We start from the raw sequence: 144179 nt of genomic DNA, 5'->3' as shown, positions 1-144179 counted from the left end.
CAGTGATGGCAACACTGCTGTTTCCTGGCAAGGAATTCCGTATCACCCACCAGGAGATGATCAAGGGAATTCGCAAAGGCAACTCTGGCACTAACTACAGGTTTGGAACCATTTGCTATTCACACTTCCATTGTTCAGAAAAGACAGCAATCCCTCTTATACACTGCAGACTGAATAGGCTCTTGCTGATCGCATCATGTGTGTGTATGAGTAGGTATGACGAGACGCTAGTGGTGCCTATCATTGAAAACACCCCAGAGGAAAAGGACTTGAAAGAGTGCATGGCCAAGGCCATGGAACAGTATCCAGACTCCTGCGCTGTCCTGGTCCGCCGGCATGGGGTCTACGTCTGGGGCGAGTCCTGGGAAAAGGCCAAGACTATGTGAGGATCTCTTAATTTTTTCAGGATTAAAAATGCTTGTGTGACCAGCTGCACATAGTAATGCATCAAATGTTTCTTATTTCTTAGTCTTCATTTTCACACCTTTCCTTAAGATTTACAGCCTGACCAATGATCCATAAACAGAGTGGTTTTTTTATTGAGAAAATGTGAGTTACTTTAATAGGTCACAGGTAGAGGCCAATGGCAAGAGAATTGTGTCCTCATTAGGGCATTTTTTTCCTATATAAATTCTGTGTAAATTTGGAGCTTCCATACCACAGGAGTTGAATACTTGTGCTTATGCTTATTTTTCTTAAAAATATTGTATAACATAAAACCATAAAATCACCTCGAAATAACTTATTTTGAGTTTAATTAATTTTAAATAACCTCACACAACGAAATTTCAAAGTATCATTTCTAATTCAATAGCTAAAAAGCAACCCCCACTGCCTTAAGTAGTTAGAACTTCAGTGAAAATGCACTTTAGCATTTCTTCTTCCCCTTTTTTGAATTTGTTCATGAGAAACCTGATTGAAAAGCTGGTGGCCATGTTGTGTAAACTTTTTTGTTTTCTCCAGGTGTGAATGCTATGATTACTTATTTGACATCGCAGTGAAGATGAAGCAGTGTGGCCTGGACCCCGCCTCACTTCCTACTGAAGAAAAAGGGATATTCTGACCTCCACCGATCTTCTTTGGAAGAGAAAAAGGAGGCATAAAAAGGATTCTGAATGCCATAAACCAGTTTTGTGTGTGTGTGTGTGTGTGTGTGTGTGTGTGTATGTGTGTGTGTGTGTATGTGTGTGTGTTGTCACATAATCTTTAAAAGCGCTACTCTGGTGTCTCACTCACTGGGTATGTTGGATAGTCAAAATGTTACATTCAGCGCACTGTTTTTTCAGACTATGCACTTTTAAATCTGAATTGATCATTTCTGTTTTTATCTTCATTAGTCAGTACCCATAATATCATCCTTATATCTTCTCATTTTCCTTTATTTCAGTTTTATAGCACACAGAAAGAAATTAAAAAGCTTTAAAGTAAACTGTCTCAGTCATCCTATCTAATATGTGATAGGCATCACATTTTGAGTTCTTTATGAAAAAATAATAAATAAGCAGATGTCACCATCATGAGATGTAATGCAAACACACATCATTGCATGGGCTAGTAAGAAATATTTATACACACTGACCTTTAGCATCAGTCAAAGACGTAAGTCAGCATATGTCAAATTGGTACGATTTATTGGCTAATTGCAGGGCTAGAACTTAAGGATTTTTGGCACTAGCCAGTCTGTGATCAGTGCTTTGTAAGTATGAAGAAAGCTCTGGCTTTGGCCATTTGATTCTTGTTGACCCTTTCAGCATCAGGGTACTGTTTCTGGAAAGGAAAGAAATGAAATCTGTGCACAAGAAAATTCTAAAATATATACTGCGTTTTCAACCAAAGTTGTCGTATGTGATAAAAGACAAGAACTTAAATATGATCCTAACCTAATCAAGGTGAAGGGTGTTAGCTTTGTAACGTCTCGAGAACTCTGCTGTGGTCGTCAACCCAATGTGTCCCATCAGCCTTAGAGGCTGAACCCTCACAAGGCATAGGCAGTCTCCAAGTTTGCCCAGTTCAGGGGACTTTAGTGGTAGAGGCTGTAATGGCCACTTAACAGGCTTTCAAGGCTGTGGTGGACATTTTGGGATTTTATGCAATATAGTCCTTCCACAAAGGACGTTTTTTTCTTGCAGCCTAGTCAGGACACCACCCAGCTGCCCCATCATCATCACTGCTCCATCACTGATAGGGATGCAACGGTACACAGTATTTTGTCGAACCATTCGGTACGCCCCCTACGGTTCAATACGCACACGTGAACCACAGTAATACGATATGCCTGTCATTTTCCTATAATTTCCAAAACCTGCTTATTGCGCTGCAGACTACACGCACGTTGTACATTCAGAATAAATAAATACATTTAAAAATAGGCAATTCATAAAATTACCTGTACACTAGCCTGTACATTACTTAGGCTTTTCAGCAAACTAATTTTATACATGCTATAATACTTAACCTATATTGGCTTACTTCACACCTGTACTCTGCACAGGGCAGACTGCTGAAGATTCAGACTTTACCTCAAGCAGCAAAATATTCTGACATTGTCCTCACAGAAATAGAAAGGAAATAACCATGTAAATATCTGGTTAATTTATATACTTTGACGTTAACACTTAAAACCCGAAAGCTGCAAATTGCAGTCATATGACTATGAACTTACCTCTTTCCCCCCAAATAACTTCATCATTTTCCCACTAAGAAACTTCTTGTTTATTTTTGCTGTGTACAGGAGACTTGTCACTCTCACTGTATCAAATACATCAGTTAAAATTGGCTGCAAAAGGGGTGCGAAAATTGATACTTACATTAGGAAAATTAAATACAGCAGAATAGATGCCTATATTTTTGCATCAGCAGCATTTCTCTCATTTAGCTCAAAAAGACTCAGTTAATTACTAGAAATAATACACATAACTGGTCAGTTTGTCTAGCAACTTTCATGAGCCAACTGATGTCTCAGTACATACAGTATGCAAATACTTACAAGGCTATTTCCTGAATCTAAAAGAGCAAAATATATAACCATCATAGGAATAAAGTTTGAATCTTAAGCAGGCTGTCTAGTGGTAAACCAAAATAAAGCTAAAGTATCATAGTATGTATCCAGCGTGCTCAAAAGCCTTACCTTTGTACAGACCAAGTTTAATGCAGAGTTAATTTCATATATTGTCCATTTTTGCGGCAGTATTAAACTGTAATGTAACAGTATTTTTTTTAATGAGCCATTCTTTGTGTGGTTACAGATTGTAAAGTTATGTATCTGCAGCAAATAACTGCCCATTATAAAAGCATACATTGTTTTTACACACTTTCTTTATCTCTTCCTACAAGCATTACACCAATGGGACTTCATGGTGGATGACCTTTGGGCAAGACACATTGCTAGCTTTTCCTTTCTGTGTGTTCATTAACATGCTGACGGTGTAAAATGACTGAATTCTATTCAGCACTGAGAGTGAAGGTTAATGTACTTACATTTCAGATTAATTTATTACTTGCCCATGTATATAGTCAGTTTTGGTCAGCAGAATAAAATGCAGTTCAAATGTACGACCAGCAGGGAATGCGGCAGTCATACAGACATGAGCCCAATGACAGGTGATCAATTTGACAAGCACTGACCTTGTGAGTGCAGGAGGTTTTCTGAATTCTTAAGTTTTGTTTTAAACCTGTTGATAGATGTGAGCTTATAACTGTTTATTAACCATGTGGAAAAGCAAAAATGTGAAAGTGGGTTCTTCGATTTGTGCTTTGGCAGTGGTGAAATGTCAAGATTACCACTCCCCCTGGACTAGACTAGTTATATAGAGGCATGCTTTCTTAAGTTGTTTGGATTGATTTTCTTAAGGTTGAGAAGTTGATTAATCAGAACTACATAACCATAATGACAATGTCACTTTAATTAGCAGAAAACAAGTCATCTGACATCATTTTATTAAATCTGTAGCATGCCAACCTTATCTTATCGGAGATGTGAAGCAACATGTTTAACCTCAATAAAGCAGAAAGACTTTATCAAGATAGGATTGATGTTGGATGAAATGGCAGTTTCTCATACTACACACAATCTAGTCAGCATAAAGCAGAAATTGCAAAAAGCTATATCTAGTAGTGATAGAATTAAGTTTCAAGTCTTTCAGTCACCAAGTATTTGGTAGCTATTTATTTAAACTTAACATTAGTAAGAACAGAACCTAAAAGCTACTCACATTTAATGTAAGAATATAGTTTCTGATGCTCTACCCTGTTAGCTTGCTTATCAAGACATATGGTACTATTAGTGCTGCAGAGTCAATATACAAAGTCTGAGCCTGTATTCATCAAGCATCGAAATTACTCCTAAGAGTTATGCTAAAAGCGCTTTTGCCTACCTCAGAGTAAGAGGTTATTTATGACACTTAATACTTATACTGTCAGCTGGGGGTTAGAGCATTTCCTACATGTAGATCTCAGTTCATTTTTATGACTTGTGAAGTGCTGCAAACAAACAGTAGTAATGACATTTTCCACAGTTAGTAGATGTCAAATAACTACAGTTGTTGAAACCAGTAGTGTTGTCATAGTGCTGAAATTTCATCAAACAGTTGGAGGAGGAGCCTTCACCTCCCCTCATAATGGCTGTAATGATAATGTGGTCTTAGTTGCATTGTAACAATAATTGTTAAATTGACAATTATTGATTTTTTAAGAAATTGTTTACAATTATTGATAATTGTTAAATCTGACATCGTACAGATTTTTAGTGCGCTTAGTACCTATTTCTTGCTCTGAGATGCTTGGTCTTGAATACGGGCCTTGATCTTTTTTCTAAGTGTGCATTGTCAGGACAGTAATTTTGAAAAATTATAGGTGAGTGGACTGCAAGTGTCAGCACATACACATTACTGTGCAACTTGTAATACACGTTACTGTGGTCTAGGCTAATGTAAAGTTTTGTTAGGATTGCAGGTATACCATCCACCCACGTGCAGGTTGGTGTGGCATACCCCATTCCTATACAGCATATGAGACTTGACCCGTTTTGCCATTTCCAACAAAGATGACCGGGTTACAGACATAAATTTCTGTTTCATCTAACCTCATTTCAACAGACAGAATTTGATTGAAATCTCAAATGTCCACACAATAGATGCCCAAACGCTGGACCTTTTTCACACTCTTCTTTATTATTTTATTTCCTGTGAATATACATGTAAGATAAATTGAAACAAATTAGTTGTGGTGTTGCACAACACCTCTGCACAATGCCAGTATTTAAAGAAAAAATGCAATAAATTATTTTGATCAGTGAAAAAATGCAACTGGCCGGTGGACCAAAAAGTACATTTCGAACCCTGGTAATATCAAACGCATAGCTGGGAGGGGGGCAATGCAAAGTCAGCATTAGTGAGAGCCCAGACAGGTCACATTTTGATTCAATGTTTCTCTCCTTCTCTCTGGTTTTGAATATGTTTTTCCTTTTTTGTTTCTGTTCCATGTTTACATTTGTGGGGACCTACTGTATTACACGTATGTCTATATCTCTAGCTCCCACTCCCACCTCAACTTGCATACTTTGAAGGAGACTGAAAAGCCTATTCAGGTGTTAACATTGCAGATACAAAGATGATGATACCACCCAGGAGAAGATCTAATGTGCTGGCACGGCTGAGTGGGAAGTACAGACAACTTTCCGACTGCAGGTCACCTGGGGACCTGAAGTGAAGTCAATGTCACGTGGGTGATGTGTTGGCAATCTCTTCCCACCTGCATGTCTGGGACTGCCCAGTTCATATGAGGAGTATCTGTACCTCTACTAGGAGTCTGGAATCATCAACTTTGTAATACTATGAAGATTAGCACTTCCATAAAAATACCAGAATGCCATAGCTCTCTCTGGTGAAGCTGCTTCCAATAAGGCCTACAGAAATGCAAATACATCATGTTGTGGATGATGACAATTATGACAATTTTATCATGGTTGATTTGTTGCTTATTATTGAAAAAAGAAACTTTTTAAACCATATTATATTTTGTTTTCTTATCAGCATTACCTCTTGGATAATTTTGTTTCATGAACTGCACTCCGCAAAATATATCATATCATGAGTTGAATGTTTCATCTCATGCCTTCCTGTTTATTTTGAAATCTATTGAATATTCAGTGGAAATGGGGATCATTAACAGAAATCAGAACTTGGCACTCACTTCACTGCTGTTTTAGACTGATATATATGTCAGCTACAGGCCCTTGTATTATATTTAGTTTTGTTTGAAAATACGCACCAAGGTATTAGCAAAGACATTGGTTATTGTATTAAAGTAGTCACAATCTTGTTCAGACAGGCTTTATGCCTGTTCATTTAACCTGAACAATTTGCTTCACCTAATGACACTTCTAGTGAGCAAGACTCCTGTGCTGCACTTTCACTAGATGAAGAAAAGGCTTTCAACCTAGAATGGAGTTACCTGTGAGCATTTTTAAGATGTTTTGGTTTCATTGCGGATTCATGTCACTATTTTCCACTCTATGTGGATAACATTTTGCTCTACCTTGTGGATATTGCCAAATCAGTGCCTTGTGCATTGTCACTTTTTCACCAATTTGGCTCTTTTTCAGGATAAAAAATGAATTGGTCCAAATGTGTTTGATGCCTCTAAACACACCTGCTAAGTCTTATACTCCACCCTCTTTTATTCTGATCCAAATACAGTCTTCAGGCATCAAGATTTATCCTAATCCATAAATTTTCTTTGTGAACAGAGTTATCTGTCTCTTGATAAAATTAAGAAGGGTCTAGTTAGATGGTCTCCTTGGCATCTCAGTAATTTTAATGAATGTTTTGTTCAAATTAATATTTTATTTTTTATGATACCTCTTTCACCACCTTTCTTGTTTTTTAAAGGTTCGTCAACTGTTGCAGAAATGTTTTCTTAATGATAACTGCATTTGACTCTGTATGCCCATGCTGTGGAGGAAAAAACTATACTGTGGAATAAATTGCCTTGTGCACTAGTCATCAACTAAGATGTGGTATCAGATGTTGTCTGTGAAAGCACGGTACTTAAATGTTATGTCCATTCAAAAAAAAAGAAAAGAATAAACCCTGAAAAGTTTTAAAAAAGTGTACTCTTAATTAATAGGAGATGGTTTTGGATAGTTTTCCTAGAAATTTTATTTGGAAGATCAAACCATCCAGAACACCTTACACCTTTACAGTGCCTCAAACTATCAGGTGGTCTTTTCTTTCCTAATTTTAAATTTTATTGTCAGTGCTTTCAGTTCAGGTCATGAAGAACTTGGTTTGAATCTTCCTCCAGGACTTTCTGGCAGGTTAGAAGAGCCTATGGCATCCCCTTACAGAACCCAGGACTTGCCTTTTCTAGTAATTAAATTGCATGTTTGATGTGGTTGATCTTCAGTTATTTCAACATTTGAAAGAATCATACTCTCCCAGATTTATCATTTCTCTCTGTCTCAGACTGTGCTCCTCTTTATGAGTGAACATCTCCTGGAATGGCTCCTTACAGAGTAGCCCTTTGATCAGGCTCCTCTCCCCTAGTAATTCAGTGTGAAGCCTTTTCTCAGTGCCTTATGACAAATCTGACCTACCTAAAAACCTATTGCTTTGTGCAACATTGCTGTAGGATAGGAGCTTCATGCACTTTGCATTCTTCTAAACTGGAATAATTTTCATATTATACTGAATATTTTCTCTTCTTCCAAAACTTTAGACCATCAATTAATGCACTATATACTTGCACAACTCCTCATGTGCTTTTCAAATAAAACTTGTATATGACAAATATTGCAATGTTATATTACCTATATAATATTATATTACCTATATAACCTATGGTCAATAGATAGATTTTGTCATACATTCTGGGAATGCATACATATAAAACGTTTCTGGAAATTTGTCGTTGTGCTGCTTGTGTGATTCAAGGTATTGATAGTCCAACATGTCAAGTGAAGTATCAAAAAACAAGTGCTAAAAGTGTTTTATTTTGATTTTATTTTAAAGTGCATGGAAAGTTAAATTTGAAAAACATGGTAATAGTAATGTATTTTGTTCTTGTTCGTGGCATGGAATGGACTTTTGGTTTGGAAAGGTTTAACCAATGAATAAAGCATATATTTACATTGTCACGTTAATGGAATAATGTTATCTCTTAGATCTCTTAACATGCTAGCATCCTTTCCTTTGAGAAATTAGGACTAATGTTTAGCTTTTAATAAAACCCAACATATCAGTGTAGATGGGCCAATGACGGGGACACTGTACCGTAGGAGAAGGCATCTTTCAGTTGAAACATTAAACCAGGGTCCTGAATCTCCGTGGGCGTTGAAGAACCCATGGTACTTATTGCAAAGAGTAGGGGCTTCCCTGGTGTCCTGGATAAATTCCCAATTGGGCTCTTTAAATCTGGCCATCTAATAATCCCCTCAATTAACTGAACAAATAATTCCGTCCCCAAGGTCGAATTGCAAAAGAGGATGGATCTCAATTGACCAGGCCTGGTAAATTTAAGGTTAGCCTAAATGTTAACTTCGGAAATACAAATACAAACTTACCTACCCACAACAAGCATTTATTTGGTCTTTGGAATCGTTATTATCGATCAATCGTTGACTTTGTTTTTGAGTGTTTAAAAATGGAAAATTGATATTGAAAATGTTGAAATGTTGTGTCAAACGTTGTAGTTTGTAATGTTTCGTAACCTTGAAAGACTCCAGGCAGGACTGTAACAAAGCAATGTTTAGTCTGTATTTGAGGGACACGGAAGTGGTGCCGAGTGAAATTCGCACGCCAACCTGTTCTCCCAAGACGTGTGGACACAAACCACTAAAGTCCTCACTATATGTGATTAGCATATGCCAACAGCACGATGATGATCAGGTGAAACGGGTATGGTTTTTACGTTATTTATTGCATGTTTAAAATGATTAAACATTATGATCTAATGATGGTTATTATCGGTCATTAACTAACACGGATATTGTAACCAAGCACAGTTTGAATAATTCCTCATCAATTCAAATTACAGTATAAAATTAAACCAGTAGCCTAACTGAAATGGACTGACATTTAAGACTACAAATATTGTCACGTTCATTCAAAATAATATCTTGGTGATTATGTATTGTGATTTATGAAAGCCACACATATTCTCCATGGTAAATGGACAAACCATGGTCAAGAACATTATTGTACATTTCCTAACTTACTTCCGCAAAGCCGATTAATGATTACCGCGGCCAACCTCCAGTAAAGCAGAGAAGAATAAATGCGCCTGTGGTGGTTCCCTCGATTTAGCATAGCGAGCGAGTCAGTGGTTCATACGAACGAACAGTCACGAGACAACAGTCAACTGCGTGTCCTTTCTCATCAAACCAAACCCTCTGGTAAGTGAGCAGTTAACTTTGAACTTTTCGATGTCTACATATTCCTCCAGTAGAACATTACTGTAAATCTAAAATGGTCGTTGTTTTGTCGCTTGAACTTTAAATACGTTCCTCGGTGTGTGAAATATTTGCTTACCGAAATCTGTGTGGGCTCTCCCATAGATTTTGAGAGGATAGCATAGTAGACTACTTCATCATGAGCGTTCTAGGATTTCTATCGCCTTTAAACAATTAATGTTGACATCTTCTTCAATGCCGATAAACTTCTCAAGACTAACTTTCAGGGTTACTGCACGTGGTTACAACGTTGTTTTATTCCGCAGATTTTGCCGTCTCCGTTTTTTGTTTTTACAGCTAGCGAGAAGTTATTACTTCAATATAGCTAATTATCGCTTGACATTTAAGCGACGAAAACGATAGGTCAGAGATGTTTTACTTCGGAGAGGACAACAATAAGTGTAACGGAAATCACATACAGCCGACCAGAAACAACCAGGACCAATTTATGTAGCCTAATTACAATGATATTAAAATATCAATCAATAATGTGTCTCAATACTTTTTAACAACTATGTGGAAATGTCTATTTTTATTACATTACAATAGAGTAGGTTGCATTTTTTGATACAGGGGTTTGGTGCAGGTCGCTATAGGAAGGTATGCATAAGAAAATGGGGAACTGTATAAGTGTTTGTGAGAATATGCATATTCCCAATTTGTATATTAAGCAACGACGGCTTCGTTCATATCAGTAGCCTACATCAGTACAAGCATCCTGACGCACAAAAATATGCCGCACAGACAGAAATATTACCCATTGCGAATAAAAAAGATTTAATGTAGGCCTACTGTCAAAAACTTGAACGACAGATAAAAGAAAATCTGCGTGCATGCTACACTAGGTACAGCGTGTTATTGTGTAGCATGTTATTTTATGAGTAGTGGAAACATGTTAAGAATATTTTAGGAGTTGATTCTCTGTAGTTTCCCAACCAGAGATTTACCTGTCACCTGATTGGGTCTGTTAGTTACCTACGTTATCGTTTCAGGGTTTTATAATTGCCAGTTAAGACTACTACACATTTAAAGTTCACACGACCCTGGAAATGCTCTCTGTTACTGGACTACAAACCAGGGAGATTATGCGAGTGACCGCAAAGCAGAGAGCTCCCCTCAGAGCTGCTGGAGGTCATTCCTTCAGAACAGAATACAATGGAGCAACAGGACCAGGAAATGGACTGCCAACCCTTCCAACCAGAAGCGGTACATTTACATCGCAAATCAAAATTTGTATAAAAATAGGTAACCGAGCTAATTTAGCTGCGCCACTAACTAGCTATATGAGTTATATGAGTTGACAGGTTACCTAGCTACTTTGGTAGCCTAATGTTGACATATCCAGGCATCACAGGTTGTTCACAAGACAGGTACAAGTGGGACGACATTTAAAGACGGCATTTTTTAAATCTCATTTTAATTATCCAGATAGTAGCGATGTAATTAGTGATTCATCGACTGTCAGTAACGAGCACGCATGTCAACAGAAATATCTAATCATTAACATGCATTTTTACCCCCAAACAGTTCACAACAAAGGAGCGTTACACGTGATACTGGTTTATTTTCTAGGAGAGGTGGACTTTTTCCCGTTCCAAGCTTTTCAGTTGAAGGGATGGCTAGTTTGTGCAGTAGTACTGCAGTTAATGATATTGTAATATTTTACAATACATTTAAACCAAATTTAAATTTGTGAAATTTAAAGTATTTCACAAAATGGATGCAGTCTAACGTACGTAAAGTTCTGTAATGACACAATAGAGGCAAGGGTGTAACTTTGGATTGAACATTGGGGGGGTTGAGGTCTCCATGAATATGATTATTTGGGGGGGTTGTATTGGCCAGGTTTTGATTATTGGGGGGGTTACCACCCCCCACCCCCCCACCCCCGTAATTTACGCCCATGAATACAGGTATACTGTGCACATCATGTCCCCGTACTGTCGCTATACTTGCTGTATGCACTTTTGTAAGTCGCTTTGGATAAAAGCATCTGCTAAATAAATAAATGTAAATGTATACCTCCGTTAAACAATTGTTTCTAATTGTTGACTAATTTGGCCTAATTATTTCTACTGAATTACAGAAAAGTACCAGCACATGTAATGTCACTTGCCGGTTTTGTACCCTGGAATATTTGTTTGGAGTTATCTTGTCTTTGTTATGATTTAGCAATGTGTTATGAAGGTACACTTGTACTATGACTATGACTTACAGAAATGTCACAGAGGGGAATGACAATATTATTTGACAGTGAAGTTTTTAAGTCATGATGCTGTCATAGTCTATAAATGATGAAACTTTGTGTATCAGTCCAGGGATGCATTACATCTTTTTAAGTGCTTTTCCTCCTTTATGGAACCCTATTTCAGAACCACCAAGTATTATACAAGGCTCATCTCACAACAATCATATCTGCACTTTGGCAGGAGTGCTGTGGTGAGATAAATGCAATCCTCCAATACACTTGCACACTTCCAATGGATATTTTTCTCACTGCAAGTCATACAGCCCACTACATTTTAAATGTTATGATGATGATTATCACAAATGGCTGTCTTCATTGTTGGATGACTGGCTATGTTGTTTGAAATATGAATGTTAAACATTATAAAGATGGTTGACATTGACTCATGGCACAGAGGCATCCTACCATTCAAGACAGAACCTTTTAACCTTAATTATGTCTTATCTGCAGCAACACCCTGCAGAACCTTTTTTCCACATAAACAAAACAGTGTAAACATTGTGGTGGATCTGTTATTGTATGGCTAGTCATGCCGTGGGAGTCATTTAGTCCCATTATTACTCTGCATGGTAGAATTATGTCCAGAAATGCAAAGCCATGTTAAATAACCATGTGTACCCTGTGGTGCTAATAGATCCAACAAAATGGTCCAAAATCTGTAATGAATTCATCAGATATTATGTCTCATCATTTTCTAGGATACATGTGGCCAGCCCCCCCGGTCTTCCAAAAATTGTGCTGTAATTTTGTGCCCTGTTAACAGGGTCCCTAGAGTGTTCTCAGCTTTTTTGTCTGAGTACCTGATGTACTTTTAGCATATTGTACTTGCTTTAGTTTGGAGCGTTGATCTTTGAAGTATAAACATCAGTAGTGTAGCACCAAATCCTGACCTTCTGTGCAGTGGCCTTGAGTGCCCCAGTCACTCCACTGAATGGCCAGTGTTGTCTCGTGTCCAGCCTGAGTGAACCTGTGACCATCCATTCTAGCTGGTCCACATTCCCCCTCTGTCAGCCACTACATTCTCTCTGAACAGGGTGTCAGATGTCCCGCTCAAAGAGGTATTGTGCAAGACAGTGTGTCTCCACCGCTGAGGTGGTTCCCCTCCCTCTGCTCTAATGGGACCTGATTCTAAGAGCACTGGAATGGTCCCCTTATCAGTAATGCTCATCATTAGGCAGAACAGCTCGACTCATGGAGTAAATTACGGTGTAAGGCGGTAGATCTCTGCCGTGGTTTCTGTAAACACGAATGCACCAGAGCAAGAAGGAATGTATACAGAGGTACTAAATCAGGTGTGTGTGTGTAATTTTAGTTTCCCATTGAAATTAACTGGGGTGGTGAGTGAATTTGTTATGTGTCCGGCTTTATATAATCTATGAACAGCACTCTATGTACTGTAAGTGATGCAGCGAGGACTTGCAATATGGCTGTGTTTTGATTTGTTTTGATTTTATTTGTTCTTATGATGTTTTTAATGTACTGAGCCTGGATTTGTGTATTTACATTAGGAAAATCTAACTGGATGTGCAGTGTGGCTTTAGACTGCCAGTGAGTGATATCCCATGATGTTGGCCTGGATGGTGATGTGTCCATTAATCTACCCAGACGAGCAATATATTTTGATATTTTGATGATTGAACTTCAAAATCGGAAAAATAACTTTTCCACTTCAAAATTGAGATTATTGTTATATTATGTTATTTTTCTGATACTGATGTCATATCCTGTTCTACAAATACAAGGACAAATGTGGAATGTCAGTGAAGAGGTATTTCATTTCACAAACAAACAAATGTATACTCATTTTGAAAACATGGCAACAATTTCCTCACATGGCAACTCAGAAGTTTAAGAAAATGACTGATACTGCTTGTGTAAACTCACTTTCCAAATACATATGTGTTTCCAGGTTCTGTCTTGGGACAGTCAGCAGAGTCAAATTTACCTGGACGAAACCTGTATTAGACCTGCAGCGAAAGAACTGTGAGTGAAATACATAGAGAGTTTGTGTGTATACTGAACCGCTTGCAATTTGTCATTTTGATTCCATTTAAAACGCTTTAATGGTGATCAGGATTGTTTCATCTTAAATATTGAGAGAAAATGTCAATTCCAATATATTTAAGTGAAAGATATATGATATTTTATTAGTATATTTACTATATTTATTTATTATTATAAGTACTTCACCCAGAATTTAAATCCATGAGATTAGTTAGCAGTGACCTGAATTCCCAGGTTGTGCAATGCAGAGTAATGTCATAATCCTGCCCACTTATCCATTGTGATATTTATGGGAAAAAGAGTGAGATGGAGAAGGACAGCATCAGCAAAAGGAAGGAGACACTGAATGGCACTGTGGCTTCCAGTGTGGCCTCCCCTTCCCAGCACACAGAGGAGGAAGTGAGGGCCACTGTGCTCCAGAAGGATGTGAGTTTCTGAAACTGTGCCGGTGTGTGTTTGAGTACATGTGGGCAAGTGTGTATGTAAATGTGTGTGTGCATGTGTGTCTGCACTTGTGAAGATATGAATGTGAATGTGTATGTGAATGAGAGAATAACTCAATGGATGTTCAAACCTCCGTTCTCACAGTCAGAGTAGTCTAGGCCTCTGTCTACTGCAAGGAAGAGCTGGAGTTCTTTCTCAAACATTTTCTTAAAGTATCTCTATTCTGTACCTGTCACATTGAATTAATACAGCTTCTTATGCTGTGTCTCAGAATTCAAAATTTCCCCTCTTCAAATCTCTGTTGGCTGTTTTTTAAAAACCTGTAGGGCTAAACTGTTTTTATGGTAAGAAATAGATATGGGTTGGGCTTCTTTTAGTGTACTAAAAATAAATGATATAAACTGACAATTGAAAAAGATAGCAGAAACTGTATCTAAGTGATACTGGATAACATTATATAGTGTGCACAGTCTTTGAGTTTATAAGTTACATCAGAAGTATAGGCAGGAAAATACTGAGTTGTTTATCGGAATGTAGACTGAAGGTTTATGACTGCAAGTCTGCCTGTTGTAAATAGGTTAATTTGTAGGACGCTGCAGCTAATGTGTAACAAGATAACCAACTTTGTTCAAATTGCATTCTGAATACCGCTGTCAGGGAGGTATTACTGCTGACACCTGCTCTTACTTAATAGTTATTTTGCAGAGAGCTGTATGACAACAGTGCCTTTCAAGGTTTCCATGGGTTTTCATAAATTACTCACAGTCTCAGTGAATGTTTGTGATTTATGTTTAGGTTGCAAGAATGGAAGGGTACCAGGAACTTTAATAACCTTTAACAACTGCTCTGTGTGTGATAGGTGGGACTGATCAGTGGGATCTGTCTGATTGTGGGGACAATGATTGGATCTGGGATCTTCATTTCTCCGAAGGCAGTGTTGGCCGGCACAGGGGCTGTGGGGCCTTGTCTTTGTGTGTGGGCAGCCTGTGGGGTCTTGGCCACACTAGGTAAGTGCAAGTGATTGGGGAGCACTGACACAACCCACACAGACAACTTGCTACATCTGGCACACCATAATATTGAGGTCTCAGCAATGGTTAAAATACCAGAAATTGAACCTATCACCCTCTGCACACAATAAACAAGGAGTTCATGGTTTTCAAGACCATTGGCAAGATCAACCAGAGGTGTCCAGACTGCTTTCAGAGTGATTAGTTTGTTGTGTTTTTGTTCTTTTTCTTTAAAATTCTGCAATTATGAGTTGGTTGGTATATTTATGTGTTTGTGTTTAGGGGCACTGTGCTATGCAGAGCTCGGCACAATGATTACCAAGTCTGGAGGGGAATACCCATATCTGATGGAGGCCTATGGGTCAGTCATGGCCTATCTGTATTCTTGGACTACCATCATGGTCCTCAAGCCTTCCTCATTTGCCATCATCGCCCTCAGTTTCGCTGAGTATGCTGCTACACCATTCTACCCAGGGTGCACCCCTCCAATGGTTGTTATGAAGTGTCTGGCTGCAGCATCCATTTGTAAGTGAGAACTTGAAGGATAAATAAGATGTGCTACAATTAGGGCTTGTAACTGTGTTTTTTATTTATTTATTTATTTCATGGAGGGTGTCAATTTCTGCTCCTATTAATAATTACTCATTTTAGTTATTAATTTAAAAATATATATTTATTTCAAAGGGTTAATTTTCTGAACAAGAAATATATGAATGTAATTGTCCAAATTTGGCAAATTATGCAAAGAAAATTAACACCAAAGCTAACCAAACTGGCTAACAAATGTTTATTTTTCAATGTAGTCTAATAAGGTAAACTCACAATTGCAAGTTGATCACAGCTGGCTTGTGTACACATCAGAAATGTACTGAAGAAAAAATGAACGTAGACAGTAGTGGTGTCAACTAGTCCGAACATATGAGTATCAGTAAGATTTAAGACAATTTTCCTTTTACAACTATCATATGACTACTTTCAGAGATATCCCCAAGTTTGGATGCAGTAATATTGGTAAAAAAGGTTAGCTAGCTCGCATTGAACTGTGCAAAAATTTTTCTAAAAACATCAGTGAAGATCGTGTGCACATTGTAGGCTATCAAATTCTCACATCATAGGTTTGATAAGCCACCTAAAAACTAAACATCCAGCATCACAAATGTCAAATGCAAGATCCTAGCTAACGAGCATCACGACTTCACAATGACACCTTGGCAGTGTGACAGTCATCACGATGAGGCCATATCAAATTTAATTGCTAAAATAGTAGCAAATGACAAGCTCTCTGCAAATATGTTAGAGGGTTTTCTGGGTTCATGCTCATGCAATTTCTTGAGCTTGAATACACTGTCCCACTGCACCAGTCATGGCTTCACTTACAAAAAATGACAGCATTTCGTGGAAGAAATGTGCAATGCAATGTACTTTCCAAACTCTGCAACTGGAAGAGTGACATTTCTGCAAAGCTTCTGCAGAACCATCAATAATGAACACAGTCGTGCACATTTTGGAAATTCAGAACAGTGCAAGTATGAAATGCTGTGTAAAATGTTGTTGATGTAATCTTTATAGTTAACAAAACAAAGAAGACATCATATTTTTGTGTTTTCTGTTATAACTAAGAAATGCCAACCCTAATTATAGTCATTATGTAAATAATGCCAGCCTCCAAAAGTAGAGAAGTATTTACAGCAGTATGACCTCTAAGTGTTGACTGTTTGGAGGAGATATTACTAGAACAGAGCATGCTCATCTACAAATATATATATATATATATATATATATATATATATATATATATATATATATATATATATATATGTATATATACATGTCTGGATCCCTAAACTGAGGATTTTACTAAACAAATTCCCTATAATAAAAATCTGTTTCAGCCTCTGATTTGTGGACATCCTTATGATCTTGTGTCCCATCTCTCTTAGTGCTGATTGTGCTGGTGAATTGTGTGAGCGTGAAGCTGGCAAGCTATGTGCAGAACTTGTTCACTGCAGCGAAGCTCTTCATCATCATCGTCATTGTGGTGGCTGGAATAATTATGGTGGCACAAGGTACACTCATCTGAAGTACAAGAAAACTGACTGCCCCTGACAGAAGGTGGTGTCAGATGCATAGTGGCCATTATCGCCACTTCAAAATGTATTTGGGTCATTCCATGCCAACTCACCCAGAATGCAGAACTTTTCCCAGTTCATGTCACGGATTTTCTTGAAATAATTCATGTAAAAACTTCTATTAAATTCATGGGACCTTGCAAAATCCTATAGGTCTACTCCAAATACTTTTTTAGTTATGAATTTTTGAAGTTTGGCCCTTGGAGCTAAATTTCATAATTTTTCTGATTCTTTGTATGTGTATTATAAGCCTCACCTCACTTTTTAAGATATTTTGACTCTATATTTTCCCAAGAAGGATTATTTCAATTTCCTTGAAACTGTTTTATGGGAAAGTGTTAATATTCATTGCAGATATATAAAAAAGATTTTAAGATATTATATTACTCCATGATTTCATCATTTAATAACTTTTTGAAAATAGCTAATTTTTCATACTTTTCACTGACTGTAATATTGTATTCAGTGGTTTTATTTCATAGGTAGATATTTGTACTTTGTTGACTTAAAGGTTGTCTATCTCTGTGTGATACCTATTGAGCCTGTTTTTCATTGGGTTCAGGAAATTTGCAAGTTTTCACATGAATTCTTTCAAGAAAATCCATGACATGAACTTGGAGGTCCTAGGGGAGTTGGCATGGAATGACCCATTTCTTAATTTAGCGTTTACTTGTTTTGAAACTTATCATAGATGGTCTAAATACCATCAAAGCAAAAGTTGTTCATAAGCTTCACGTAGAAGAGAAGAAATCCTAAATGATCACTGCTGTCACATAGTTTGATTAACAGGCATGTCAACTTGCTGGGTAATCCAATCAAAGGCAGGTTATTCTGTTTTTGTGGTGTAGGTCCTTTTTCTTTGTCAAAGAAGAGAATGTAAATAGTCATATAGATTTCAGTTTAGTAAAAATCAATGTAACACAATGTGACACATACATGAGTGAAGTGTAACAACAGCTTGTTAACAAGCTCCATTCAGAAAATCTGTTCATTTCTATGCATTTTACATCTGAACTGTAGCACATCTGCACAAATGATCTGACCCTTACATAGGCAACATAACTGAGCACAGAGAATGAAATGTAAATCTGTCTACATGGTAAAATGGTGTGTTGAAAATATTGCACAGTTTTATGACTTATGGAAAAAGGACACACAATACCATTAATAGAGAATGAATTAGTCATTGACTGGTATGGACTGTTCATCTTAATTATCTGAATAATCCATACCAGTCTATGGAAAACAGAAGAAAAAAGTTCATGCCTCTTAGTTTTACCCAAAAAGTCATCTAAGGTAATGCTAACTTTTTTAGCAAAAAGATCTGCAAAGTCACTAGGATACTTCACTAGTATAGAGCCTGCCTGTTTTAGAATTATTACGTTTGCCTGCAGGAAACACACAAAACCTTACAAATACATTTGAGGGAGCATCCACTTCTTTCGGAGCGATTGGACTGGCATTTTATAATGGTCTTTGGGCATATGATGGGTGGTAAGTAAACGTTTCATTCTTTAAGGTTATACTGTCACAGCTTTGGTGTCATATCTGTAGTTTTATTTATGTTTCAAGGTTTGGGGTTTTTATACTGGTAGTAAAGAAATAATTGACAGAGGGTCAGTCGTCCTCTACACTGCCCCTGCTGTCATACAATTTCCCAGCTTGGTGTGACACCTTTCTTGTCTCTTCGCAATTTCTACCTGTCCAATCAGTAGATTTACAGTCCAAATCACAGACCTGACTTACAATCTCATTAGTTGTGCAGTAATAATGTGGCCACACAATGGTGGTCCCAGAAAACAGAGGAATGGCATAAAACATCCATCAGTTAATTCAGGTTGCTTATAGAGGCAGGGAATCATGGGCTCATGCAGGCTATGAGTTTCAAGCTGTAGTCTCCAGAAAGATCAACTATTGAATCATACAAATGGAAGTGAGCAGTAAGAATAGTGCCCATGGGCATGAAAACCATCTGAGACTATCCCACTCCATTCAGATCCGCAGCTTACCAAAAACACAAGACGTTCCAATTGGAAATGAACCGTTGGTTGGGACAATTTTGGCACCAGAAATTTTTGGTTGCTACAAGATCTCTCCTTCTCAGCACTCAGTTTAACTATAAGACCGAGTATAAAGAGGAGTTTTCAATCTGAATTTAAACCATTTATTTGTGTCTGATTCCTAGAAAACTATGGTAGGCATTTCCATAAGAGAGGAACTCTGTGTGGAAAAAGCACTACCACCAGATTTAGATTTTACTATTTTTGGAACAACCAGAAAGTCAGTTCCTTGTGACTGAAATAATTTAGAGGGTTGTAAGGGATTAGGAGATCTTGTAATTAGGCAGGCGCAAGCCCATTTAAAGCCTCCCAAAGAGGATTTTTTTCCTCAGGGTAATATTATTTCTTTTGCAGAAGAAAATCAGATCTCTTATGAATGAATTGTGAATCCTACAAAGATCTTCTGTATCCAAGTTCTTCTAAAATTCATATCAGAGCACTATATGAAGAAACAAATGAGAAAACAATAAATGAGAAGCCTGTGAAACTGAGGATATGAGGGGAACAAATTGAGATGGCTGTGAAATAAGTGAGACTGGTTTAAGGAAAACAAATTGAAATGTCTGAGGTGAGAATTATATCAGCATTTTAATGACATATATTTTTTTAAAAAAAGATATTCCAAAAGACAGCCAGATAGTGTTACACAGAAAAATAGAAATGATGAGATTGCTATACAAAAAAAATAATTTTGTTATAATCAGTTAAGAACTTTAGTAGGTGCCTAGCACACAACCAACAAGAGTGAAAGTTTCTGAGTGGTTCTTTTTGGAATAAGCTGTTAGAAAAAAATGTTTTTATATTCCCTAATACTTTGTGTTCTATGTCGAATAATGTTCTCTTTATAATTGGCTTTTAGGAATCAGCTAAACTTTATAACAGAGGAGCTTAAAGACCCATACAGGTAAGTGTTGGTTGAAGGTGGAATTAAGTTAGTAATACCTTAGCAATACTTCAGAAATATTTGTGATGTTATCGCTCATTTCTGTTTTTAAAGTAATCATTGGTATGTAGAGTATTAATTGTCCTCCATAATATGTGCTATAACTATGCTTGTTGGAATAATGGCTGTTGTCTCTCTCTTAATGTCAGAAACCTGCCCCTAGCCATCATTATTGGGATCCCCCTGGTGTCTGTCTGCTACGTCTTTGTAAACATAGCTTATTTCTCCGTGATGACCCCCACTGAGGTGTTGCAGTCCCCAGCTGTGGCTGTGGTAAAGCATTTACTGTGCCGATAAAGCAGTCGAAATTCATTCCCTGTCTATGCATTTATAATGCAAAAGTATTTTTAATAACTTTCATAACTATCCATCTTGTGAACATGTATTTATTGATTTGAAACATTGTTCAAAATATAAATATCTGTACTTATAAGTGGTATGCATTTGTTAAATGAGGTGGTTTGAGGGCCTTTTATGTTTCTCAGACTTTTGGTGACAGAGTCCTTTACCCCATGTCCTGGCTGGTCCCTTTGTTTGTGGTTTTCTCCACCTTTGGTGCTGCCAATGGGAGCTGTTTCACTGCTGGCAGGTGAGCTCCAAAATTTATATTCTCCAGATCCAGGATTTACTATGAAATTAAATGACATATTCTATGTTAGATTACATCCATCACAAGGATAACCTGCCCTTCTCACACTGTGCTGTATAAGCTGTTTTCTGGTTCTTCAGGCTGACCTATGTGGCAGGTAGGGAAGGTCACATGGTGAAGATCCTGTCCTACATTAGTTTGAAGCGATGCACTCCATCACCTGCTCTCATTTTTAATGTGAGTCCTCCATCCTCCAAGCGTCATTATGCTGTTCTGTTTAGGTCAGTCTCCACTAATGTGACTATGGACATAGAAAGGTTCAACATGCAACATGAGATGGTATACCACTGAAGCTTGTTTAAAGCTTGTGCCACTCTGTTCTTGTCTTTCTAGGGGATATTGGCCATCTTTTATATCCTTCCTGCAGACATCAATTCCCTCATTAACTACTTCAGTTTCGCACAGTGGGCCTTCTATGGACTCACAGCTTTAGCACTTATTGTGATGAGATTCACCAGGAAAGAGCTGAACAGACCTGTCAAGGTAAGGTTAATCCTACAGCAGCTGCTAAATTGACAGTTGAAATTTCTGTTAAAAGTACTTGATGAAGTACATGCTGTTGTCCTGTCACACGAAGGTGCCCATAGTTATCGCAGGTCTCGTAGTCTTGGTTTCCTGCTACCTGGTCCTGGCTCCCATCATTGACAAGCCTGAGCTGGAATATCTCTACTGTACGATCTTCATCTTGAGTGGAATGGTGTTCTACTTTCCGTTCGTTCACTGCAAACTCAGCTGGACTCGTAAGATCATGCGTAAGTGTCCAACACAATAGCCTACTTGTATAGCATTGCCTCATAATCGGTTTGCAATACCAGTATGTATTGCATTACCAAACCTTTGAGGACTTCATGTGCAGTCACCTAACCACAGACAGTAAACAACACTGTCCCGATTTATGACACTGTCCCCTTTCTCATCTACAATCATTCATTCAATTCACATGAAAAGAGAAAGGAACAATTGAGATCCTTATTAAGCATAAAAATGGCAACAACATGGAAAGTGGTATTAAATTACATGTCAGCTTTTAGTGTAATCATCACAGCACATAGCCCTCTTGCATGACCACCCTATGATGCTACATGAACCATTCCCTGACTTGACTGTTAACCCTTACAGGGCCCATAACAATGCACCTCCAGCTGCTAATGGAAGTAGTTCCACCAGAGAAGGTTCAATAAGGAATAAGAAGGACCAGAGAATAAAGAGGAAGAGACTTTTATGGACACTGACATGGAGCTGAAAATAAAGGCAAGCAGGATGGTGTTGTGGCAGGATAATTTAAGGGAAATTTCAATTATAAATGAACTGTCTGAATACAAAGACAATGAGAGGAATGTACTGATTTGCTGATGGCTAATCTGCTATTACTAAACGTGCTTTTGTTCCCTATCCATCTTCTTGATTGTGCCAGGCAAACCATCTTGCACATGGGGTAGCTCATCCTCGCTCTGGTGGTTGCAGCAACCCAAGTAAAAATATTGGCATCAAGAGAAATGTATGACCATAATTATATGTATCTTACTCACACAGTCCTATACAGCTGATATGCTTCCAATGTTTAAGATGAATTCTAAACGGAGTTCCCTTTAAGCTTCAAGCTGTTTTTTGTGTTGTATATGTACATGAAAACCTGACCATTCTTGAGAACATTCACAGTTAAATGGCATGCTAATATATGTACTATTTGTGTTTATGTAGTTTTTAGTACAATGATAGCCTTGCATCATTTTAAATCTTTTCAATCTTTCCAGCCATGTGTAAATGTGTATTGCACAAGGAAACAATCAGTTGTGAAACATTCACGTTCCAGATGTGTTTTTGTCAGTGGACATAAAAGTGTTTGGATGTAATATTGTTATGATGATGCATATGTTATAATGCAGTGTTTTCCAACCTTGGCCGTGGAAGTACATTGTGTATGGTGGTGTTCATGTGAAAGTGGGCTCTTAACTTGGTTTGAATGAGCTCTCAGTTGAATTCTGACATATGAACTCTGGCACATTATAAGCACAAGTCTAATATTTTTGGGTCATGCATCAAGCTTTCATGGTCAGGCTTTATAATCTCATTCTTTGGCAGTTTTTTCTTTTTCTAATTTATGTTTTTATCCTATGTGCATCAGTGTGTATCATTTATGTTAGAGATTTTGAGAGAATTTAAACTTATTTAAAGATTTAAAGAGATAAGTCAATATGTAAGTTGTGCAGTCCTCTGCCTCCTAACTCCCATTTCCACAACACTAAATGGGATCTTATGAACACAATGGGTGGCATAGTTGACATGTGAAATATTTAATTTATGGGTTTCCTACACTGCCATATATTGATATAAAGAATGAAATGCAACGTAAATGTTCTGTGTGTTGTCAGCTGTTGTCCTTGAGCTTTGTACCTGCAAGCAGTTGTGGCAACGATACCATCAGTCATCAGGTTTTTGAGGTATTCCTTATCAGAGTAGATGACATCCTACAGGGATGAAATTGTTTTCAAATAAAAACTGTTGCCAAGAAACAAAGTTTAAATTATTTATATTAACGCAGTAAGTGTTGACATTCTTCATACAGAAGGAGCAACAATGTCTCATGAGGTCATATGGGCAACTCCATATTAATGCCCATGGTTTTGGAATGGGATGTAAAATATATGGGTATATAGCTCATATAGGCGTGATGGTCAGGTGTCTACATACTTTTGGCCATATAGTGTTAGCGAAATGTTTGTACTCTCTCGAAAAATGCTGCCTTGATGTAGCCACCTGTCAGCAGCTTGTAATGGGTTAGGTAAAATTGTGAAGACTCCTAAATACCTGCCAAGGTCAAAAGCATCTTGATTAAAAAGCTTCTACTCTTAGGAGTACGAGTCGGACGAAGTTGAAGTCACTGTCTGAATTTTTGGTCACTCAGAACCTATTTCCTGCTTTGAGATGGTTGATAAATAGGGCCCTGGTCCTTCCTCAATATTATTGAACCAATGTATTGTAATTATTTTTGTTATTATTTATTTCTGTCTTAACACAGATGGCATTCCCAAGATGGCATAGGTGGTAGTGGATCCACAAGGTAACGCTGTACAGAGAGGCCAGCTCCTAGGAACTTACTCAGCCCATGTAGCTATATCTCAGGCTCTAAAGGCAAAAAGGGGATTTCAGTTCAGTTTAGGGCAGCAGTATCAAAGAATGTGAGGAATGAGAGATAGCTGAGCATTGAAGACACAACAGAGAATGTATAGTTGTGCTTGAGTGTGAGAAGGTCAGGGTTAAATAGGAAAAAATAACGAGCGTCTCCGCCTGAACGAACAGTGCAAATGGTCACGATGGGAGTCAGCAGATTCCTTTAAATTTTGGGGGGTTGATTGAGCTATGGGTACTATTAAGAAAAGTATTTTTACCAGTCTTACTCAGGCAGAGACACCTAACTAAATTTTTATGAAGCTTTTAAGCAGTGCCTGAAGTAGACCACGAAATTAGCAAAAACTGAAGCATGCCCACCTACCTATTCAACTCTATCCACATCATTGCAAGACTAACTTTTTCTTTATTGTTAGTTCTATATCTCCTTATATGTATATTTTTGGAGATAAAGATTGGACAGGAACTGTTACACCATTTTGTTGCATAAATTACTGACAAATTATGCACATGATTGTTTATATGGATAAATGGTAAATCTGGCCCAATGTCTGTACTCCAAGTAGTAGCCATAAACCCCTTATCAAACATCTCCTTTAACTCAACATTGTCCTGTACCAGCATAGTAGTATAAAACAAACAGTCATTTGAGCTGTTCTCATACTGTTCTGAAAGGCAGCCTTTTTTCTCAAAAATAACTCCAACCCCAACTCCAAATCATTACTTACTGTAATGGTAATGATGGCTACCATTGTATTCCTTTAAATGCAGGCTCTAGTTTCCCTGGGGCTGCATCTGCTGTGTATACCCCACCCAAGGTTTCACGTGTGTTTTTGCACACATATGTCCAGGACAATTACACAAGAAAGCTGAAGCTGTAGTGTGTGGCCTACTATGTACTATGGTCAGGTGCCTTTGCTATTTATGGACAGCTGCAGGTATTTTAATCTATCATTTCTGTGCTGACAAGAGCCACATGCCAGTCACCTGTCTATCTACCCATTTTTCCAGCTACTAGTTATGCAGCTAGGTCAGTTAGCTAGCTAATTTCTTGTACAGGCTAACTAGATAACTCAGTACCAGCCAGCAAGCAAGCATGTGGCCCCAGCACTGGCTACACATTCCCAATCATGCTGATTTAAATCTAGCAGGTAACATGCTGCTGATGGTAAATTGTCCATCAACACTCTCAGTTGTGGTATGTCTTTGGCTTTTGTCAGCAAGATCAGTTGTAACTATAAACACTGAACTCCTCATTAACTTATTATAGACATTGCTTGAGAAGTAATTTTTTTGACTGGGAAAATCATTCAGAGTACCATACTTTTCTGATGGGAACTCTGCCTTTTGCTTAGAAACCTTGAGATTTACTGTTATCTGAAAACCAACAATTTTCCATTCCCAAGGTAATGACAAGTGGGATTTCGAGTCTGGGGCACCCAGCATATGCCCCTGGATCAGGTGATGCTATTATTAATGTTAGAAAGAATAAAATGTACCTATAGGTGAAAAGCCAACGTTCTCAGTATTTGCTGTGTATTTTCTATATATATGCAAGATCTCTGCCTATTCCTTTAGCAGTAAATGACTGTTCTTCCACATGTGCATTGCTATGAGTTTATGAGAGAATTGTCACAACTCATCCTCATCATCATACTTGCAAGGTGGCAAGTCTCCTTATTGTTGCTCATGCCTTTGCCATCTAAAACTGAGCTGTCAATACGTTCTACCATTTGTGTAATGGCCAAGCCTTTCCCACAGCACAGGTAATCAGTAGATCAAAGGAGCTGTTGTAGTAAAAACAGCAGTTAATTATTTCCCAGCTCTCAACTCAATGCCAGGAGTATGATTCTGCAGCTGTTCTTTCCCTCATCGTTAGTTTATCTGCATGAGTGTAGACCATGCAAGACACATTGTGCTACTCTGTGCTCCTGCTTCTGTTAGGGCAAGGGCTTTTGGGGCAGCCGACTGACCCCAATGTTATTGCTGGGGATCAGGAGCTATTCTGGGGGTCTGATCAGTATGACTTTGCCATTGTGCTGCCTGCTGCTGGACTGGAGTGCTTCTGGCACTTTGCACACCATGGTGAGCAGTTCTACTTAACCTATATGGTAAGTGATCATTTATCTTTGATGCTGAGGTGCTAGGAATCCAAACATTTAAGATATAGATAGATTCCAAATGAAAATCTAAACTGCAAACAAAGCATGTTTCTCAGGTCTGAAAGACTGTGAGAAGTTGCTTATGGAAATACATGAACATGAAATTTGTCTGCACATTCATCAGCCAACAATGATCGGGTGCCCTCAGCAATGGAACAAATTGGTTCTCTTCTGCCAGGGATGGAGGTAGGTAGGTCAGTCAGGGTTTGACTCATCATCATCTCATCACACACCAATCAACTGTTGTCAATCAGATGTCCACAGTCTCCCTGTATAAAAACTGTGCATGAACTGTCCTCCTTCAGTTCATGTCTGTGCAAGCCTGGCATGGGGACTGCATTGTGAAAAGAAAGTGGAAGCTGATATCCTGGATTGTTAGCAGAAGTTGTAGCCATGATTGGATATTCCAAATAGGGAGGAAAGGGGGTAAAATCACAGAGCATTGCAAATTTATGGAAATCCACACATGTGCGTTTATGATTATAATAATGTAAGATAGGAGGGTATGTTACATAGCAGTCTGCACCCGGGAAACTGATGGAAATAACCAGCCTAGAAGAACTAACCGCTCCAGAACTTTAAAATAACTAAAACAGTTGAAAGACTAAATTTACTCAACTAAAAACAATGAAAGGACTAAAATGATGAAGGTAGGCAATCATAGATATTATCATATATCCAAGGAAGATCATTTTTTGTGCACTTGGATGTAGATGAGGTTACATTACTATGCACACACGCACACAGGTTCACACATAATATAGACATAGGTTTCCTATATTTACCACTTATCCACCTCCCCTGTACCATAGGCTCTTTGGGGTGATAAAGCCAGCAGGATGACTGTCAAAATGTAACTTGGAGCTTGTAACATATATCAGTTGTCAAGGACTTGGTTACAGAACTACAAAAAAAGTTTGTAGTCGATAAAGCCCCTCACGTGTGTCTCAACAGGTACAGTGGGTAACAGGCGTGGCTAATGCCAGGCACCTATCAGTCAATGTCAACTCCCCAGCGGGGCTCCTGGTGGCCTCAACAGATGATGCTACTGGTCAAATCAACTTCCAGACTGAGGAGACAGGTAGAGTTCTAGACTATCAAGGCCCAATCTTACTATAGATTTGAGGTGGGTCAGTGTGTCAAAGGAAATGTATGGTCAAAAGTAATGAGGCTGGTTCTCAGAGATTAAGATGTTCTTTTATTCTATCTTGATATGGTTACCTTGGGCAAAAGCCAAAGAATTCAAAATGAAATTAAACGAAAATTATGAATTGTATTGGGTGCAGTTTTCCTTTCTCGTATATATCGATAATAATACGATACATTCAAAAACTGGATTCCCCAAGTATTCCCCTCACTTCCCTCCAGCACCCTGCAATTCATCAGAAACCTGCAAGCTGCTCAGATGACATCAGTGGAGTAGCACTTATCACCCAATAAGGGTTCACTCCATTGTAGTGCACCGTCTGACCTGTAGTGTAAGGAAATAGCTGTTAGATGTGTTAGTGTCAGAGGACTGTAATCATCTCACATGAGTGCAGATGTTGTCATGATGAGATGGGCATTTGGCAATTCCAAAACAGGGTTCCATAATGAAAAATCACAAACATTGTTGTCTAAATTCTGTATTGAAAATGTTAACATAAAATGTATTACCCTCTTCCATGGTTGTTCCAAGTTAATGTTCCTGTTTTCACACTTCCTTATTCCCTAACACCAGGTTTTTATCAGATGTGCCTCAGCAACTTCCACAACCGTTTTGGCAGCATGCAGGTCTTCATCAACTTTGGTGTGTACTACAAGGGTGCAGAGGATACACAGAAACAGAAGGTGGAGGAGGAGAAGAAAAAAGAAGAGGCCAGGAAACATCTAAATGACACCCTGTTCACCATTGAGGTAGGCATTGGTTTCAGTAATTAGCAACAAACACCAGATCTACCTTGTTTACATTTATAAATTGGATCATGAATGGTCTGGTATCACAAAATGACTGGGTGTGAAAGCCAAAGTAGGGCCCTAGCCATGACATACAACCACTGCTAATATTTCTGTATACATGGTATTCAGAGTATCCCAACTCAACAATGTAGAGCAGTGTTTCTCAATCCCCACTCCGCAAACCGTTGCCCATCCATGGGACATCCTCAGCAACCCATTGCCCTGCTAGGCTTGCTGAGAAAAAATACCCATGCATATTTCAATGGCACATATATGAGATGATTACCACATCAAAGCTTTATGTTCAGAACATTTAATGTCTGTTATCATTTACAGTGACAGTACACTAACCACTAAAGGTCACCATTGCTTTCTAGGACAGTGCTAACAAGCTACAGGGAAATACATTCCACATTTGGCGGAATTATAACTTTGGACGCATGAGGAAAGCTGCAGACTATTACCTGCTTCTCTCCAACTCCAAATATGTGACCTGGTGGTCTGCTGCTCAAAGCATGGCCATAATCACAGCAGGATACCTGCAGCTCTTCTTCCTCAAGAGGCTCTTCCGTACCAGCACAACCACAGAGACCAACAAGCCCCGCTGCTGAGTCCCAACCCTATGCCATTTGGGACAGTCTCATATGTACCTGTTCTTGTCCCAGTTGAACACTGCTCAGTCCTCTCATGATCAGCTGGCTTTCATATTTATAATTAACTTGTCCATGGATCTTAATGTGATTTCCTCAGACATAATTGTGAATGGAAATTAAACCTTCAGCTGCTGGTATGTCATTTATTGTCTTTTTTTGTTATGCTTTGAGTGCCTTTTGTACTGGCACAAGCAAGTGGTACTCTAAAGCAACAAGTGAGTTGCTGAATTCATGCTGTGAAAAAATGCTCCGCTTATGGCAAATTGATCATTTACTTCTTCAAAGGTCACAGCACTGCAGCTGTGAGGTAGAAGAGGGGATGTCTGGCACAAATGAGGGTGTGGTCCTGTGAAAAGGGGCATTTTCATGTCAGCGTTGCACACTGGGCATGGTGCCCTCAACAACCACCTCTCAGTGCAAGCACACGACATTTCAATGCAAAAATGATGCTGCAAAGTGCTTTTGTGAAATTAACGCTCACATTGTAATGCTTTGTGGGGAATGCAGTGTCAATGGTCATGATTTTGCATTCCATTTCCTAATGAAGAGGTTGTCTATCACCTGTTGTTATCAATAAGGTTAGAGAGGTAATATATGCTCACACCAGGGGCCTGATTTGTAAAGAATTGTTTAGATGAATACTTGGCTGCATTTGATCACAATCATTTAGGAAAATGCATTTAGGCATTTCTTATAAAAAAAAGATCATCTTATCACAAATGGATGTAATTATGTGCAGACATGAGCAACCTTTACAACCTTGTGAACACCTTCAATTCTTCTAATACCATGACAGCTTAAGCCATTTTGTCTTCTTCTGTCATCACAGTGGCAGTTAAAATGAAATGACACTACTGATGGTGCATTTAAAGGGGTTTTATCCCATCTCATTTTCCAAGTGATTCTGGGTAAGGATAAAGCATATCAAATATAATAAAGATAACATTCAAGGTCAACATCATAAAGCACATATGAACTGACTCAAATCTCCAAACACAGTGCACATGGTTGAGTCTTAGTTGTATAATAATGTTACCATAGTCTCAAATAGGCAGCAGCAGCTGTATTACCTGTTTCGTTCAACAGTCCTGGATGTAGTGCACTTAAATGAGAAAAAGCTGCCCCCCAAAAAAGGAAAAGTCAATGAAAAACAGCATGATGTGTAAGTTTAAGAAAGATGACTATATAACAGTGGTAAATAGGTCCCATAAAAGCAGACTCCAACTGATTTTTAAGAGTGCTGATTTTTAAGAGTGCTTTAGAGTGGGAGTGCATCAGGTCCCATAATGGTTGGATCTGATTCATTTAGAAGACTGCTACAGTACTACAATTACTAATGTGTCTGAGGTGGCAAGAGTGGCAGAGTGGCTGCAGTGTTGAGAGGAACTTGTCTGAGGTGACATAGGTAGAAGAAAGGCTGAACTGAAAGTGTCATGGAGATTAGTAGGCAAAAGACTGGATTACAGGTAAAGCCATGGCCAGGATGAGATAGGCTGTCAGACCAAAGCATTTACTCCACCAAAACAAAGAAACGCAGGAAAACAAAACACAAAAATATCCACCTAGAAACACAAACTATGGTTATCCTCATTTGGGCTAAGTAAGTACACAAACTAAAGCTCTGTTTTGAGGTGAGTAGACCAATACTTGCTCTCCCTACACCCAAAACAGAAAACATGAAAGAAGTGTCTAGTAATACTGAGGTATAACATTTTCTGCAATTCTAAGATTAAAGAAATTGTTAGCAGAAAATGGGCTCATATTTGGAAACTGACTTCATCTGTAGAATATTACTCTTGCTGCAGATTCTTACAGAATTTCCTGAAAATGTATGTTCCTGCTTCACCAGTAGGTGTCACCAGGCCACCTATTAGTGTAATAAATTAGCTACCTTGGATAAAAACAAACACAACAAAAAATGATAGTCTATGGCTGTGGAAATGGGTACCCTGACCTGAGTCTGAGTAATATTTTGGGTTGGGGGTAAGTCAACTGTTAAAAATCAATCTTGCCAAATCTGAGTTATTCTATATATCTGCCACAGGTTCCCCCTCCACCCTTGATAACACAATGGTTTCAGTATCCCAGACTGCCAAGGATGTAGGTTGACTGTCCTTTACTCAAAACATGACATCAGTTATCTTGAGTTGTTGACTCTTTCTGTACAATATCTGCAACTTCCACCCATTTCTCACTTCTTATGCTACTCAGCTCATTGTCCTGGCCCTTTTGCTATCCAGACTGGGCAACTACAACTCTACTTGCCAATCCCCCCAAATGTATCATCATTTCCCTCCTCTGGTTACCAGTTGTGACCGAAATAAAATACAAATCGCTTCAGTCTATTGTCAAACCATGATCTCCTGCCAGACCACTCTACTCTACAATCTCTTGTCACCTTGCCATTACTTCCTGAAATTCTCTGCCCTCTAGGGCACATCTCTGATTTACTTTTGCCCCCCACCCCACACCCACCCCCAATGGTGGCGCAAGCTCCCTACAACAGCCAGGACAGCCAGCATTGTCCATCTTCTGCCAGAGACTGATGACTCATCTGTTCAAACTGCATCTTAATTCTAATCCACAATCTGATCATTCATACTACATCCTAAAATACACTTTCTAGTTAAAAGCACCATAGCCTATCCTCAAACTGCCTCTTGCACCTACTATGGCACTTTGCAGAATGCTGGATAATGACTTTTATTATTTATTGGTCTGCTCTTAGCCTAACCTTTTTTGTGCACTTTTGTAACTGCTCTGGGTGAGAGCATTTGCTAAATGACTAAATCTGAATGCAGTATTTTTCATCAAGTCAAGGGAATTGACACATCTTTTCTGCACTGTGCCTAGAAACGCACCAAAATGGAATAATAAATATATCCAAAAATGAATAACTATTATGAATAGTTTATATTATAATCTTGTATTTACAGTGAATGAGTTGGACACTACAAATTTGAATTTATTCGTTCACTAGAAAAACCAATGCAGTTTCTCCTCCATAGTCAATACATGTTGGCCCCGGCGCAGTCGTCGCCATGTTGGTTTCTGCAAAAGATTTCCCCGCCCACCCGTTAAAGCTCGGGAGTCTGCGTTTGGAGGCAGTTATTTAGCCACTGAAGTCTTGCACAAAGAGCTAAAGTTGAAAATGGGGGGTGGAAAGTGACCGCAATCCACTTGAATCAGATAAATTCTCTCCATTTAATGCAACTGTAAACACATTTTGGTGAGTTTTGTTACAAACAGGAAGTAAAGCCATCCGATAGCAACATGCTTTAGAAGCTAGCTTCGGCGTGACTCACTGTATTTTAAGCGTATTATCTAGCTTCTTATCTAGTCTACTTTGCTTGCTAGCCATATAGCCACTGAAATGGACTGAACTCTGAGTTTAGTAGCTAGCCAATATGAATTACTCTTATTTGCTAGCTAGTTGACATGTTTCCAACCATTTTGCAAAATTGATAAAGCACTGAAAATTGAGTGCTGGGTTGTTAGCCAGCAAACAGTTAGCTAGCTAAATAGCAAATAAGGTTGACAGGCATTGCCATCGTTTGCTATCTTTTTTTTTCTTTTTCAGGAAAATAATTAATCGTGAATTACTCAGATAGCTTTATAAGATCAAGGAAACATATATTGTATCCTAGAAAAAAAATCATATATAAAGGCCCTGGTGAATGAAAACTGCCACTGTCCTCAGTGTTAACAGTACGCCAATTCATGCGCATATTATTATTGTAGCCATAACGTAGTCAACCAAAATAAATTAAATTACTTATTTAAAAAACAAATGACCAAAAAAACAAAAAAAAATAAATAAATAAAAAACGGCATCAAACATGAATATGGCAGGAAAAAATTATACAAACGCATATAAGAAATATTGGTCAGGTCTGCCTTGAAATAGTGCTTATTGAGTCTGTTTGAAGTAACGTTAATGTGGCCCAAACGGTTCAGTGCTACCTAGCTTCGTTTGGATACTTTTGAAAGCGTTATGGACTTGTACAGAACATCGTAAGCGTACGTAACATTCCGGTTTTGTACGTTGATAACATTTTGGTGCTTATTAACGTAATATACTCGGTTATATATGTAATATATAGCGCACACTGGCCAGTGTTGCACGTTTTCCTTGTTTCCCTCCGGTTTGATTTAACTGTGACAATCGGCAGGAGTAGCTGAAGGAGCGGTACGCGGCGGCAGCAGCAGCGGGCGAGTTGTACTTTTGTTTTATGAGAAATTAACGGAAAGTTGTTGCTGAACCGTCGGACTTGTATAGATTATTCCATCGCCACGGCAACTACAAAGGTATCACCAGCGACAATGCCGTTGATAGCTAAGGCAGCAATTTAGCTATCTGTTTCTTCTGTTGTGAGTTATTGTGTGTCAGTCCACTGTGTAGAGCATGGTAGCTAGCTAACTGGTAACAACTCAGTTAGTTGTCGCTAGCTAATATTAGCCAGGTCACTCTCTAAGGTTGTTTGAATTACACAGACTTGACAAACGTTAGCCTGATGTGTAGCTATGCAGTTGGTCATAGGATGAAGTAATAACCTTTTGAGATTCTAGATTTTCAGAGAGTGTTTTGCTTGGTAGCAACCGAGCTACCTAACATCCATCTAGCTAGCTAGGTAGCTATCAGAATGTGTCACGTATTTAAATGAACGTGCTCTCCTGTGTTTGAAGTTGAGTATCCCATATAGATAGCTATCTAGCTCGGCAACAATATTGTATTAACATTTACTGTTTGTAGGTGATACATTATAGCGATGTCCTCTGCCACAAGTTCGTCCCACAAGTGAGCCAGCTACATAATGCTGGCTTTTGTTGTTAAATTGTAGTTAAAGCATGCATTCAACGCTTTAGTTAACTTGACAGCCTCAGTATGAATGCACATCGAATTATGTTATGTTATCCGTAGGAACGTCAGCATGGGAGTTGCACTGCCTTGAAATGAACTGGACCATGTTAAATCTTTCCCATTTACAAGTTGAACACCATACATTGTCCCACAGAAAATCATGAGAAAGATTGTCCCACTTGTAGTGCTCACCAAATTTATTCCTTGGTTAAATATGAACAAAAATATGATCCATCGGGAAAATATCGTCGGGGGTAGTTTTATTGAAAATTGACTAATTTTAACAGTAATTAAGCCATTAGTTTTCCATCATACCGCGGTCAAGAGTCTCAAACGTGAAATATTGCCCTTGCCGCAAAATCTTGCAAAATATCCCCAAAATGTCTGTTCCTGCTCCACCACAGGGTGTCACTAGGTTGTCAGTGTAGTCGTTTTCGATCATTCATAGTCAGTAGGAATTAGTCACTTCACTTACTGAGGTGATGGAGAGGCTCAGGCAGCTGCCAGAAAATAACTTCCTGTTGTTCACTCCCTGATGCTGGCTGATGTGCCCACCAGCCTTTTTGCCTTTAATAATGATGGCAAAAGGAAATGAGCTGAACATATTGCACTAGCTAGCTTAACAGATCATCTTAGGTTGTTAAATATCGCTTCAGTTACACATTGACTGTAAAACATGACAATAAAATCTGATGGTTTTAAAAACGCAGATTGTCAGGTATGACAGTCTGTTTTATTAACAGCATTTATAGTCTTTTCCCTTAATGAAGAGAAAAAAGAGCCTTTGCAATGTAATTTAATGACTTAGTTCAATGTTAGTTACATTTCATTTATTAGTAAGACAGTATTACTTATGGGTTAAGCCAACCTCTGGTCTGTGAATAATTTTGAATGAAGATTTTTATTCAAAGTGATTTTTAGTCTAGAGGTGAGCTTAATGTGGGTCTGGAAAACTGGGCCAGTATGCTTTCATGTTAGTGACTCAAGCAGTTATTAGAAAGTGACAATACATGTAATTTATGTCACAAATGTTATGAATCAATTATTGGCTGTGCATATAGTTATAGTTGCTGGCATTAAAGTCTGACTTAAAAGTCTTAATGAATTTCGGATGTTAAAGTTATGCTACTAACAGTGTTACAAGTTGCAATGTAAGAAGGCCTACAGCAAGGTCAAGACTATTTAATATAACCAGATACAACTAGATTTTTGGAATTTGTGAACCTGATTGGCTTGAGCCAATTTCCCAAAAGTGACCAGTAGGTAAGCAGATTGAAATAAACCTTGGTTTTCACTGTATTCCACGCCCGTTCTCTGCAAATCACTTTCAGAAAAAACAGGTGTCAAGCAAGACAATATGTACGCCTGAGATTTATTTTTGCATCTTGTTTTTATTCAGTTTAAGTCTGGCCAACTAGCTAGCTTGCTGGTTAATCAACTACTGTCATCCTCAGATGTTTTATCAGTCGAAGTAGCCACCCATTAGCCTGTGTCTACCATGTATATTGTTAATTGTAGAGGATTGCATGCTGATGATTTGAGGTATGATGAAGTGACTGCTTGGTTTTACTTTCCCACCCAGCTTGAAAGGGTGATTGGGCCACCGTTCTGTCATCCTCAGGGATTTCAAATGCAAGTCCCCAGACGTGATATACATTCCAATGAACTGTGCACTGTACAATCATGCCAATGATTGGAAGCAGCAAGTGACTGACAGGTTTCCGAATGTTAGTATTATTATGCAGGGCAGCTGGCTGGTTGGCTGGCTAGTTGCCTAGCTAGCTGGTTAATCAACTGCAGATTTTCTATTGGAGTGGACACAATGTGGGTTGTTCACATTACATGCTGATGATTTGACACATTATCATCAAGTAAGGGGTCTTGTCTCTACTTGCTTGGGCAGTTGGACTAAGGTGAATTAGCTGGTCAACCTACTAAGTTTATCTAGTTAGTTAGCCTATCCAACAAGACCAAAAGTGTATTTAGATCAATAAGACGCCCCCTGACACCAATGCACATGTCGTGGTGTTTTGCATCTGAATGCAATGCAGGTGTGTTTTTTTACGCAGACTACATCTCTGCTTTGCACAAAAAATTGTGGGCTAGGACCTTGTGCATTTAGGATGTAGGCCTACAATACAGGCAAGGTTCTAACATGGGCTTCTCTGCTTTGTATGACATAATGATGGTCTTTGTGAAACCTGGTCTGGGGTGACTCTTTATTGTGACCTTAAACTACCTATAGCAAGTGAAATGAGATAAATGTTTGTAATGTGTAGTTTGCAAGTGATTCATTCTTTTTGAACAGATCTTTATTGTGAATTGAATTGAATGTCATGATGAATCACACCTCAGTTAAGGTAATCATCCTTGCTAAGCAGCCTAGTCAGAGGTAAAAACACTTAAACAATTAATGCACACATCCTAGTGTCTGATTTTTTTTTTTTTTTTAGCCCAAAGAAGTTGTGCATCCTGCGGACCTGGGTGTAGCACACCCTAAATAATAGGCCATAACACCAAACCATGGCAAAGTTGTCTGTGGTATTATGTGCTCAAATTATCTTCAGTTCTTTCCCAAAAATGACAGATTGTGTGGTGTTTGTAAAGCGTTTACCTTGTTTGGATAACACATTCAGACTTTTAAATGTACATATATAGTCTTTATGAATAGTGATAAGTTCAGTGTCTAATCTGATAAATAGAATGATAGGTTACAACTTATTCGCCCAGCTACATGAAGAATGACTTGACTTGAGTGTGTCAAACGTTCCAAAGAATGGCTCGAGTATGCTAATTACCCAACAAAAGACTAGATTCAAGGGTACTAAACTAGGCCTACATGAAGAATAATATGACTCACATGAGCTATAGCAACATCTTTTGAATCTGTGTATTGTCTTTGTTGTGTGTAAGTGGTTCATATGAACAAATAAAAAAGATGTGAATGAACAATACCACACTGCTGTCCCTACATACATCCCCTGCATACAGCTTGTCATAACTCTCAGAAATTGAGAAATTCTCACTCAGAAAATTTCTGCATTTGTACAAAACAGTCCATACAACATATTAAAAATGAAATTTCAAGATGGTACTTTCGTAATACTATTTTTTTCATAATTATATAAGCTGAGTACATTTACTTTGTGCCAAATATTATAATTCAGAGCAATATTATCATTTCTTTGAGGTTTAAAATGTCACCAAGACTGTATTTGTGGCATGTATAGAACAAGTTAGTATCTCGCATACCGCGTACCCAGCATATGGCCAAAATGCAAAAAATGTCACCTTTTGCTCATTTCTCAATAATACTTTTAGACATGAAATTCAAGTGTATAAAATACTTCTTCCAAAAGATCTTTCTGTGTACTGATGTCCAGGGAAATACAAAATATCATTTTGTCCAATTTTCACACAGAATGACTATCTGATTATATCTGTGTATTAACATTGCAGCATCAATAAGAGGCACTGAAAACTGCAATGTGATTCTTTTTAGTTGGTGCAACTCCAGTTGGTACCAGTGCAATTAAAGCACTGGTTCTCAGTATCCAGTCCTCGTGAGAATGAATGTTTTGGCCAGGATAGGGTTTATAGAAAGCAGGTGCTTTGAAATTATGAAGGCCAGTGTATGCGTAGGCTGTCATGTCACAAATAAACACCTTTTGCAGTTGTACGGATCGAGGTAAATCACTTTTATATAGTCTGCATTACACATTATCAACAAACACTTAAAAAAAATGAAATGTGCTATTCGGCCCAGCCTAGCTTAATCGATACAAATGAGGCTGAAATACAGAAATTGGGGGGCAGGGGCATCCATTGTTAATACAGACTGGCCAGTCCTAGCTAAATAAGACACGGCTTTGGGCATATACACAACAGTGCATATTGAGCCACTGCACAGATTTATAAATCTGAATCTATAAATCATCATATAGGCTACAATGAGGCATTCCTTGTGAACCCTGTGCAAGCACACTTGATCAATGAAAAGCAAACAAGAAAAATGAAATGCGAAAGAATGAGTAACAGATTTGAGAACTGGAGACTGAGTCTTGTGGAGTCTATCTGTTTGGGCAATTGTATGTGGCTGCCGTCCTCTCGCCCTCTGCATTAAGCGAGTGTGGTTTTGTCAGGTTCTGATGCTGTGTTATCGTGTGGTATTGAGATATGTGATTGTGTTGTGGTAAGCAGCTAAGTCCCTTTCTCTTCAGCTATGTCAGCATCGTCAGAGGAGGTGCTGCTGGTGGTGAAGAAGGTGCGGCAGAAGAAGCAGGATGGCACACTGTACCTTATGGCAGAGAGGATCGCCTGGGGTCCTGACGGAAAGGACCGGTTTACTGTCAGCCACTTGTATGCCGACATCCGATGTGAGTGCAGCCTTTTCGTTTACAGTATCATTACAGGAGGAGACGCATATACAGGTGCAGAACATATGCTTGCTCTGTTATTCAGACATACTCTCATGTTTGCACCTCCAGCATTTGTTTATTTTTCATTCTTTATTCAGTTCAGTTGGGTTTATTGCTATCTGAAAATTTGGGAATAAAATATATTAAAAACACACTCCTTGAGTTACTGAGATATTCATGAGGACTAATTACAAAGGATACCAAACTAATGAAGCATAATGAGTGGAATAATTATGAAACTGGAGTGAAACAGATTTGTGTATGCCTTAAAGGTTCTTTGAAGAAATGTATATTGCAGGATGTAATCTTTGCGGTTAGGCATACAAAACAAATTATCTGGTAATTTGATTTTGGTCTTGGTTATGGACACTTAATGTTCAAGCTGATGCCAGCAGCAGTGGCAGTATTTGTGGGTGCTGCATGATGATGTAAGCAGAGATCCTGGGTATGGTCAACAAGGGGCAGTATTATTCTAGGTGATGGATTGAGTTATAGGTCTTATAACATGCCTACTGCACCCCACGTGCACCTGAACAGGTCAGAAGATCAGCCCAGATGGGAAGGCCAAGATCCAGCTTCAGCTGGTCCTCCACACAGGCGAGAGCACCACATTCCACTTTGCCAGTGAAAGCAATGCCCTGCGGGACCGCGATGCTACCAAGGAATTGCTACAGCAGTTGCTGCCCAAGTTCAAAAAGAAAGCCAACAAGGAGCTGGAAGAAAAGAACCGGTGAGGTCCTTCTATTGAAATCAGTTGAATAAAGTAACAAGAACAATGGTATACGTAGCATACGGCAGCCAACACTATAAGAAAGGTAGGTAGCTATATGGATAGAATTATTCATAGCCAGAATGATTCTGATAGGTCGAGCTCGATCTGATACTGCACTGGTCCTCTCTCTTCATAGATCTAACTATTGTGCTGTGGGATCCTGGTCATATTCAACAAACACACTGCCTATTTCTAACTGGGCCCTAGGTCTCAGCCTGCATTCAAAGCAAATGCCTGACAGATGGAACCACTTAGGACCAGCCAGTCTTCTGTGCTGTTGTCTGGAGTTAGATGATGATGGCTTTCCCTGACTACCCAGCAGTTGCCCCACCATATCTTTATAATTTTTCTAGAAGATAGTGCTGTCAACTTTTTTATTAAGCACTTTTATAAATTTTGCATCCAAAAAGTTTCTCTTCAGATGAAAAAGCCCATGTTTCACTTAGTGTCCCTTAGACATTAGCAACAGCAAATAAGAACATCCTTTTCTTTTCAGTGAGGAGACTTTATGAAGTCAAGATGATTGTCAACTGCAGGCCGTCTGGTCTGAAAATAATTTTACTAAAAAGTAGGGATGTACCTGTAAATAATTTCCTGGTTGGAACGCACTGCAACACCTTTCTTTTTGAACGATACTGTTGACAGGCGATACTGTTGACAGGTGACTGATAGCCCTTAAATTGACTGATTTGTTACCTCCCTTCTGTAGAGTTGTATTATGCAAACTTTAATCCAAATCAAATCTCACACAGAGGTAAGCAAAGGAAATGGATCAAGAAAAAAGAAAATGGTAAAGAAGTAAATTGAATACACCTTTCTAAGAAAATTAAGTATTATAATTTAGGGGTCTGTGTTCCCCTGCAATTTTTTAGACCCTAGTCTGAAATGTCACTCACTGATGAGAGCCACTAATTTAAATATAAATTTATAATATATAAGTATAGACATGCATAAATAGACAATGAAATTGACAGATAACTTGGGAGTGTACCTGCAAGAGCAAGGGTTAAATTTTGAATAGTTTACTCAATTTTGCCAGCTCTGTCAAAACAACAATATGGAACCAACACATATTATTTTAATATTCTTGTTTTAGCCATCAAGTTATGTAATTGTTTGTGGCTTTAGTGCAGGCCACTATTGCTGTCTCGCCCTATATCTTGCTTGGACTCTTCAAGCTACTTCTTAACTGGAAGTAGCCTGTATGTACTCGGATGACTTGACCATGACTTTTGTCATGGTTTGAGTGAGAGTTTCAGATGTTAAAACTTGTGTGTTCTCTACTCCCAGAATGCTTCAGGAAGACCCGGTATTGTTCCAGCTGTACAAGGACCTCGTGGTTAGTCAGGTGATCAGCGCTGAAGAGTTCTGGGCCAATCGGCTGAGCATGAATACTCTGGACCACCCCCTTTCTGGCAGCAAGCAGGAAGTGGGCATATCTGCAGCATTCCTGGTAAGCCCCAGTAATGGCTGGACACATTTTTTTTTGCAGAGGATCTCATTAGGTCACAAAAACTGGGCAGAGTTCACAAAATCTGGCACTGTCAGTCAGTGAAGTGCTAATTAGGATCCAGGGTTTTTGTTTTTTACCAGTTTTCACGCTATTCTTTTTTCACTGATTTTCTGACCCAAATTTAGGGTCCATCATGCTTTATTTTCTCAGATTTTTACCTGTATGTTCTCATGCACCAGCGGGTAAAACTCACCATTTGTCTGATTAATGCAGCCATTTAGTGCCATCTACTGGAGAAATTTAAACTTACCATGCTACTGGGAAAAAAACTGATTCCATGATACTGACTTTAGGCTTTTCATGCAACCATAGTTTCATGTCAAAATAAACTCAAAATTTTATACTTTTTTTTATTTTTTTTTTTTGGAAAAATAAAAACTAAAACCTGGACCCTAACTATACAATACAGTATGCCTTTCTTACCCACAGTTTGCCATTGAACATTTTTCTTTTACAAGTTTTCCTCTCTCTTTGTTTAGGTGTAGCTTTCATACACAATGACATTGGCACTAATAAATAAGTCTTTTTCACCTCTTTACGGTTCTGTACATTTTTGCTGTAAACTGTGATTTCAAAGAGGTTTGTAGTGCATTTTTTTCTCTTCATGAAGACATTTGTGAAATTCCTTAAGCCTTGAAGTTCATTCTTGTGCTTAGGAAACAGTCCTCATGAGGTGTCAAAATGCTGAATGTTCATTACTTCACACACACAGTCACACACATTAAAAAAACTGAGTAAAGAGACATAGCGACTGCAGCTACAGAAAGTAAAGCATCATAAGTGGCTGGTAAGCAGAACTGCGTATTGTCTGGTCCCCTAAGTGGTATGTCATTTTTCTGTGGGCTACAGGCAGACATCAGGCCTCAGACAGACGGCTGCAATGGGTTGAGATACAACCTCACCGCAGACATCATTGAATCCATCTTCAGAACATACCCTGCAGGTAAGATAAAGCACCCTTGGTGGAAACCTTATTACTGTCAGCTGGAGACTCTCAGGAAAAGTTTTTAAAAATTTTATGTGAAAAATAATGTTACGTGCTGATCCACAGCTTTGAACTATAGATAATATTCTCAATATATATATTGGTTTTTTGCCAAGGGCAGTTTTAATACACTTTGGTGTAACTATTAATTTCTACTGAATTCAGTTTGATGTTCTCATGCAGTGTATTTTCAAATTCAAATATGTAATATCATCATCCCAGTTTGAGTTGATACATTTCATCATTCAAAGTATGAAATCTGTTTAATTTGATGTCCTTGTGTGAAAACAGTTTTGACTATGTCCTTTTTCCAAGGAGTACTTCTAACCTGTGACTTAATCACACTGAATTAAATCAAGAACATCACTGTGTTTTAGTGTTGGTGAAAGAGCACTGGAAAATCTGCTGAATTCTTGCCCTCCTGTGCAGTTTATGTCTTTTGGTGCATGCTAAGCTGTCTGTGGACCCTTGCTGTGTCACTGGCATTCTAATTCTGTGCTTTCTTCCTAGTCAAACAAAAATACGCTGAGAATGTGCCCCACAACCTGACAGAGAAAGAGTTCTGGACCCGCTTCTTTCAGTCCCACTACTTCCACCGAGACCGGATCAGCACCGGTCTGCAGGATCTCTTCTCTGAGTGTGCCAAGCAGGATGAGAAAGGTAAAGGTGGTTTAAAAGGAAAGTTACACCCCAAAAGCAGCTAAGAAAATGGGCTTACCCAGTGAATGCTCAAAATTTTCCACTTCATTCAATTAAAACAGTAGATTGTCACTAAAAAGCCCTCTGATCACCTTCAGATTGGCACAGACAATTAATGATGTGCAGAACATGCACGCAGGCACTGATCCACAGGTCCTAATCTTTGTGCTCTTCTCGACATATTAACTCCAAACAATTCATAGTATGTGCAGATTGTCCAAAAGCTTATCTTTTTTATTTTCTGACATAACCAATGCAGACCAGAGTCAGTCTTGACTGTAGTTTAGGTAATAATACATATAATGCAGTCACATTTTCAAGAAGAGCTTTAAGGTTAAATTAGGTTGTCTGTGTGCTGCAGGCTTGAAGACTATGGTTGTTCAGGGCGTGAAGAACCCACTAGTGAACCTGCTGTCTCTTGAGGACAAGTCGCTTGATGAGGTGAGAGTGTGACCTTCTTATGATATGTATTATTCAGCTTTGTTCTTTTATCCATTTATAGAGTAAATGAGTGTATGTGATCATCGCCATTGTAAGGCTGTTATGATGTACTGATTTACACAGAGTGTGGTCGTCTTCCATTGCAGGGTTATGGGGCTGCTGTGGCACCTTCAACCTCAAACACCAACAAGGTAAAGGAAAACAGCAACTCTGCGATCATCAAGCGATTCAACCATCATAGTGCCATGGTGCTGGCAGCTGGATTGCGCAAACAGTGAGTATGCAGGGTGAATAAATGCAACCATAGGGAGAAGTAAGAGACCTGGCGATAGAAGGATTTAGGCGAGAGCACGTTTTATGGTGTGCACATAGAAAGAACACAGTGGGGTGGGAGAGGGGTGACAGTCAGAGAGAAGACTGGTAGAGACCAGACCACTTGGTCTAACATCTGTCATTTTTCTGTGGTCTATAGTTTAGATTACCAGCCATAAGTTTGTCACCCCTTTTTTGGGTTCCCATTCTGAAGAGAAAGAGGGGCAGTGCTCTACAAACTGCAGAATGGGTTGTTTCAGAGAAAGACTCGTGACGAAGTGAAAGAGAGGACCAAACTAACCGGACTGCTTTGCCTTCAAATGCAACACGTTTATCTTGTTCTGCGCTTATTTTCAGGGATGCTGACCAGGCCAGTGAAACCAGCAGTGTGGATGGGAATTCAAGGGACTCTGACTACTTCAAGCCACCCATAAAGAAGGTATGAGTCATGTCCTTGTCCTTAAATCTACAGTTCTCTTTTTACATTTCTCTCCTCTTCTTGTATCCCTTGTATACTAGGGATTTTCACATTTTTACTGCAGTGCTTTGATAATGTTCACATTGAGTTCTAATTCTTGTGTAATTGTAATGGAGGCAACCTCAGCCAACCCAGCTGCACCCCAGCTAACCTAACATTGTATTGCTGCTACATTGTCATAACCTTTTGAGGACTTTACATTAGCTTGGGTTCTAGGGTGGTTTCCCATGGTCATGCTGTTTTCTAGGTGAAGTTGCAAGAGGCCATTGAATACGAGGACCTAGAGAGGGAAAACAGGCAGAAAACTGTCACTTTGAACCTGAAAAAATCTGACAGGTAGGGCCTCATACTTTGTCCATTTTCTTTTTACACCTGCGAGTGTTGAAATGTATCACATAGTACAACTCGATAGTAATACGGCATTAGTATTGGAGTCAATGGAGTAGTAACGAGTGAGGGTTTATGACCCCATATTGGTTGAAGCTGGCATATGCTATTTTTTAATGTCTGATCAGAATCAATAGGAAAGTTTTCTTTCTTTGGTTGGAACAGGTAACTTAAGTTATTGAATGTATATGATGGTTCCAGGTACATTGTACATTATCTAATTTATGATGATACTGCTCTTGTATATGGTGTGTGTTTCTGAACCATTAAAACTCCCCATGGCCTCTTAGGTACTTTCATGGTCCAGTGCCAGTCCAATCCCAGAACTACACCACCAGCCAGGACATCATTAACTCTGTCAATTACATCCAACAAGAGATGGCCAACTACAAACCCAGTCTTATTCAGGTGAGGCTGTCAACTGTCCAAGTCTAAATCAGGTGAGACTAGCTATAGGTCTATATTAACTCTGTTAATAATAATAATAAATCAGTACAATTTATCCTTATTGCCAGTCAAAAAGTAAGACACAAAAGCCAGTAAGGACAACAGTGATAAAATAAATAAAACAAGCAATGGAAACAAGGTGCATGCAACAGTAGTAATGGTAATATTGCGAATTGTCAGTTTCATCTACTTGCGAGACTGTAGTGTGAAACTGTAGAATTTTTTTTAATGCTGCAAAATCATAACATCACAATGAAAGACTGGCCAGCTAGGTACCTTGCCATCTCCGATACCTTGGTTTGGATCCATGTCCAGTTTCATTGCAAAGGCTGTAGCTGTTTATTTTTTTTGTACGCTAAAAGAGCCACTCCCATCATCAAAAACAAGCAGTTTGCCTTGGACGAGTTAATTGATTGTTTTTATACTCCTTCAAGAATTAGAGCCCATCAATTTATGTAAAAACAACAATCCATTTAATTGAAAAATTAATCTACAGGCACGAGTTACTGTATCACTGTAGGGAGATTAATGAGTCAATTGTTTAATACAGAGTTAATTACAGATAATTGATTTAAAGATCACTTTAAGTAAGTTGTATAGAAAGCCTATAACTTAAAGCGAGGGAGTAGTCACTGAATGTAATGCAGTTCAACTTTTGTTGTTGCCGTTTTGTGTGTGTGCATCTTTTGCAAGTAAAAATTCACATCTAGTTGCTACCTCAACATCGAAATCAACTTCAGATTGTATACAGTGCCTCAGTGATGTATTTACCCATCCCTTTTTCTGTCCACCCCTCAGGTGATTTCCAGCAGTTCAGCCAGCTCTGCCATTGCTGCCCTTTCCCCAGGGGGTGTGCTTATGCACGCTGGGGTACAACAAGCCATAAATCGTGAGTATTCTCATCTTTTCCTGAGCAAATTATTAAATTCACAAGAGTAAGGACTAGTCTGTTACCCATGTAAACCTGGCCATCAAGCTGAAACAAACTGAGGTGAGTGCAACTTGTTAGCAATTTCTAGTTAGGTAAACCATCACACAATAGATCAATTCATACTATATCCATAAGAAACAATGGAATGTTCAGCAATGGTGGGCATGGGAACAGTATAAATGTAGCTAGTGAGAAGCAACACGTTTGGTATTTAAAGTGAAAGCTAACTTCTCTTAGCAGTAACTATTGATATTTTAAATCTACAGAATCAGTGCTGTTTTAGCTATTGTTAGTCAACTACACCATGCAGGACCAGTATGGGAAATATAAAACACATGAAAGCTAGCTAACTAGTATGCAACTTGTAGTAAGTTTCTTGTAAACAGCAGATAATGTGCTGTTCAGTCTACTATAATTATATTAAATGATATATAATTTCAAAAGCAGGATTTGTTGTTTTCCAGCCTTTTCCATGTCAATTTCCACAATAAATGGGAATGTGCAGTTTATTTTGAACAAATAAATGTAAATACATATACATAATGTTACAAAGTGGGACTAGCTAATACCACAGATATGTAAAACAGAACCCACGTTACTGTGTTTTTTTTTTTTTCCTTGTAAACAAAATTAGATCAATAACCCATAGGAAAGTGTTTTTCTATATTTAGGAAATGGTTATGATATTCTTAAATTCTCTCAGATAGCAAGAAGTGTGACAGTTGTATGAATTACAGTATGCTGCCAGCCCAGGTTTATTTCCCAAAGTCACATGCTTTGACCTAATAATAGAACTGTGACTTTGTTGCAGAGATGGTACCCCTTGATGTGCAGGCAGAGCTGAAGCACTTGTACATGGCAGCTGGGGAGCTACTTCGACACTTCTGGTCCTGTTTCCCTGTCAACACACCCTTCTTAGAGGAGAAGGTGACCCTCACGCCAGACACCCCCATACCATTTCCACACCACATTGTACAGCTCCTGCAAAACACTTTCTATATGTCAGACTCTTAGCTGCTTGCAGCTTGAGAATAGGAAAAGTGTGACCCTTCTTTGGATAGCAGGTATCTCATCTGCCAAGTTTCTTGTTGGCGAGAAATACTATACAGAATGTATGGTATAGAATGTGTGACACTTTTGCAAAAATCCAATATAACCAATAATAACCACAGTGGCCCAGAGGGCTTACGGTGGGCTTACAGCCAATTGCCAAGCATTGTGGATCATACCAGTTGCAGCCACACCATGGAATAAGTTGTAGGAAAGCCATGATATCCCTTCAGAAGTTTTAAATGCGTTTTTGTCCCTCTCCGCACAGTTGGTGAAGATGAGGTCAAACCTGGAGAGATTCCAGTTGACTAAGCTCTGCCCTTTCCAGGAAAAGGTCCAGCACCAACACTTGAGTATAAATGTAAGCCCTCCTTGCTCTTCAGCTCTAACCTGTTACCATATTTTGGCATTGTTTTCAGGATCAGAACCTTGCCTTAATTTTAACTTTGTAGGCTTTCTATAAAATCCTGAAATTGTTTTAGGAAGCATGATAAATATTTTGAGCTCTAAACTTGAGTAGTGGACTTTTTTGCAGTTTGGTATTTTCAGAATAGCTAGTAAATTAGAAAATATACTTAGTGTAACCTAATTTTGTCCTTAAACGACATCAACGTAGGATCAAAATCATGCACAGTGGTATGGTAGGATCTCAGACTGGGTGGCAAACTTTTGACCTCTCTTGACAGCTAACAGGGCACCTGGAGGAAATGCTGCAGATGGCATACAACAAGTTCCATGCCTGGCAGAACCGCCATATGCTGAGAAAGACTTGAGAGCGAGAGAACTGGGGACAAGGCCTTTGTCTGCATGGCTGCAGGAGAATAATATCCAAGCTGCCACTACAGAATTTTTTTCTGCCCCCTCCCCAACAACGCCCTCACTGTCTGTTGAATGGCACTTATTTAGGTCCTCTCCCACAAAGTTGAAATTGGACAGGAACACTGATGAGGCCGTGCATGAAGGCCACAGTGTGGGGTAACGAGTGACTGAGAAGAATTTACTTGTCTCAGGAAGCAAAAAGTAAGTCAGTAGAAAGCACAAACTGCTGTCATCTGTACAATCTGTGCAAAGTACAGAAAAACTGCTGAGGGTCTTGGAGGACAAAGCGTTGTAACTTCCTGAGCCCATGGCCTGGGTATGGAATTGAACTTCTTGGAAGTAAAGCAGGGAAGGGGAGTGAATAAAGCAATACTGTAAAGATATCTCCAGTATGTGGTACATTGTTCCTGTATGGCATCCACACACAAAGCTTAAAAGGTGTATTAGACCTCTACTTTGCACTGAAGGCCCAGCATGGTAAAGTTGCAGGCAAAATTCTGAAACGAAAGTCACAGAGATACTGCTGCTTTAGCTGTTGTATTTACAGTACAGGACTACTTAATGAGGAGTTAGTGTTCGGTAATGTTTGATTTACGGTTATGACATTGGTGTGTGTGAATTTTTAAATTACTGTTACTATTACTATTAAAGGTGTATGAGTGAGTGAGTGAGTGAGTGAGTGAGTGTGTGTGTGTGTGTGTGTGTGTGTGTGTGTGTGTGTGTGTGTGTGTGTGTGTGTGTGTGTGTGTGTGTGTGTGTGTGAGAGAGACAAAGACAATACTGAGGTGATGGGGCTGGTCTTGTGGCCCTTTTATCAGGATCTTTGAAACTCTGATTGCAAGAAGGGAAAGGATGAATAACATTGTGAATTGGTGTTTCTCAAGCATCTGAATGCAGTTCAGTAGCCTAACTTGTGAAATGAGCCCAAGCCATTCTCTGTAAAATGAAAGGTAACACTTTATTTTTAGGGATGCTATTAACCTGATATTTACCAGGGAGACAATTGGTAACACTTTGAACTTACTGTGAAGGAATTAAAGACCCCATTGACATGGCAATGGGCAGAAATATTGATCTTACCAAATAATTATTCAATAGTATCATAGGCATAGCTTCAATAGTATCATAGGCATAGCATACCCATTGTTGCCAAGTGGTAAACTAGTAAATATTGACAGTATTGATATTAACTCATTCTATCAAGTTACTCATTCTATTCATTGGAGTATCCCAAAAACAACGATCCCAAATACCAGTAATTTTGAATTTTTACCAAATACCTGCCTGGTAAATAGTATGTAAATAGCCTGCCATATCTGTGAAAAGTGCAGCCCAAAAAGGCGAATGACTTGCATATTTCATGTATCTTCCATTAAGGGGCCAAACTTCCTGCTAACAGGATGAATTAATATTAACTAGATGATTGACATAGTATTCTCAAATTAAATAAGAACTTCAAGAAGAGTGTTCAAATGCATATGCTGTAATATGGACACCCTGGCCCACTGTGCTATCATGGGCACTGTAAGTATTGCTGTAACATTTTCATAACATAAGAGGTTTGACTCAGGAGAGTCAACTTGTTTTCTTCAGATTTAGACCTTGCACACTCTTGCATTCTGTGATGGTATCCACATATGTGAGGGTTCTGGTTGCGAAATCACAAATGCTACATAGGAAAAAGTCAGCAGGTCCAGATCATATGTATCCAAGGATAATCAAAGTTCTACTTGGTACTAATACCGTGACCAAAGTGGAAGAGTGTGAGGTCTGTGAACATCTGCATATCATCCAGAAATTGTAGTAAACTCATACAGAAGCCATGTCTAGCTGTACAATGAACATAGTTTAAACCAGTATGTACAAATCCTCTTTGATGTACTTCAAAATGGTCTCCTAATACAGATGCAAAAGGTTTTGATGCTTGCTTTTAACAGGTTGCAATTATATTGAGCTTGAACCAAATGTGAGTGTGGATGTAAGTAGAAGGAGGGAAAAAAATGTATGAAAAAGTGTTGTAAATCTGTTTTACATGTGACTGTCTTCAAGCCACTCTACTTAGACAACAATGTCATCAGGACACGGACGAACCACCTATGAACTGCAGTTTGATATGGGACATTTAATGGTCACAATGAGTCATGCCCTGGGTAAAGATTTCCAACAGACATGAATAAGTACCTTGGCTTGGTCCTAGGCAGCCTTCAGACATCCAGCAGCAATTAGTAGTCATGTGCTATCTTGCTTCACTCACCACCTGCTAAATGAACATTGTATTTGCCCGTTAATAAGCTGGAAGGTTAAATTTGCACAGACTTGTAGTCAGCAATACAAATGTGAGGTAGGTGAAAAATATATGCAAATATCTGTTGGAGCTTTGATGTATTTTCAAAATTGTGCCAACTGCCTGAAAAATCTTCTCTTAATACAATGCAGTTTGACAGTTTTTTATTTCTTTCCCTTTCTTCTTGGATGGTTCATGAGATCAATTATGATTAAAGTTGTAGCTATTTAAACTGAAAAATGGTTTTCAGTTGAAAATCCACCTCATGGTCTCAACTGCATAGAACTAAAAGTAAATTTTTATGTTAAAAATTATTTTGGTTTGAGATGTATTCTGCACTCAGAAGTCTTCATTCATGATTAGGGAGTGGGAAGAGGGAGGAGGATACCAACAAAAATATTTGATGACTAAGATGCTGAAGTATTTTCATCTAAATTTAAAACTATACTGTTTTGGTCAGTTCAGTCACTTATGAAGGGAAATGTTTTTGCTGTAGCAACTATATGTGCATTGCCACATTATGAAGTAAACCAGCATACTAGGCAAATTATGCCAGCCAGACCATAGTGAAATGTATCACTACTTAGTCACAAATGTGATACTTCTGTGTGTTCCGTCCAGAAAAATCACAAAAATGGAGACTGTTTCTGTATAGTCCACCCTGACACATCAGTATGGGTATAAGAGAGGGGCAGTGGCAATGGCAGTTTGTCATACTCATCTGGTTATTCATGATGCAGCTCCAGCTGCCTATGAATGGGTGGGCCAAGTTGTATTTTAAGGGGGCTAGAATACACCAAGAAATATTATCCAACATGATCAACACAATATATAGTTACCTTGTCTCTTAAGGTGTCATTTTGATCAGACCAATCAGAAAAGCTTTGCCTGTAGAAGGAACATAATTTTTCTTTTCAAATGTGTTAAAAACTGATTCAATATGAAGAGCCACTGCAATGCAGTGAGCTGTACTGAATTTTCAGTACAGGGAGCAAAGTATTTTTTATCGTGTCAAGTTGTATTAAATGCACAATAGCTTGTGTTGAAGCGTTTCAAATTGATCTCTATCTCTGCTACTTTTGATGCAATAGTCAGTCAGCATTCTCAGCGTTGTCGTGCCTGTCTCTGATTTCTTTTATGCACGGTGCTTGTTCTTTTCATGAGTAGAAATTCCAGACTTTTGGAACTAGGCTTTTTTTTTTTTTTAAAGGCCTGCACCGTTTCTCTTTCTGTAAACTGCTTACTTCACAGTAAGACCCATTTCTTTCTATCCTAAACATTTGTCAGAGTTTAAATAAAGAAAAAGGTGAAAATGACATATTAATCTTAAGATATTTTCTCATTATTTGGGCCATCCCATCTTTCTGCCTCTCTTAATGCACCCCACCTCTGAAAATGGTATTGTAACACAAATGTAATAGTGAATGTAAAAACAGCTTAAATGGGACAGGTGTGAGAGAAGCTGACTTCTTGGTTTTTAAAATGAAAAAATGAGAAAATTTGTGATGCTAACAAGTGAAATGGTCACTTAGGTCTTTAATTATGGTATTCAGAGGGTTAGTGATTAAGCGAGTTGAGTTAGCAGTTCTTGAACTGCAGAGTAAAACTAATAACGGGCAGACTCTCAACTGAGCTGGAACTGGAAATGCAGACACATTTAAATTGCCTCTTTTATAACATGGTGAAATGTTGGTACATACTGTTGATCGAGTATAAATGAAGTGATTTTTTTTGATTGGGTAAAAGAATAGTTCCCATCTGAAAAAGATAATGGGTATGAGTTAGTAACGCACAAGTAGCTGTTAGGATGTAAGTTTCTTTTTTTTTTTTTTTGCCAAGTTGATTTCATGGTAATGTTCAACTCTCAAAGACTGATCAACTTCAAGTCCCCTTGTTCATAGGAAGCTGTACTGTGTACTGCTATGTATATTCTCAATATTTTCTGGTCTGTTATTCCATTTGAAATTACATATTATGTTTTGTTCATAACTTTTGAAAAAGTTTATCATCCAATGGAGGCAGAGACACGAACAGGTAAGTGAACTGAGAAACTCACTGAGAATTCACTAAGTTGATTTTACCATAAAGGAAGAAAAACGCCACATTGGACTTCCATGGTTGTAAAACTGTGTCCATCTTGTCCAATTTAATACTAAATTTAGATTTCATGAGTTCATTTGTTTTTGGGAGTATGGATTCCAAGAACTTCAACTGGGCCATCAGACTAAGTGAGTGGTACTTTGCAAACTCAAAATTTGAATTCTTCAGGGAACCCAAATGCAAAATTGTCTATTTCAGATATGTCAGCCTGAAGGTGGTGTCTCTGTATAGAGAGAGATATCAATTCACTTTTACACAAATAATAGTCATAACTCATCATCCTATAAGCCCTGAGAACATGAGTTGTTGCTTGAAAGAGGTGGGGATTAACTGAGTGTCTTCATCAGTTGCTAAGAGTAGCTGATTAAGGAGAAGCATATCATTAACTGTTAAGCCAAAGGAGATGGCAGACAATATCAGTCAATGTAATGTTAGTTATATAGTTAGCTGTTTTGCTAAATTATATTCTGCAAAGACCAGAGAATTGAAAACTTCTATTTGGGGGAAGAAAACTGATACACATTTCAGTTGCATTTTCAATATGGTACAGGAGAGCCACGATGACTTAAGTCCTTATCTGAGTCAACTTGTTCTTCTGTTTATCTGTCTCTGGAAACAGAAGAAAAACAGTATGGTATCCCTTAGTGTTATAGTGAAAGCAGAGGAAGGAAATGCTACTTAATGGGGTTGTCACTGTCTCTTATATTTGCAATATTTTTGATGTATGCATGAACACAAACGTAATGTAAACAAACTTAAGTAAATGTGTATAGGTAATTATACATACAGAACTGTAAAATTTAAAAAGGCATACTACTCAGTAAGCATCAGGTATTTTTATTTAACCCAAGAACATTAAATAGAAATTAATTTCTGTGCGGTGCATCTTGAAGAAAAAGTTCTTTTGAAGTAGAAGTACATTTCACAAAATGTAAACCATAAGTTAGCCTGAAGATTAGCCTTCATTTTATAATGTGAAAAATAAGGCAACAATTTACATGTAACTTACAGCAAAAAAAAAACAATGAATCGAGTGACAAAGACTCAAGTTTGAGTCTTGAGTTTGTTCAAAAATGAGCCCCATAAACCAAGTTAAAGGCAACTTATGTTAAATAAAACTTAAATTTGTGTAATTTCTGAGTTGACTTAAAATATGATCAATTTACTTAAGGTAATTAAGTATTATCCACTCAAAAAGACTGAAAAAATAGACTGTTGCCTTTTAAAAGTAAATTCAAACAGTTTCCACATATAGCACTTGGGTAGTAAATAAGGGGGGAGAGGGATGTACTGTTTCCCAATATATTGTTTAGAAATGAGATGTATCTGATCTAAAAATGCTATAGAGTAAAAATAAAGCATGATTATTTATTTTCAAAGTGCCTTTGGAAAGCATGTGCATATGTGTAACACATCCCCCCACAAAACAATGGTGGTGGAGTTGCCTCTCTTCCTCAATTGCTCAGGTGTTTAAGGTCTAAAATGTCAGTTTGACTACATTTCAGTAAATGTGTGTTTGTGCATATGTTCATCTCTGTACCTTCCATTAAGAGGGTTTAATCATGCAATTTTTTGCAACTGCAAACACACAAAACCCTGAACTTTTCCATAACTAAAATATGTCGGGTGCTTAAATGGCATTGTACTTTAATCTTTTTATAGTGTTGTTTTTTGCTATGACTACCATGGCCTAGCAAAATTGAAGAGGATTCCCCTCAGAGACAACAATATATGTATGAATGTCCCTCGAGCCTTCACACATTTGCAAAACCTCCTTAAAGCCAGCTTCCATAAGCTGGACTGACCCTCTGTTCACCATTTACACCAGGGACTTATCTCCACCAATAAGCCAGCTCTGTGCTGTGGTATTTTTTACACTGTATTTTGCAGAACCACCTTTGGCTGAATATCGGCACCTTATTTTTGAGTGCATTTATAAACTGCCTGTTGTTTCAGCATTTTAAAATAGGCTATCAGTATGTCTACTAACATTACAGGCAGTTTAATATACTGAGAAAAACAAAATATGTGTTGACCTCTAACACTCACTCCATGGCTATTTATGTTGGTGGCTACCTTGCTAACTAGCTGTAAAGCTAGGAAATAAGGATCTTCTAGCATGCTAGCTAGCAGGCAAGCTGCAAAATTGTTTTATTTTTCAGCCAGCTAGATGGTTAATAGCTATGTACCTAGCAAGATAAAATGGTTCATTCAGCAGGCAAATCAGGCAGCTTGCCAGTAAGCTAGTAAAGTTGTTTTGCTTTGAATTTTAAAATTCTTTTCAGTACATGGATGCACAAAAGAATATCAAATGTACTCTATAATGCTTTTGAACAGATGAAGTGATGGCAAATGCATTAGTAAATACTTTTTTAGATCTCAAACTGCCTACATTATCTACATATGTAATGCATGATTTTATGCTGAGGGCACATGTCATACACCACCACCTTAATCCAGTTACTCCATTCATACCACAGACAGCTGGGCTGACTGACACCTTTATACCACTTCTTTAGTAGTATGACAACCAGTTCAAGACATGCGTGGTGGCCGCTATAAATTTTGAACACTTACACTTAATACACGTGGGCTGCATCTTAAAAGGAATGTCTATCTATGGGCCTGTCACACCCTTTCACATTCAGCTTTGTCTGATTCACTAGACTCACCTGAAGCTTAAGTGTGATAAGGTACACTGGCAGGTAAATATACATTTACTTTGGAAAACTGAATAAAGGATTTCTTTAAACACACAGATCTCTGAGAAAAATGAAATCCTGAAATCCTGACATCATGATTACACTGCGGCATTGATTCTGCTATTCTTTTCAACATGACAAAAGAGCCTCTTGAAATCTGCATACATATTGAGGAACATGACAATTTGCATCTGTTGGTATGACAACTCCTGAAAGCATCGCTGACCCTTATATGTCTATATTTTGAGATACACTTTGATGGAGGACACTTGAAAAGTATAGGTGGTTGGGTCATGGTCCACTTAACATTCCTTAGGCCTGACATAGCCAATCAGTTGTTATTTGCTCTGTAAACCACATGCCTTTGTAAAGGCCTGTCTTTGGCAAGTGTAGCATGATCCTAGGGGCTGTCAGGGGCCACCTCTGAAACAGAGGCCTGGGCCATTGGAAGAACTTGGCCTACAGGGGACATTACAAGGCCCTCCTCGTCTATCTCGTTGAGGGGGGCTCCAACTACTCCCTGGGAGGACTGGGTGAAGACAGAGGCATGCAGGTCCAGGTTGACACAGAACAGGCCAGGTAAAAACTGCCTCTGATACTGGTCCAGTCTGAGCATGAGATCCAGCATGGAGGAGCTGCCCCCTCTCACCCAGTTTGGCAGCAGGCAGACAGGACTTGGCTGTGCTGGAAGGGACTGGGTGCGCCGCAGCTCCAGCTGGTATGAAAGCCTGAGATACGGGAGGGAAGAGGAATCAGGAAAGTGAAATACACTCTAGTTTTCGCACTATGAGGAAACCAACAAATGACACTCAACATGGCAAAACCAATCTATGTGCTCTATTATCAATGTTCACTGGATCTGCAAACTAAAATAGGTACATATAAATATAAATAAATATAGTTAACACAAGCCATTTAACCCACTGCACCATGAGTGGGGTATTTATGGCTTTATTTATCTTGGAGTGGGGATTAAGAGTGAAAAATGTACCAACTTAAGGTAAGGACATAAACGAGGATTTTTTGTGCTGGTTTTTCACAACAAACATTTTTCATCTTACAGTCTGAGAGTAAACAAAGCGATTGAAGTGTATTTTTATTGTCTTCTTGAACATCACGTGTTAGCATGTAAATAATGTTATTAGGCTTCATGGGCACTACATGAAAGCACTGCTGAAAACAACAGTGTGCTACCCTATTGTGGTACCATTCAACTCTTGAAGCATGACGACTATTGGTTTCTTTTAATTGTCTTGGTATTTTCTGTTATGATGAGCTATTATTATGTGAATGGAGTATGAGGCTTATAGCCTCACAAGCTGTGCGTGTGTGATAAGCTTCTCACCGTGCAGACACATGCTGAGACAGACTTCTCTTGGCCTGACGCAGAAAACACTGCAGCAACTTTACTGTCTGTTCCCGCATCCAGCCCACGTCTTCCTGTACATCTGGGAGCCACTCTAACAGTCTGAGAGAGAGAGAGAGAGAGAGAGAGAGAGAGAGTCATTATATAGTACTGTAACTGATGTAAGTCGCTTTGGATAAAAGTGTCTGCTAAATGCCAGTAATGTAGTTATTATTAAAAAAAGAGAGAGAAAATAAAAACTCCAACAACAGTTCTGACAGTTCCACAGCAGGGTGGTGACAGAGAGATACCAAGTAAGGCAGACATACCTAATAGTAATAGACATAGCTGACTCCAGGGGCAGAGTGTAGGGGAGCATTATGGCAGAAGCCATCCTGACAGGCAGCAGGTTGCTAAGAGACTGAAACAGGCTCCTCCTCTCCTTGCAGGCCTCTACTAGAGCTGAAATAAGTAGGGGAGAGCTCTCATTCAGGTGTCTCTCTCATCACTGATAACTACCCAATTAAATCATTTCAAACACCTTTCCGTATCCACAGATCCTTCTGTTTTTTCCACCTTTTGTCAAGAGATGAAGTGACTGGGATCTCTATTGATACCCTATTTGCTAACTGGAACAGTGCTGAATGACAGTAGGGAAATCAGTGGGCTGCATTCCCAGTTGTACTTCAGCATTGGCTAATTTCTGGAGATTTACTAGTGAAACACTGAAGAAAGACTGCAAATTCTCCTTCATCTCCCTTTTACCTCTGTGTAGTCTCGGGGGCAGGTGCTCAAAGATGTGTTCCTGTGCTCTGTAGTTGTCACTGAGGTGAACCACCTCTCCCTCCTTGTGCCCATTCTTTTCATCAATCTCTTCTTCCTCCTCATCATCTTCCTCCTCCTCCTCTCCATCTCCTCTGTTACTGAGTGCACGTTGAGGGCCTCGAAATTGCAGCAGTCCTGAATCCACAAAAGAGGGCATCTAAAACTCTTTACATGTTGGTTCAAAGCTCAATAGCTTTGAAACCTTTCAAACCAGCTGCACTATAATACAAGGTATATTGTGATAAGCAAACCAAACTCTTTACTTTACTACCTATCTGTTAATTTTGTTATTTGTGTGTCTGCCTAATAATTTTCAAGGGCACTGATCTGCTTCTTATTAGCTACCCTTTCAGTGAGTATGCAGTAGTGCTGCATGAGCTGTTCAATTATTTGATCCTCTAGCTTGCTAGATTGAGAAAAGATCTTTTTAAATGAAAAAGTTAGTTAATTCTCAGAAATACTGTCCAGAAGTACTTAAGATATTGCATAATTAAAATACTACATAATTAAACACTAAAATGTTCACAACTGTTGATGATATGGTAGTCAAGCACACTGAAAATGTTTTGAATGGTTGAAAATGTTGCACTTAAGCAACAAACTGCAATGCAATTCAAGTTGCACAGTATGGCAATACAAGAAAAAGGGCAAAAATAACACATGGTCGGAATACATGATGTCGTCGTCACTTTTTTACACACCGCAGTTTCCATGCCAAGCTTGCGCAGACATAAGTCAGTGGAAGACGCTTTACGTGCAGCTTTATACAAGTAGATCTGCACTCGCCCGGGTGAACAGCAGAGGTCGCTGGTGAGCAACAGATAAGCAGCAGACGAGACTGTGTGTGACCTTCCCTTTATCCCGACTAAGGCTCCAGGTCACTGTCAGCAAATGACGTGCTCGTGATTGAACTTGAAACAAACACTTTTACTAAGACACTCAGGAACCCCTTAAAACTATTTTGATTCAGTTTAAAATTAACACCACTGTAGACGGAAAGGGGAAGTGTCTTCTGCAAACACATCAATAGGTCAAGACTTAAAAGTTGACTGTTTAAATAAGATGATTTGGTGATCATTTTTGATCATTGGATTTGAGTGGAAAAAAGTGAAAATAAAATAAAATAAACAAAATACAAAATGACCTATGTAGAAAGTTAAATTATTTAATAGGCTATTCATCAGCGGCTATCAGTACTGAAGTAGAGGCCAGCGAGCTGAACCTCAAGATCAAGAATCATTATTCTCTAGGTGCTCAACCAACCAGCAACCTTCACAATGGAATTTATCCTGTAAGCCTCTGTCCACAAATATGATCATCTTACAACTCACACACTGTACTCATCACAATTTTAATTCCTTAATTCCTGTACTGCCCAGATAGAGATAACAAATCTACTGTACACGATTGCACAGAACAAGCACTTCAGAGAATAAATGAAACAAAAGCCCTTCATTGAGCTAGTCAACTGAATATGAATCAGTACTTCCAATGGGAAAAAAATGCAGCACAATCCTGAAAAGGTCACAGCATTCTCTTTTCTCTTTAGTTAGCAACAAATTACAAACAAGAAAGCCATATTGCATTTCCCACCATTTTGAAAAGTTACTATATTATCAGAAACCAACCCTTCATAAACCTGAGCCTGCTGAATTTCACACTTTCATTGCCTAATTTAAAAAAAAAGGCCTGTGTGTGGCCTGGTGAAAGGCTTAATGGCAATGCCATGGTGATGGACTACAGGGGAACTGAGAGTAATCACAGCTGGCACATCTTACCAAGACCAGAAAGTCCTTGGCTGAATGTCGGGTAACCCCACACATTGTATCCTGGATCAGTAGCCATTGAGCAGAAAACAGTTACGTTTCGTTGGCATAAATGTATGTGTTATGAATCAATGAACATGGAAAGTAGCTAAGAAAATAAACCGGAAATGAAGAGTTTCATTCCAAAACACTATGTATCTGTTTGCAATACTTCATAAAATAGCATATTTGATCCCAAAAAAGAGGTAGGAGGATTTTTCATCTCGTGATGACAAGCACTATGACAGTGAAAAAAAACACACTCTTGTTTCATATCTGCTAAAAATTTTTATTATGTAAAGACTATATATATAATAAATACTTACATAATCATTACAGGACACAAAGACTATTTGACAACATACAAGATGAGATATACTCATAACAAGTAACATAACACTCCCCATTTTTCTCTTGCCCTATACATATAATCTTACTGTGATTTTGCCGTTACTTTATGGTTACATGAGAGGCATTTCCAACCAGGTGCTTCACGTTGTGCTTAGTGACTAGCTTTGCACATGAAGGACACATGCTGCACCACCTGAATCCTCTTCTTATAAATCTCAGCTTTCTAAGCTCCACTTCTGTGCTTTGGTCTGAGTTTAGTTTGCTGTGCATAGTAATGTACAATATGAGATACTCCGTCTTTGCTGACACCTGTGAGAACACGGATAAGAAGACATTTATTTTTCATCTTGAATTCTGTATGTACTTCACATATTTGTCCCAAGTTGTAAAGCATATTGCACAAAATGTGTCCTTTATATGGCCCACTTCAGTGATTATGTACTTTCTAAAATGAATTATGTATCATCTGCGGCAACCATTTGCATTTTTACTGTATCATATATTGTATTTATTTTGTATTCCATTCAACCCTCTGACATGTATGTTTTAAATGTCAAAATGACCTCTTTGTGCAAAATTTAATAAGAACACATAAAAGCTGCAAATTTTGTCATTGATGTCACTGATAATTAATCATGACAGCAATAGCAAGCTGATATACTAACTGTGCCTACTATACCCCCTGCACTTTGCAGAATGATATGTGCTGTGTACTGACTCCTGCAATCACTTTTGACACCGCTGATTTGGTATCGTCTCTGCTCTCATCTTAACCTTTTTATGCTCTGGATAACAGCATCAGACAAAATGTGATATAAATGCAAATCTAGCTTTGGAACAAAGTGACATCAGTTATTTGCAGTAGCTGTCGATTTATGTTACATTAACTAGGCCATCTGTAGTATCAAGGATAGTAACAAACATCAACTTACCCAAGACCATGGTGAATGTCGCTTTTCACACCAGAAGTGTGCTGTGAGGGACATCTCTTGTGAGAAGACTGTACTTGACAGTAACGATTCCTGCTTTTTTCCAATCCTCCTATGGTACACATTCTCTAGTTGTCTTGCTGAATGTTGTCTCTTTTTCTCGATACCAAATGAGGCAGAAATCCATCTTCAGTAACTTTATCAGATTTACTGTAAAACTTCTCAAAGTAAAGGAGCGAGACCTGTTGGTTTGTTTATCGAGGGATCTTTTTTTCCCCAGTATGTTCCATGGTCTTTTCCATGTCTCGTTGACAGGAGAGGAACTGAGATGATAATTTCTAATGAACTACCAAAATCCTCCTTAAAAAGTCTCGGTAGTGAAGCAAAATAAAAGCCAACTGAGCCTCAGTCAACCTTTGCTATCTTACTGGCTGGCTAGCTAGCTAAGCTCCAGATGCTTGGCAGCTCAGCTTACAGTGAGCCAGCTAGGTGACTGCTAAACCTGGCATGACTACTGTAGAAATGAAGTGACAAGCCTAATAAAGTAATGCATTTAATTACTTACTCATAGGAATCTGAATGTTTCGTTTCAAACGAACAAGAGATAGAGAGTGTTTTGATAAGCTTTTCATCATTCATTTTCATCATCATTCATCATTCATTTCATTTTCATATATATTTCTTACACACATATGAAGCTGTAAACTCTTCAAATATGTTGACACTGAATACAACCATGAGAAAAGAACAATTCTTTTCTGAGAAGTATTTCTCTGGGATGGAAAGAGGAGAGAGACCTTCCAGTGATAACATTGCCCAACCGACAGATGGTTACAGATTATGAAGCAATATGTACTATGTAGCCAAGGCATGGCTGCAGCATATAATAATATAGATTGAAACACACAATGTTCTCTTACCATTTTTTCTAATGAAGTGCAAGGCATCCTTGTAACCCTGTTTACACATGGCCTTCATTACCTGTTTACATAAAGACATGCAAAAAGCATATGTCACTCTGCAACAAGCATATGATCTGCAGATGGAGTACAACTGTCTGAGAACTGCCACTGAATAACAGGATTACAGTTAGTGAGTTGGTGAGTCAGTGAGATGGTATAAGTCAGTGGTGTAAATTAGTCAGAGGGTCAATCGGTCATAGTGCAAAAATTTCAGTCTCTTTCTTTAGCTGTGTGTGTATATGTGTGTACACATATCACAATGTTATGCTTTCTCAGTGGTTCTTAATATATATTGACACATCTCAGTACCAATGAGTCCTGGGCCTGAAAACTAAGTTAATTAAAAGTAAGTGCTGTTGACCTAAACAAAAGCAAACCTTCCCAGGTCAATCCAGCATCAAATCACAAAAAGGTGATACGTTTTGAGGAGTTAAGAGTTATGGTAAAGGAAGAAACGTTGTTTTATTGTATTATTATCATGTACATTGTTTCATTATTATGTACATGTATGTACTGTTAATTAAATTACACAATATAACATTCTAATGACTGCTTATTTAAGTGGTGATTGAGTTCAGATTACTGGCAAACCTAATTAATCAGATTTCAAGCTAAAGGCCAACAATGCATGAAATCTACAAAATGTATGCGCTCATTAATAGTCACAGCTTGCATTGCCACCAAATCTCTGAAATATGAATTAAATAAACATCCGCCCAGAGTACTCTCACCTACTATATATCATTTCAAATTCTGTTCTTCTTAGATAAAATATCTTATATTCTGTGAACTGCTTTTGTATGATTTACCTTCCCATTAAGGGTCATAGCAAAAGATGTGCCAACATTATCTGCATGAAAAAATACTGAACACAAGAAGGACAGAATTACACTACTTAGTGGCATGCCCTATGTTTTTCAGCAAGCCTCTATGTTTCAGTGACTGTCACTATGTTTACATGTGTGAACTGTAGTACTTCTGGGTAGAAAGAGGGCCTGAATACTTTATGTGAATAGGGTACCTGTGGGTCTGGGGGGAAGAGGGCCCTTGATACCCTGTAGAGGTTGGTGAGGGTAAACTGGATACTGGTGTTGGTAAAGCGCAGCTCATGCAGGTTGGTGGAGGTGTCTCTGGGGCAGATGTCACTCTCTCCTGAGAAGGGCGACACTGTGATGGTATTCTTCAGCTCGTACTGAGGCAGATTGTCAGAAATCCCTCCATCTACGTATCGCTGAAAGAGAAATTAAACTGTAATTTTATCACGCATCATTTTAGTCTGTAGGTTTTAATGCCTTCTCCTCTTTATGCAACCCTGTTTTGGAATCACCAATCGCACACTTGGCTCATCCCACCATGACAACCTCTGGAGTCACACAGGAGTGAGACAAATACACTCGCAAATACACTCGAACACAGCAAATGGATATTTTTCACACTACAAGTCACACTATGCGCTGCAGTGGAGTGGTTGCTCATGTGGGGGTAGGCACTATTCTATTGATATCATCCAAGCAACTCAACATGCCCATGAAAATTTAAACTGTGACCTGGTATTTGTGGTAACTGCTGTATGTTTGTTTTGGTCATTCATAAAAAAATCATTCTGAATTAAGAGAACTATCAGTGACAAGAACATGTTTGCACGTGTTGCTGTGACATAAACAAACATCACATTCCAGAGATAGGAATAGAGACAGGCATGCGATTCCCCAGAGTACAGGAACAAAAAACAAAACATGAAAACTGGAAGAATGAGATAAAAGGTCAAATAACTAATGCTGGAAACCTGGGGAGTACAGAAAGAGTCAGAGAGAAAGAGACAGGGGGGAGAAAGCAAGCAAAGGAAGAGAGGGAAACAAGTCAGTAATAAATGAAAAATATACTCTCCATTTATCCCTGGTGGGATAAGTGCTTCCAACTGCACACAACACAAGATTGTAACTCTCTACCCCATTTTCTGCAATAGCAATCTCAGGGGAGCCAAGACATAAGCAAGCTTCTTCAAAGTTCATGACAAACCCATATGACTAATGAGCCTATTTTAAGTGCAAACCCAAGTTTGCTGTTATACAGGGAATACAGTGCACACTGATAAGAATTGCTGATATAAAATCAACTACATATAGTGCTCAACTGCTTATAGCTCATCAGAGATGAAAGGGATGCATGCAAAGCAGAGATCCTGCTTAGCCTCTCCATTTCATACTGTTCTTAATCACAAGGGATAAAGTGGTTCTCTCTTCTCTAAGACTTGGCTAAAAATGCAGACACCTGTAAACTGACAGTGTAGGTAGGTGAAGTTTGTTCATCAGTCTTTGCTTAATTGCTCCCTACGCTTGATCTTTGGATGTCACAAGCAGACTGTCATTCCGACATCCATCTAAACCCACCCCTTCAAGAGTTAGCTGAGAAACACTACTTCTACATCAATGAAACATGAATGAGTAAAGTCAAGGTTAGCATCAGGTTACAGCAATTACGTGCAGATTCATTACTGTCTCTTTTATGAATGGAATGAAGTGAATCGTGACTGTGGTTGTTCACTATCTACTGTAGGTAGCCAATTCACTTTAGCTATTTTAGTTTAAAGTAAAATTGATAAAGAATCTCCTTGTGCCAATGAAAAATGCTGATTTGTTTCGTCGTAAGACCGAGAAGCATTACTGAAAACAAAGCTGACTTTGGCTCTTGAGTTGCACAGTTTGTAAAAGGCCAGGCTTGTGTCACTAGATAACAATGAGCCGGAGTCTGCAGCATCAGAACATTTTGGCTTTTTTCAACCAGGGGTAGGCTGAACTACATCACCCAGCATCTCCTCATTGCACTGTTCATTAGTTCCCTTTAGTCAGGTGCTTATGAGTTGCTCAAATGATGTCAGTGAGACCTGTACTTACACTCCATTCAGCACTGACTCTCCCGTTGCGCACTATGGGAAACGCAGTGGGTGAAATAGCATTAGAACTGCATTTATCGTGCCTAATCACTTTTGCTTAACTGTAGAGGAAGCTGCAGTGAGGTAAGTTTAATATGTAATTGAAAATGACAAAAGTTATGATGAAAAAGTATTTAAAAGGAATGTAAGTCAGGAAGCATCCGATGATAAGGCCATGCTGTCCACACTGGACACAGTTACGACCAAATTATGCTGTTACGCTGTTGACTGTATTGATTGAAAGACACAGATAGTGATGCCAGGAAGCATCTGTGGAGTACCTATATGGCAGTTTAGTAGAATATCTGAATCCTCATCCTGTTCAATGGTGAGTGCATGTAGTGTGAAGTATAGTAGCCTAACATCCTACACATCCTAGGTAGGTATCAAAGCAGTAGGTGCTGGAAAGACATGTCACTGTACAGGTCAGCAGCTGAGGTGCTTGTTTTGGTCTAATGGCTTTTTCGTGGTTTTTTCCAACTTTTAACCTTGACTTTGCTTTTGGTTTGAAATAAAGTGTACGCAACAAGTTGATCAACTAGATCCACTTATCATTTTTTTGTTTAATCATAGAGGACACAGTGGCCTGTGTTCCATTCTTCCTATTCCAAAAGTTAGTTTAAATTTCTGATTTCATGTTATTAAAAAACTTCAGAAATGTCAGTTTCTTACTACATTAAATACTGCAAAACACATAGACAAGCAAATATGAGATGTGTCACACTTACCACACCCTGTAATGTTGGAGGAATGAGGCCACAGTACACTGGGATATAGGCACTACACACACAGGCCTAGGCATGGAAAGAAAAAAGTTATGTTTCAAGAGCTGGCAATTCAACACAGTCAATGCACACTGTCATGCAATATGCAAGGTCAGGGGAGCACATTCAACTAGATTCTCTGTGTATCTTTCATTGATCTAGACACAAAGGTCCTGAACAACTTGAAGGAATATGTCTAGGCATGTTTGGGCAATGCAAAGTGTTACTTGTGTTAAACACTAACTGTAATATTTGAAAAGTATTTTATTACATTTTACATTTTTTCAGGACATCTCTTTTCTATGGCGATATAATATATCATTTCTATAGATCATATATACCAGAGACAAGATTGTTTATCAAATAGTTACTGAGTAAATTTCAGCCACTGCCACCTGAAAAAATACGAATTAAACTGATGCATCTGTAGATCCTACTTCTCAGTTTGAAGTAAATGAATTTGCCTTCAGCATCAGTGAAAGTCTGTATTTTAGTTAGGCATGACTCTATGAGTTTCACTGTATCAATGTTAAAATTTAAATTTTTTTTTTTAAAAAATTACAATCAAGTCTCAGAGACTGAGAGTCCGTCAGAGCCTCTCTCAGTGTCCAGATCTCACCATGTCAGTATATCAGTAAGTGTCAGTTTGTGGTTTGTAAGCGCCTCACCTGCACTAACTCCTCTTTGCTGTTGAAATGTGAAACCAGAACATTCTCCCCATCGGACACACGGGTCAAAGAGATGCCCAGCCGCCCATTGGCAAGGGTGTGGGAATCTGGGGGCAGTGTGCGATACAGCATGGTCCGCATAGTTTTCACAAGATTGAATGAAGGGTGCATGGGACCCAGGAACCGTTTGCGGGCTTCTTTGGCAACATCGATTATGTTTGCACCTGCCTCCCCTGGAAAAAGAAGAACTGTCCTTAATGAATGACAGAAAATGTCAATGCTTGTGACTGATAAATACTACGCTATAAATCATAAACAGAGTCAAGCACAGACAAACATATAGAAACTGACAGCAAACGTTATGAGCAATATCATGAATATCACATCTACAAACATGTGTCCAGTCTCCTATAAACATATCACAATACATTAAACATGTCTACTTGAAGGCAGAACACCCTATTCCCTGATCCTGATATAAGTCGTGGCAGTATTGTATCCACTCTGTATCCACTCAGCACACGTCAGGGACACTGAATGTAATTCTCTGATAATCTCACTTACATCCAGTGCTTATTTTTCATACTACAAATTGCACAGGGCACAACAGGAGGCCAAACACTGAACAGATAACAGCCACAGCTACCAACGAGTTCTGGAATTTGCAGAGGAGTCACCAGCGTATGCCATTGTGCAGTCCAATGACGGGAGCCTTACAGATGTAGGCTGCCTAATGTAAGTACACGGTTGAGGACGGGGGGGGAATGGTGTTATTTGGGAGAGCATTTGTGACACACTCAGCTGTCATCATTTCACCTCCTTGACTCATGACGATACTCAAAAAAATAAAATGATATAAAAACAGCAATGATATCCGCAAACCCCGATACTATGAAAACAGCAGAAGCAGTGGCCTCTGTAAATCACTCTGCGATCATAAAGCTAACATTGTTCAATAATAATGAGTTACGGAAACATTAAACATGATTACAAGCTTTCCCATTCAAGTGATGCGATAAGCAGATTTACAATTATATAGTATTCATACAAATATTACAGCTAATTTTGTGACATTTCTGCTCAAAGCTGTGGTAATTTGGCAGGCTATCATGCCTTTTCATTAATCAGGGTGCCAAAATCAAGAGAAAGACAGCAGTGAGAACTAACAATATCAGATATAAGTGATACTGTCTTGACTTTCTTTTTGAGACAAGAGAAGAGAAAGATGGCAGGACTGCCTCCACTAGCCAGGAAATTAGCGTTAACAATAGCATTAGCATGGATTCACACCTGCTTCATGTGATTAAGTGTGTCACTGATAAGCCTTCCACATCCCCCAACAGAGAGACTGTTGAAGCCAGATGAGGAACTCCCACAAACATCAAGTCTGGAAATGGCCTACTGCTAAAAGAGCTGCACAAAACTTTGATGACTCTAAAAATTACCTTCTAAAAAATTCAGAAGGTAAGTCTTTCCCGGAGTATCTCTTACATTCAGAATCAGCGAATGGGCATGAGAAAGTTAAGCAAGACTAGCTCATATTTAGGAAGAGCAAGGGAGCCTTGTATTGTGTACCATGCATGTTGTTTTCTGAAACAGAAAAGGTCACAAGGTACACTGAACACCAACGAGGGGCTTAAAGTATCGGCTGAAAAATAGTAAAAACAGTGTAGCAGGTTGTCAGAACATGACAGAAGTACTCCTCACAAAAATTACTACTGGAAGTGGAGAAACCTGTAGCATTCCCTGTTACATAGCATAAGTATTCACAGCCATATCCAAAAAGAAATTCTGGAAAAAAAACTGAAAAGAACATGGCCTTACTAGAAAGACTGTTAGATGTGATTTCAGGTGAGACTGAAAAAAATTCTTTCTGCTTAGATATGTTTTCAGTGAAAAAAAATGACAAGGAATCGAAAATGAATGAACATTTAATAGAGTTCATAGACTTTGCTAGAAATACAGGGAAAGAAATTGTAGATATGCTAGAGCAAGCTCTACAGGAAAACAGGATTGTCTCACTGCCAGGGACAAGGATACAATAATGGGGCTAACATGTCAGGCAGGGTAAATGGTGTGAAAATTCACAAACAAACAAACAAGACCCACACATTACATGCTCCCCCTGCAGCAGAAGCATGCAAATAATTAGCAAAATTTTTTGGTCTGTTAGTTGCCTGTACACACATCTTCGCAGCAGTCCAGACTGATGGTATATTTTGAAGGAAAAAAGGGGGGGCTGCACCCTTTATTGTTTCAGTGATACACGATGGGGTGCATATATAGAAGCAGTTCACCCTGTGGCCAGTCACCTGTCCAATGTGATCCAAGCACTCGATTGCATAATCTAAAAGAAGGCCTTATCAAAAGCACAATGACTGAGGGCATATTTAAAATCCTTTACATCAATTGCTCTATGTATTGTCAGGGTCAAAGTGTTCAAATTTATTGAAGACAGGAACTTATAACAACAGATAATTTCTCTGAGGAAAAAAAAGCAGGATACAATGTTTACTGAGGCTAAAAACATAGTAATTGCCATGGGAATCACATCTGACTTCAATCATCACAACAGAGCTACTGAATGTATGCATTTTCAGTATCCGCGGCAAGAGGCGTGCGAGACCTGTGGTCCACTGTGAGCCAAGAGAGACTAAACAATCCTGCAACGTTTTCAATCGAGTGTAAGCTTGCTCACAAAATTTACTTGAGACATTCTAAAGGAAAAAAAACACACCTTTAAACGTTGACGTGTATAAATCTCATATTTTAATACTATCTGAGCCAGTTCCTACCCATCTCACCTCCAGCAGATTCTTTTAATTCAACAAAGATTTCTAATATTTGCACCATCTCAAATCGACAACAGTCGATTTGATCAAGAAAAAAAAAACTTGCTGTCTATATTTAATGGTAATACTTTTCAAGCGTGTGTTAACATATATCTATCCAAACTTTCCGAACACATTACAACACTTCCTTCAAACTAAATCTAATGATTATTCGGCCATGACTCCGCAATCAAAGGACTTTCATATCCCTTTTGATCATGCAATTCGCAGTAATTTTTAAAAATATTTTCTACAACACAGAGGACCTTCACTTTGGAACGCCAGCCCTCCTTCTGTTACAACTCCACCATCACTAACAATCCAGTCTGAAAAAAAAAGTCCAATCAATAAGTTCTCTGTTATAGTTTTGTTGTTGTACCGTTGTTGTGTTTTCACCCTGGTTTATTGGATTGTGTGTTGTTAATTTTTATCTATTTCGCTTTGGTTCTACTAAACAAGTAAATTGTAATTAATTGTGCAAAATAAACAAAATGTAGTGTCTGCACAGAATTCTATAAAAAATCAAGTCCAAAGGAACTGCGGTTGGAATTTTCTAATAAAACTGATTTAGAATGACCTTAATCCATTGTCAATATCAGTGGGTTTTTCCCAACTGAAGGCGCTCTCGCTGTAGGTAAGTATACCGATGGAGGCTTTGTTAAATCGCGTAATTCAAGTAGCCCATAATGTTCCGACGCTTTTGATTCACTGACTGTGGTCCTTATCTACTAAATGACACAACCCAGACTCTAATTTATAACGTTATAGTCGGTAGAGCTCAGGCTATTAACCGACTGAGCCACGCCAGAGTGGTTGTGGTCAGGTGCACACGAATTGGGACAAAGTTGACAACCTTAAAAAGTACCCAAAACCCAGACGGAAAGCAAAATCCGATTGCGACCTCCACAACCAGTGACGGGTACGCCCACCTCCTATTCTGTGTCAAATATATTGCCCTGGTTACGTTATTATTAACAAAATAATACATAAAGGTTCTCTTTAAGAGTCACGTCTGCTTCGATAAACATGGTTAGACAGCTGGCTACGTACCCAGGCATGCCCCGCTGACAAGGGCGGACGCGGTGAGAGCCCCGGCTGACGCTCCGTATATATGCCGGGCCTTTTCCACTAAAAAAGGTGCCTGCTCCAGCAGGCAGCTCGCAACCCCAACGTGATAGATGCCCAGGAAGCCGCAACCTGCAAACGAGATATTCCACGGCGAGTCCAGGGGAAACATTTCGTCGCTTTTACACGATGCACGCTGATCTTTCAGAAGGCAGATGCGTGTGGTGCAACGGGACGACTATGAACAATATGAAGGGCAGCCTGAACAGTTTATCACTTAGAATATACCGGCAACTAAATGAAGACAGGAACCAAACATAGTATCGCGTTGGTAGTTTCTAATCAGCTGTAACGAATACGCGTTCTTTCATTCTATTCATATTTTACCCTAAACACCAGGAATCCCTTTTATTAACGTTGACAACGGTCTGTAACTTTCCCTCGGGAAATTCTGGCAGTAGCGGTTCCTTTATGCTTTCTCTAAATTGCGTCACCTCTCTTCAGCGCCTGCCTTTACGTTATTTCTAGGTTCTGATATTCGTTTGCTTCGCGTCTATATAGTCCATGCGTTTAACGCCTCCTACTCGAACCTACCTCTTTCCTATTACTTAACTGCCCATCCTGAGCTTTCCGATTGTCAGTTAACGTGAGAGGGCGGTGCGTGCCGCCCCGCAAACTGGATGTCAGTAATAGTGTCCAATAGAATTGCGGAAAACAACAACACCCGTCGAGTGACATGTGGTTGTTGTTGACAGGTTGGCGTGGGGGGTGAGGGGCGCTATGACTATTTGAACCTAACTTCGTAATCGAACTTAGTCCGTGATCTGCAGTCACATGGTAGTGTTTTGGAGCTGAGCAACGGAAATGCTTTCCGTCAAGAGGCTGGTTCATGACGTTTGCTCTGGAATACATTGTCGTCACCAAAAGCCTTCAGGTTACAAAGGCCCCACATACTCAAATACCCAAAAACTCTTTCTTCACAATAAATGTTAAATGACGTTATGTGAAACGATAAAATGAGTACCGTCGAAGTTACCATAAAATGTTTGGGTCAAACAAGTTGAACAAGCTGTATTGGCAAGGAATACGGCTATAAAATAATAATGTCTCCTAAATCATTTTGTGCAACTTACCATTGTCTCTTCGTTCCTCAACATGACCCTGTGTGTTCTCGTCTTACTATCTGAATGTAATGTAGGCTTGAATAACAGATTTGTGCTGAAAGCATTTTTGTTGATATCTTGTGCTGTACAGGATAGAGTACATTTGTTAAAATGATGGCATGTGCATAAATCCATGCAGTTAGACAGAGAGTAATGGCAGTGTTTGTATATTAGCAGTGTAGCATAGTGGTTAAGGAGCAGGACTCGTAACCGAAAGGTTGCCGGTTCGATCCACGCTGGGACACTGCTGCTGTACCCTTGGGCAAGGTACTTAACCCACAATTGCCTCAGTAAATATCCAGCTGTATAAATGGATAACATTGTAAAGAACTGTAACCTATGTAAGTCGCTTTGGATAAAAGCGTCTGCTAAATGAATAAATGTAAATGTATATTACTAAGGGGTTTTAGACATATGACACAAGAGTATCATAGTGTCAATAAGAGTTCAATCTTTAAGGGATGCAGTCCTTTTGTGTGTAAAGCAAATTTTCTTTATAATATCATAATAGTTCAATTTGTAGAAGGGACAAGTATAGTTATGAAATGTTCAAAATATGTATGTATACTTTTATACTGTTGTATTGAACATAGGATGTGTTTGTCCCTACAGCTATGAAAGAGTCCATGAAAGTAGCTATCCAGCAGCATTCCCAAGAAAGTAGTTATCAACATCAGCCTGACAGCTAATTACTTTGATTTGTATTAATGTGTTTCCCAACTAGGTACATGGTTTGATAGCTAAGTAACTAGCACACAGTGGTTGTCTCTCATTGCAATCTGTAAAGTTGTATAAATAGCTAGTTACTTTGATGTAAAACATGTACAATAGAACATGGTTTTGTGCTATGCTCATATTTATATTGCTGTAATTTAGATTTTGCCAGTTTCCAAGCATGGATTCTGGATCTGTTCAGGAAGTAACTGTTAGCTTTCAGGTTCCCAAGTGGCTCAGACAATACAAGCCTTTGTTCCAAGTGCAGGCTGAGCTCTATGGTTGGGAACTGGCTGTGTCTTTTGCCAATGATTACCATGAGGCCACATTGCCAGGACAAATTGGCGTGGGATAAAGTGTGGCCATCCCTTGACATTTTTTTGTATTTCAGCCACTCTCTTGCTGTATTCTTTCTCTCCCTTTCTCAGATGATTCCCACGTTACCTTTAGACAGTGTCCTACTGACTCACCCTCTCCTCCTTATTCCCCCCTCTCTCTCCCTGCCCCATCGCACTGCATTCCAGTCAAATGTAACATTCCTTCAGGGACTGTGGTCTCAGAACCTCCTATTCTGTCATAGCAAGAGTTTGTTTTGAATTTCTTGGTACCGTTGCAGCAAGAAAGTTCATGGAAGCCTTTAGGTTAAGAGAAAACTGTTTTTTCATTTGAAGGGTGATTGCTGTAAACAGTTCTCTATATTCTGATTTTGTTTTTGTTCCCCTCAAACCACTAGATTCCAATGTAGCTTTCTCAAAAATAACCTCAACAATACTGATGCAAACATTCAGAAATGACCTTTAAACAGTTTTAGTCAAAATATTCCTTAATATTATTGGACAATCTGGATTTGTCATACCAAAGTAATGTACCTATTAGATGGCATATATGTCTTTAGAGCTCCAGTCGTTATCTTGGTATTGTCAAATCAACAAAAATAACATTTATGTTTACACAGAAAAGAGAATGAAATAAACAGAAGGAAGAATAAGTATTGAGTAAAAGTGTAGTATACAATGTGACCTTGATGAATCTTCGTATTAAATGTTGTGTCTTGGTTTAGTAAAATCGTTATGTTGTCCTGGTCACAGAGATGCCTTGTACTTTCTTAATCTTCTCTTTCTTTCTTACTATTATCTTTTAAAGTTAACAATAAAAACCTGTCTGAACAGACAACTAGACAAAAGGTTTCAATTAACATGTTTTTCAAATATCAAGTTTTTCAGCTTCCCACATTTTGAACAGGGGCTTGTTATTCAAAATGTCTCTCTGGCCAGGTTTAAACTGGTACAGCCAAAGAATTATATTCCAGGTTACAAAACATCATTCTCTAGCATTTCTGCAAAAGGAGCACAAACATTGCCATTTGTGTTTGAACACAAGCTCAGGGTTTTTTTTTTAGCTCAGGACTATTATGTCAAACTGACCAATAGTCCCCTCAGACCACCGAATTTTACTGCTACTTAAGTGATTCACTTAATTCATTAAAGTCTTTGTTGACTAAAAAGCTGAATTACTTCCGATAAATAAAACCCCTCATCAAAATTTTGAACAGAATTGTTTTGTTACTGAAATGTTTAATGATTATTCAAGAGAGTAATCTAAAGCCATTCATGATTTGACAGATTTACTTTTCTGCACAAATATTTCCTTTGAAAAATGAAACATCAAAAATTGTATGCATTATTAAACAAACATGTAATAAACAGCAGGGAAATTTCATTAGCCAGTTGACTTTGCAAAAGGGAAGAGTCCCAGGTGCCTCATCTTGCAATCAGAGCAGTGGATGCTTGGAGAGGTAGATGTAAGCTCAGTTAGGTGAGAGCAACAGTGGAGTGCAGTTATGGAGGCAACTGATTTCCTAAAGGAGCACAGTTAGGAGGGAATGTTCCCTTTTCTTTTGTTTTTGTTTTTTTGGCCATGTATTATGTACATCTGCTGGAGTGGAGGCAGTGATGAGTGCCAGGAGCTGGACTGGAGAAGCCCAGCCAATGACAGAGTTTGGGAGAGATTGCCAACAGAGATCTGACAGGGAGATGAGGTCACATTGGTAAATAGTGTGGTGTGTGGTGCTAGGCTAAAAATGTTCTTTGAAAAAAAAAAAAACAGAACTATAAATGATAGACAGTGTGGTTTTCATACACAGAGATCACTCTTAACAAATCCCCTGCACTTCGAAGAACCTACTAAATGTGTTGACTCAGATTGGGTTTATGATACTATACATATGGACTTTTAAGAAGTGTTCAACAAAGTATCACATGAGTGACTTACCAATTGAGCTTTGTTAAATTGGTTTAAAACTTGGTTTTAACATAGAAATTAACATAGGCGTCTCTCAGGGATCAGTGCTGGCTGTTTCATATTTACACAAATAGCCTTGATATGAACATTAGAAGCAAAATAGTTCAACCTGGAGGCAAAGCAAACAGCTTGGAAGTTACCCATGTGATACAAGAAGACTTAAATAGAATCCTGAAGTAGGCAGACACCTGGCAAATGAAGTGGAACAGTGCCAAATGTGGGCTATAACATCATAAGGCAAAATTGTTTTACATACAGTACAAAACGAGAGTGTGTGGCTGGATGTGAAAAAGACAAATAGAATGCTGGGATGCACAGCAAAAAGTATTGATCACAAAACAGGTTGTGCTAATGTCATACAATGCCTTTGTCAGACCACATTTGGAGAACAGTATCCAGTTCTGGGCAACATACCATAAAAGGCCATAGAAGCTCTTGAAAGAGTACAAAAGAAGGCTAAGAAGACTGGTTTCAGATACCAGATATACTGTATATCTTTTTAAGACAGTCTCACGAAACTTCTTTAACCTAGAAAAAAAGAGTACCAGGTGAGATCTGATCTTTAAAAGGAATAATTAAAGTGGATTACAGAGGTTATTTTAAGATTAGTTCTGTCAGCAGAGCCAGAGGACATAGTTGAAAATTAGTTAAAGGTAAGCTTCATACTAATACGATATTTTTCCTCTATTCTAGTGTTAGAAATGCATTGACATCTTACCAGCTTACCTGGTATAGAACATTGTGTCTCTGTTTACACCAGCTTACCAGTGGTCTATACCAGGTTTGGCAGTCCTAGACACACTGTCTATAGACAAAATGAAGAGCTAGCTGCATGACAAGTATGTCAAGCGGTTTTGACTACTAGTATCAAAGTGGAATGGAATTAAGCAAATAAATTTTTATCTGAGCAGGGTCTCAGCCCCGTAGTCATGCTGCCACCTCCAGAAGTCAGTATAGCTTGTCTGTTTTGTTCCAGTGATTCTGGAACAATCAGCTGGCTCCCGTGCCAGCTCTACAAGGGGAGCTGCAGGGTCAACAGGAGGAGAGATCAAATCAACAGTGGCAGCTTGCCCTACCTCAGGCGCTGGTGCCACAGGAAACTGAATGTGGTACCAACCCAAATTCAGGTGGTCCTGCTGGGGTACTCAATCCAGAGGAACTTCTGGAGGGGGTGTAGGCTCCCTGTGGGTCCTCTGGTGGGGCAGGTATGCAGGTGGTTCTGGTGTATTGTCTTTTCAGGTTCCCCTCCCTGAAGCCGAATCTGATACACCAGAAGCCCAGGCTGAAGCTGCTGGACAATGACAAAAGGGTGGGACTGCCATCTAGAGGCCAGCTTACCGTGTGCTTTGCTGCAGAAGTTTTGGAGCAACACCCAATACCCCAGAGGCAGTGGTAAGTCCTTGGCCCACCAGCACTTGTCCTGCTGTTGCCGCTTCTGAGCCTGGACTGCCACCTGCCGGTAAACTCAAATAAAGACACAGTGGTGCTCCAGTACCCACCCTTTCATCATTCACTGACAGGTCTGGGACCTCCGAGTTCATGGGTGGGTGTGTATCTAAGCAAATAGTGAAGGGCAAAATCAGTATTACAATGGAGTTCTTATATGTTCTTCCTACTGCAGTGATCCTATGAAAGACTACATAATCTGGATAAAGTGCTCACAGGCCCAGTTACCCCGAGGATGGTGTGAAGTGGTACACACTCCATACAGCTCACAGAACGATGCAGACAGGGAGGATTCAAATGTGGTCACCTCATTGTAAGAGCAGCCACTTGGGACAATCCACTGTTCTCCAAAAGGCCTCCATCATCCCCCCCAGAGGTTAGTAAACACCAGAACATACTGATGGACATCTGATTGTCCATCTGAGCTTGGAGCACTAAAACCTGCCAGTACCAGCAACTCACCACAGGGACCCAGACCCGACGCTGCAGGACACAACACCCCCACCCCCTTAACTGGAGCCTCCTCCACTTCCGCCACCACTTATGCGCTTCAGGTGGCAGATTTCTTCACTCCTCCCCCCAAAGCAGCTCCCCCCAACACACATACTCCACCAGAGCCTACAAATGGACAACTCCCTGTTGCAGCTCCTTCCAGTCAGACAAGGGGCCTGCAAAAGAAGGAATGATAATATCCTGCAAGCCCCAGAAATCTTCCAACCTTATCTTTTCTTCTAACAGGGCCCTGCTTAAGTTGTTATATATTGTGCAGCTTTAAAATGATCTCTGCAATGCTACCATCCTAAAATGTCATATAGGCCACTAATGCAGAACTTTTCTCTGCAAATCCTGATATAGTTGCTGTAGCATCATGCAAAGGGGTTTCATAATAGGCCAAGCTATCTATATTTACATGTCATAAATCAGAACATACATATTTGCAAAAATAGGTCTGAAACACAAGGTTTTGATGTTTCCAAGAAAACCTCTTGCGCCATGCATATATGCCAATTTACTCACAGACTGTCAGTCCCAGTCTCCATGATCCTTATCAATGATAAGGATGACCACAGCATGACTTGTTAATGGACCAAAGGTGAGCCTGCGTTCTTCCAACTGATAAATACAGGAGAATATTGACAGCTAGCTGGTTATACAGAAAACCAGGCCCCCTCCCTGATAACTCTGTTGAGGATATACAACTCCAGATTCTTCCACTGAAGTGCACTTTCTTCAGTGAAAAAATGTGGCTGCTGGTTAACCAAGCCTCTGGACAGTCATGACAGAAGGTTTGAGCTCAAGAGGGCAGTTTTGTGCTATAAACATGGGCACATGGGTAATTAAAACATATACAATTATGGTTCATTTTCCCCCTCCACATCTGGATGAAAAAGGCTTGTAAGGGTTCAGGGGCCAAACCAACTAGCAAACACTGGTGCATATGAATGAGTATGTCTTATCTGAACAAGACAGTAATGTTTAACACCAGATAACTGCATCCCAAAGTTATATGAACAGAAACTCTTACACACATACACATATCCATATGAGACTGACTGGAAAAAACTTGTGGTGTTGAGATCATGAAAACATGATGACATGATGAAAGTGTACAAATATTTACTAAAAATGCAAATTCTTTGAAGCTCTCTATTTCACATAACTGTTGAAAACCAATGAACAAATTAAAACCAAGCATATATTTTCCCCTGGATATGGCACTTACTAACATGATATTAAAACACCCAGAAGATTTTGTTCTATAGTAAGTCATTCATTTAAAAAGGGTAATGATTCAGATTTCAGATTTCTGGTTTACAGGAGCTTTTGATTCAGGTCAAATTCTTGAACCTGAGGAAACATAAGTACCAGTTAGAGAAATCATATTCAGACTAGTATTCAGGCTAAGATAACTTTCATTGTATAGGTATGATGTGGAAATGTCCATGCTCTTGTGTAGATACACAGCTTACACGGCAATTCTTCATAATAAACACACACATACACATTTGTAATGCTAATAAATGTAAGCCCCAATGCTAATAAATGTAAGCCTAATAATAAAAGCATAGAATTTATTTAACAAGGTTAATGCCATATTTTTAACACAATCATTCCTCCAGTTGCACATTTCATTTCAAGCAGTGTATTGAAGTTGCTTTTCAGAAATGGACTGGTCCAGTTCTTCTCTTTAAACATTTAACTGATAAATTACTCTAAATTGTGTATCTAACTGTAAATATAAATGCAAAATGAGTTCAGATAGTTTTAAAATATTACAACAAAATCTGACAACAAAACTTGAAGATGACAATGTATTTGACAGCTACACTTTATCTCTTGGGTGAAAAAGCCTTTGAGAAAATTACCGGCTTGAGTTAGATAACTGGTCAGTTGAACTAACTGGTCGATACAGTAAATACAATATAAAGACTTCTTCTTGTTACTGTGCATGACTGATAATGAAAAACAGGAACATATTATCAGAGGTGGAAGTCATCAAGACAGCAACACGTCAGCACGTCTCTGATCTCAAACAGAAGCCAATCCTTATCACCTAAGTTCATTCTGAGCTTCCTGAGGGACTTGACCCCAAAGTCTAAAATCCGGAAGTTTCCTGAATACTTGTTGTTAATGGAATGTATTATCAAAGATCACAAGTTTCCTCAAGTTACTTATTAGCCACTTTAAATTTAACCAGTGGAATCTCTGAGTGAATAACATCCACTTCCCATATGTACCCCCACAGTTTGGATAACACTGCTTTGGTTCTGTTAGTAAATGAAAAAAAAAAATCCAGTTCACTCAATTCAGTTCCTCCAGTTCTTTGAGTAGCCTACATGATTTGCTCATCTGCTTCAGTATGTCTAGTTCAAGATGCGACAAACTGCTGCTATTCAACTGCTACCTTGCGTCTCCAAAGCAGTCTATAAAAGTGAACAATTAGCAGTCCCACTAACTTGCCTACTATCAGACTTTTAATACACATGCACATAACAATGAAAGCCTCCGATTTGGACACAGTACAACAATAAACATAAAACCCAAAATACTCACACTATCTCCCACCCCATTCCCTCTGTTGCTGCTTCACGTTGAGGGTTCCAGTCCTCTTTTTAGTGTCTTAACAAGGTTACACATTCAGCTTAGGTGACTTGGGCTCTTAGGTTTTGGCATCTTTGTACCGCCCATTAAATAAGTGAATGCTGTCATTTACTCTGATGGTGATTCTTGATTATAAGTGAATGCTGTCATTTACTCTGATGGTGATTCTTGATTAAATCTTTTTTGCAAGCAGCTTTGAATGCAATGTATGAAAAGTGCTGCATTCTTTTTCTTATGTGTATTATTATTAGTAGTAGTAGTAGTAGTAAATGTGGTTTGTCAAACACTTACATGTTCCCTATTTACAATATTCAGCAATGCTTGGTTTTGCAGCAGAGTAAACTATTACAGACTTTAAAATAATAATTTAATAAGAACGTGGCGGTATAACAGGAGGTGATCCAGTCCTGAAGCTTTGTGTAGGTTCTGTAAATTTAACACGATGGTTGTATGTAACCTTAATTGTGCATTTAAACATATATGATCAATAAGCTAACGTTTGTACAACTTTACTGTACCCCATTTACCTCACTGCACTTCTGCACCTCGCTCGGCACCTCCTTATTTCCTTATTTCCTCCATAAGATTCACCTAGGAATTTTCCTAGGTAACGGAATGTACGGTCTAACCCCAGACTGGTAACTTCTCTCGCTGTTTTTAGAAACGCGAACGGCAAGGCAAGGCATCGACAAACGCGAGAAACCCAAATGAGACACCGTATCGTAGGATGTTCCCAAAGTAAAAAATAGGGGTGAGTACATTTTTGAGACGTGAAATTACAATTACAAAATAAATATACAAAGAGAAAAAACGCGCAGTTATCAAAAAATGCAAACATAAATATAAATATACATAAAATAGCATTTATCATAACAATGTCTCTCCGCTGAACAATATAGATTTTTTTGATCATACTATGCTTTCTAACATTTCTTCCGTGGTGGTTCAAACCAGTTGTGCGCAAGTAGCGTGTGGTGCACGGAAGATACGTAAGTGCAGTTAATACGAAAATTTTCATCTTTATTCATATTATTAACTATTCCATTTTATTCAGCACACAAATGTGTCACTGTTTCTAAAGTTTAAACAAGTAATAATAATGATAGTGTCATTTCTTACGAATTAATGTACGATTGTGGACCGTTCTCGGATGAAAGCTTCCAGTGTAGCGATGAACTAGCTGGAAGAATCTGGTCACGCTAAGTTTTTTTGTGAATATGTAAACTGTTAATTAGTGTAAATTACCTCGCCTCTGGTTGGCAATATGTATCTTAAAATGTCTTGTAAAAATTTCCGGTGCTGTATCTCCGATAGGCCAGTCTTCTGACTTCACGGAATTTGTAGCCCAGCAACAATGATCATCCCCGTGCGGTGCTTCACGTGTGGGAAGATCGTAGGAAACAAGTGGGAGGCTTATCTTGGCCTGCTGCAGGCCGAGTACACCGAGGGGTGAGATGGGGTTTATTATCCTTGTAAGGCTTGTCAGACTAACTACAGAAAATTCATGAATATTTACATTAATTATCCAGCTAGTAAATCAGCCGGAAATCCTAACGCTAACATGAGCTAGCGAACTCTTTAACGCTAATCAGTTGATTTCTTCGCTGTATTATTTTGCAGTTAGCAAGCTATTTTGCGTGTTCTGTCACCAAACTAAGTAAACTATTAACTTGCTAACTACCACTTTGCCATTATCACTATTAGGTTTGTAGCTAGCTGGTTACAGTATCTACCTCTTTGCTAGCTGTTCTTACAACTTCGTGTTGTGTTTTGCACGTTGTCACTATCACACTATGTAACGCTAGCCAAATGTTATTCCACATACACAACTCCAACCTCCGTTCTGGAACATTCTTCGTGACAATATAAAAGCTGACAAGGCATTGTCTTTTGAATCCCTTTTGAAAGCAGTGCTCTTTCAGATTCTGTAGTGGTCATGTGTACCATGTGTATCATCTCTCCTCTATTTTAAGTGGAAGTGTAACTGCTGTACTAACTTGTCTCCCTCTTGTCTCATTGAAAGTGATGCTCTGGATGCTCTTGGCTTGAAGAGGTACTGCTGCCGCAGAATGCTTCTGGCTCATGTGGATCTAATTGAGAAACTGCTCAACTATGCTCCTCTGGAGAAATGAAGAATACCTGAAGTATCTATGCACTGGAATATGTGGACTTGTTGACACTCGCTTACAAACGTATCATTCTCACAGTCTGTTCTGTTCTCACTTTTTTTTAAAATAAAGTTTTTTTTTTTGCTTTCGTGTAGTTGGTCTTAATGTATTTTAGTATTTTGTTTTGAACTTTTTACAGTAGTTCGAGGTGTTAATTACTGTGTAAAAGCTGAAAAACTGGAATCAAAATATCAACCATATAATTTCAAGATTTCCAAATCCAGGAACAAATATACTTGGCAAACTTTTGCTTATGCCATGTCTGTGTTAAGCATGACTGATTGACACACTAACTTAAAATTCAAGTCAATGTTTCAGACTTTAATTGACTAAGACTCATCTCATAGTGTATAAAATCAAGATATATGAACTGGAAAACCTGAATTTTAATGGTGCACTTCAATAAGGGAATTTGTGAATGTTTGAGTTAGTTTTACTGTTGAGTGACATGCTACCAGTTATTATAGTGTTATAAAAATGGGACATCAGGGGCTTGGAACAGCATTACAGAGAACAATTAAAATCATGACCAATCTACAAAGTTATGTGCTAGTTATTTTTTGACAATGAATCCATTGCCGCCACACCAGTGAACAGTGCCTTCTGTATGAATGAGCAGGGTGTTTTTATGGATCATGTGCACACCTCTGGTGCTTTGTTGATATTCTTTCACCTGGGTTTTTATTGATATATCCTGTTGTCAGTTAAAGGAAAAAAACAGTGTGGCACTCCGTTTGCAAATAGTGTATTGCTTTCGTGTATGGTAAATTCACACCACAGAAATTCGGTTCACATTAAAAACATATCAAAAATAGCCCTGGACCTATGAGAATATGTGGCAGTGTCCTAACTTACGAAGCATTTGCTGAAGGCATGGGGATAGGATTGGGGCCGGGGGTGGTGGTGGTGGTGGGGGTTGGGGGGGGGGGGGGGGGGCGGACTACATGTCCCCCCTCAGTGTTTAGAGAATGTCATTACACTGTGATGCAGCATTTACACGAACGCTAATAACACTGTCTACAGATGTTAAGAATCCTTCACTGCCGGGCTAGATGCACCTACGCTCTTCTCTTTCTCTTCAGAAAGTCCACTGGTGACATTGACATTGAATCACAGTAGCACTGCTTGCTTTTTAAGATATGTCAAATAATTTTTCTGCCTTTTATAGCTAGTTTTCTGATGTAAAGGAGAGATAGTGGTGTATAGCCCAATGATAACCTAACAGCACTATGCGGAGGCACAGCGCAAAGCAAGTTCGATAGAACGAGAATTTGACGTAAACATTAATATTGCTGATGTGTCCAAAGGAAAACATTAGTAAACTTAATTGTCCTTATAAATAAAGATTTCCACCGAGACTCCAGCCACTTCAGCCAAAATATATCTAATTTGTGGACATTTTTCATGATCGTGCGGGTGCCACCGCGTGCACTTTTTGGATCATTTTATACAATGCTGTGTTTAAATGTCACTGTCTTTGTCTGTTAAGAGTAACTTAAAGCACCAAGCATTCAATATAGCTAGAATTGTGTGACAGTTTGTGAAAAGTCTCTTACTTTTTTCTTCGTTTCATATCGCTAGCTACCTTCCTCCTCTTCTCTAGCCTCTCTCTCTTCCTCTCTGCCATGTGATCCGTCTGACTTGTGTTTCCCTGCCACGGTTGCTAAGGGGAGAGAGACGGTCCTAGGCAACGTTTTACGCAAACCTAAACTGAGGTCGAGAGAAAGAGAGTGAGAGGGGGAGAGGAGAACGAATGTATTGTTTTCAGACATGTTCGTGTGACATGTCTCTCTTTTACGTAGAAAACGAGCAAGGAAAGTTTTCGGAACCGAGATAACGAGAGGATTTTCTTTAAAAAACGAACAGCGCTATTGTGCCTCACTGTCACCAGCGGACTTTCCTGAACTGTTTCACTTTGCCGCCGGCCAGGTCACAGTGGTGGACTGCACATTGCATGATGGGCACGTCAGCCTGACAAGCGTAGAGAGGGAGAGCCTGTTCCCAACACTGAACCGCATACAGCATCGCCGACCAACTACGTTTGAGTTGAAAAGAAAGATAAACAGACCGGCGGGAGAACATCTGTCGTAAGAGTAAAGAGGAAACCAGTAAAATAAAATGAATAATCTTAACTCATATCTGAATTTAATAAAATAATAATAGAAAAGAAGAACAATTGAAGGGATTCAGTTGAGAAGAACGAACATCATGGAAGGGAAATTAAAATCCTGAAGCGAGAACTGTTTTTAAATTTTGAAAACCCCGTTTGCTCAAATTCGGATGGGAACACCTGGCATAACAGGACGTGCAACAGGCGAACCTGTTTCCTACACTTTCATCAGCCACCTTTGGTAGAGGACAGGTAGACATGGGGGGATTCTTCCTTGCACTGAAAGGGAATTTTATGGTAACATAGTATGATCTTGGTTGTTATTTTTATTTAAGATAACATTGAAAAAGTTCATGAGGAAAAAAGAGACAGTTTATCTGCTCTAAAACCAAAACAGATACTGACTGTGAGAATTGTGCACAATATGGGCTCAATGAGTCTATGAGTGTGCTGCCCATCAGTGTGCTGGGACCACCATGCTCCCCCTCACTGCCAGCTCTCCACCCGGGTTCCTCCACCAGCTTCGTGCAGCCGGAGCAAGGGCTGGCCTGTTCAGCAGACCCCCTGCCCACTGACAGCACATTGTTAGCTGCAGTGGGAAGAGCAAGAGGGGGTGGCAAGGAGGGGCATGGGCAACTCATCTAGAAAGGAGGGGGAGGAGGAAGAAGAGGAGGAGGATGGAGGGAAGGGAAAAGCGGAGGAGAAGAAGGAAGAGGAGGAGGAGGAAGAGCTGCCACTTGGGGTTGATGAACTACTAGCCAGCGGGGACCCAGTGCTGGACCTGAGCTACCGCAAGCTGCGGAAGCTGCCTTCCCGTGTATGTAGCCTTGACTATCTGGAGAAACTGTATGTTTGTGGCAATCGGCTACGTGGCCTGCCTGATGGGGTTACTCAGCTACAGGGACTGCGCATTCTGGCTTTGGACTTCAATAAAATAGAGGACGTGCCACTGACGGTCTGTCAGCTCGCTAACCTTACTCGCCTCTACCTGGGCAGCAATAGGCTGATGAGCCTTCCTCCAGAGGTGCGCAATTTGCAGAGCCTGCGTTGTCTGTGGGTGGAGAGCAATTATTTCCACCACTTCCCCCGTCAGCTATATGACCTTCCCCACCTTCGCTCCCTCCAGCTGGGTGACAACCGGCTACGCAAACTCCCCTCTGATCTGTGGCGCATGGAGGCATTGCGGGGCCTCTGGCTTTATGGCAATCGCTTTCAGGAGTTCCCTCGGGTGCTGCTACGCATGCAAGGGCTGGAGATCCTTGACCTGGATCGCAATCAGATCGCCCAGTTCCCCAGTCTAGCCCACCTTCCTGCCTTGAGCTTGTTTTCATATGACCACAATCCAGTCAAGGGGCCACCAAAGGTAGGAGAGGAGGTTCTGTTGGTGGGGGAGGGGGCACAGGAGGCCATGGAGGCTCGGGCCCAAAGGCAGGAGGCACGGCGGCGGGCCGCTGAGAGAGAGGCGGAGGAGGAGGTAGCGGTAGTTGAAGGAGGGAGCAATGGGCCAGTCATCCATGGAATCCTGAAGAACAGCAGCTCCACCCCCAGCTGCCCACCCAATGAGGTTTCAGAAGAGGCGGGGCCCCTGGAGGAAGAGGAAGGGACACAGGAAAAAGGGGAGGGGGTAGAATGTGATAAAACTGTTGTAGAGTATGATGAGGTTGAGCTGGAGTATGAGGAGGAGGGGATAGAGTATGAGCGGGAGGAGCTGGTTTGTGAAGGGGATGGGTTTTACTATGAGGGGACAGACTTGACGTATGAGAGAGCAGAATTGGACTATGAGTATGAGGAGGATGGGGAGGAGTTAGAAGACCCAGAAAGGCAACAGGGAGGGTCTTGATGTTTAAATGGTTTTCTACTGGATCTCTTATTGATTTTGGTGGCGGGGGCAGTAAAGTATTGTTATGTTTCTCTTTTCTTGGCTTATTGATTTTGGGTGGGCAACAAAATGCCCTTAGGCTCTTATGGTTGCAGTGAGGTGTGTTAAGATAAATCACAATATGTCCTTCCAGAAGTTGCAGTCAAATATTTGCATTTTCTGCACACAAAATGAGGGTTTTACTGTGTTTTGTGATCTTGAAACTGTGAGGATGAGTAAACTGCACATGTTGAGAATGGGAAGAAAGCTAGGAAAGGCAGAGTCTAAGCTTGCTTTATCCAGTGGGGAATGAGTAAAAGAGATGAAGGATGAGGGACTGAAAAGGAGGCATGTTAAGTTGGGCAGCTTGACTGCCACGCGATACGATGTGTTGATGTGATATGTGTACAGGAAACCGGATCTTGTCTCATTAAATAATTATTGAGTTGACCAGAAGTGTACCGTCCTTATTGATGGGTCGATGGGAGGAGGGAGGCTTGTTTCTGTGATGATGTACTGAATTAAAGGTATTGAATGTACTGAATTTGCATCATTCAGTTGTTCAATATATACTTCTATTCAAATAATTTGACATCCCGCACACTCATTAATCCTTCTGTACAGCTACATTTTTCTGGAGCCATAACAGTACCTTGCACAAGGATACAGCAGCAGTGCCCCACCAAGGATAGGAACCCATGACCCTCTGGTTTACAGTCCACTACACTGAACTTCTTCTGTCAAAAAGGTATTGATACCATTATTGTGCCAGAGTGACACAGTCACAGTGACACAGTATTATGACAGAGTGAATATTGCAGTTAGTGAACTAACTGTCAGTGAAGGTATTATGCATTGTAGGGCATTCAGTTGAACAAGGACAGATTATGACTCCTGGGTGTCAGGGTTAGCAACTGGTAACTGCTGTGGTGTGCTATCAACATAGAAAAATTACAAGATTAATGCAATATTGTTTCTCATGCAAGCACCGTAGTCTACTGCGTGCTATTATTCTATGTCACACTTCTTGCGGTTGTGTTTATTTGTGTGTGTTTATACACGAAACTACCTGTCTAATGCATACGTAGACCTGTTGTTGAAAGTGCTGATCGATACACTTTATTTATTACAGGAATTAAGGTGAATGATACAGTTTTGCATAGTAGTCATGCAGGAAGGAGGAAATGGGAAGGGGAGAGGCGGTGAGGAGGTACTTCTCCTTAAATGGACAAGACAGGCAGAGGGAGAGGTTTTAAACAAAGAGGGAATGTTACCCAGAAACACAGGGAGAGAGTATGAGAGTGATGGTACAGAGGAGGGAAGATTGGTAAGTTGGAGACAGAAGGGCATAGAACAGTTTATGGCATGTCTCACTTCCCTTAAACTCACTGTCTCATTTTTTTTTTTTTTTTGCTTTCATCTCTTTCAGCACTCTTTCCACTCTTCTAGCAATACTGTCTTTTAATTTTTTTATCCACCTTCTTTTCCATATTTGTTGTCTTTCCTTTCTTGACCTCTGTTCACTCCCTCCTTCATTTTCAGTCTTTTGACTCAAGAAGCCTCACAAAGCGTATCAGGCTGCTATCAATCTGCTACTCATCTCATTTTCAGCACACCTTGAAAGAGTGAAATATTTATCCTAGTGCTGAAATATTTATGGAGCAAGACACAAATGCTGCCTCTAGGCCCAATGCTTCTCTTATAATTGCTGAGGTCAGCAACAGCAGACATTAGGTTCAGTGATGAGATTACTAGAAATCTTTATTAGGGAAAAAAAGCAATGGATAGGGCTGACTCTAATAAGAAATTAGGGTGGACTACAAACAACATTTACATCCTTCCACCAGCAAATTCACGCACTTATACTTCTTGTGCAATTGTGTTTGACAGCTATGCATATGTAAGTATGAGTGGCAAAAAGACCCATGATTGTCCACTAATGTATCTGATTGCAACAATGTTGTAACCTTAATGATCTTTTTTGGGGGGTGGGGGCAGTTGTGGCAAGAAATCTGTTCCTTATTATCGGGATGCATTTTTGCTGTCCTCCTTGGCTAAAAATGTGGGAAGAGCACAGGTTGCAATTCATCTTGTGTGATCTGAATACGAATGGCTTGCTTTCTGGCTCATATTGTGCAGACATGCTTACCTATATCCACTGTACTGACAACCATCATGCACTAGGGTTTTTGACATATATTTGATTTACACATGCTTCCGAACCAAAAACAACACAAAATGTGTAGGAAAGTGCTAGGTTGTTTGTATGCATGAGTGCATGGGTGTGTGATTATGCATTTTATTCTTGTTTACATGTGCCGTGTACAACTAAGTGAGCTGTGTGTCGGTGCATGTGCTTGGATGTCTTAGTCCTTCTGGCTTATTTCCACCAGCAAATCACACATTCCTGCACAGCCTCGACAGGGCGCTTGCTCCTGTTGTCTACAATTGTTAATACAGGGTGGCTTGACATTTTGATGAGAACCAGGCCTGTGCAGGGGTCTGTGGCTCATTGCATTTTATCACTATGTTCATTTCTTCATATGACAATGCATGAGAATGACTGAATAGTTCATGACTGCTTCTGTCTTGCTGTTCCTCCAGAATCTATAGATGCAAAAAAACACACACTTCACAGTGGGCATGAGTTTTGTCCTCAATATTACTGTCACCTTCTTATGCCATACATAATATTAATGGCCTTTTTTTCAAGATAAAAACGCCAGTTTGTTGTGGCTACCCTTGGAATTATAGTTGCCTCTCAAATAATCTGTGTCATGGCCTACGTAGGAAAGATACACTTGTGTCCTCTTCCTGGCAGGGTTTTACCAGTAGGCTTAAATTTTATAACAATAGACACTTCAGTGAAAAGTGATAGATTAATCTTACAGTGAATTCTGGATCTCGGTCAATGACCATTTAACCACAGTCTCTGACCTTAATCATGATGAGGCATAATAACAAAATAATGTTTTACCTCATTTCATGCCCCCATGGAAACAAGAATTTTTTGCAGGCCTCTGTATAGTCCCACTGACCTTTAAAAACTTAGTGTAAATTACTTTTTGTTGGATTTTTATCTAAAAGTATGAATATCAGTGACATGTTTTCATTAACAGAATTCATTTTTTGTTTAGAATTTATTTTTCCCCTGTACAAGGATGTTAAGGCGTTTAAGGACTGTATAACAATTATATTTTTGAATAAGAAGCCAATAGTTAAAACATATATTTTTGTTCATATTTTATTAGGGCTATGAAAAAATATAGGAGGAATAAATATAGAGGTGATTTCCCCCTATCTTTTTCATTTTATCAAATTTTATTTGTGCATTTTTATCCTCAAAATTGTCTTCATAACTATCCATATATTATCACTCACCTCTTTTTCCTGAAAGTGCAAAATGATTATGACTCAACATTTCTGTTCTCTTTCTAACCTTTGCATATTTTATTGTTACATGATTAGTACCATCCCCATGGAAACAAGCAGACCTTGTCCTGGCAACAGTCTCTGCCGTCCCTTTTGGCTGTGTAAAGACAGGCACAGAGGGCACAAGCACTGACAGAGATACACTGACTGATATATACACCCAGATATGCAATCCCAAAGATAACAAATTCAAACACTAACACAAAGGCATACAGACACTTACATAAAGTATCACTTTATACCACAGATCCATTGCCAGGTTTTGCAGCGCGACACATTTTTCTGTATCTTGATTGCATTAATGGGTAAAGAGGGCATGTCCTCACATCCTGTGTCACTACCTCCTCGCATCAGCCCTATAAAAGGAGGACACAAAAAAGAAGGCATGTTTTTACACAGCCTTCTTACAATGTTACTATAAGGTTTAAACAGTGTGATTAAGTTGTCACAACATTAGGAGAACATAGGGGTAGCAAAACATCAATAAGGTATATTGTACTTTTGTGTACTTTTTCAGATTTGCATGATGAATACACAGTTGTAGAATAACTGTAAAAATAGTTAAAATATTGAATTTGAATAACAAAATGAATCAGTCACAAAAGAATACCACGGGTTCAGGCAAGTAAGGGTGAATCAGGTTCTCATTTATATTACTGTCCAATATCACTAAGCTCAGTAGCAAACCCAAGCTCAGACAACAGACTCCAGTTGCAGCCATGCTTTGGCCAGACCTGTGGACACATTCAAGCTCATTTTAGTCAAGGGTGTGTTTAGACAAGAGTGTGTCTTTACCCATGTCTCTGCATGTAATCATAAACATTTCTATCCAGTATCTTGTGTCCAAGCCAGAAGAGAGATGAAACCTTTTGTCTCTTTAGATGCATTGACACCCTGACAATGACCATCAAATTTTAAAAAAAATGTGATTTTTCAAGTGAGGCTACAGGCATATATCTCCAAATATGAAAAGTAGGCCAGCTTTAGTCAGTTTCTTATTTTGACCAATTGTATGCAATTCAAAATTTAAAGTAATAAATTAATAGTTCTTTAATGTGCCTTAGTTTCTGCTGTGACAGAAACAGAATTGAACATCAGCCACTGCTCATTTAGTTACAGGGTAACAGCATAAAGCCACGCATATACAATACTGAGAGTTGTGTTTTCAGGGACTCCTTTAACTGACTGTTCTTATGAAGATGACCCAGGTCTCAGTTACATTTTATGCTATACAATACCACTTAAGCTCATTTAAATAATAAAAGAGATATAATATGTGTATGTACACTAGTACTACATTATTAGAGGAGAAAATGAATCCAGCACACATTAGCATTAAGCATTAATATTAACATATTTCCACTGTTTGGTCACTTTATTCAGCCACCTGCCCAGTTTGTTGAGAAATTCTGCCTGCTCATCTCCAGTGTATGAATGCCTTAAAGTGTGTTTCTTTTCCAAAAACACTGTTTTTGAAATTCATCCATGTTCTTTTCTCTACCTTTAACTTTTCTGTTAAAACAGATATAGACTGATTATTATAATTACATGACTAATGTGGGTGATTTTGGGAAAAAAAAAACAGAATACACTCCCAACACCAGGAAGTGGAATCATTCATGGGAGGTTATTATGTAATTAATATCCTTTACTACAAACAAAATTTCAATTCAGAAGAAAGAAGCCACAACCATGTAGTATGAATTTATAAACACAATGTCTCCTGACATACTCACTGTGTATGATTGTTTCATGAATGATTTATGTATATGTAAATCAGTAACAAACATTTTTATATTTTAAAATGTAAACAGTTTACTACATTAATGTCTAGGTCAGAGTCATTTATTTGAAATATTTATGGAAAATGACTGTGAGAGGATATTGAAGTAATATTTGAAGTAATATATAGCATTTATATGCTAGCACTTAAAAAAACATGGCATTTAATTTAGTATACTGAATTAAAGGTATTGAATGCATAAAGTATCAAAAGTCATAAAGTATCAAAAGAATATATGTTAAATAAATTAAACAAATTAATGTTCACCATATTCAAATAACAGTTTAGCATATATAACAACAATTTCAGTGTGGCATAAGGTATTTATGACATACTTTTGCAACACTTTAAATAAAATTATACAATGTAAAATTCACATACACAGGTTATTAACAGAAAACACATTTGTCATTTTAGGTGTAGCAGATTCTGCTATCATCAAATCCTGAATTTATGAATGAATCTTTAATTTAAAATGTTTTAATTGGTTAACTTACTCTTATAACTCACTCTATATTCAAGTTTAAATGTTAGACATTTTGGTATGATTTGTCTATTTTTATGTTCATAACCCAGTCAAATCATTATGTTTAACAGAGGACCTGAGTCACATCAGTCCAAAGATCAATGTAATTTAATGTAGCAGTTTGACACAATGTGCCTGGAGAACATTCACCTAACTTCTCAGATCAAAGCAATCTTTAAGGTCCGTGTGCTAGGGAGGTGTGCAGCTATGGCAGCTGTATGGCATGGATTGTGTTGCGTAATTAAGTTGGAGAGAATTTAAGAGGTATGTAGCTACAATACGCATGGTGGTTCTGTGTGTGTGTCCTATTGGAAAGACTAACTCCACACTGGCTCCACTTCCAGCTCAGTCTTCACTCATGTCTTCACTTTGTTAGCTGCTGTTAGAAGTGCTGAAAAGAGAGAGTCCGGTTGCTGCAACAGAATCTCCGGTTTGTCAAACTCAGCAACCTACAGGATGAAACAGGAAAAGCCAAGATTTGAGGTGAGCCACAACTCAGCTCAGTTAATTATACACAACAAATTAATTGCACACACAGCCAAATATACATAAGCATCACAAATTATGAAACCTCAGAAAAAATTGGCAGTACTTGATATACATTTAAGGTGTCAAAGTCAGACAATTCGAACTAGATGTTGCTATTGAGCATCTGCTTACAAAGCTGGGTGTGCATTGAAAAAACAAAACTGAGGTGATTCAGAAACAGAGAACATAGCCCATTTTCTCAATTCAGACCTGTTCTCACTGCTCTGAAACACAATTATTCTATCATGTGGCTACCTTTCCATTTTCCATAACAAGGATCTTGTCACACTCAAGCACAGTGTTGATGCGGTGAGCGATGGTCAGCATGGTGCAGTGCTGGAAGGCCTCCCGGATAGTGTGCTGAATCAGAGAGTCTGTCTCTGAATCTATGGAGGCGGTGGCTTCATCCAGTAATATTATCTGAAGGGGAAAATGTTTAATTCAGACCCACTTTGTAAGCCATTGTTGTAGACAAACAATGTCCTAATTTGGCAATCAATCAATGCAAAATGAAAAGGCGGGTGTCCAATGCAGATGGTTTGCTTCACCTTTGAGTTTCTGAGGAGGGCTCTGGCCATGCAAATGAGTTGCCTTTCACCCACTGAGAAGTTCTCCCCATTTTCTATCACTGAAGAGTCCAGCTTCTCTGGCAGTTTGGAAATCTACATGAAGAACAGGATCACATGTTCATACTTCTTCATATCTTTACTACATTACACCCTATGCTGCTGGCTGTGAATTATTAAAGCAGGTCTACATAAAATGCATCCCTTAAGTTTACCAATTTTAAACCGATTAGCATGAGCCTCTTTCATTGACTGAAGCATGTACAGGCCATGTAGATTGTCAAGATTTAACCATATGAAGATATTCCTTGGAGAGTCTAGGAATTGCTGACAAGAAGCATTTTTGCTTCCCATGATAAATTGGGAGGTAGCTCCGAAATTACAATTCTTCTGCATGAGGATACATATTTGCATCGTCTTCCAAAACAGACTATTGAGGAAATGTCTTGATTCCTTCATACATCTCTTACACAATTGGAACACTAAATTGAAAAGAGTGCAGCTTTATATATATATATATATATATATATATATATATATATATATATATATATATATATATATATATATTTTTTTTTTTTCACTGTCAAATAGCTCAACCCTTCTACGCCACAGTGCCATCTACTGGTATGTGAAAGTATTCAAGCCAACCAACCCTGAATACATTTTATAGGGTATATACCTGTACCTTTGCTCAATCTGTGCCACCTGGTAGAAAAACGCCTAATTAAGAAGGATAGTATTAATATCTGCTATGATATGTTTAACTGTAAAATATTAGATAATAAATATGGTACTATATTGGCATGTTACAGTTACAACACAACACATCCAACAAATATGGCATCACAAGCTATGTCCACTGTACTCTACAACTATGTGTGGAGTATCAAAGATTAAATGTTAGCAAACAGTTTGATTATTCGGTTTGGTGTACTTATTAATAGATGCACTGCATAACTTAATTTAATATGTTCTAATATGGAGGGGACAGCAGACTACCATATCATTTCTAAAATGATCCTCACAGATCCAGCATGAATACGACTTCATTTCATTAGAATTAACTTGCAGGAAATATACTACTAGATTTCTACTACTAGGAGCACATACATTATTCACTGATTAGAATGTAATGCGGTTAGTCATGTAGCACCTCTGGGGACCATGAGAGAAATTACACAGCATAACTGCCTCTGACAAAGCATTATAAATTAGCTCGCAATCATCAAAGCTATTCACACTCTAGTGTCATTTAAATTTGCATTAAATGAAACTAGGTTTTGAGATAACCATGATAGATAGAACCTAAGCAGCTTCATTCAATTAATTAGTTAATAGTCAATAACTCTGGTCAAATTATGTTCAGTACTTATTTAAGTGACGTCTATTAAGAAGTGTCAGCAAGCCACCACAGAAAAATGACCTCAGTTTTTTCAGTGTTAAGCTAGAGAAGAAGGAGGTATTTTCTTTATAAACTGGATCCTGTCTGTAAGATATGATTTGAGCCAGGCTACGACTGGGTGCTGCTGCCTTTCTTGTCAGTGAGGCTGGGCTGACTATTTCTTGTTTATCAGAGCCTTTCTTAAGAAAGGTCTGTATATCCACTGCTACTTGCCAATGAAAAGGTCAGACTGCTAATGTGGGGCTGCTTCAATGACTGCCAACGCTGTTCATTAAAGTCTCACTAATGTCTTAAGATCAGTTTTATAAAGCAATATGGCACCAGAACTGCTGGTACATCATAAGTTACTTATTCACTGATCAGCAACAGGCCTGCAATGACAGGGGTCTGATTATTTTCTTTTCTCATTTATTATTGGATTATATTACACTAGTAATTGTTTATTGCATATTTACTCATTTATTCAATTTTCAACTAAACACTTTTTCCTATTTATTGTATGGTTGTGTCACATGGATCTTTCCTCTTAGAGAAGAGTATAGCTGTTCCCTGACATTCTAATCTCAGCTACATTATTCAGTGGTTTAAAGAGGTACAATGACCAAGCATATTTTAAACTAGTTAATGGTGGGATGGCTGCATTTACATTGAGCATTACAAGGGTAAAGGCTTGTTTAGTTTTTACCTAACTGCTCAATAGTAGCAACTGTACTGAATTACATTTATGAATCAGGACTTCAGCAATCTTTCTCCTTCTTATGAAGTCTGAACTGACTACACCAGTATTACACCAATGTGACCTGAGCTCTGCCATCTTTAATTTCATTGATACTGGTTTGCGATTTGTTTGTTATAAAAGAAAAGTAATTATGTAAATACCCTGCAACCAAGGTCAGCAAATTGAAACTTATTTAGCAAATTAACTTAAAAGCTAAAATGTTGGAAATATTTTGAATGATAAATTTAGGTGCAGAAATAAAAAAAGCTGAAATCAAACTTCTCAGTACAGAAGTTAAACATACAGAATCTTTCATGTATGTCCTCTCCAGTGCTTGCCAGATCTCTTGATCACTGTAGTTGTTAAAAGGATCCAGATTATATCTGCAGGAAAGATAATCAGTATATCAGTATATACCTTTGAGAAGCAAGTCAGACATAGACTTTCAATGCATCATTCATTACAGTATTACCATGTCAAACAGTAATGCAATATACAGCCACCACAAGTCTACAACTACATTAACAATATTTGAAATTTTTTAATCAATATTCTTTGAATATGACATCTGCTTGTAAATGAACATGGCATGAGATCTGGCCTCTTTTAAAACAGCTATCTGAGTAAATTATCACTGGAAATACATTCGAAAAAATGGTATACACATTGACAGTCATTACCTTACTGAACCAATAAACAGTACTGGATCCTGAGGTATAACTGACAGTTTACTGCGTAGATCTTCCAAACCAATCAAACTGGTGTTCACATCATCAATGAAGATTTTTCCTTTGGCTGGCTCCACAAGCCGAAACAGAGCTGCTATAAGTGAAGACTTCCCTGGGAATGATTATTACAAATAAATATTACAAACAGTTTTTTTTCCCAAATTCTCAAAGGCATGGTCACCATAAGAGCAGCTGTGCCTCTCCAAATATGATGACAGTAACTGGGGTTTCATTAATATTCTATAAGAATAAAAATTTATGAAACTCTGTTTTTTAGAATGACCAGTTATACATTAGGGTTTCTCACCATGACAACCTCTGCATATGTGTAGCAGTACTAGAGTGAAATGAATGCAATCTTCTGGTGCACTTGCATGCAACCAACAGCTTTTTTTGATGCTACAAGTCCCTTTGCACAGCACAATTAAGTAGGCTTCAACTAGAGGATAGATGCTACTCCACTGATGTCATGCAAGCAGCTAGCAGGCACTTGACGAATCGCCTGAGACAAGGAAACCTTACTGTTCTCTGAACTATCTAATCCATCCTGATGCAACAAAGCCAAATTGTTCTGCTGCTATAAGTTTCGGATTGTAGATGACAAATAAGGGCCCTTTTTACCTTCTGAGGAATTGGCCATTTCAGGAAAAGAATCAAAAAGTATTCATTACATTTGTGTTATGTTCAAATTTAGCACAATATTACATTATCTGCATTGGTCTAATTGGAAAATGATAGGATCGGTAAGTGTCAATGTATTGCAGGAAATGGGTCACTTCAGTTTTTAAATTTTTCAGATTTTCTTTTTCTTTCTTTGTTCAGGGACCCACATCTACTATTGTCTTACTTTCAAATGTTATGCCTCAAAGAACAGCAAAGAATCGGAAACAAGTTCATATTAGATCCACACATAATTTTTGTCATGGTTATTGATGAGATATGTCTATTTGTGCATTTACAGAGCAATCACAAAGGAATTACAAAATTCTGTGCTTTGGTGAAAAATCTTTCAGATGTGATGTGGTTGTGGCACAGATACAGGTAACTTGTGACAACTTTTTGTGATCCAATGGGAACAAGTTTTCTGATTTCTTAGCTTTTGCAATAGGGCAGTCTGAATTCAAACTGCTTCCTCCAGGTGAACTAGATCAGTTCCTTGTTTCATCAAGTATATAAGCTAATGCCAAAACACATTGCTGCTATAGAAATAAAACTTAGTGTTTGCATATGTATAATGGTATTATCTAGCATTGGACCAGTGTTCACAATTTTTTATGTTAAGAGATTTTTTTTTGTGATTAATAAAAAACATGTGCATCGTATCTTTCAAATTCAGGATTACATTTCATATGCATGCTTGATGACAGCTTATAAAACAAACAATTACCAGATCCTGTTCTTCCCACAATGCCAATTTTTTCTTTTGGTGCAATTTTCAGATTCAGTCTGTTCAGCACAATGGGCGTGTTCTCTCTGTATCTCATCCCATAGTCCTGGAACGTGATGGACCCTTTTAGGGGCCAACCATCTGGGATATCCACATCTTCAATCTTTCTGGGAGCTTCAGAGACACAACCCTGGGGTACAGAAATCATGTTATTACAAGTAGAAGGACCAGCTTCTGTGTTGTAGATTAGAGTTTTTTTTGCTGCCACTGAAAAAAGAGTCTGATCAGGCATCATAACTCAGTCATTTTTGGCCTGATAGTATTCTTCACAGGAATTGTAACATAGAAATGGGTTAATTGTGTATGATGGAACTGAAGTGGAAAGAGGCTTTATATAAAATATGACATCTTACAGTAATATATTCCTGGAGCCTTTCCACAGAGGTGAATTTTGCTTCTAGTTCTGTTGAAAGTCTCACAACATACTGCAACATCCCCGTTAACTGCAATGAGAAGAAAAATTAGTAAAAATAACAATGAAGTAGCAATATCTCAAAAGCACAAACATAAGGTCACATACCATGAACTTCTAGAAACTTTGGTTGACTGATAACAGACATAATTATACCTGCCTTTCACAGTTAAATTGCTATGAGTTTTAATGTTTATTTATTGCTCTTCATCACATTATAAGTATGCTGGTTTTCATGTCTTCATTTTTTGATGACATGACATAAGTCACCACCAGAGGGTGTTCTCCCTGGATCTTAAGGGTTGTTTACAGTCCATCGATCAACGATCACTCAGCTGAAATATGTATAATTTTACCAAAGTTCCAAAAAAAGTTACAAAAAAGGTTTTCATAAATAAACTTATATTATTATTATTATTATTAGTAGTAGTTGTAGTAGTAGTAGTAGTGGTAGTAGTGATAGTAATAGTAATAGTAGTAGTACCTGAATAGTGTAGGACAAAGCCAGCCCTTTCATTGCTGAGCTTATGCTGGCTGGGGCCAAGACCACAAATAATGCCACAAATAGAGTGACTACTGCAGAGAGGAAATCCAGTCTGAAGGAGAGCCATCTGGTCCCACAGTTAAAGAGTAAAAAGTGGTTTGAATTTGTATCACTCATTTCCTTGAACCTGAAATCAAATTAGTAATGCAACATGAAAAAGCACACCTGAATATTGGTCATTCATTCCAAGGTATACATGCGAATTATGCCTGTACGATCCTATAAAAACAGGGTAACAACATGTTTAAAATGTCTTACAGCTCTATATATTGTTCTCTCTTGTTGTAGGCATGGATGGTGCCGAGTCCTTGAATTGTTGATGTTGTGAGGGATATCCACGGGGACCTACTAATATTCTCCATTCTTTTCATCTCTCTGACACTTCTTTGGAAAACACTACAGAAAAGTTTCATATGGTTAAAATAATATACATGTTATAAAGCACAATATGAAATGTACTGATTTTATTCAAACACACACTCAGACACAGATCATATGCGACAACTTACTACAGAATGGCAGTGAATATGAGTCCCAGTGCTGCCACAGCAATAAGGAGAGCGGGAAACACTGCTGAAATGGTGCCAACGATGTACGTCACCATTAGGCAGAACTGGAGGAAGTTCTCCATATTGAAGGGCAGGGCAGCATCAATTTCATCCTGGTCCTTGGAGAAGCGGTTGACAATTCTGCCAATGGGTGTGGTGTCAAAGAAACTCATCGGGCTGCTCAGGATCTTAAAAAGGTAGCATAATTTCAACTCAGAGAGGACAACTAGTATATTTCCAGTCAAAATAAAGTATTGTCCTGCTGCTTAGACCGTGAATTTAAAAATGTAATTTCAGCACAGGATAGGTCAGAGCTTAAGAGTAGACAACCCTTTCCTAAAGTACAAAATATGCCCCATTTGTTACTGAATCTGAACCATTAATTACATAACTGGATACATGATTAAGAAAAATCCATAGGTCAGAAACATAGGAAAAGAATTTCCCTTCACATTTATGCCCTCAACACATCAGAAAATCACTACACTTTTCACTCTTATAAAAAATTAATTTTGTATGTTGTAAAGGTAATTTTGCCCTTTCAAGGCTGGTCTTGAACACTCATATAAGCTCTACAATTAGACTGCAGGAGTAGGATAAATTTTCCAAGATGCAAGGCATCATAAAATTGCCAAATAGTCACAAAAAAGCTGGTGAGATTTCCCTTTTACATCACCATTTCAAAAAATCCATGGTCAAGTTATCATTGCATAAAATTTCAATTAGTTTCAAAAGTTTCAATTCAGTCAAACTGTAGAGCAGGTTTGTAGATGCTTTCAAAAAACAGCTCACACACATGAAAGAGAACAGCTATTGCAGTTGCTTTTTTCTTTATTGTAAGGTTCTGTCTTAAACCTGCATAGTTATTCTTGTTTCAGTTTCAAAATTAGAGAAACAACATGGCCTGCCAGTAATGTATTCTTGATTATATGTTATATTAATAATTTTAACATGTGTAATTGAAATATGAGAATGTGACACTCTGGGCCAATTTTTGTATTTATCATGTATACAAATACATGTCAAGCATTCAGTTGGGTAACACTGGAGAGTTCGCAACTCACAACAAGCCAAATCTAAAGGTTTATGCAAACTAAGAATTGAATCATAGTAGTTACATGCAGGTGTGTACACACTTTATCATACTGTTTAACTGTGGAAATTTTTAATAAGTTGGCAATTGTTGAAAGAGAGAAGGGTCTCAACTCAATAATTGAGATGCTATAGCTAAAATAAATAAAAATGCTTGTACAAAACGACACTTAAATCATATAATTAATGCCTAGTTTTTCTTCACCATGCAAACTGTAGTGAAGAAAACTACTGTGTCGTTGTCTTCAATGTGAACCACTAGCACTTTGATCTCAGTGAACATACTTCAATCTCAGTAATCTCAGAGTAATCAGCACAAGCACATGGCTAATTATACTATAGCCTGGTAATTATCAGGAGCTGTGCAAAACAATTCAATGACAAGGTTATGGGAAGGAATAAAACATGGATGCACAAACAACATCAAGAAGCATTTCTTTGAGTGAAACAATATCCTGTACGCACTGCATATGGATGTAGTTGATCAATAAACCACACAACAATCTTATTCCATCTGATTAGTGTGTAAGTCATCTCATAGCTTTTCAGCTACACTTAGGAAACTTAAACAACTGGGGTTGTGTTACGTGTCTTTTTTGTGTCAATACTGACAAAACAATTGAAAGATTTCCCAGTGGCTACCATGGATAGAATGCTCAGAATTCTAACACATGCTGTGAAGTCACACAGTCTGTTTTCACAAATGCGTTCTAATCAGTGATTTTTTAAATGCATGGAATAACTTAATAGGATTCTTTGTCTAAGCAGAGACCGTTAGAGCATTCAAGAGCAGAACTGACATTCTAGTCTAGATGCACTCTAGAGTATAGGCAAGATAATGGGCTGAATGGCCTGGTTTTGTCATTAAACCTTGTCTTGGGACTGTCTATGGGACTGGTCACCTGTCAAGATAATCCGTCATAGGACCATCACCACATTATCTCAATCCCTGGGCAATAACATTCCAGCTTCTCCTGACATCTGCATCATTGTTGACCTTAACTCAGCACTTCTATCCTACCAATCCAACCCCCTATTTCCAACCACACCCCAATGGCAAAAAAGCCAGAACTAAAGGAATATGAACAACTTATACATTGCATTCTTGTATTACTTAATGCGCAACCATATTTCAAATTAAAGAATCAATTCTTCACCAGAAAGATTAAAAATTCAAACTTTCAAGGACATGATAAATTATTACAAAGCCTAAAAGGTGACAATACACAGAAATGTTTCTCCCAAATAAAAGATCTTAATTATGATGTGACCCATTATTTCTATGTAGTAAATTTTAGGCACATTTTTCAACTTGGACACAATGATTAAGTAAATATATCGTGCTGTATTTCACTCTAGGTTGCCTATCTTTGCCAATAGCTACAAAACGTCATAGCTGAATCTATGAGGCCAAGTGAGAAGCAAAAGGCAAGAAAAAACAAATTTTATTTAAACTGTTGTGGTACAGTATTTCTCTTATATGAATTACAATTATACTGGTTTATTTTATGCCATCAAATGTCATGTGCTTACCTTTTTGAACATGGAGTCATGGAGTTTGGACGATGCGTGCAAAGTGATTTTGGTGAAGGAGTATCCTTTGACGACACTGAGCACAATCATTGCTACAATGGTCAAGCCATATATCATCTGGTAGAAATAAAGTTCTGGATTCTCTGAAATGTTGCCACTGTCTGCAGTTGAATTTGAAGAATTTCTTTGCTGTTGTGAGAAAATGGGATTTTATACATTAGGAATTTATTAAGAAGACGAAAGACATTTTTATTTATTTACTTTTGACATGTTTGTAGTGAAACAGATATAACTGATGTTGATGACAATGAATAATTAGCCAATATATTCCATGCATAGACTATACGTACATGTGAATGTATATTTCATTACTGATTAATCATAATCCCTCATGATATACCCCAGTGTATGTTATTCATATTATGTACATTTGAAGGTAACAAGTAATTGAAATGAAATACTTGTTCAGTTCAAAATTCAGATTACCCCAGATCCTTGTTCAAGCCAAAAACTGAGCCACCAGTTACTGAAAGCAGTTGTCCCAACTAGTAGGATGAACATCAGTGCAATCAGCAGCAGCAATATATACCCTACAAAAAAAGAACAGTTATAATTATGTGATTTCCCCAGTGATTTTCCCAATACTTTGTGAAAGATTTCTGGATGTTACCCACCTCCAGCAGCTTTACAGTACTGATGATAGGTCTTCCATGTTACTGAGCCTTCTTGGCTGGACTCTTGTTTAACAAGCTGATCTTTTGAATCTGTTCATAAAAAACATAACTCTTGGAATACGAGGCAGCAATATTTTCCTCTAAACTAATCCTGAGGCTACTCATCACTTTAAAGTAGTCAACAATGAGTGAGCACTTTGAGCGGGGAAGCTGCAAAACATTTCCAATGATCTATCACAGTTTCCTCCTCATTTTGATCCATACGTCAAATTAGTGTTTTACATCTTGGCATTGTAATTCATGATAATTAAGAATACCTTTTGTGCTATGAACACTTGATTCCTTCGTTGGCTCATCTGGTGGATTGATCTCATCTGACATATCGAATGCTGGAGGAGAATTGAATTGAATTTAAAAAAAAAAAAAAACAGACTTTTAATACAATACAAAGCAATGAAGGTGTATTAATACAATATTACTTACCTGGATTTTGTATTCCATTTGAGAACTTTCCATTCACTTCATTAGGCTTGGTTTTTATGTCAGAGTCTTCCTCATGTTGATCATTCTAACGGAAGATACACAACATTATGTACCCCTTTCTCTATTACTATATTTAGTCTACAGCACAACACATAAATGATAGTTTCTTTTTTTTTTGCAATGAACTTAAATGCAGGCTCATAAAAGCACAAACATCCTCTGAGATTAAAACCCTTAAATAATCGTAAAAAAAAAAAAAAAACACAATGCTTGGACACACTACTCTGAATCTGTTGAGTACAAAAACTGATCTTACATTGGACTGTTCCAAATGGTAGTTATTAATGAGGTATGCATATCGGCCTTTGGATTTCATCAAATCGTTGTGCGTTCCCATCTCTTTGATTTCCCCGTTCTCAAGTAACAGCACCTCATCACAAAACTCCAGGTACTGGAAAAAATGAGGAGAGGGAGATGAAGACTTATATCATTATGCTACATTTATCATATATAAAATGTTCTTAGCTAAAATAAGCCCTAATTATAACCCTCACCCTAACCCTAGATCTCTTAACCCTGATAACCCTTTTGGCCAGACAATTCTTTTCTGTGGAGGTGGGTTTGATGAGTCTTTATGATGGAAAACAGGTGAAAATTAAAATCACCCTTAACCACTTGATATACACAGCACTTGGCTTTCAATACATAGGATAGTTAAATGAAACTGAAACAAACAATCTACATGTGTGGCACCAGTTCTGAATGAAGACAGATTAAGACAGTTGATGCTACATATATAATTACTAAGGGGAAATGTGCATGCCCATTTTGCAGATAAATTTTAGCTATGGATGGGGAGCAGTGAGCTCCAGTATAAAAGCATGAAAATGGCTTTCTGTTATCATGTTGCCTCACTTGTCATTTGTACACAACACTAATAGGGACAGCACTCCACCCTGAGGTCAGAGAGCTGAGTAAGAGTACTCTGTGTCAAAGTGATCTTTGTCAAAAGAATCTTTGCCAGAACATCAACAATCTTGCTTACACTGCCCTGAAAAATCTATGAGTTTAATGCTTTATACATTTCCAATGGAACACTTTATTCAACAAGATATACCCAAGTTGTGTACTTGGCCTATGACCTAATGCAAACATTAGCTAAGTATCCAGCATGAGTGGTCATGTTATGTTTGCTTCCATGACAGCAGCCTGCCAGTGTGCTTAGCTAAGTGGAAAAACAAGCCAACTCAGTGACAATGACAAGCAGAAAATCCAGCCAGAAAGCCTTTGCAACTCGCCTGTACTGTACAGCATGTAAGGTCAAATGACCTGTACCTGCAGTTGATGAGTCACCAGAATGATAGACTTCCCTCTCAGCTCCTCCTTGATGCATTCCGTAAAGATATGTTTCCCCACGTGGGCGTCAACAGCTGAGAGAGGGTCATCCAGTAGAAAGATGTCTTTGTTGGAATACACAGCTCTGGCAAGGCTGATCCTCTGCTTCTGCCCACCAGACAGGTTTAAGCCTCTTTCCCCAATCTTTGAGCAAAACAAATAAATAATGGTCAAAGGTCTTGCTACTGTAATTGATATTTGGCCATCGGACAAATGTTTCTTATATATTTGTACTGTCTCAATTCTATAAAAAAGACATTAAGGGCATTCTCACATGTATCAAGGTGCATTCAGCATTGCCTTTGAATGCAGAGGTGGTACCTCAGTGTCATTTGTACTTTCAAAGAAGGATAATACTAAACTATGCCATTCTGGAGTTGAATTTTTTTACTTGTACTTGAATTAAACTGGTTGTTTTTTTATAATACCATATCCAGCATCAAGGTTAATTCTGCAATAATTAACTCAATGCAGTGACATAGAGTACTACCCTCAGCTAATTGAAGATGAGATCCTGAAACAATGTTTGTAAGCAATGACTGCCCCTTGGTAAATCAAGAAGGAAATAGCTAGGCTGGTCAAGGGAAAAGGTGATCACTGTAACTATTGACCATCTATTTATCATGTATGTAATACTAGAGGAAATGTATATTGCAACCTAGTATGATTGATTTTTTTTGTTTCTTTGTGTATTTACATGTTCTCAATTTGAAAAGAAATTTAGCATAATAGATACATTTAGAGAAACAGTGAAATTTAGAGAAAGAGTGTTATTCCTTGTCACACAAACAAACAAATTATGTTCTCCCTCAATTTCTTTTCAAAACTGAGAGCTGTGAAAAATACATTCATGCCTCATGAGAACACAGGTCCACAATCCTTTATTCAAACAAGGAGGAGTGGGCATGGTTGCAATCTAAATGCAACCCACATTTTAAACTGAAGCAATTTGCCCCCATTTGTATTCAAAGAGAAATGTTTCTATTAAAGACAACAGGGGAACCTAAGTTCCCTCTGAAGCAAGCATGCATAAGACCTTTTTGAAAAGCGGTCTGCAAAACAAACCATTAGTATATAAGTAGTAATGTGTAACAAGTTCAGTGGAAAAAAATCTGTATTCTCTAAATGTATGTTTACATAATAAAAATGCAAACCTCTGTCATATCACCATAGGGAAGAATTTTCAAGTCAGGTTTCAGATTGCAAGCTTGAAGAACTCTGTCATACCTATGAAAGAACACATATTTTCAAATAAATAAAAGTTGCACAGAGAATGGGAAAATACTAAGGCTGAGGAAAGTGGTTTTAAAATTTCAGACACAGTGAATATATTTCAGTGAGTGAAGCAACTCTGCTAACTAATCGTGACAAAGGCTCAGATTCTCCTGAAACAACTAAAAGCAATAAGCACTATTACACATATCAGATACAATTATAATGCTACATTCACGCAGCTGATCATGTGTTAAAAGTAATCAGAATTTCAGCACTTAGACTGATAACTTTGCTTTGTAATGATGTACATAAAGTTATTGAGGTAAGCATTTTAAAGGTGTCTTGAAAGAACAGCAACCATTTAGAAAACATTCATATAAGGCATAACATATCTCATGTCCCTCTTTTCGAACTGTTTGAATGTGAGCACTGGGTTAATGTATCCATGGGCTTGAAGTGTTTCAAAGTTTTTATGTTTGTTATCTCAAGGGCAGCAAACAGATAACATTCAGCCAATGTGACACTTTCTCAGACCCTTTTTCCACATTGAAGTGATGTATGCAAAAATAATAGATTAGTTAAAAGCCATCTGTGTATGCAGTCTTAATTCTATAGGAATAAATCACCATGCATCCTACCCTACAATAGTGATGTAATCACGGCTTCCACTTACTGGGTTTATGGTTAACACAGGAGCATCAATGCTATTCAGATGATAGATGTCAGGGATATTCCTCATAATAGCAGAGAGGGCATCTCAAATGAAGTAAATAATGTTGTGAGAAGTGGCACAGTGTGATCAGAAGTGGGGATGAAGGTGGGAGGTTAAAAATATAATAATGGTAATATGTTCAGATACCTTTGCTGGAATACGAGAAGCATAAAACATACAATTAGAGGGAGTTAGTTTTAATGGTAAATGAGAGCTTTGGCATTATTTTTTATCAGATTAAAGAGATTTAATACATGGAGCTGAATACAGGAGATAAGGAGGAAAACAGCTTAATTGCATATAAGGTGTGAAGTAAAGAAGTATCAAAAAAGGGTGCATGAATGTAGACGAAATTGCGAGATCTGACTCCCTAAATCCTTACAAAGGTGTATCCAATTCCCTCCAATCTTTTTTGTAATAATCCTAATCTGATTTGCAGTACTGATGTAGTGGAGCCACTGGGGTCCAGTGACCACATGTAATCACATTTGAGATAAACTGGAAAGGTTTTCAGTTTTAGGTGAACTAATATCAAGTTGGAGAAAAGTTAAACAGTACTTCTAACACTTACTGTATATTCTTCAGAACTGTATACGATAATAAGGGTAATTCAAAGAAATTATTCTCAACCTGAAGTTTAATTCATTCTAAAAAGTGAGGAAATGGAAAGTAGGTAGTGGAAAAAACTGTGGACTACATGTAACGAACATGAAAGAGGTCTGCAGTTCTGTGAGTGAGTGAACCTCTGTTCTCTTGAATCAATGCTTGGAAATCATCATAGTACTGTGTAGTTACTAACCATTACTGACAAGCTTGCTTTGGCTTCATAGCAGAGTGTGAACCAATAAATCACCTTGTATTGCATGATGTCTTTTGGGGTAGTGGATGTGCACCAAGATTCTGCAAATGTCAGTTAAATTAAGACATACCTATATAAATCTCTGAAACTAAAAATGGAAGAAAAAGTAATGTCATTGACTGTAAATGCCCACAAGTGCTGAATGAATCAATACGCAATACATTTATTGTGGGTGGGGTTAACTACCTGGTGAGACATTTGTATTTTATTAAGAGCTAGCTAGATAATAATTTGCTTGCTAGCTAACATTATGCACTTGACCTGAGTAGCTAACGATCTACCTAATTAAAGAGCTATTCAATATGACATCTTCAAAAACTGGAAGTCATCAACCTTACCCTTTTTTTTGCTCTTTCTTTCCTTTTATGCAGCCCTGTTTTAGAATCATTAATCCTATACTAGCTTGTAGTGTGTATTGTTAAGGACACCTGCCTTTCACCCCAAAAAAATGGTCGTATCCCTTTCAATAGCATTATTAAGGCATTGCATTACATAATTATAATGAGACATAATAACAGATTAATTTGCTAAGAAATCACAACTGCAAGCATAAATAGTGTGCCTCCAGTACTAGGGTTTGGAAACACTGCAATACCTTACAAAACAATACACTTCTTAAAACATGCTCATCAAAATGTTGCAGTATTATACATTATGAATGAAAGGGGCTTTTACTCAAATTCACAATAGTACCTGATTTGGTCAAACATTTCTCCCATAAGAATGTTATCCCGAACAGTTCCATGGAAAATCCAAGCTTGTTGGGAAACATAGGCAAATGACCCATCAGCTGTCACAGATCCCTGAAGTAGATGCATCTAAGTGAGGGTGAAAATTTCACAGTGATAAATTATATTTTAGGTTCTCACATATTATGTATTTCACTATTGTAGTAGCTATAAATTTCAAATGATACCAATATTTGATTAAAGCCATTATGAAATTTAAACACAACCAGTTGTCAATCATCTGTATGCTATGTGTACAAATGTACTGTGGACCTCAAGAGGTCTAGCACATTAGACTAAACAGTACAAATACATGATTTTAATATGATTTCAAAACAATAATATACATGTAAAATAATATGAACTTACTTGTTCTAGAATGCTTGATATTAATGATGTTTTTCCACTCCCTACATTCCCACAAATCCCAAGCAGTCTTCCCTAAAGAAACCAAAAAAACAATAGGTGTCGTTTTTTGCCAAAATGGATGAGTGCATAACTAAGGAAATGGAATGCGTACATGAAAGCTGAACACGCTGTGAAATCTAGGAAGCATAGTTTGAAATAGCACTATTCATTATAAAAAAACTCCACCTTCTAGAAGAATGTTACTAATATACACCTTTTTCTAAAGTACACAAAATATATTTAAGACTTTCCAGTACACTAATATTCAAAGATGTACCTTGGGTAATTTGAAGGTGATGTTTTTCAGTGCTGCTTTACTCTGAGCTTTGCTAGGAGTATGTATTCCATTTTGATTCTGTTGGTCTCCTTTCCCTCCTTTGAACTGATTTCCCACCCCAGACGGAGTGGTCATGTCTTTTGAAGTGTGTAGACTACTCTCAGGCTTTTCCCAAGAAAATGAGGCCATCTTCATAACCAAGGCATTGGGGGACCCAGTTTGTAGAGTGACATAACGATCTGGGCTCTCAATAAGGAGGATTCTCTGAACATACATAAATGCGAGCAGAAAAAAAAAAATGAATGAATGAATCAATCAATCAATCAATCAATGAATGAATCAATGAATGAATGAATGAATGAATGAATGAATCAATCAATCAATTAATCAATCAATCAATATCAATTTCTTAAAACTTGTAATTGATTTGCTAAAAACCAAGGTTTATTCATTTAGTACTAATAATGTGGGTTCACAGAAAACCCATATTGGGGATTTCTGGAGCAAATAATGATCTCAGTGAGAGGTAAAGCATATATTTAAAGTTAAAAATAATTACAGAACATGACTCCCACCTTCAAACGGGCTAAGGCCACTTTTGCTTCTGCTAAGCCTTTGACTGAAAAAGGAAGGAGGCCCAGAGAGAATCTCATGGAATTGAAAATAGCAATGATGGTAAAGGCCTACAAAATACAACAAGAAATTATTCACTCAGCACTGGTCAACAAGTGATGGTATCAGTGTCGTGGAAATACAATTATATAAATGAGATGTTATATTTAATTATATTATAAGATAAATAGTCACTTACAGCTGAAGAACTCAGGGGAAGCCTCACTGCTGTGTGGGTGACGAAAGTGAGAATTGTAGCAAGTGTAGGGATGAGGGTTGTTATGGAGGAGTTCACACTCTGAACATATCCAGCTTTTTCCAACAGTAGTTTCTCATTTTTTCTTATATCTGGGAAAAACAGATACACCAATTCTGCAACTGTGATTTACATTATACATTTGTCAGTGAACATTTACCAGTGAATTCCAGTAAAGTTTGCAATTAATGCATTTCAACACAGACCTAAGACAATCCACACAAATAAGCTAGTCATTACTAAATATGCACACATAATCTGTCAATAAGCACTAGCTGAATAAATGTTTGAATTCGTGAATCAGTTTGAAAGTGAAAACTAAAACTTGGGCCCATATTCAGTGATAAGAGATACCTCCAAAACCATGGCTGATCAGTCCATTCCCATAACCTTTTGCAGGTGCATAGCTCAATTTTTTTATGTTGCATTTCAGTATTTATGGCAATATATGGCTGTATATCAAAGCCATAAATGCTCATCCATTTATCAATTGTCAAGATCATAGATGGTGTTGTGAACAAAGGAATTGGGCATTTGAAAAAGTACACTCCAGTAATGAATTCAGCAAATGCCATATCCTATTAACCTGAGGGGAAATTGATAATTGATAATAAAACAATATAGACTTGACAAACATTTATCAACAAAAACAGTTTCAGATAATTGCTAGTATCTATGCACATTTATGAGTTGCTTGATCATGTTCACAAATTTTAGTTAGCCACTAATAACACTACTGCTTTCAACAATTGCATTTGGGGCATTTTCTCACCATATGGGACAAACTGTGAAAAATGTCATCACTACCATTCATTTTAGTCACTTAAAATTCCATAAAAATCAACTGAGATCAATTTGCCTGAGAGTAGTAGAAAACTTCATTAATAACTGCCATTACCCACAGTGAGGCAGGACTTTTTTTACTCCTAAAACTGCTTTTAGCAGGACTAATTCTCAGACACTTAATGAATGTGGTCCTTGTTCTCTGAGCAATCCTTGAAAAATTTCAGTGGTTAAAGCCTACACCATTGTCATATCACGTACCAGTGATTTTCTTCTCAAATGAATTTTCCCACGCGTACATTTTGATAAGTTTGATGCAGGTGAGAACCTCATTCATGGTGCGAACACGATTGTCTGTTACAGCTATGGCTTTCCTCCTGAACACATTGATCAGTCTGGCCATTGCAAACTTGAAATAGAAAACACATAAAAGCTCATTGTAAAAACATGCAAAAAAAAAAAAAAAAAAACAGAACAGCATTGAAACAGTTATGTTGTACAGATCTATGGAAAAACTTCTTAAACTTACTAAAATACCGTGTTTTTCTGCTTTTTTCACAGTGTGATAAACTCATTGGCCCCAACTTGTAATGGTACAAATGCAATGGTGCAAATGCAGTGTGCATTGGTCATCGTGGTATTTCTGCAGAGCAAAAAAACCTGGTGCTAAGAGTTTTTAATGAGTGCCTGGTATGCGGAGGGTCTGATGGAGTATTGCTCCAAGAACAACATTATTACCGCGTTACATTCGAATGCAGTGGCATTATAGCTATGGTATACTATATCAACAGTCTCAAGATCTCAGAATGGAGAAAGGCAAGAGAGAATGAGCCATTTGTATGTATAGGCATTTGTATATTTTAATTGTTTGTAATGTTGCTGGTGTGCATGGAGGGAAATGTTTATGTTGGTTTCAGTGGCAGCAGTTAGGTTCTCCATTACTTCAGTTAGACTAATGAAAATAAAACAACATTTTAATTATATCACATCACATCATAGGGAATGACCACCTTTCACATAGAATAGGAAGAAAATGGCCCATCAAGTGCTAGGGTCATTGCAGTAGCTGTCTGTTGCTGAATTAGAGCGATAGCTGCTGGAAACTGCTAACTGCCACAGCTGTGTCATGTCATCATGCAGGATAGAGGAAAAAAGTTAGAGTCAGTGGAAAGTATCAACATTAGGAACTATTCGGGCCAGAGACCTGTTTCTCCCTTTTGTCTCCCTCTTTTCTTTTTGTGCAGACTGCAAAGAGCACAGAGCACTAAGTCAATGACAGGAGATGAACTGTAGATACTGCACCAGGCTTTCTGCTAGAACAAACACAAATGCAGGACTGCCAACTGCTGTGTGAATATCACTGCCCCCAGCATAGCAGGCACTTCGCAGACTTTTTTGACACAAAATTACAAAAAAAAAAAAAATCACGCTGACATATTCTTGCACAATTACAGTTGGGCCCATTAATTTGTGAAAATATCATGATGTTAAAAATATAAGCTCAAACAAATCCTAAAGGTTAAACATTAATAGGAAATTAATGGAACTTTTGATTGAAAGAAGTTTAATATTCAAAAGCCAAACCTGTATAGGAATGAAAACCAGATATACAGCTACGCCAATTAGTGCTGTATATCCCAGGATATAGCAGGCATACACAATGCACATGAGCAACAAGAAAGGTATACAGAGGAGGAAGGTGCCAAACACCACAGCCTCAAACATCCGATATCCATCACTGGTAAGGACATTGATCACCTGTGAAACAAAAAAGAGACTGTTGCTTTTTCTGCTGCCTTTAATAACTCACATAATGAAAACTACTACTACTACCAAAATCACAGCATTATGTGACTGTGTAACAGTTTTAGGGGATTACATGATGGCAGATGGCAGAAGATTTTCTCTGCAGAAATGTAACACTAATCAATCAGTCAACTTTTATTTGTTATAATGCAGTTTTACAATAGAAGTAAAGTGATGAACACAGAGCTGGGAATCAGTCAAAAATGTCTAACTGGCTCTTCAGTGGCTTAGCCTCCAGGGTACTGGTGTGGGGTGCAGGCTCAGCCCTATAGCTAGGGTTTGAAGCTGGCTGTGTTATCTGTTGACAATGACCAGGAAAGTACAGCAGCAGAACAAACTGGTTTTGTTCTGGGGATATGGGCGGGTAGGTCAGCCAGCACCTTCTTCCCTCACCATTCTCAGACATCTTGTGATTTGTCAGGTGCTTGGTGATATCAGCGCAGTAGGGTCTGTCCTCCAATGAATGCCCACTTCAATATGGTGCACTGTGTGACTTGTATTGCCATTGGTGGTGTGCAAGTGTATCAGAGAATTTCAATCATCTTGCTCTAGTGCTCATGATGAAGCTAATATATAATTGCCAATTCCAAAAAAAGGCAAACAATAAAGGGCATACTTTTTTAGGGTAGGTCTGTCAGCCTTCATTGTAAATGTGAGGTTCTCTGAAGTGGATACACCTTGATAAATTTATTTCTAAAATCTATAAAAACGATTAGCATTTTTTTCATCAAAATGATCTGCAATAATCAATTGTACATTAGGTTCACCTCACTGTAACAACCTCTGAACTTGCACAGGAATGTACGACTTAGTGATTGCAATCGTCTGATGCACATGCAAGCCACCTTCAACTATTTTCCACACTAAAAGTTCCACAGAGGATAGCCATATCTCCTTCATATCATTTCAGCAGCTCACAGTTGGCCCAGTGTGTCACAGAGCCTAAAGTTTGTTAAGCGCAAACATATTTGATGAACGATAGGTCATATTTTCTAGTGACAGCTCACTTCTCTTTTCAGTGTCCTGTAGGGTTGAAAGACACTGCTTTGTAGGGATTATTATATTCATGCTACTTATTAGACTACGCTCTGAATACCATACATACAGGAATATTAGCAGTGGGTGTATTTCAGGGTACATGTGGACAACTTGTTCAGAAAATGACCATAAGCAGAATATACTGTACATATAAACCTCCCTAACAAGCAAACTTTATGACATCCAGCCCTCTCCACACCCATGGTTAAAAATTTTATGTGGCCTAACCCATCTAGTAATAGCGTTTCCTGTGTGCTGGGTTTAACGTCAGTACTGGAGCTAGGATCTTCTTACAGCCGGTGTAAAAAACTTTTGCCTAGAGACTTGGTACATATCACATGTGATTTCCACAGCTGCTTCATTATTCTGCTTGTACTAGAATACATGTACATATTACACTCTACAAGATAATGACTAGGAATTCTCATCGATGCAGTTTGATGCATTCATTTAACTGTGACAGGACAACGCCAGTTTTATCCATAAGAATGTAAGCAGAAATAAACCTTGGAAATTAGAAGAGCTTGAGTGAATCTAAATATTATGTGAAATACAGTAAATGGCTTACCTCTCCCACAGAGATGCTGTTGAGCGCTCTAAGAGAGATGATCTTCTGAAACGCTAACATGGAAAAAGCACTCTTGACTCTGATGGCTGTTCGTAAATTAATTGCCCACATCAATGAAATGAAGAAGGCTTTGCAGAATTCGGAGATAAAAAGGGCAACACAGAGGCCAATTCCATATTCAAGTGTGGACGTTTCAGGGGTTTCAATGTAGCTCAGAATTTCGTAAACCAACACAGACTGCAAATCAGAGAGAATTTACAACATTAAGTTTCCCCTCACAACTTGGCACTGTTTTTAAATATCAGTGAAAACAGGTTGTTGTGTAAATACAACATAATTAATATGGACATCAGATTAAAGCAGATTCTTAAACGTGTCCATTAAATTGTTCAAAAAGAAACACAACTAAACATACCGGTCCTATGAAAACTGCAACGGTGAATAAGATGGAAACAAAGAATGCAAAAAATAGTCTTGTCTTCTGAAAACGAAAGACAACTCGTGCCAGGGAAGCTCTCTCAATACCCTCCCTGGCTACCTCCTCTTCCCAAAGCCTCTGCAACCTGGGAAGTCAGAAAGGGCAAATACAGAGTCATCAGATCCTAAAAGCTTACATGTTGTCACATGTTCTGTGAGAAATTAACAAATCTTCTCACCTATTTCCATTTGTATTGGCACCATCATGAGGTGACAGAAATAAACTACTTCTGTCAAGTTTGTTTCTGAACAACTTCCACATCATTGGAGTCATCCATGAGTATGATGTAAAGGAGAAGAATCCAGCATCATCCATAGGATTTGACCTGAAAAAATTATGACCAGAAAGGAATATTATCCAGTTTACATGAGATGAAAAATGTATTATACGTAGTGTACCCAATCTGATGCACAGAGCACCACACTGTCCACAACATACCAACAATGCTATAAATAGTAAGAATAATAAATATTCTTATTTATGACCAATGACCATGGCCAAGCAAGAGCAAGGCTACATTAGATATGAAAACTTTTCCTTCACAATGTAGATGTCACAAATTACACCATAGGCCAATTGCTCCAATTGTTCTACATACCAAATATTATGTCATTTCAAGCAGCACTTCGTTAGGGCTATTTTTCAACATTAAAAATGTAATATTTCACTGATATTTGTATTCTGATATGTCCAGCCTCTTTACATGCCAAAGTTGAGAATGATTGTCCCAAGGTGGAATGAATTAGCTCATTTGTATATTTATTTGCAAACGCCACAAACTCTTTGGGTTGTAGTGACCATGGTTTGGACATAGAATCTTTTATAATATTGATCAAAATCAGCAAAAAGTTTCATATTTTTCGTGGCATATCTCCAAACTAGAGTCATTCATCATTTGGTTTCAAAGTTTATATAAATCACTGTTTGCCTGTATAATAACCAATGGCCACGCATCACAAAGATTTAGACCATTCTGAAGTCAATGTTGCATCTTGCCAACTTTATTATTCATTATCTTTTCCAAAACATTAACAACAATGAGCCAAACTAAGCCAAAACTAACATGTATCTGAAAACTGTAAGCGGCATTACATCATGAACTCAGCCTTCATTGCGCATGGTTCGCTTCCTCAGAGACTATAACTGGGCTGACTGGACTCAGGACATAATCATCTTTTAAGCGGTCAGAATCAGGATGTACATACTTGGGAATCCAACTATCCCCAAACCCAGAAAATATTTTCAGAATTAATTTCAGCATTTAAATCAATAAAAGAGATTGTGGAAACACTCCTGATCCTTGATGGGAAGAATCCTAATATAATTCATAATATACTAATATACTTCATAAAGTCAATGTCAATGTGAAGTCAATGACATCAGTGCACTCAAATTACAATTGATTTTCAGGAAGTGACAAGACTTTAAGTGAATGGAAAATAAAACTCAGAATTAAACAAAACAACACTTAACAACACTTCAAAACCACATGGCAGGTCTAGCTCTAGCAAATGTCTTTTATAGTTTTTTTGGCAACACAATTACAAAATACACAAAACGCAGCTTTAGCAATCTGACTGACCTATCACATTCAAGAGGCAAAGCAATTAAGCTTCAGTATTTTAACTGCTCTGTATCCACAACCTTCACTGTCTGGCAATTCACTTCTGACATGCAGCCATCAATGTAATAAACTGATACCAATCTGGTTCAATCCTGACTATATTCTTTCAAGGAAACCTTTTTCTCATCTGGAAATAATCCAGCATCACCCATCTTAATCATATAGTTGAAAATAACCAGCTATTACATTCCCAAGATATCCAGTTTGACATACTTCACCATAATTTTCATTAATTTTAACTAACTAAAGCTTCACAGGAAAATTGACAGGAAATTAAAGGCCATTACCCAAATGTCCATTATGCAAAATATCCAGACATCCCAGGGCAACACAAGATCATCCCTTTCTGAAAAATGTGAACAAGATCTCCAAAACTCTATAGACTCATGAAAGCAGTGTTCAGGAATATTTTGATGAGTATTTCATCAGACATTTAGATTTAAGTGAGTTTCATAACTAAAGATGAATTAGATGATGAATCATCTGTACCAAAATTTCCATTATAAAATGATCCTCCAGAGAGGTTCGGTGATGTTAGGCAAAAATAAATGAACAAACAAAACAATTTTCCACTAACCCTGACGCAAGGCGGAATGGAATCATGTTCTGACAGCTGGCGTGGTACTTGTGGTATCCTGGTGGATCCAAGGATGGTAGGTCCTCCGGACACATGGTGCTGGACTCAGTTGTCCACAAGCTGCTCTCTGTTCTCTTTTTCTTCATGTGGAGAAAAACATCAGCCATGATGAGGGGAAAGCTTATGTAGGGAACAGGTGAAATCAGTGGCGTAAGAGGCTTTATACTTACAAAAGAGATCCCCTTGACACTCTCCAATACGTCTGGTTCATGTGAAATGCTCTTCATTTCTAATTGGTTCTGTGAACAATAACAGCAAAATACACCAGATTATAATTTCCAAGATGTATTTATAACTATTGACATTTATGGGAAGCACACTATATAATTATATTTACCGTTACCATTTACAATTTTGTTATCTTTAGATTCAGTTCTGTTAAAATACAATTTGCCAACACTGTTTTGACTGACAATATTAATGCAAAAACTGACAGAAGTTTGAAGAAAGACTTTTCTTCAACATAAAAGTTGTGATAATCACAATGCAGTCCTTAAGATTCACTTGATGAAATTAGTTGTTGATTTTACTCCTATTTAGCATTAACAGTTTATCTTCTTTAAGGTAAATACGGTATAATATTCTAAAGACTTTTTGGTTTGAATAACATAAAAACGAAACGTTACCTGCGTGTGTCAGCAGGGTGAGAGGGTTGAACAGTGTGGAAGAATCAGTGGTGTACCACACGTTCCAATGCTTATATTCAGAAACAAAGTGCTACAACCCCATGCAGTCAGTGTTATATCACAGAGGTTTATGAGGCTCAAAGGTTACCTTGTGCAGAGGTCTCAGCTGTCTGTTGTCACTCTTAGCTCTATCACACAGTCTTGTCTCATTTTCCAATCTTTTGCTTTCAATATTTAACTGGTTCACCCCATGCATACATTGCAAATTGCAGTGTGAAAAGAGGAATTTCAAATTTGTCTTAGACAAAATAACGATCATTGTATTTCAAAGTTACATATCAGAAAACCTGAGTACTTGAAAACACCTACACCTGATTCCGATGGGCTTTTCAGTATTTTTGAAATATCTGCAAAAGATTTAAAAACAAATTATACTTTTTCAGACATATGTGGGTAGTGGTTGTTCATTAACCCTCCCATTATTCTACCTGACAGGAGTTGGTGTCACTGGTTTGGCAACTGTGGCTCTCTCAAGCAATGGCTGTTGTACAAAATGTTAAGTCTGAAGCAGCCAAGTCTGCTCCATCTACATCAACCAGTGTAAGAATGCAATTTCTGTTCTTCAGTTCATAACACATACTTTATTTGTTAAAATCCTGGAATTATCTGCACAAATATTACATCTTTGTTTTTATATCTCATTTAAACTACTGTGTACAGTGAAACGTTTATTTTTATCTTAATTCTGCTTGTGTATCACTTCTCATAGGCAGTGGTCAGCTTTTAACAACATTTTTCAATCCAGGTAGCACATTTTAAAAAGTTAACATTTAAATGTTATTTTAAGGGAGAGACTAATAGAGCATTTCTGTTATTTAATTACTACTATATGATGTAAAAGAATATTCTTTTTGTAAAGGGATGGCTTGGCTAAATACTTGTATTACTAAGCAGTGTTATTTAAGACAGTTAGCTTCCCATTGCCTTTGTAATTTCAACTGTACTTCATTCATTTTAAAAATCTTTCTGTAAGACATATTTCTGTTTGGGCTTCTTAGAAAAAATAAGCCTGTATGTATGTAATATAACTGTAAATGAAATTATACATAATGCAATGTATATAATTTTCACTTTAATACATTTATTTGGTAGTCATATCTATGTTATATTATATCTATGTTATATTATCTATCTATCTATCTATCAACTATATATATATATATATATATATATATATATATATATATATATATATGATTTTGCAGTTATTGTGGAGAAATATAGGCCAATATCTCTCTGAAGACATGAGCTTCACTAATTGTAACTGTTTAATATACATCTGTGTGCATTACCTGTCACTGAATTGATTACAGGAATAATTACAAGAATAATGACAAGAAAGGAAAATAATGTCAGGCTTTTAGCCAATGGACTGATTCATCATATGTTATGAGATGCATCGTTCTCACATACACTGGTAATTGTGGCCTTAAAGGCTTCAAGTATTTCAGCATCAGTTTCCATGAATGTAAGACAGATGGACTAAAACACAATGCTAAAAACCTTAAATACCTTACATATTTAAGGTATACATATATATATCTATATATATATATATATATATACACACACACACACACACACACACACACTGTATATTGTTTCTGCTTCAGGAGTTGATTAGTAGACATACTGCATATGCAGCTCAGACAACAGTAAAAGTGACCAGCTGATGGCTATGACCATTTTCTTTGCAAACAATGCCTAATGTGCCTGTCTTCATTCAAGGTCTACTCTATATATCATCTACTTTTACAACCATTATTGCAGTTACTGAGTAAATACGAGAAGTACTGACATCCAAACTACTACATGAGAAGAGGAAAGTAGGAATGCACCCTCATAGCTATGAACACACAGTACTTCAAATGTGCATGCTTTACACTATTCTAAGGACTTTAACCAGTTGGCCCCTGTACAGATGTTGTATAGGAATAAAACTTTTGCTAGCTAGACAATGTTAACATAGTAGCAGTTTTTATTGAAAGAAATATGGGTAAAAGGATATAAAACAAGTGAAATAATGTTAAAAAATGTTCAAGTAATGTTACAAAGGTCAATTTTAATTGATTTTTAATTCATCAGAATTTTAAATTCATCAGAATTGATTCATCAAAGCTATAGCCTAAAAAAAAAACTTTTGAACTTGAAGTGAAACTCTACCTGAGTTCCTGTCCTTTTGGTCCACAAGTCAAAAGTATCCTTTCCTGATAAAGAAATATGTGCTTAAGTCTGGGTGTTTGTCACAGGTATCACAGACATGTGATATTGATACTATGGATATTACATGTTTTTAGTGGTTTTGTTCATTTTAATGTTCACTGAACATTTACACATCTTGACACATTTTTGAGAGGGATATTGTACAGTAAGGGTAAACCATATTCAACCACATTTTATATGTATTTTGACATAATCTTGACTGTATGGGTTATTAACGGAAGTTAGGGTACAGGCTATGTATGGTTGTAGCTAGGTCAATACAGCAACAATAATCAACACTTAGATTTCTGGGTTACAACTTTTGGTCGAAAATAAAAGTCCCACAAAAAATTCCTCTTAAATAATGTTAATTTTATCTTTATGTTTTACGCAATAACTACCCAGTTCTGAACAGACAGCTGCCACACGCTCTATAGGAAGATTACCCTGTGTAACAGTTCACAAAAGAGGAATGATATAATTCTTGGGAAGGGGGACTGAGGTCCAGTATGAAGAGGTGGGTCTGCAGCAGTGCATCAAGCATACACAGCATACATTTATCCATATATTTTCAACATATTGTCCCCATTATAGACGATATTGCCATTTTCGACAACAGTACAGATCTATCAGTATCTGTTTGTACTGGTCATGTGTCATAAATCCATTTCTTTTCAACAACATTCAACAACTGCTTTACAGTTGTAAAATTGCTGTACAATAATTAATACAACAGGAGCTAAAACATGGGGTGTAGAGGGGACAGACACTGTAATTTCATAGTATAAAATATGCCTTTCATTGACTTAATCATCTCTCTAGTGGTCCTAGAATGTAGCAGAGTGCTTACCCATGTCAGTTAAGAGCTGGATTCCTCTTTCAGCAAAACATAATTTTAAACAGAGCAAGTTATGGACAAAAAACCTTACTAACTGCAATGATTTGACATCATCAGGATCAATGAAGCTGGTTACATGCTGTTTATATTGTAAGAAATTACAGCATTCTTCCCCAGAATGTGTATTCCAACAGGCTTGATCTAATTTGAATAGCCGTGCCATCCCAAATGGCTTGATTATCATAGAGACTCTGACAGGATGGTCCACACCTCTGCCGACACCCTAACAATTGGGTCAAGCACAATGGTAATAAATTATAGCATGGTGCTGGGATGGGCAATCGAGAGCCTTCTCAAACAAACAAACTGATTTCATTATTATACAGGCGATAGGTCAGGTTCACTTACATGAAGGGCGTAACTTAAACTGTGTATATTGGAATTCATTTGAACGATCAGGGTTCACTCCGACACCGTTGAACCCGAAGTCAGTGCTTTTTGCGTGATTCGATACTGTTTTTACTGAATTAAAGACCAACTTTCACATCAACACACATTCTTCTCCATCCTCTTTTTTTAAATAATATTTTATTTGTGTTTTATATGTGTCTCCTCCAATTCCATGTCTGTTATGAGCTGCCAAGGCCTGAAGGTCCACTTTTCCCAATAAATCATTGTATACTTTATATGGAGCTACATTATGTGATAAACCTATGGCTTGTTTCTCAGAAGCTTGAAATGGTCTGGCCCTGAATGTAGAATTTTACTAGAATACACAACATTTAATCTCTTGGCATCCATGTTCTCCAGAACAAAAGTGTAAATGACTTTATGACTTTAAGGTATGGCTTATTTGGCTGCTTTTGGCCACAGATAGATGATTTGGGGGTAACAAAAATAATTATGTAATGAGGAATACACTCTTTAATTTTATAAATAAATATAAATTAAGCTTTACACAGTGTTCAATAAACACCTCCCCAGTCATTTGATGCCAGTGCAAACTTTGCATTATTTGGTGTTGTATGCATAATTCTCCCAAGGTAACACTTCGACAAAATATACGTATCATTCTGATTCAGCATTTTCAATCACCTGCTGTTTATGTGATTCACCCAGAGTGATGGGGGGGTGATTGCGTTGGGGTGTGATATTATTGTGAACCAGCACCTGGTCAATTTATCCCACCTGCATAATCAAGGACAGTGAAATGGTGAGTGACTGCACAGGGGAGCTCACTTTTCAGTGGCTGTGTGCTCAATGATAGCTCCTGTGTTTGGTGTTTTTTAAATTAAATTATTGTTTTTTTAAAAAAAAAGGTTTTGCCTCTTCTCATAATTAATATGTGTGAGAAGAGTGAGTCTCACATGAGACCAAAACAGGTCAAATATTTGTTGCAATTGATAACAACCTCAGAAATATAAATAGAGACTAAGCTGTGCTAATCCTGTGCCAAACCACAACAAACCACAGGCAGAAGAGTTGAGATGATGTGAATCAGGATGTATGAAGGAGAACCTTCACCTTGCCCTTAGACTGAAATTGTTTTACTGTGTCAATTGTATTAAATGATTGTGTAAATGTTCCTGGGATCCTTTTTTAAATCATCCACTAACTTGTCTATAACAGATCTATGATAACAATTTCATTTGAAATGGCTTAAATGTAAATGTCCTAATTGTTTAAGGCCAGCTGCTGGTTAATGAGTCACACCTGTGTTGACTGGAAGGGGGGGAAACCAGGTGTGTGGCAGGAGCATTGTTACTTTTTGTGAGTATTTTGGCTCTGTCCTCAAGGCTTGTTCCTTTTTTTAAAAAAATAAATTTGAATTTTTCTTTTGTGAGAAGCATCAGCCAGCCTCATCACAGGTAATAGCATGCATTATGCATTTAACATGTAATGTTCAAAGAAAGCATCAACACCTATTCATGGCTGTTTATGTTTATGCAAAGGAGTGCCTGACTTTGTTTTTGATTTATATACATGTGTAAGCAGAACAGTGATTTAAGTTGTGTCTGCCTATAACATAAACAGTTATGGGTCATCAGCTGCACCCACTTGCTGTGAAGACAGCATTTTCATAGACTTGTTTGGATGGGGCAGGTGAGGGTGCAACAAGCTATTTTCCTTAGAACCTGGGACACAATATGGAGGGAGGCACATTCCTGAGCCAGAGGAGTTAGCAATGATTGTGTTAGGGGGCAGTTTGGAATGTAGCCTTAGTCTGGTCACTGATCATGCATTTTTGGGAGTGGTAGCTGCTCTTCTTTCCTCCCCTTGCCCTGCTGCTGGCTATGCTGGGTATTGGTTCATCTTTGGTCCATATTCATCGAGTGGGGTCACCCTGAATGGTGGAATAAAAGGCCGACAGGCCAAAAGGCCAATACATTGCACTACATTGAAGCATTCATTTAAATATAGGTATAAAGGGTTTGTTTTCTGAATTCAAGAGTTTTCCTGACTGATGTTTATTTCATTTTGAGTAAAATGAGTTTCTGAATGTTCTTATCTGATTACCTAAGTGTTAAATAGATGACCATATTTAAGGTTATTTACATCTATTACATCATCTTTAAATTTATCAATTGACAATTTGTTTTGAATTGATTTTTGACTGACTGATTGAAAGAGAGTCATGTTTAGATTTTAATTTTATTTGCTGAAATTGCTTTTGTTTTGTTTTTCATTTTTAGCCTGGTTTAGCAAGAAGATCACTAGATGTCAGTAAAGTTCCTGGTGCTGTAAAACACATACTTCATCTTCTCCTGTACATGATTGTGACTTTGACCAAGGAGGAGAATCAGAATATCAAGGGGATATAGCTGCTCAGCCTGGGTGCAGCCTGCTATGGTAATTCTGGTCTGCAGCTGTTTTTGACCACACTTAAAAAATGTCAGTCCTTTATGACTTCAGCAGTTATCCTACAGGTATCTACTGCTGTAGTAGAGAAGAACCCTACCTTTGACAGAACTGTACAGGGGGATGGGATCAGACCACACTTGATATGCAACTATACAGGACTGCACTCTGAAATGGTCAAAGATTCTGTAATTAAAACATCCACTTGCTATATTATCATCTAAGATATACAAAGTTAGATACCTTCACACCTTAATTATTGGTGTTCAAGTTGCTTTTCTAGAAAATATCAGCTGTGATGTATATCTAGAGAGACTCTGAGTATTAGGCAATTGGTTTGGAATGTGTAAGGTTTATATATTAAAAGCTATTGAACTTTGCTTTAATGAGCCAAATTTGGGAATTTTCATGCAAATCAAATATTTTGGCAATTTACTTTTATGGATAACAGGGAACTGATTTTGACTTAAGCCATTTTATAAAAAGCTATTGAAAAAAAACATCCAAATGGACTAATAAAGTAAATTGGAATTGTGACAGGATCCTCTTGTATTCTTGAACATGTGGCAGTTGCTATTGGCAGTCTGAGTGATGTGTATGAAATTTCTACAGCTGACATGTGTCAACCTGTAGAAGCCAATACTGCACTAGTCAGATGGCCCCTTGTTCACTAGCAAGTGAACTGTTTTAATAATAAAGTATGTTTAATTCCTAGTAGATTTTTTGCTAATTTTTTTAAACACTAGTTTTAATAATATCTGGAGAGACTTTTGATTTACTCATTTGGAGTGAGTAAATCCCCTCACATAGATCTATACTTTTGAGGATGTGTTCATATATTTAACCCCCCCCCCCCTCTCTTTAATTAATTTTTTTTTTGTCCTTGCATCTTATTGATGGATAGCATCATCATCTTCTTTCGGCTGTCTCATGGCTGTGCATGTTTGAACTGGGTCGTGGAGCTGTCCAGCTTATCTTAGGTTGTGACTAGCCAGATCTAGTAGAGCCTCAGCTTGTTCAAGGGAGTGGTCAAGGTGGCGGCAATGATGTTCTCTCTTTGCCTGTTAATTGACTTCTATTGCTTGTTTGATGGCATGATTAGTGGAGGATGTGCTATAAACAGTAGGGTTTTGGAGTAATTGGTGGGGATTGTCCTTTGTCCACCCATTTCTTACCATATAAAACCTGATTTCCGTGAGCTTGTATCATGCAATCAAGCGGGGTAACTTTTTCGGATTCAGATTTCACTGTTTCAGATTCCTTCTCTGCTCCTCCCTTTTCCTCTTTATCAATCATCTTTTACTAACTCCCTGTTCAATTCCCCATAACCTATATACTTAGCTTTGTTAGTGCAAGCATGTTCTTCATTGCAAGCTACTAGTGTTAAAGCAAAATTCTTCATTGCTTACTTATCAATAATCTATCCACAGCTTAATATCTCTATTTTTTTCTTAAAATGTTTATATTCGATGGTGACGGTATACACACAATATGCTCATATACATGGGGAAGAAAATCACTAGGATCAAGAGGATGCCACTCTGCGTGACCAATCAATAATAGGAATAACATTCTATTATAGAGGGCAAAATATTGTATCCTAAGATATCTTTATGCAAGACTAGGCCAAGGCCATTCAATTACAACAACTAACACAGCAGGATCATGTACTGGATGATTATTGGAAGATACGGCGATGCTACTAATAGGATCAAGTAATTCAAATGCTACGCGACTCAAAAGGTCCAGCGGCACTGACATGCGCTCAATTCTTTAACACACAACATAATAAAAGCTTAGCGATCATTTCCCCAATACTTCCACATTTCCCAAATATCCAAAATCAATTTAACATAGTTATTTCACTTCCTCTCTCTTCCTTCCCCAACTCAAAATGTTATTTCTGTTAATATATGTACTTTATCCCAAATACTCAGTTACATTCATACAACCCATACAGCGGCTATTAAGCAGGAAAAGAGAAACAAGATGCCCAAGAAAAACAAAATGCATATACGGTCCAAGCTAACAATGCAACTATTTCCATGCACTTCACTTTCTTTCCCTTCTATATATCTTCACACAATAACAATCTCCCACATGCACAAGCAATATTTTTCCCTACTTCAGCACACACACACACACACACACACACACAATATACGTATTTGGTCAAGTTAACATTTATGATGACCCAGTCAAGTTCACATTTATGGCTCACCACTTTACAGAGCCCCAACTCATTAAGCCAAGGTAAACATGTATGGCTTTACAGAATCCCTATCCTGTTTCTCTGACCAAAGGTAACATTTATTGATCAGCCCACAGGATTCCACACACTCCCAAACACTCACATACAAACTAGGACCACTAGGTCTCTTGGTCCAAGTCTGCCGTTGGAATCTGTCACCCCAATATACAGTAGTCCCCCCTTATCCGAGGGGGATATGTTCCAAGACCCCCAGCGGCGCGAGATTTCATCACACTACTCAGAACGGCGCACAATTTAAAACTTATTAATTGTTTATTTCTGGAATATTTAATATTTTCAGACCGTGGTTGACCGCGGGTAACTGAAACCGCGGAAAGCGAAACTGCGGATAAGGGGGAACCACTGTATTCCCTTCTGGTCGGCACCAGAGACAACACTGATTGTAATGCAGAACTTTCATAAAAGAGGTGTCTGCTTACCTTGTTTTTTGAGAGAGCTTATGATCAGTTGATTGTCTGGTACCGACGAAGTTGGGCATTCCATTGGGGATATTAGAGTCCCATCTGGGCTGCCAAAAAAATGTAGGAGAAAATTTTGTCTTGTCCCCCCTCTCCTACTTCACCCATAAAATCAATGCCAATTGATAAAGCACAATGGGTTCAAAAATTAAGCAGACGGAACACAACACTACACAATAATGACAGAGACCAAAAACATCTTTATTGCAGATCTGCAGGAGACAGTCTCATAGATGCACACTCGGCAGCATCAGGGAGAGTATCTCAAAAACATTTAGCACTTAACAGTCTTTTGTATAGCACTGAAGAAACAAAGAGCTCCAGTGTTTGCAACCCCCCCCCCCCCCCCCCACAGAGTCCAATTCTTTTTTATCTTACACTCAAGGTCCATCTTCTGGGCAGTGTCTGGACAGTGTCTGATTCCCATTTTCCTCCCCAACAACTTACTTTGTAACTTACGGCACACATGTAGAATTGTTCTCTTCTATACTCCCTCTCAGTTCTACTTCAAGATATCTCACAGCTGCATACCCTCCCACAGTCTCCTGTACACTTCTGGCCCTTCTTTTTTAGTTTCTGTTCATATGCATAAAAAGTATAATATGATGTGTATATATTGTTTGTTTAAGGCTAACATATTGGATTGCCTGGTTCCCTTACACACTTCCAGACCTCCACATGCACAGTAGAGATGGAGTAAATGGCTGATGGATGATGGGTGATGGGTAAGCAATAGGGTGGGGCATCTTGTGCCTCTTTTTAGTCTGCTGTGTTGCAGTAATTAATTAGATGAAACCCAGAATAGTTACAGAACATAATAATGAGACCGGAGCTTTCAGCTCTTCTGTCGACACAGCCCTGGCTTGTGATAAAATCTTACCCGAGAACTACTTTAGTGTCCACAGTGAACACGGATTAGGCAGGGGCACTTGTGGTAGCCCCCAGTATATCAGGCCAAACCGGGGTTATGGTTTTCTTGGACCCAAAAAGGCCCACACCTCCTTTTCCCCAAACTCTTACCTTATAAATCCAGATGTTAAAGTCCATTTTAGGGCTTTTGCACTGAGAAATGTAGCCAGGATACTGGCCCACTGCTCTGTCTCTCACGTACGCTCAGTCATGTTCAAATGCATCTCTGTGTCAACTCCATGGGCCATCTTATTGAAGCAAATGTTCACACACTGAGTTCCAGCATGAACTGTATTGCTGTCTTATTGGCCTCCCTTCAGAGTGTGGGGAGGGTGAAGAGAGAAGACAATGAGAAATTGGCCTATTGCTCATGCGTTTCCTAACAAAGGCATTTCTCAATAGGATTATCTGGCATTATCCCTTCAAGCAACTGTGCTGATGAGCAATTTTCAGCAGCTGTCTCCCTGGGTTCAGCACTGAACAGCTCCCACTACCCTCCAAGTGCTTGAGGGGCTGTCCTTTTTCTATTCTGTGCTAGACACGTCCTCTTTGTAAAGGGAGGCCTGTCCCCTTGCCACAGGTTATCAACATTGTTACCAATTTCAGTACCGGCCATCAAGACAACAATGCACACATACCCAACAGTTGACTTACCCAAACAGTGACCCTGATCCAAACAGTGCTCCAAAAAAAGATTTTTCATCTGAGCAAATACTGAATGTTGAATGGATGAATATGGTGACATGAATCACTGAGTGACTGCTGGATTCTCTGTCTGGATGAACACTAGACTATCACTTTTTGAATGTGTGACATGCACTCTGAATATCTTTTGAGAGGTTGAACCCCTACTCCCTGCACGTCTGTTGACAGGGTCAATCCAACAACCTGATTCCCTGCTGAAAGGGTGAACCCTACTCCCTGACAGCTGAATTCACTGAGGAAGTTCTACAGAACAGTCAGTGCGACATGATAAAATGAAGGCTTTATCTGTGTTCACAGACAATAAGACTTGTGTGGCCATAACAAGCACTAATCTCTGTGGTGCCGTTTCACTGTTTTCATTTCTTCGTTAATCCTGACTCCTGATCCATATCTTCCCGTACATTATGCCATTAATTCTTTTCTTTCTCTGTCGTTATGAACTTGTGGAGATATGAATTAATGGAAAGACCCCCTGGAAGCATACAGTGCTGGCCAAAAGTATTGGCACCCCTGCAATTCTGTCAGATAATGCTCAATTTCTCCCAGAAAATGATTGCAATTACAAAAGTTTTGGTAGTAATATCTTCATTTATTTTGCTTGCAATGAAAAAACACAAAAGACAATGAAAAAAAAATTAAATCAATTATCATTTTACACAAAACTCCAAAAATGGACCGGACAAAAGTATTGGCACCCTCAGCCTAATACTTGGTAGCACAACCTTTGGACAAAATAACTGCGAACAACCGCTTCCGGTATCCATCAATGAGTTTCTTACAATGCTCTGCTGGAATTTTAGACCATTCTTCTTTGGCAAACTGCTCCAGCTCCCTGAGATTTGAAGGGTGCCTTCTCCAAACTGCCATTTTCAGATCTCTCCACAAGTGTTCTATGAGATTCAGGTCTGGACTCATTGCTGGCCACTTTAGAAGTCTCCAGTGCTTTCCCTCAAACCATTTTCTAGTGCTTTTTGAAGTGTGCTTTGGGTCATTGTCCTGCTGGAAGACCCATGACCTCTGAGGGAGACCCAGCTTTCTCACACTGGGCCCTACATTACGCTGCAAAATTTGTTGGTAGTCTTCAGACTTCATAATGCCATGCACACGGTCAAGCAGTCCAGTGCCAGAGGCAGCAAAGCAACCCCAAAACATCAGGGAACCTCCGCCATGTTTGACTGTGGGGACCGTGTTCTTTTCTTTGAAGGCCTCGTTTTTTTTCCTGTAAACTCTATGTTGATGCCTTTTCCCAAAAAGCTCTACTTTTGTCTCATCTGACCAGAGAACATTCTTCCAAAATGTTTTTGGCTTTCTCAGGTAAGTTTTAGCAAACTCCAGCCTGGCTTTTTTATGTCTCTGGGTCAGAAGTGGAGTCTTCCTGGGTATCCTACCATAGAGTCCCTTTTCATTCAGACACCGACGGATAGTACGGGTTGACACTGTTGTACCCTCGGACTGCAGGACAGCTTGAACTTGTCTGGATGTTAGTCGAGGTTCTTTATCCACCATCCGCACAATCTTTCGTTGAAATCTCTCGTCAATTTTTCTTTTCCGTCCACATCTAGGGAGGTTAGCCACAGTGCCATGGGCTTTAAACCTATTGATGACACTGCGCACGGTAGACACAGGAACATTCAGGTCTTTGGAGATGGACTTGTAGCCTTGAGATTGCCCATGCTTCCTCACAATTTTGCTTCTCAAGTCCTCAGACAGTTCTTTGGTCTTCTTTCTTTTCTCCATACTCAATGTGGTACACACAAGGACACAGGACAGAGGTTGAGTCAACTTTAATCCATTTTAACTGGCTGCAAGTGTGATTTAGTGATTGCCACCACCTGTTATGTGTCACAGGTAAGTAACAGGTGCTGTTAATTACACAAATTAGAGAAGCATCACATGATTTTTCAAAGGGTGCCAATACTTTTGTCCGGCCCATTTTTGGAGTTTTGTGTAAATTGATACTTGATTTGACTTTTTTTTCTTTCTCTTTTGTGTTTTTTTATTGCAAGCAAAATAAATGAAGATATTACTACCAAAACATTTGTAATTGCAATCATTTTCTGGGAGAAATTGAGCATTATCTGACAGAATTGCAGGGGTGCCAATACTTTTGGCCAGCACTGTAGGAAAAGCACAGGAAAAGCTTTTTCTGAATTTTACTGAATTCTTCAGTAATGTAGTCCTCCTCACAGTATAACTTATTAGTATGAGTCTGTGCCCGCTGAAGCTTGTCATTTTGCAATATTTCCTTAAGATAGTTTTTGAAAAATTTCTTATCAGACTGGGACCTCATACTATTAACTGTCTCTGCATGTAACATAATAGTCTGTGAGCAACAATGATCCATCATTTTGCTCACCATTGCTCTAGTAACATATTTCAGCTGCATCATAAGTCCCTCAGCACAGCCTCCTCCCATTTCACTATGGTCTGCCCACTCTATGACTCACACCACTGTCAATCACCAAAAGGTGGAACTCATGAGAACACCTTTCAAAAGATTTATAACAGAGATTTATTATTTACCTTATTTGCTAGCACGCTGGTGAGCAAACTTGGGAATTTCTGAATTGTATTAGATGACTAGCAAGCTCAGAGTTTACGTTGTGACTGTCTTCATCATTAGAGAAATTGGCTCTGTTGTTTAACACATTAATAAAGAAGCACCATGGCGTTTATTTGTGAAAACAATAACATAACCTCAAACTCGTCATCACTGGAGGCCAAACTCCTTATCCTAACATCAGACCTCAGTACGTCTTATCTTCATGCTTTATATTGCTGCAGCTCTACATTTTATAGGGGGCAAGCTAGCTTAACTGGGAGAATATAAAATTGATTTTATATTATATTCATATTCATATTATATGAATTAACCAGTTTGTTAACTTCTATAATACAGTACCATGAACTGGTTATGAAAAAGTTATATTTGTCGTAAAAATCACATTTAGAATTTCACTGAATGGAGGGACAGGCATCTGATTTCCAGGATCAGTGGTAATACTTCCTGCTCTGTCCAATGCTGAATACTTGAATACTAATGCTAGATGCTAAAGTTAAAATTCTTTGCTTTCTAACATTGAAATACATAGCTGCCGACAAGCAGTTTAGGCCTTCAGAATTCTCTGTCCAGTGGACATGGTTTTACAATGAACATGACATATTGAGACCACCATTTCCAGATGCTTTGGCCACTAAATAGTAGCTTGAGTGGAAAGTACATGCAAAACTGAGTTACCTGCTTACTTGGATATCTGGCAATCTAGTGTCTGACAAGGTAACCACCTAGCTAATGACTTGGCTTGTAAGATGGCTAGTATGCTAGCCAATCAGGACTGTCTTTATTATGTTGAACAAATGACTGGCAAATGAAAAAGATGATTTCAAGTTCTGTATTTGTAGGTTTTCCACCAAAAACCCTCTACTGACAACTTCAGCAAATATGTAGTCAGTGCGACATATGAGCCAGTAATGTTTTATTTCATTGAATTTTGAACAATGTAAAGTTTGTAAAATGTGAATTTCAGAAAAAAAGATTTTTCATTTGAAATCTTTACTTCTGTATTTTGCAATAGAATAAGACAAATTATGAATGCACAATTGAAACATGGAAAACAGGCCTAGTTCACAAAATCCTCAGCAGAGACAAGGGTCTTCACTGAGAATGGTAGACATGACTCTTCTGTAAAACTGTCAAATTTAAAATTTGCATTTGAAGAATTGAGTCACGTGTTAAGATAAGCCATACTGGTGCTGAAGGTGAGCCTAATGTGTTGATACTGTAAACACACATGGATTCCAACTCCCCTAAGACATATAAAAGAGAAATTATGATGACAAGAACATTTAAACGAGAAATATGCTGGCCATCTCTCTCTTGCTGCTGGTGACGGCAGCCGGTGAAGCTGTGACCGATATTTACATGACTGAAACATCCGTTAATCCCGGGCTTTCTTTCAGTGTCTCGTCGGTGTCCTCCCCATCAGCTCCTCAGTATCATGCTGAAGAGTATGCCGAGCCTGGGATCGCTTTAGCAAGGTCAGCCGACACGCATGAACCAGCTGCTGCCTCTGACTCCGGTGAATCATCTCATCACGGAGGAGGGTATAAGATTGTACAATGGGAATGGAGTTATGTGCAACCGCCATACATAATAGCAATATGGCTCCTGGTGGCCAGTGTTGCCAAAATACGTAAGTAATGAATTTCCCTCTGTCAATACAGCAAAGTTTCTACAATGGCATTTCATCTTAAGACATTATGCATTTCATATGTAAATATTTGAAACATATTGGTAGAGGATAGATGAGTACACTCTATAACAGTGTGTATGTTTGGAACCATCACAAGTTAACAAAGGATAAAGTATTCATGCACTTTATTTATGTTTGGTTCTTGAGGCTTCCTCTTTTTTCAATTAATTATGTTCTACAATAAAGTGTTTGCAAAGATGCTACCTATGTTTTTAATGTGAAATCACAAACTTGAATATGAAATGGAAAAAAATGCTCTGCTGACCAAAGGAATGTGTTAACAATAATTGTTACAGGTCACAGTTTGAAATATTATGTATTTGATGTTCTTTCTTTGTGCTTCCCATGGTGTTGCTGTACAATGAAACTGAAATGTTAGATTCCTGATTCACGACTGAAGTATTGAATTTAAGAACATTGTTACAATAAATGTTACGACAAAGTGACAAAGTTACATTGACCCACAATAAGTTGTGTTTTTATTTTTCTCTCTGTTTTCAATAGTTTGTGTGTGAAATCGATCTCAGGGTTTACTTCTTCAAAGTAGTTCTAACTTATTTGATTCTTGTTTGATATGTCCATACTGTGGTATCCCACTGGTCACAATTGTGATCGTTGACGTGTTTACAACTACTATGAGAACTATGTATATATCTGTTAATACATCCATAGTGGACACCTGATGATGTGTACCAAAATGGCTGTAAAATAACATGTTTTACTAACGCTCTGATACAGACATCCTCTTCTCAAAGCGCAACCAGAAAGTAAATGCGACCATATATGCCAAGTACATGATCATTTAAATGTGTTTAGAACAATTTATTATTTCATTCTATACTGAATATATAGACAAACACATCAAAAACATTTTTTTGGTCACTATTGTGACCAATGGGATTAAATGGGTTTACCAAATAAGAACATTTCTGACACTGGGGAGCCATGTATGTTTTTCTCACAGTTACTTTAGAAAACATTTGGGAAAACAATACGCATTCATATCTTAAAATAAGATGACAATAAGAAAATTACACTCTTTATCAGTATGTATACTTTTTTTTCTACAGTGTTCCAGTTTTCCCAGCGATACACTACTGCAGTTCCAGAGAGTTGCATGCTCATTCTACTGGGTCTTGTCCTGGGTGGCATTGTCCTAATGGCCAGCAAGAAGCCATTGTACCATCTGGATCCCAGCCTCTTCTTCCTTTTTCTGCTGCCTACCATTGTTGGAGATGCTGGGTATTTCATGCCCAGCAGGCTTTTTTTTGACAACCTGGGTGCCATTTTGATGTACGCAGTGGTGGGCACCCTGTGGAATGCCTTCTGCACGGGATTCTGTCTGTATGGGATGAAGCTGGCTGGGGTTATTGGTAAGTTGGCAAACAGAGAGTACTGGAGTTTAGTGGGAAATAGGTTTGGTGGGTATATCTGTGTATGATGATGCTTGCTGTGTTGATAGTGATTACTTCACTGAACAGAATGGAATTATCACATTCTAGTTTGTGAGATATATTTAAGGAATTTAAGGCTCACAGGACATTGGATTTAGGTTTCAGGTTTACATTTTAACCTTTTGCAGTAACACAGCTTTGCTTTCGAACAGAACTGAGAGGCTTTGGATTTTATTGCTATAAATAGCGTATTCATAGTGCATTTGTATTTGTAAACACAATGATAAATAGTTATTACACAGAGAGCACTGGATTAAGAGGTTTTGGTTGTAGTCAGGTTATATCCTACAATATGCATGGTGGCACTCATAGCCTATGGTCACACTACAAAAGAGAACAGCATGAGTAGTGTTTTGTCTATGTTGAAACCTCCTTAAACAATTATGGGCAGACTGAATTAGCAGGGAGATGAACAGATTTTTGATCTAACCCATGTCTCCTGCGGATTGCAGGTAAGAAGGTGGAGGCAGACATGATGGAGTTCCTTCTCTTTGGGGCTTTGATCTCAGCAGTAGACCCTGTGGCTGTGCTGGCTGTGTTTGAGGAGATCCATGTCAATGAGACACTTTTCATCATTGTGTTTGGGGAGTCATTGCTCAATGATGCTGTCACAGTGGTAAGTCTTTGGGCTCTTTAATGCTCAGATATTTAGGGGGTGAGGTGTATCTCATGAGCCAGTTATGGGGTGCTTACAAAGCTCTTGGTTTGGGTTGAGCAGGTTCCTAGGAATTTCTGGTTAGCCAAGATAATGCTGATGTTCCTTTCCTTCACCAGTATTACCAAGATCACCTGCTCAGTATGAATACCTGATATCTCCCTGGGGGCAGGTGGTGTAACCCTTACGGCCATGTTGAAGGCCACTTTATCAGTGTATGCAGTCTGTGCTGTGACCCTGAAGCCATGAGAATGGAGCTCTGCACTTGTGGAAGTTGGTGAACAGCCCACACACCTTTACCTCTGTCCTACCAGTCCTGGCAACTTGACCACAATTTCTATAGCCATTACAATACCACTGTCATTGATTAATTCTAAAGCATGCCAAATGAATCTTCAGTATTGTGCAATCTAAGCAGGAAGTAGCCTTTACCCCTGCACTACTTAGTGAAGTAAGGGTCCATACTCCAAGGTAGGGGGTAGATAGAGCAATGCTGTTTCTTACATGGATTAGGGAATGAATAATTTCCCTGGAGGATAAAAATTGTTGAAATATTTGAAAGGAAATTCTATAGATTAACCATTGTGGATTATTCCTTAGGTGTTGTACAAGGTGTACATCGCTTTTGTGGAAGTGGGACCAGGAAATGTTCAGACAGCAGATTATTTTAAAGGAGTGGGTGAGTAACCAAAAAAGTTACATTAGTTATTAGTTATAGTTATAGCATATAGTAGACATGTGGGTTTGAGTCACATGACATGAGCTTGAGTGTGACTTGAATCACAAATTAGATTAATTCAGCCTTGACAGTGACTAAGAGTCCACAGCAACAGAACAAACTGACATTGTTCCAACAGTGATATGCATGAGTAGGTCAGCCAGGGCTCCCCTGTCACTGCTTCCAGAAGTCCCTGGAATGCTGCCTAGACAGAGACAAGCAGGTAGGAAGAGTTGAGGAAGAGGCAAAAAGAGGGGAGGAGGGCCAAATATGCAATGAGCTGATGCAACAAGAAAGAAAGATTAGTAGGGAGCTTGTATACATTATTTGCTACGTTTGATTGGCTTGGGGAAGAGTAGGTGTGAATATAGGATTTTCCAGTCCTTCCAAACTTCTGTTATTTAACTTTAATAAAATGAGGCAAATGGCAGAACTAGTATTTCATATATATTCAAAAGCATGACATATATTTCTCTCCGTAAAGGCCCTCCAAATAGCTCAACTGACAAGGTGCGTGTCTTGTGCACTGGTGTGAGCATTATGGGCTGGGTCCAATCTCAGTTGTGTCATCAGCTGACAATGACCAGGAGCCCATAGTTGGCTTTGTTTGCATTTGCATTTTTATTTCTCAGCCTAGAAGTAGCAATTTTGTTTTGCTAAATAAAGTTTTAGAATTTATTCATTCAATATACTCAGCAAAATAAGGCCAAACATAGTATAGACTTGAATGTGACCACTGATTTACAACTACTGAAAGACCACTGAGATGCATGGCTTGACACTTGAAAGTTGGGACTTGAGTCTTGATTCTGGCAACTTGTGATTTGAGACTTTACTTCAGACTTGACAACTGTGACTCAGGACTTGACTTGAGACTCATAGGTTAGGACTGAGTGAAGACACAGCTGGGATTAGTGTGACTGCTGGTAGTACTGGTATTATGTCTGGTATATAGTATATATTTCTTACATAAAATATTGTGAGAAATGGGAAAAATATAACTCAGTTTCATTTAATCTAAGTAAGCTCCTTAATATAAGCGAACCAGAAAGCAGAAAATGAAGCCTAATGCTTTTCAGTAACATTTTCTTTTAACATAAACATAAGCACTAAATAATACATTCATTAGTAATATATTAAACAAATTATGTCACCATCCATATCATAAATTGCATTACCATAGGAGATTACCTAGAATATCATGGTAATGGAACTTCTGGTGCGATGTGGTGACATACATACCCTATGATGGTTGACACAAGTTTTTATGAATGCTTATGTAGAAGTTATGAAAGTCTGTGTAGTGCCTGTAAATGCTTTATATAATAATTGTGTAGAACCCTTTATAGACAGCAGTACAAGTTTTGGTGGAATTGTTTCCCTGCAGGAAATGTTATCAAGATTGTTTTTACTATCTAAATGTATAGCTGTCACTAAATCAGTGAAAATGTGTGATGATGGTCACCTTTTCAGCTTGTTGAATAGTAGGCGTTTTTTTCTGTCCTGTCATTTTTTCCAGCCTCCTTCCTTATTGTCAGTATTGGGGGAACTCTGGTTGGGCTGATCTTTGCTGTCATCCTGGCGTTTATCACACGATTCACCAAAAGGGTTCGCATCATTGAGCCGCTCTTTGTGTTCCTCCTGGTCTATCTGGCCTACCTGACAGCTGAGCTCTTCTCCCTATCTGCCATCCTTTCGTGAGTAGCTGCAGTGTGTGGACACCTAGGGTGAGCGGGTTCAAGGAAAGCTTCATGTTCTGTTGGATTCTTCTTATGATAATGATTTTAAAAATCAGGACTGAAAATACTCAGCTGTTATTTGACACTTTTGAGTTACTGTAAACATGAGTTAATGGGATATATCTGTAGATGTTCTACTCAAAAATGTTTGAGAACCAAGAGAATGTCAAATGGGCTCCATAAAAGGGCATGAGGAATCTATTAAATATTGATCAGTAGGAACGATACAGTTATCATATAATATGCATGTCAGACACATGTGTATCATAATATGTGTCAATATAATTGTGGTATTATTAGAGATTGAATTTTAGAAAAAGATTGTGTGTGTGTGTGAGAGAGAGAGAGAGAGAGAGAGAGTATAGGATCAAAAGGATTTCTAAGAGGTTCACCAGACTGATGGATCTCCGTGTGAAGCAGCATTAAAATTCCCTTTTTTCAGACATACTGATTCTGCTATTCTGCCATTCTGTCCCCCCCCCCCCCCCCCCCCAACAGCATGACCTTCTGTGGCATAGGCTGCAACAAGTATGTAGAGGCCAACATTTCTCAGAAGTCACGCACTGCAGTGAAGTACACCATGAAGACTCTAGCCAGCATTGCAGAGACCATCATCTTCATCTTCTTAGGAATCTCTGCTGTGGACAAATCCAAGTGGGCATGGGACACGGGCCTGATCTCTTGTACCCTCATCTTCATATTAGTCTTTAGAGCCATTGGTGAGTCCCAAAATGTTGCTTTGAGTATAATGGATAGTAATTTTTAGTTAAAGTTTATTTGCAGCAGTGTATCTTTAAATGGATTGATCTGCTTTTTTATGATGTATAGAGCCATTTGTAAGAAATAATTGTATACTTTTGTCTCTATGTTTTCTTATTAATATTAGTAGAAAAATCCATTTTAATGATAATTTTCTGCAACCGATTGTTGGGCTTCTTTGGTGTGTGTGTGTGCGCGCGCCTAGATGGGTGTGTTAATGTATAAATACTTTGAGCATATATTTGCTTATGTTTTGTGCCTCTGTCTTTGTGTTTGCTGATGTTTGTGTCTATCTGCGTTGTGTCTGAAGGGGTTGTAATGCAAACCTGGGTGTTGAATTGGTTCCGGCTAGTTCCACTTGACAAGATTGATCAGGTGGTGATGTCGTACGGTGGTCTGAGGGGTGCAGTTGCATTTGCATTGGTGGTATTACTTGACAAAGATCAGGTGAAGGCAAAGGACTACTTTGTGGCAGCCACGATTGTCGTCGTTTTCTTCACGGTTATGTTCCAGGTGGGTTATTACAGGTTTCATAATTTGTTTTATGGCAAAGAATATATTCACAAAGAAACAATTTAAACTGGCCAGCAATAAGTTGCCAGGAAATAACAGGATTATGTTTAGTTTCCATCTAAATGTTTCGTTTTCTTCATATTCATATTTTAGAGTGGTATGTTTGCAATACCCAAAGTTACATAACTTAAGAGTGGATATTTATGAAATATCAGGTCACTTTTCATTAGGCTATGTATGTTAGAAATTTCATGGACTCATTCAGTGTCTCTTAGTGCTACATTGCTGATTGTCCATTTGGCTCTCAGGGTCATATTGTGAGGGACAATTTGTACTAATCATACCACACCTTTTTGCCAGCCAGTGCACAATCCACTGGATTGCTTTTTGAAAGATGATATCGGAAATCAGTCAGCATGAGGTTTTAGAATTCAGAATTCAGAATTAATTAAAATTAAGAATTAAGAATTAATCAGAATGAATTAAAATTGTCTTTACGGGCACAATAATGATAAAAGGGATCTTCTCAGAGCAAAGCATTCTCAGAGGTCACTTAGGGATTGGTGGGAACTCTTTAATCCCTTATGTACATAAATGGCTTTGATAAGGATAACAGAAGCAAACAAAATGTATGTGCAAATGGCACTAAACTCTGAGGTGAACAAACATCCTGGAAGATATTCAGGAAGAATTTGGTCAAGGCCAAAATTGGTCAGATATCTGGCAAGTAAACTAAACATTTCCAAATGCACAGTTCTACATTTGGGCAATAAAATGTAAGACAGGATAGTTCTAGTGGAGTTACCAAAGTAGAGTATGGGGCAATTTGAAACATGTAGGCTACAAAAAGAGACTCAAGACACTTCAGCTCTTTAGTCTCTTTAGTTTAGCAAAAGAAGACCTGAGGGATTTGATTTAGGGTTTTAATTTATAACAGCAATTAATAAAGGATTACAAAAGGTATTTCAAGCTGACTTTTGTCAGAAGAAGTGGATGTGGATGGAAATTAGTTAAATGTGAATTTCACTCTGATATTTGGAAGTATTTTTTCCATTCAGACATCAAGAAATTAAAGAGCATTCTTTATGGAAGCAAACACCCTTAGAGTGTTCAAGACCAAGACTGGCACAATGCAAGACATACACTAGACAAAAGGCAGAATGACAAGCATGTTTTAAATTTATTTGGAGTATGATCCAGAAGAGATGACCTGTTAGTAATCTAGGTTAAACTGTATTTTGATTCTCTTAAGGTGACCCAAATAAATGCATATATCAGAGAGATTTATAAAACATTTTTTGTCCCACAAGCAAGTAATCTCAATGCCTTTGGTTTTGTTCCTTGAGAATGATAATCATATTTACATGTAACTGGTGTGGATGCTTTTGACTGTCCCATTTGTTTATCAGATGGGAGAAGGGAACGTTCCCAGGTTAATCTCCAGTGGAATGCAGAGTGATGAAGGTTTGGATTAGTCTGATCTCCATCATTCTCCCCTTTTGTCTCAGGGCCTAACCATAAAGCCTCTGGTGAAATGGCTAAGGGTTCCACGTAGCACAAATCGCAAGCCCACTCTCAATGAAGAAATTAACGAGAGGGTGAGTACAGTAGGCTGGAGCGGAGCTTCTCCATTTATTTACTGTCAATGCACACAGTCTTCCCCTGGGATTGTTAAAGCATTACCAATTTAATGTTATTCCAGCAATTTTCAATATCTATTCCCACCACCATTCATCATCAAGAAAGGTTTACAGTATGTAGAATTGGCTCTATTGTTGATTGTGATCCCAGAGTATAATGCTTTTGAAATGTGCTTTCCTCTTCTCCCTTTGAATTTGCAGTGCTTTGAACAGCACTTCAGCAATGGTTTGAGAGATGTAGAGCACAATACATTCATATTACTGTTTATGGAAAGCAAATCAGGAATGATTCAAATGTATTAAACCTATAATCTTGTAATAATCCTATAAATAGAAATACATAGGTATTATGTGTGCATACAACTTTTAAATGAAACAAAGTTTATATAGAGGCAAATGCAGATAAAATTATATTAATGACAGCAGTAAAACATTTAAGCTTGTGTTGGTGGAACACTGCATTAAAAATGCTCACAGTTTCCCTGTGGAATCCATCAGAGAGCTGCATGAAAACACAATGATATTATCACTGAGGTCAGATGAATATACCTCATCAAAGAGTTGTTTTATCTGCTGAGTGATGCTAGCCTTTCCAGCAGTCACTTCCTTGTGGTCTTCTGACTGCATATCTCAAACAGTCCCAGCTGTCCTCTAAGGACACATCACTAGAGCTGGTAATCCAGTAACCTAGTAATCTAATCTATTTCCTCATCATCTGCTTCAGGGACACAAGAAGCATAACTAAATGGATCTGAACAAAGTCCTCTTTCAATGCGAAGGGTAAAGGATATATGCAGATGTTTTTAGTTAAGGGATAAAGAACATCTCTCCTTTTCTAGCTGCAAATAGAGATGTCTGTGATGTTGCTTCATGAAAGTAAAATAGCTATTATACTTGCCATAACAAAATTAGTTTGATTTTTTGAGAGATTTTTTCCACCTTTTATTAAACGCAATGTTGGAATCGGCAATTGTGTACTAGGCTCGTCTTGACTGCAACAACCTCTGCACTGAGGTAAAAGAAATTAAATTATCCAATACAGTCCCATGCAGTCAATGGCTATTTTTGTACTACAAGTCACACAGTGTACTACAGAGATGTGGGTGCTAATTGGAAGAAGGGTGCTATTCTGTTGACATCATCTGAGCAACTGACAGGCACCTGATGAGCTGCAGAGTACCTGAGAGAGGTGATACTAGGTGACCTACCCCGACTGACCTGCTCGACCCTGCTCTAACACAGTCATTTTGTTCTGCTGCTGTGGGCTCTTGGTCATCACTGGCTAGGAGCAATGATGCAGCTTGGAACAAGCCTGAGCTGTGCAACTCCACTTGTGCCCCTTAACCACTGAGAAACTCAGGAGCCTCCCTACCACAGTTAAAGAAGCAGGCCAGTGGGGATGTAGTAATTCACAGCACATGTAAATTGGCAACCTCTACACAGAAATTGATAATACAAGGAACACTATGAATTTGTTTTAGAGTAGTGGTTGCTGCCTCCCCACTCACACAACTCTGGGAAACAGATAAATAACTATGCCTATTTGTTTTGTTGTATTGGAAATCTCCACTCACTAGCAATAAAGATATTGCATTATTTACTTTAAAAAGGGGCTATTCAATTAGCACTAAGATCACCCCAGGCTCTCCCAGTTTCCATCCTCATGGGATGAATCATGCTGCTTTTGATAAGATGTCTGTGAAGGGATGTCTTGTTCCAATCTAGAGATCATGAGTCTTATTTCAGTTGCTACATTGTAAGTAATACATTGTGCCACCAATAGACAATATTTATATCGGCTCTTACACTTAATCTGCTTACTCAGTGTGAGTGACAAACTTACATGGTAGATGTTATTTAATATATGTGACTTAGTATACAAACTTTTGTCCACATCATTGCTGCCATACCACAGACATTCCACTTTCAATTTTGAACAGTAATTCTGTCCTGATAATACAACTTGATATTTACAGTACCAATTCTGGTTGGTAAGTACCTTCTCCAAGGAAACAGCAGCAGGTCCTCGCCCAGGATTCAAGCCAAATGAAATCATGATGATACTACCACATGCAAAACAAGCTTGTAGTGGTCTCAGAATTTCATCTTTTCAGGAGTTGATTATACAAAGAACAGATGTTTACATTGTAGAAGGGAAGCAAAGGAGAAATCAAGAACCACAGCAACAGTAACTTTGTCTGTGAGTGACATCATATTGACGCTATTTTTTTCCTGAGTGCTCTGCAAACTCAGAAATTGATCAGTGTAAGGTACTGCTGGCTATCTGACGACAATGTGAAGGGACATATATTCCCAAAAGTTTCTTGAACAAATAAGTTTACTTTGGCCTCATTTTAGCACAGACTTGTTTCTGTCATCACGTATCTTTCACAAATGGCCTAGAGCAGGCAAAATATAGAGATTTCAAACAAAGACAATTATTCAGTTAGAGATAACAGTGAAATGAAAACAAGTTGAGTAGATTAAGTGGATCCCCAGGACAAGGGTTGAGAAGTAGCATGTTTTAGTGCCATTTTTTAATGGGTTGATCAGTGAGTGTGACAGGATGAGTTCACATGCCCCAACCTTGGTTTGACCCTTTGTACTTTTTCCCACCAGGCCTTTGACCACATCCTGGCTGCAGTGGAGGACATTGCCGGGCTGAATGGTTACCACCACTGGAGAGACAAGTCTGTATGACCTACACTCACGGAGTGTGGTTTGAGTGCACTCCGACCTTGCCCTTGCTGTTGAGTTCAGCAGCACAGTGAACTATTCTAAAGTTACACCTTCCATAATAAGTGTTCTTGCTCACATTTATACAGAGGTGTTTTTCATTATCTAAAAACAGCTGTTCACACACTGTCCTCCTTTTCATGGATTCAGATGGGAGCAGTTTGACAAGAACTATCTGAGTAAGCTGTTAATGCGGAAGTCTGTGTATCACAAGGGAGAACTCTGGGAAGCGTATCAGAAGATCAATATCAGAGATGCTATAAGTTTCATTGACCAGGTAAGATTCCTGTGATCTACTCTATAATAATATTTCATAATAATTCTCTATAATAATAATACTCTATAATAATAATTCCAGTGCAAACTGGAGTTTCTCATTCAAACGGCATTTTGATAAATTACACAGAACTTTTACACAGAATTACACAGAACTTCAGAACTTTTACACAGAATTACACAGAACTTCAGGAGAAAGGTTTGTACTGTGTTGTAAGCTGCATATATCTCTCCAGGGAGGCAACGTGCTCTCCTCTGGAAGGCTGTCTCTTCCATCCATGGCCAGCAGGACATCCTTCCCAGAGGTCACCAATGTCGCCAACTACCTGTGAGTACTACAGAGACACTGTGTGTAGAAAACTGCACCTGTGTGTGCGTATGAGTGCATGGGGGCACTGTGACACAGAGTGGTGGCTGATGGACTGTAAACCTGAGGAGGTCAGGGAGATGCCCAAAAAGAAGATTTTTGGTCAGATCACTCTAAAATGGTTAGTCTTAGTGAACTAGAGGGCAGGTCATGTTTTTTTTTTTTTTTTCTTTTCAGTTAGGCTATTCTCATAACATTCACTGAAGTTCTACAAGTCAGAAAGTTTATCTGGTACAGTGTAAGATTTAGATAAATCATTTTGTAATGTGAAGTATGTACTATGGTACTGAAATTCATGTAACAATGATTCACCAACAACCAATGAATTCAAAACTTTAAATTCATTATTGTGCAAAATTCATTTTGGACATCAATACTTGCATAGTAACAGGAAACAAAACAAATGTGAATGTGATTTGGAAAGTTCAGGTTTTTTCCATCAGAATGACAGGTGAGTTTAAAGTTCTGTTAGAGATTACAAAATTGCACAATAAATAAACCCAAATGATTGTAGAACCTCATTTGTTGTACCTAGAAAAGAGAGATGTGCATGAGTGCCAAATCTTTTTTATGGTTGCTGTCTCCCTGGTAGGCGAGAAAATGGGAGTGGAGTGTGCATTGATCTACAGGTGGTTGATACAGTTCCAAGTGTGAAAGAAGAGGAGACAGAGACACACGATGTCCTAATGGGGAACCTGTACAAGCCTCGGCGAAGGGTAAAGGCCAGATTAATCAATTCACCACTCACACTCAGTACTCATCAACTCAATCTGTCCCACTCAACCCTCAGACCTGCCTCCCTGTCTGGAATTCAGCCTTTCTCCCATAATCCCCCTCCCTGCTTCTTTGTATACAGATTCCTTCTATCTAGCTTCCTCTATTGTAATATTCCATGGCACTCTACCTAATTCTGTTGTCTGACTCAAACCTCCAGCACGAGGGGCACTACAGCCGCCACTTCATGACTGTGGGGGATAAAGAGAGACAGGACAGGGAGGTGTTCCAGAGAAACATGCGCCGCCGTCTTGAGTTCTTCAAGTCCACCCATTATAAGGCCAAGGGCCGCTACAGGAAGTCCCAGAAAAAGGCAGGACCCCATTTTCTGTTCTTTCCTTTTAAGTAACTTATTCATTTGTTTCCCAGAGGGCAGTCTCAAGAGTTAACACCTAAGCCCACAGTTACCCACATTGGTGAGGCAGGTTTTTATACTGAGCAGACAATAAGAAGTAGTTGGTCCACCAATCTCAAGTCATGCACTGCATTAGCCCCTTGGTGTGGTGGGTCTGAGTATGCAAAAGCACTGTGAAAGCAGCTGTCTGAAAGGAAACAGCAACAATGTATGATTTTATTATGAATTTATTATGATCAATTTATCAGCAATGTAACAAAAAGTGTCAGAAGAAATTCAGATCTGACATAAGACTGTTCATAAATATTCTCACATGAACTACATAAGTTGTTCTCTTCAGGGCCTCTTTAATTCAAATTTCACTCGGTTTTTCATATTAATCAGTTGGATTTGTGTTGCACTGCAAAAATATGCATGGAAAAGACATCATATATTTTGCTGGTACATGTGTCTTCATCAGACTAGTATATAAAGGCAATCAGAGAAGATATCAGTAAAAATAATGAGTAAACTGAGGACCTAAGGAATCTGAGTTATTGGGTATTTGATCTTTTAAGCAAAGAGATGACACTATAAAATCTGAGTTATTTTATTATTTTATGCCATTTTATATTACAGCGTAAAAGTTCAGATGCAAGAGAAACAGAATCCAGTGACAAACCAAGCAGAAACGTCAGTTGGCAGGACACAGGTAGGAAATTCACAACTGCAGAATTTGGCACTCATGTCTTCACTGAGGTTTGTGTAGACTATTTTAATGATAAGCAACTGTTACAAAAGAATGCCTAGTGTTGAAATAACACATAAATGTTTGGGTTTTTTTTTGATTATAAGAAAGATGTACTTGTTGCTACTCACATTAGTAAGATTGATCCACAGCAATCCATATAGAGGAGGACACTGTTCTTTATGTGGTGGACATGATGGAGTGAGGGCAACACAGCACTACAGGGAGACAATTTTGTGGATTTTTTTCAATGCTATTATTCAAAATAAAATAAAGATCAAAAACCAAAGGACACTCTTCATCTCAGCCAGCTGCAGACAGACTGGGATTAGCTGAAATGAGGAGGGTCCATTGGTTGATGGTCCACCAGCTCAGACCATAGGTGAGAAGAATGTTTGGCAAGTTTTAAGCTGTTTCAAGTCTGTTGTCGTAAACACTGATGTGATAGAATCTGTGATAGACTCTGTGACAGCAAGTTAGGGCAAGTTGAAATACACACAGGCTACTGTTAATGGTGAGTTCTGTATATGTCAGGTCGTCATATCATCTGCAGTGACCATTTAAGAAGTACTAATTTAAAAAAGAAACGATTAACAATTCATTTGTTCAAAATGTTTTGTGATAGTCCACAATTTAAGAAAACAAAATGTGCAGCCAAATGTCAGTCTTTAAAGATTACCATTTATTTTTCCATAATTAGTGCCACATTATGAATATTAATGTAACATCTAATTTTTTTTTTTTAATCACTCAAAACAGACCATTGTGTACTTTTTAAACTGCAGTTCCTCTGGTTGCCGCTGTGGATTCTGAGGAAGAGAAGACTCAGAAATCAGAGGCCGAGAAGGAGGATGACGTCGGAATCACTTTTGTGGCCCGCAGGAATGAGGAACCTCCAAAGGAGAGACCAAAATCAGGTGTGTGGGATAGATTGTTCTTTCAATTGTTAAATAAACAGCAAATGACATTTAAATATTTATAATATGGAATATAATGTATGGAAACTCAGATACAAGTGATGATTTCTTACAGAATTACAGTACCATTGTGTTGCCTTTAAGCTTTTTTTGTTCTGGCTCAATCCCATCCTCTCCTTCAGTCCCAGCAGCATTAGAGTTGTGTCAGATCTCCTCTATCATCCCCCCATCCCTCACACATGGAGAAAAACACCTTCCCTGGAAGGGGAGTGGAGCAACTTTTCCTGTCTGTGTCTCCATGGAGACCACCAAAATCATCCCCATTGACCTACAGCAGGCTTGGAACCAGAGCATTTCCTCTCTGGAGAGCGTGACCTCTCCACAGGTAACAGCCCTCAGCACACAGGAGGGAGTCCAAGCAGGAGGAAGAGGAGGAGGCCCAGCTCGTGGATCGACATTCCTGTTCCCCCATGGAGGACAGGGAGAGGGTGCCCAGCCCGTTAGGCTGCCACCACCTCCTCCTGCTCCTCCTGGTCCTCCAGCTCCTCCCGCACCTCCTGCTCAGAGTGCAGGGGAGAGAACCCCTTCTTCTGACAGGAATCCCCATGTTTATCTGAGGAGTCTGGTCCCTTCGGCCCTTCCTGGCACTGGGCTACAGAGCAGGGGACCCACCCAGCTTTAGTGACCCACCACTTCATTTCAGGGTTCTGTCTGCACGGTGGCAGTGTGTCCGGCTCACCCCATTAATGTTATTCTCCCCTTCCCCTGCTCTGTCAATGCATCAGTTATGAGTTTTACGTATTTGTTACTCTAAAGGCCCAACATACACACATTTGAGGCTGGATATATTGATCTCCACACTTACAATAAATTGTACTGACTCTGTAAGTTGATAGTACAGAGACTTAAAAATGCAGTTATGCTGTAGGTTTGTGCAGACAATCTGTTGCCCTGGTGTGAATGCTAAATGCAATATGGATATATATCATATCAACCATGTATTCATATTATCACACTGGAAACTGCTGCAGCTTCCATGTTTGATTTTATCTCTCCTATTTTAATATATATGGATATACAGTAAAATCCCTTAACTAGAGCACTAAATCAGAGCACAAATAATGCTAACCCTGTACATGGCTTTGCAGTTGACTGAAGATGAACAGTTTTCACAGACAGATACTAAGTATTCAGAGAATTTTAATGCCAAGTGCAGTAACATGGTACATAATGTACTCATTTGTCAGTATTGATTGTAAATCCACATAAACTACTCTCCCCTATTACATACATTACTGTGCAAAATCTGTAAAATTTGTTAAAACACACATGAATTCCAAGGCTGATTATTTTTCATAGTAGAACCACTTCCCACATTATCATATTGTGAAGTGTGTGAAGGGAATTAGAAGTTTCTTTCAGGTTCACTTTATAGTGGATTGGATTTTTGTTTTGCCTCCTGTGTAAAGCCAATGAATTTCTTTACTTCTATGTATGAATATGAACATTGCCTTATTTATAATATATAATTTATTAATCCTCCTATAATTTATTTCCTGTCTGTTTTTATGAAAACTGGCAACTGGTTTTGTCAACTGATTTAATGGTTCCAAAGTAACAAATAATTTGCCTACCAAGGAGAACTCTGTCCTGTCTTCCTTCATTTCCTGTTTTGAATTCCAAAATCTGTTTTTCATCCTTACTGTGACTGCACATAAGTGATTTATTGTATGTAGAAAGTAGACAATTGTATGCATGGTGTGGGTCTCCATTGTATCACTCATTCTGTACCTGCAATAGGAAATATACATATCAACACATAATGGGAGTCTGCATGTTCAATCAAACACACAACCAAATACATAAATACACAACCTAAACAGGTCAAACAGATTGTGACATTGATCTTTCTCTTATTATGTTCCTGAACGTATAGTTGCAGAATCTTCAGTTTTTCATTGCGCATATGAACAGCCTTTAATTCGGCATAATGTGCATTTTTCCCTGTACTAAAATAATACTTTCCCCAAAATGTATTCCTGATATACTAACAGCATATAGCCTTTGTATTTTTCCAACAAAAGTTTGATGTCTTCTAGATGAATTTGATTACTCATATAAGAGGGTATGACAGTTACATCGGTTTCCTTAATTCTGTTTTGCTTGCTTTATTAATTTGATATATAGTGCCTTGTAT

General features: G+C 38.4%; 9 protein-coding genes across 10 annotated transcripts in view; 7 read left to right on the top strand and 2 right to left on the bottom strand.

The window, feature by feature from the left end:
- Positions 1 to 1422, top strand: part of LOC118788175 (APAF1 interacting protein) — a 5525-nt gene extending 4103 nt beyond the window's left edge. Inside the window, exons 5-7 of the mRNA XM_036544076.1 lie at positions 1 to 100; positions 215 to 382; positions 964 to 1422. The exon at positions 1 to 100 is cut by the window's left edge and continues 36 nt beyond it. Of these exons, the coding sequence (XP_036399969.1) occupies positions 1 to 100; positions 215 to 382; positions 964 to 1063 (368 nt within the window). The 3' untranslated portion in view covers positions 1064 to 1422. The remainder of the gene's footprint in view (positions 101 to 214; positions 383 to 963) is intronic.
- A 7892-nt stretch (positions 1423 to 9314) lies between these two features.
- slc7a9 (solute carrier family 7 member 9) lies at positions 9315 to 22567 on the top strand. The gene is made up of 14 exons (XM_036544064.1): positions 9315 to 9391; positions 13606 to 13679; positions 14001 to 14126; positions 15004 to 15151; positions 15437 to 15679; positions 17095 to 17220; positions 18678 to 18777; positions 20203 to 20247; positions 20436 to 20559; positions 20772 to 20875; positions 21016 to 21112; positions 21269 to 21418; positions 21513 to 21687; positions 22055 to 22567. The coding sequence occupies exons 3-14, from the start codon at positions 14007 to 14009 to the stop codon at positions 22114 to 22116; spliced, it is 1494 nt and encodes a 497-aa protein (XP_036399957.1). The 5' UTR covers positions 9315 to 9391; positions 13606 to 13679; positions 14001 to 14006; the 3' UTR covers positions 22117 to 22567.
- A 3398-nt stretch (positions 22568 to 25965) lies between these two features.
- On the top strand, positions 25966 to 28775 carry LOC118788305 (transmembrane emp24 domain-containing protein 6-like). The gene is made up of 4 exons (XM_036544263.1): positions 25966 to 26175; positions 27181 to 27307; positions 27947 to 28122; positions 28542 to 28775. Exons 1-4 carry the CDS (start codon positions 25966 to 25968, stop codon positions 28773 to 28775), a joined length of 747 nt encoding a protein of 248 aa, XP_036400156.1.
- Positions 28776 to 31947: 3172 nt separating this feature from the next.
- On the top strand, positions 31948 to 47590 carry gtf2h1 (general transcription factor IIH, polypeptide 1). 2 transcript variants are annotated; one of them, XM_036544108.1, is made up of 15 exons: positions 31948 to 32046; positions 37899 to 38054; positions 38634 to 38826; positions 40159 to 40321; positions 41231 to 41324; positions 41877 to 42026; positions 42427 to 42506; positions 42653 to 42780; positions 43176 to 43257; positions 43544 to 43632; positions 43974 to 44091; positions 44929 to 45019; positions 45873 to 45988; positions 46380 to 46472; positions 46798 to 47590. In XM_036544108.1, the coding sequence occupies exons 2-15, from the start codon at positions 37901 to 37903 to the stop codon at positions 46882 to 46884; spliced, it is 1638 nt and encodes a 545-aa protein (XP_036400001.1). In that variant the 5' UTR covers positions 31948 to 32046; positions 37899 to 37900; the 3' UTR covers positions 46885 to 47590. The 2 variants fall into 2 exon arrangements, with proteins under 2 accessions (XP_036400001.1, XP_036400000.1); XM_036544107.1 differs by lacking the exon at positions 31948 to 32046 and adding an exon at positions 32992 to 33125.
- A 4605-nt stretch (positions 47591 to 52195) lies between these two features.
- pnpla2 (patatin-like phospholipase domain containing 2) lies at positions 52196 to 69251 on the bottom strand. Its single transcript, XM_036543667.1, has 9 exons — positions 68479 to 69251; positions 64598 to 64830; positions 63894 to 63959; positions 61255 to 61464; positions 60192 to 60252; positions 56127 to 56321; positions 55691 to 55823; positions 55362 to 55484; positions 52196 to 54744 (listed from the first exon to the last, which is right to left on the bottom strand). The coding sequence occupies exons 1-9, from the start codon at positions 68663 to 68665 to the stop codon at positions 54417 to 54419; spliced, it is 1536 nt and encodes a 511-aa protein (XP_036399560.1). The 5' UTR covers positions 68666 to 69251; the 3' UTR covers positions 52196 to 54416.
- Positions 69252 to 78168: 8917 nt separating this feature from the next.
- Positions 78169 to 79436, top strand: polr2l (RNA polymerase II, I and III subunit L). The gene is made up of 3 exons (XM_036544523.1): positions 78169 to 78208; positions 78534 to 78668; positions 79243 to 79436. Exons 2-3 carry the CDS (start codon positions 78574 to 78576, stop codon positions 79349 to 79351), a joined length of 204 nt encoding a protein of 67 aa, XP_036400416.1. The 5' UTR covers positions 78169 to 78208; positions 78534 to 78573; the 3' UTR covers positions 79352 to 79436.
- Positions 79437 to 82125: 2689 nt separating this feature from the next.
- On the top strand, positions 82126 to 83378 carry LOC118788576 (leucine-rich repeat-containing protein 10B). The gene has a single exon (XM_036544616.1). The coding sequence runs from the start codon at positions 82126 to 82128 to the stop codon at positions 83335 to 83337; it is 1212 nt and encodes a 403-aa protein (XP_036400509.1). The 3' UTR covers positions 83338 to 83378.
- A 5800-nt stretch (positions 83379 to 89178) lies between these two features.
- On the bottom strand, positions 89179 to 113877 carry abcc12 (ATP-binding cassette, sub-family C (CFTR/MRP), member 12). Its single transcript, XM_036544088.1, has 31 exons — positions 113797 to 113877; positions 113341 to 113409; positions 113111 to 113250; positions 111088 to 111234; positions 110847 to 110994; positions 110432 to 110668; positions 108604 to 108777; positions 107281 to 107428; positions 106180 to 106328; positions 105944 to 106051; positions 105369 to 105632; positions 105053 to 105124; positions 104649 to 104773; positions 102324 to 102396; positions 101110 to 101313; positions 100091 to 100225; positions 99775 to 99859; positions 99609 to 99680; positions 99292 to 99381; positions 99104 to 99207; positions 98618 to 98806; positions 95954 to 96180; positions 95703 to 95840; positions 95385 to 95571; positions 94842 to 94931; positions 94429 to 94618; positions 92994 to 93153; positions 92618 to 92696; positions 90173 to 90286; positions 89880 to 90044; positions 89179 to 89545 (listed from the first exon to the last, which is right to left on the bottom strand). The coding sequence occupies exons 2-31, from the start codon at positions 113395 to 113397 to the stop codon at positions 89453 to 89455; spliced, it is 4164 nt and encodes a 1387-aa protein (XP_036399981.1). The 5' UTR covers positions 113398 to 113409; positions 113797 to 113877; the 3' UTR covers positions 89179 to 89452.
- Positions 113878 to 127958: 14081 nt separating this feature from the next.
- On the top strand, positions 127959 to 142664 carry LOC118788304 (sodium/hydrogen exchanger 5-like). The gene is made up of 16 exons (XM_036544262.1): positions 127959 to 128292; positions 129423 to 129725; positions 130259 to 130422; positions 131062 to 131140; positions 132699 to 132876; positions 133417 to 133637; positions 133988 to 134190; positions 135699 to 135788; positions 138450 to 138520; positions 138717 to 138843; positions 139079 to 139170; positions 139802 to 139925; positions 140144 to 140296; positions 140957 to 141029; positions 141851 to 141982; positions 142165 to 142664. Exons 1-16 carry the CDS (start codon positions 127959 to 127961, stop codon positions 142662 to 142664), a joined length of 2844 nt encoding a protein of 947 aa, XP_036400155.1.
- Positions 142665 to 144179: the final 1515 nt, after the last annotated feature.

Source organism: Megalops cyprinoides, chromosome 13 (genome assembly GCF_013368585.1).
Source record: "Megalops cyprinoides isolate fMegCyp1 chromosome 13, fMegCyp1.pri, whole genome shotgun sequence".
Classification (NCBI taxonomy): Eukaryota; Metazoa; Chordata; class Actinopteri; order Elopiformes; family Megalopidae; genus Megalops; species Megalops cyprinoides.
This window is presented reverse-complemented; position numbering and strand designations above follow the sequence as displayed.

What these genes read in the sequence shown, in the direction of transcription:
- slc7a9 (XM_036544064.1), top strand. Translation starts at nt 14,007, where the DNA reads ATGGAGAAGGACAGCATCAGCAAAAGGAAGGAGACACTGAATGGCACT. An exon ending in AATAATTATGGTGGCACAAG is followed by an intron (nt 17,221 to 18,677) that starts GTACACTCATCT and finishes GTTTGCCTGCAG; the next exon opens with GAAACACACAAAACCTTACA. An exon ending in GAGCTTAAAGACCCATACAG is followed by an intron (nt 20,248 to 20,435) that starts GTAAGTGTTGGT and finishes TCTTAATGTCAG; the next exon opens with AAACCTGCCCCTAGCCATCA.
- LOC118788305 (XM_036544263.1), top strand. Translation starts at nt 25,966, where the DNA reads ATGCAAGACACATTGTGCTACTCTGTGCTCCTGCTTCTGTTAGGGCAA. An exon ending in AGTTCTACTTAACCTATATG is followed by an intron (nt 26,176 to 27,180) that starts GTAAGTGATCAT and finishes GTGTCTCAACAG; the next exon opens with GTACAGTGGGTAACAGGCGT. An exon ending in ACACCCTGTTCACCATTGAG is followed by an intron (nt 28,123 to 28,541) that starts GTAGGCATTGGT and finishes ATTGCTTTCTAG; the next exon opens with GACAGTGCTAACAAGCTACA.
- gtf2h1 (XM_036544108.1), top strand. Translation starts at nt 37,901, where the DNA reads ATGTCAGCATCGTCAGAGGAGGTGCTGCTGGTGGTGAAGAAGGTGCGG. An exon ending in CTTCAGAACATACCCTGCAG is followed by an intron (nt 41,325 to 41,876) that starts GTAAGATAAAGC and finishes CTTTCTTCCTAG; the next exon opens with TCAAACAAAAATACGCTGAG. An exon ending in TCAAGCCACCCATAAAGAAG is followed by an intron (nt 43,258 to 43,543) that starts GTATGAGTCATG and finishes GCTGTTTTCTAG; the next exon opens with GTGAAGTTGCAAGAGGCCAT.
- pnpla2 (XM_036543667.1), bottom strand. Translation starts at nt 68,665, where the DNA reads ATGTTTCCCCTGGACTCGCCGTGGAATATCTCGTTTGCAGGTTGCGGC. An exon ending in TCTTCCCCCCAGACCCACAG is followed by an intron (nt 60,253 to 61,254) that starts GTACCCTATTCA and finishes TTATGTAAACAG; the next exon opens with GTAATGAAGGCCATGTGTAA. An exon ending in GCTATGTCTATTACTATTAG is followed by an intron (nt 55,485 to 55,690) that starts GTATGTCTGCCT and finishes TCTCTCTCTCAG; the next exon opens with ACTGTTAGAGTGGCTCCCAG.
- polr2l (XM_036544523.1), top strand. Translation starts at nt 78,574, where the DNA reads ATGATCATCCCCGTGCGGTGCTTCACGTGTGGGAAGATCGTAGGAAAC. An exon ending in CAGGCCGAGTACACCGAGGG is followed by an intron (nt 78,669 to 79,242) that starts GTGAGATGGGGT and finishes TCTCATTGAAAG; the next exon opens with TGATGCTCTGGATGCTCTTG.
- LOC118788576 (XM_036544616.1), top strand. Translation starts at nt 82,126, where the DNA reads ATGGGCAACTCATCTAGAAAGGAGGGGGAGGAGGAAGAAGAGGAGGAG.
- abcc12 (XM_036544088.1), bottom strand. Translation starts at nt 113,397, where the DNA reads ATGAAGAGCATTTCACATGAACCAGACGTATTGGAGAGTGTCAAGGGG. An exon ending in CCTATGGTGATATGACAGAG is followed by an intron (nt 101,314 to 102,323) that starts GTTTGCATTTTT and finishes TTTTGCTCAAAG; the next exon opens with ATTGGGGAAAGAGGCTTAAA. An exon ending in GTACTGTAAAGCTGCTGGAG is followed by an intron (nt 99,208 to 99,291) that starts GTGGGTAACATC and finishes CTTTTTTTGTAG; the next exon opens with GGTATATATTGCTGCTGCTG.
- LOC118788304 (XM_036544262.1), top strand. Translation starts at nt 127,959, where the DNA reads ATGCTGGCCATCTCTCTCTTGCTGCTGGTGACGGCAGCCGGTGAAGCT. An exon ending in TCTTCACGGTTATGTTCCAG is followed by an intron (nt 134,191 to 135,698) that starts GTGGGTTATTAC and finishes CTTTTGTCTCAG; the next exon opens with GGCCTAACCATAAAGCCTCT. An exon ending in ACAGGAAGTCCCAGAAAAAG is followed by an intron (nt 140,297 to 140,956) that starts GCAGGACCCCAT and finishes TTTATATTACAG; the next exon opens with CGTAAAAGTTCAGATGCAAG.